The 126,947-nt window shown below is 36.8% G+C and overlaps 11 protein-coding genes and 1 pseudogene across 17 annotated transcripts in view; 4 read left to right on the top strand and 8 right to left on the bottom strand.

Annotated features, from left to right (window-relative positions):
* Window positions 1-5,405: 5,405 nt before the first annotated feature.
* On the bottom strand, window positions 5,406-6,923 carry LOC109098783 (dual specificity protein phosphatase 13). Its single transcript, XM_019112306.2, is given in 5 exon segments — window positions 5,406-5,612; window positions 5,614-5,644; window positions 5,841-6,049; window positions 6,214-6,329; window positions 6,903-6,923. Coding segments are annotated over 5 exon segments (522 nt in total). The 3' UTR covers window positions 5,406-5,467.
* dusp13a (dual specificity phosphatase 13a) lies at window positions 6,750-11,655 on the bottom strand. Its single transcript, XM_042736925.1, is given in 5 exon segments — window positions 6,750-7,421; window positions 9,661-9,688; window positions 9,691-9,829; window positions 9,831-9,866; window positions 9,951-11,655. Coding segments are annotated over 5 exon segments (738 nt in total). The 5' UTR covers window positions 10,079-11,655; the 3' UTR covers window positions 6,750-7,014.
* Window positions 11,656-14,273: 2,618 nt separating this feature from the next.
* On the bottom strand, window positions 14,274-16,444 carry zgc:153981 (dual specificity protein phosphatase family protein). The gene is made up of 3 exons (XM_019112574.2): window positions 15,452-16,444; window positions 14,933-15,150; window positions 14,274-14,493 (listed from the first exon to the last, which is right to left on the bottom strand). The coding sequence occupies exons 1-3, from the start codon at window positions 15,574-15,576 to the stop codon at window positions 14,282-14,284; spliced, it is 555 nt and encodes a 184-aa protein (XP_018968119.1). The 5' UTR covers window positions 15,577-16,444; the 3' UTR covers window positions 14,274-14,281.
* A 222-nt stretch (window positions 16,445-16,666) lies between these two features.
* On the bottom strand, window positions 16,667-17,762 carry si:ch211-223p8.8 (dual specificity protein phosphatase 13A family protein). The gene is made up of 3 exons (XM_042736924.1): window positions 17,588-17,762; window positions 17,279-17,496; window positions 16,667-17,105 (listed from the first exon to the last, which is right to left on the bottom strand). The coding sequence occupies exons 1-3, from the start codon at window positions 17,713-17,715 to the stop codon at window positions 16,903-16,905; spliced, it is 549 nt and encodes a 182-aa protein (XP_042592858.1). The 5' UTR covers window positions 17,716-17,762; the 3' UTR covers window positions 16,667-16,902.
* A 1,930-nt stretch (window positions 17,763-19,692) lies between these two features.
* Window positions 19,693-57,946, top strand: slka (STE20-like kinase a). Of its 3 annotated transcripts, none has more exons than XM_042736922.1 (19): window positions 19,693-20,648; window positions 35,175-35,339; window positions 39,528-39,576; window positions 40,512-40,661; window positions 41,109-41,182; window positions 41,327-41,520; window positions 41,893-41,974; window positions 42,065-42,196; window positions 42,358-43,500; window positions 43,583-43,713; window positions 43,821-43,944; window positions 47,073-47,252; window positions 52,089-52,160; window positions 53,885-54,014; window positions 54,599-54,723; window positions 54,820-55,008; window positions 55,100-55,225; window positions 55,371-55,484; window positions 56,279-57,946. In XM_042736922.1, the coding sequence occupies exons 1-19, from the start codon at window positions 20,499-20,501 to the stop codon at window positions 56,423-56,425; spliced, it is 3,477 nt and encodes a 1,158-aa protein (XP_042592856.1). In that variant the 5' UTR covers window positions 19,693-20,498; the 3' UTR covers window positions 56,426-57,946. The 3 variants fall into 3 exon arrangements, with proteins under 3 accessions (XP_042592856.1, XP_042592855.1, XP_042592857.1); XM_042736921.1 differs by lacking the exon at window positions 52,089-52,160 and adding an exon at window positions 51,267-51,359; XM_042736923.1 differs by lacking the exon at window positions 52,089-52,160 and having other exon boundaries at window positions 19,695-20,648.
* col17a1b (collagen, type XVII, alpha 1b) lies at window positions 57,387-75,445 on the bottom strand. The gene is given in 58 exon segments (XM_042736124.1): window positions 57,387-58,549; window positions 58,720-58,800; window positions 58,916-58,996; window positions 59,103-59,264; window positions 60,348-60,533; window positions 60,751-60,882; window positions 60,976-61,119; window positions 61,204-61,308; window positions 61,395-61,511; window positions 61,601-61,708; window positions 61,793-61,900; window positions 61,982-62,058; window positions 62,060-62,117; window positions 62,358-62,405; window positions 62,492-62,569; window positions 62,723-62,767; window positions 62,898-62,924; window positions 63,081-63,131; window positions 63,219-63,281; window positions 63,362-63,412; window positions 63,632-63,709; window positions 63,793-63,876; window positions 63,983-64,018; window positions 64,206-64,286; window positions 64,366-64,401; window positions 64,571-64,606; window positions 64,739-64,765; window positions 64,963-65,034; window positions 65,151-65,204; window positions 66,021-66,083; window positions 66,179-66,214; window positions 66,311-66,346; window positions 66,450-66,503; window positions 66,598-66,615; window positions 66,780-66,833; window positions 66,993-67,097; window positions 67,460-67,513; window positions 67,594-67,620; window positions 67,739-67,765; window positions 67,906-67,956; window positions 68,092-68,331; window positions 68,740-68,901; window positions 69,017-69,061; window positions 69,205-69,294; window positions 69,445-69,597; window positions 69,701-69,775; window positions 70,653-70,727; window positions 70,833-70,904; window positions 71,098-71,271; window positions 71,918-72,058; window positions 72,380-72,427; window positions 72,848-72,877; window positions 72,987-73,034; window positions 73,166-73,399; window positions 73,502-73,609; window positions 73,798-73,845; window positions 74,041-74,101; window positions 75,273-75,445. Coding segments are annotated over 57 exon segments (4,593 nt in total). The 5' UTR covers window positions 74,096-74,101; window positions 75,273-75,445; the 3' UTR covers window positions 57,387-58,505.
* A 3,084-nt stretch (window positions 75,446-78,529) lies between these two features.
* sfr1 (SWI5-dependent homologous recombination repair protein 1) lies at window positions 78,530-79,885 on the top strand. 3 transcript variants are annotated; one of them, XM_019087518.2, is made up of 4 exons: window positions 78,530-78,682; window positions 78,772-78,882; window positions 79,061-79,381; window positions 79,465-79,885. In XM_019087518.2, exons 2-4 carry the CDS (start codon window positions 78,793-78,795, stop codon window positions 79,654-79,656), a joined length of 603 nt encoding a protein of 200 aa, XP_018943063.1. In that variant the 5' UTR covers window positions 78,530-78,682; window positions 78,772-78,792; the 3' UTR covers window positions 79,657-79,885. The 3 variants fall into 3 exon arrangements, with proteins under 3 accessions (XP_018943063.1, XP_042592852.1, XP_042592853.1); XM_042736919.1 differs by having other exon boundaries at window positions 78,584-78,648; XM_042736918.1 differs by having other exon boundaries at window positions 78,575-78,882.
* Window positions 79,660-93,253, bottom strand: cfap43 (cilia and flagella associated protein 43). Its single transcript, XM_042736917.1, has 38 exons — window positions 93,129-93,253; window positions 92,486-92,739; window positions 92,255-92,351; window positions 91,993-92,160; window positions 91,719-91,869; window positions 91,339-91,501; window positions 91,122-91,201; window positions 90,875-91,006; window positions 90,540-90,656; window positions 90,294-90,374; window positions 90,032-90,180; window positions 89,826-89,929; window positions 89,237-89,386; window positions 88,948-89,111; window positions 88,688-88,855; window positions 88,428-88,558; window positions 88,105-88,276; window positions 87,897-87,983; window positions 87,311-87,388; window positions 87,086-87,211; window positions 86,858-86,962; window positions 86,585-86,701; window positions 86,223-86,411; window positions 85,848-86,054; window positions 85,544-85,633; window positions 85,185-85,265; window positions 84,962-85,087; window positions 84,496-84,615; window positions 83,970-84,077; window positions 83,646-83,732; window positions 83,470-83,558; window positions 83,165-83,369; window positions 82,946-83,058; window positions 82,703-82,862; window positions 82,187-82,351; window positions 81,871-81,951; window positions 81,542-81,695; window positions 79,660-80,095 (listed from the first exon to the last, which is right to left on the bottom strand). Exons 1-38 carry the CDS (start codon window positions 93,155-93,157, stop codon window positions 79,920-79,922), a joined length of 4,974 nt encoding a protein of 1,657 aa, XP_042592851.1. The 5' UTR covers window positions 93,158-93,253; the 3' UTR covers window positions 79,660-79,919.
* Window positions 93,254-93,692: 439 nt separating this feature from the next.
* LOC109071043 (erlin-1-like) lies at window positions 93,693-100,838 on the top strand. 3 transcript variants are annotated; one of them, XM_019087513.2, is made up of 12 exons: window positions 93,693-93,823; window positions 94,735-94,862; window positions 95,250-95,331; window positions 95,572-95,618; window positions 95,748-95,809; window positions 95,979-96,104; window positions 96,273-96,346; window positions 96,431-96,489; window positions 97,027-97,118; window positions 97,205-97,294; window positions 97,379-97,458; window positions 98,515-100,838. In XM_019087513.2, the coding sequence occupies exons 2-12, from the start codon at window positions 94,750-94,752 to the stop codon at window positions 98,737-98,739; spliced, it is 1,050 nt and encodes a 349-aa protein (XP_018943058.1). In that variant the 5' UTR covers window positions 93,693-93,823; window positions 94,735-94,749; the 3' UTR covers window positions 98,740-100,838. The 3 variants fall into 3 exon arrangements, with proteins under 3 accessions (XP_018943058.1, XP_018943059.1, XP_018943060.1); XM_019087514.2 differs by having other exon boundaries at window positions 93,815-93,966; XM_019087515.2 differs by lacking the exon at window positions 93,693-93,823 and adding an exon at window positions 93,852-93,891.
* Window positions 100,839-113,145: 12,307 nt separating this feature from the next.
* Window positions 113,146-114,110, bottom strand: LOC109071035 (annotated as a pseudogene).
* A 125-nt stretch (window positions 114,111-114,235) lies between these two features.
* On the bottom strand, window positions 114,236-123,251 carry adam8a (ADAM metallopeptidase domain 8a). The gene is made up of 26 exons (XM_042736916.1): window positions 123,019-123,251; window positions 122,605-122,814; window positions 122,384-122,487; window positions 122,197-122,270; window positions 122,001-122,079; window positions 121,844-121,920; window positions 121,381-121,564; window positions 120,905-120,970; window positions 120,742-120,810; window positions 120,468-120,637; window positions 120,228-120,309; window positions 119,967-120,100; window positions 119,646-119,823; window positions 118,905-118,994; window positions 118,621-118,816; window positions 118,373-118,439; window positions 118,108-118,276; window positions 117,951-118,028; window positions 117,603-117,690; window positions 117,387-117,504; window positions 117,101-117,284; window positions 116,939-116,987; window positions 116,796-116,839; window positions 115,305-115,376; window positions 115,127-115,201; window positions 114,236-115,008 (listed from the first exon to the last, which is right to left on the bottom strand). The coding sequence occupies exons 2-26, from the start codon at window positions 122,654-122,656 to the stop codon at window positions 114,964-114,966; spliced, it is 2,544 nt and encodes an 847-aa protein (XP_042592850.1). The 5' UTR covers window positions 122,657-122,814; window positions 123,019-123,251; the 3' UTR covers window positions 114,236-114,963.
* A 3,195-nt stretch (window positions 123,252-126,446) lies between these two features.
* The window catches only part of znf511 (zinc finger protein 511), a 2,586-nt gene continuing 2,085 nt past the window's right edge, over window positions 126,447-126,947 (top strand). The window contains exons 1-2 of the mRNA XM_019119663.2: window positions 126,447-126,714; window positions 126,914-126,947. The exon at window positions 126,914-126,947 is cut by the window's right edge and continues 40 nt beyond it. Coding sequence (XP_018975208.1) covers window positions 126,487-126,714; window positions 126,914-126,947 — 262 coding nt within the window. The 5' untranslated portion in view covers window positions 126,447-126,486. The remainder of the gene's footprint in view (window positions 126,715-126,913) is intronic.

The raw sequence follows: 126,947 nt of genomic DNA, 5'->3' as shown, positions 1-126,947 counted from the left end.
CAAATATTAAATATAGTGTGCTAGAGCCTTTAGGTTTTAGACCATATAATCCTGCAGTACAAACATTACAAATCAGTAAATATGATAGTAGCTGGCTGTGTGTCAAAGAAATGTTATATTTCCTTATTATTGATCTGTAAACCTTTAACCATTCCTTAAATGACGAAAATGGTCTAAACTAATGTACAGAGATCAAACCATTTATAAGATAATCCAATTGAATTCCAGTTCACCTTCCATTTTCTATTGGGTTTACACACATAAGAATGTATCTCAGTCATTTCGTAGGTCAGCGCTAATAATCCAACAAGAGAGCACTGTTCTCTCCTGGGAGAGGCTGCATCAGGAACACTTGCCTCCATCAGTTCTGCTTTTTGGGGCTCTCATTTGAATTCTACAGGGCTCTCTTGATTGAGTCCTTGAGTGCCTGTTACTTCCCTCTTATCTAAAGAGATTTAACATGCCCGGTCTCTCTCTTTACTTACTTTCTGCTTTGCTGAGTGCATGGTCAATAAATTGAGCTCCAGGGTAGAGAAACTCCGAGAGGTTTAAAGTAGCTAAGTCTTTTGCCTCCACTCCATAGTAATCGATGTTCAAGCCTAGGTAGCATTAGCAACATTATTCCATTTCCCCTCTGCCGCGTTGAGAACGTTTCGTTCCTTGTTTCTGAAGTTGATGCAATCTAGAGTTGTCGTCCATCCAACCAAATACTTGAACCTCACTTTTATCCCTTTTACATGTTAATCTATTTGACACAGTTGTGTTGCTAGTAGCAGTACTATTTTTTTTTCTTCTTTCACTAATTTAGACATGGACCAGATATATATAGACTGCCGTTCAAAAGTTTGAGATCAGTAAGGTTTTTAATGGAGTTTCTTATGCTCATCAAGGCTGTATTTATTTGATCAAATACAGAATAAAAATGTAATATTGAGATATTTCAATTTTTTAATATTGGTTTTCTGTTTTAATATATATATGGGTTTTCTGTTTTAATATACTTTAAAATATAATTAATTCTGTTATCAAAGCTGAATTTTCAGCATCATTACTCTAGTCTTAAGTGTCACATGATCCTCTAGAAATCATTATAATATGCTGATTTATTATCAGTTCTGGAAACTGTTGTGCTGCTGCTTTTTTTTTTTTTTTTTTTTTTTTTTTTGGAAATTTTTTTTTTCTGAATTTTATGAATAAAAAGTTAAAAAAGAACAGCATTTGTGTAAAATGTAAATCTTTTGTAACATATCTTTACTATGTCTTTACTATCACTTTTTATCCATCTAACACATACTTGCTGAATAAAAGTATTCATTACTTAAAAAATTTTTTAAAAGAAATTACTCACTCCAAACTTTTGATGGATATATATATTAGAAGAATACTGAAAAAAGTATCACAGGTTCCAAAAAGCATGAAGCAGCACAACTGTTTCCAACATTAATAATAAATCAGCGAATTAGAATGATTTCTGAAGGATCATGTGACACTAAAGACTGGAGTACTGATGCTGAAAATTCAGCTTTACATCACAGGAATAAATTATATTTTAAAGTATATTAAAATAGAAACTTATTTTAAATTGCAGTATTTCACAAAATAAAATATTTTTTTTCTGTATTTTTGATCAAATTAATGCAGCCTTAATGAGCACAAGAAACTCTGGTAAAAAGTACTAAAAATCTTACTGATCCCAAACTTTTGAATGGTAGTGTATGTATATATTCTCCTGGTAATTCCTGCAGTTAATATGCTTATGTACAGTCACTTTCTAAATGAATCTCCACTAGTGTACATGTTCTTTGAATGCCATCTTCCTTTTAATTCCCATTGCTGAACATGTGAGTGTTATTATGCCCAATGCCTTAGGGAGGAACTAAAAAGAAACTATGTAACATTTGTTTTATAATTGTATGTTAGCATGTTATGGTTTAACACAGCTAATAAGGGACCTGTAAAAGCTGTCAAAGCTGTTTTCTGATCTGCAGGCTCTATTAGTTCAGCCTGAAAGCAAACACTTGACTAATTATTTTCACAAGGCTTCTGGTGTCAGTGTCTTAAAACTTGTAAGAATGCATGATTACACTATGACAGTTGAAATGTTCTGTCAAAACAGATGTTAATTTTCAGTAGATGGTTGCAAATATATTTTCTAAGCTATTGTGTTGAAACTTTGCTTACTATAGTTAGGGCCTGTGGAAATATGGGGATTAGGCCTGTATTCCCTGCAGTCTGAACAATCGCTCCCTCTCTTCAAACACAAGATTGGCTTTCCAAAATACACCACTTAGCGTATCAGTGATTGTATGTGTAAACATGAAACGAAGATTGCATTTGTCCCCCTAATGGTGTGGTGCTTGCCTCCAATATTAACAGCCTCGGGTGGTCCGTTTCTACCAAGTAGACACGGCATGTTTGCTTGGCCCAGAATAGCCTGCACATTTGAAATGATATTTTTAGTCTATTGATCTATGAGTTGTGACCTTCGCAGCACCAGGAGCTGATGAGGGGAGTGGTACGTTTGCGATCTCCAGCTGTAGACACAAATGCAGCACCATATACCCAGACCAGATAAATTTGGGTGTCCCAAGTTTGAGTCACAGCTAGCAGACCACCCCCCACACACACTTCAATTAAGCAATCTGACTGGTATCCAAGCTGTGGATCACTTTCTGCACTCATTTTGGTAGTCACCGCATGCTTATTTACATAAAATTGAGCATATGTCGCCAACGCGACGCTGTCATGATGTCATGAGAAAATGAGTCTACTTCATCTGTCAGTAAATAGTTATGCTAAGTACACACAATGTTGAAATATGAAATTACATTTTGTTTTTAAAAAAAATATTGCACTAGATGAGCCTAATAAAAAATAAATTAAACAATTATTGTAATAACTTAAATTACATAATTGACACTTTGCAAAGACCTGCCATCAGATTGTCAGACAAGCCTTCCACAAGCTCGTCCTCATGCACCTCCGGGAAGAATGGCACCAGAGGGGGGCACTGAGAAACCATTTATCCAGCTTCGAAGGATCGGGATGTGGTGGAGGAGTCCACATGAGCCCGACATTCACGGCGACCTGGGAAAGCATAGCCGTCATCTCTGGGTCTGGCTTAGACAACGCTACCACACCTGAAGGGGGCAACGCAGCCGGGTCAACTCCTAACACTAAGGTTGTGGGTTCGAGTCTCGGGCCGGCAATAACACCAAACATTTGGGGAAGTCGTGGCCTAATGCTTAGAGAATTTGACTCCTAACACTAAGGTTGTGGGTTCGAGTCTCGGGCCGGCAATACCACGACTGAGGTGCCCTTGAGCAAGGCACCGAGCCCCCACTGCTCCCCGGGCACTGCAGCATAATTGGCTGCCCACTGCTCCGGGTGTGTGTGTGTTCACTGCTGCTCACTTTGGATGGGTTAAACACAAATCACGAATTATGAGCATGATCTCACATCACACTCAAATTTCATAATCCTCCACAGCCCAAGTTGCAAGTAACTGATCACATCTAACTCTGATCACCACTTCCTCAATATAAAAACAAAAAAACAGCATGTTAGCTCCTTAAAAACTGCTCAAAATCTACATGGGAAAAAATGGTCTATAAGACACCCCCAAACATGCCCCATAACCCTGAGGAATGGAATATCATATCATTATGCAAATTTAAAACAAAAAAAATCATGTTCTCATCACTGATCGTGCTTGTGTTGTCATGTTTGTGGTTTGTGATGGAAACAAGGGAGGAAGATGGCAGCTTCAGTTAAAGGCCAGTGAATCTGACTTTTGTCCCAGAGGAGACGGTACAGCCTGGGCCCAATTCCACCAGCCAATTATTCCCTCCGTACACTGCCTGCTGCGAGCCCTCCTACAGGCAGCTGTCCTTCCTGGCACCCAGTGACTAAATTTGACAAAAATAGGAAATCTCTGTAGAGCTGTGCTTGTAATTTAATCCAAAAGGTGTTTCTTTTTTGAACCGAGTTTAACACAGTCTCTGTAATGCGAGCTTGGCCGCTGCAAATGGAATGGTAATTGCTTTTTGCTTCCCAGATATGTGAAAAGGACACATGAATCATCTCCGGAGAGGGATGGTTTTCAAAACCATCAGCACTGGATGTTTTTTCCCCCGTTCTCTCATACTCAGTCACCACCATCACTCACCTTGACAGGGAAGTCATTAAATTGGTGATGTTGGATTCCTTTTACTGTTTTGTCAGGTTCACTTATTTCTTCAACCTTGAAATCTTCTTTCTTTCCCACAAAAGCAGCTCTATACTGTGAGACGAGGTGCTAATTTTCATGAATTTCAAATCATTCCAGCACATATTTTCCAAAAGAAATTAGTGTTTCTAGTCACATTTCCGTTAGACATTTTTTTATATACTCCTTTAAAGTATGTTATAGCATATGTGTGAAATGTAGAAAATGTAAAGAAATATGTGCGCAGTATTTGGGGAGTGACGTTCATCCTTCATGCCTGAGATAGCAGCACAATGATCTTCTTATTTATAGCTTCCCTGTTGAAAGAGTATTACAGCCATACTACATTACAGCAGTTCATCTTCCATTAAAGTTGATTCATAATTTGATATGAAGCTGCTTCCTCAATGTCTCTTGCATATATTAAAATATCAGTCATTGTTTACACTACTTTTCAAAATGTATTTTTATTTATTTTTCTTTTCTCAAAATAACACTTTTATTCAGGAAAGACACATCAAGGTGATCAAAAGTGAGGAAGTACATTTATAATGTTAAAAAGATTTCTGTTTCAAATAAATGCTGTTCTTTTGAACTGTCTTTGTATTAATTTTGGGGAAAAATGTATCACGGATTTTACAGCAAATCTGCATATTGGAAATATTTCTGAAGGACCACATGACTGGAGTAATGATAGCTGAAAAATCAGCTTTGACATCACAGGAATAAATTACATTTTAAAATATATTAACATAGAAAACTGTAATATTCACATATATTACTGTTTTTACTGTATTTTTGTAAAATAAATGCCACCTTGGGAAGCATAATAATACTTCGAAAATCATTTAAAAATCTAACCGACCCCAAACTTTTGAACTTTTTTTTTGATTGTTCAGTGTTTTTGTTCATTTTAAAAGGATGTCATCATATTTGATCAAAATGTCATATCATTTACTCACATTCCTATCATTCCAGACTCTCTTTTTTCACAAAAGTAGAAATATAAAACTATGTGTGTGTGTGTGTGTGTGTGTGTGTGTGTGTGTGTGTGTGTGTGTGTGTGTGTGTTATAAAACTAATTATAACAATGGTACCATAAAATGTACACTTTTTTAATATCTCCAGTATACTTTTTCTAGTATCATAAAAGTTATATATATGACTAAATTTGTCTTGTGAAGCTGTATGACGATAAGCCATATAGGTTTGAAACCATATGAAGGTGAGTAAATGACACAACCTTCATTTTTGAGTGGATTATCTCTTTAATTGGTTACCCAAATCTCTCAGGTGCTCTAGAAAGCCTGAGTTGGGACAGATGTCCCTGTTCAACCTGACAGCGATGATGGCGTCCGTAATAGTGAGGTTCTCGCACATCATGAGGAAGGCCAGTACCAAGGCTGACTCCCATTGCTCCGTGAACCAGCACTTTGCCTGCACCACACAAAGAACCTCCTAACTTATTCGGTATCTCTTACAATGGTTATGATTTACATATTTCACTTATTAAAACGACTGTATTGCCTGCTGACTTTGCACTGCTCCATTTATTCTTTTGCTCTGCTTCTTTTAATTTCAATACAATCACTGACAAAATTAGTCAGAAAAAGGTCAAGGAAGTCAAACTTGCCATTTTGAGTGAGTGCAGCTTTAATGAAGGATGCAGTGGAGCAGAAATACTGGCTCAAATCAAACTGTGGGTGATCTGAAGCCTCCACTCCACAGTAACTTATGCTCATGTCTGAGTAGAACTGGGCACCCGTGTTAATCGATCCGGCACAGTTTACAACATGAGTGATTCCCAGATCAGTGAGGAGTCCTTTATCAAGAGCCATTGACCCGAAATGAGTGGCTGTTTAACACGTCTTTATGTTTTTGATTACATCATTTATGTAGAATAATCTGTAAATACAAATTACACCTATAGTTTGAAATTTTGGATTTTCACCAGTGTCTTGGTTAGATCCGTTTTAGTCCCAAGACTGTGATGGTTCAGTACTTACTCATCTCCGATGTACAGGCCAGGCCAGATAAGACTGACAGGTCCGAAAGGCTGTCTGTTTGTCAGCAGCAGACACTGCAGATCTGCTATAGATGGCGTCTCATATACTGCCTGCAGCTGAGAGGCCAATGGTTTGTCTTTAGGAGCTTTAGGTTAGAAATCTCTGGAATCAAAGATATACTTATATAGCCTGTGTTAATTCAATGCACGTGTTCTGAGTAGAATGATCTATGCACATTTTCAAGGGACAGTTTACACATATTACACATTTGACCTTTCTGCTTCTGTAATCATGTTTGCCTTCACAGTCACCGGTGGGAAATTAGATGAAAATTAACAGATGTCCTCTTTTAAAACAAAACACCACATAAATTCCTGAGGTACTGTATAATTTATTTCACATACCAACAAGAAAAGATATGTTTCAGAGGGAACAATGTGACAGTTTTGGTCTGTTCCACTGGACTGAGAAATAATTTAAATGCTTTATCATCACATTCTTGTTTGGTCATCAATATCCGTAGGTTATGAGTTTTTGACCAGAAACCATAAATATGTTGAAGCATATGATACCCATTAGAAACTCACTACAGGGGACCAACCCTTAAGCCATGTAACCATGCATGGCTCCTCCACCTTCCCATGATAAAGAGCAAGCACAACCGTTTCATTCCGCTCCAGTAAAAAAACCAAACATGCTTGCTGGCTCATTTCGAGACAAGTTCAAAGTATATCTCATCTGGAAGAAATTTAAAAACCTGCCATTTATTTTGCGACCCTGCTGCCCTTTGGAGGTTATTTACTATTTATGGTGAAACCCTTCAATTTTGCCTTCTGATACCCGCTTTGTTATTGCACTACAATGGATATTAGCAAATAAGATCTGGCCCAATAGAACTGGGTTAGGGCCATGGGGAAGAAGGCCCTTAAGGGGTGTGCTCTTAAAATGGGATTCATCGCATTGTTCCAAAGTTTTCAGTCGCAATTTGTAAGCTTCCAGTTTTTTCTTCCTCTCTCGGACGAGGCTCATGTCAAGATGTCGAAGCTGGTTAAGAAAGCCAAGATTAGGACAGATGTCCCTGTGTTGCCGTACAGCTTTAATGGCCTCCATTAGTGTAAGATCCTCACAGATCATGAGGAAGGCCAACACCAGGGTGGCAGAGCAGCTCACTCCCATCAGACAATGGGCAAAAACTCTTTCTGAAGAACAGAACAGAATCAGTGCATGACATTTTTACAGTGCAAATGCTACTTTTAGTAGGCTATAGCCAAAAGAATGCTTCATTGGTTTTGTTAGGTCATACTGTTTTAAGCCTTCAAACCTCAGGTCAAGTCAGTTTATAATCTAGGTTCAGTTTTAATTAATTTAATACATTTAAATAAACATATATACTGAAATGGAAATGTGATAGGTAATTGTTTTCTAAATGACCCAATTAGCCAAAGCATAAAAATAAATAAAAGACCGGAAAATAAAAAAAGACACTTCTTATATAGCCTAATGTACAGTGCCCATAAGGTGACATGGTCGGTTTACTTAGTTTTGTCATGGCCACGACATAACAACTCGTGGGAACGTGATAATATGTCGTGGCCATGAGATATTAATTTGTGGGAACGTCATATCAACTCGTGGGAACGAGATATTATGTCGTGGCCACGAGATCATTTTGTTGAGGTAACGACATCCTTATTTCATGGCCTCGAGATGTTATGTTGAGGGAACGACATCCATTTCTCGTGTCCAAGACTTATGTTGAGGGAACGACATGTTTTTCTTGTGGCCACGAGTTTAATGCGTAAACAAACCTGCGTGACCATAGCAACCCGGGATTATCAGAGATAGATTCACGTTTTATTTTGAATTAAGAAATTATTATATTATTTATTATAGAAATTAATACATTATTAAATTATTATATTAACCATAGGCCTTGGCTACTGGGCTGTATAACATGCGATCATCAGCATTCAAATGAAGTTTAACATAAATAAATGTTACATAAAGTGCATAATATAAAATATAAAAACATTTTTATCCATCGTACAGTTTTGTAAGTCCATAACTTACAAAGTCCATAACTTACAAAGTTGATCTGTAACTGAACATCTTTTCCCCGTAATTTTTGTATATTATTATTATTATTATTATTATCCTATTATTATTGGTTATATTTTTATATTAGTTTATGTTCATTTTCCCTTTCATTTCGTTCTCTTAACATTCTGAATACTTTTGTAAATAATAGCTTACTATTGCTATACTGACTGGAATTTTTGCTGGAATGCAGTTTAAATTGAACATATTTTTTTTTGGCTAATTAATAGACCATAATTATAAATACTAGTTTTTCGTTGAGGAATTAATCATGTAAATGAAAACACAACACACTCATTTATCATTTATCTGACAATTATGCCAATAGAGTTTTGACATTATGATTGTATTTATACCCATGTGTGATGATAAATGAGCGTGTTGTGTTTTCATTTACAAATGAAACTACGTGAATGATGCATTCCAGCAAAAATTCCAGTCAGTATAATCAAAGCTTAATTTGCATGTCGAGCATTTACAGTAGGCTATTATTTACAAAAGTATTCAGAACATTAAATAAAGAGATCAAAATGAAGCAAAAAATTTATATAAACGAATATACAATATAACCAATAATAATAGGCTAATAATAAGAATAATAATATACAAATATTACAGGCAAAAAAAGACGATCAGTTAATGAGAAAAACATGTCGTTCCCTCAACATAAGAAGTCGTGGCCACGACATAATATTATGTTCCCACTAGTTAATATGACATTCCCACAAATTAATATCTCGTGGCCATGACATATTATCACGTTCCCACGAGTTATTATGTCATGGCCACGACAAAACTAAGTGAACCGACCATGTCACCTTATGGGCACCGTACTTATGGTATTTAATACAATCGATTAATTTCTAAACAACTTTGGGCTATGTTCACGTTGCATTTATACAGTTTTGAGTGCAAATTTTTGAGCTTCATTCTGTGAAGCAGTCATGGTTCTATTTTTTCTGAGTTTCGAAAAGCTTATTGTTTGCGTTACATCCCACGAACAACTTTCTACGCGTTGTCTACGCCTGTGAGCCTGGAATATAAGGCAAATCTGGTGATCATGTATTGTGCCGCCAATTTTAAAAACTACTCGAAAAAGAAGCTGTTAAATGGAAATAAAAATAAACTAACGTGGAAACACAATGTTAAGTAGTCGTAGTTGTAGCAGTCATAGTGCACGACTTTGTGTGCGTCAAATACTGTACAGCAGCAGGCAGGAAAATAAAGCATTCCCCAAGTAGGGCAAAGCAATGTACTGTTTTTTATATATATTTTAGATATTTAAAGACTTGCCAGTGATATTTTCTTAAATATTGCATGAAAAATGTACATGAGGATGTTTCCTCCAATTCAACTCAGCTCGTATAAACCTTGCTGTGTGGGATAGAAAAACACACTTAGGATGAAATCTGAGGAATCATCAGCCTCCACTCCATAGTAATCAATATCCATTCTGTAAAAGCGGGGTCCAGTGTTGACATGAGGGGGTCCACTAGCAGCGTTCACAATGTGTGTGATCCATATTATACAACATTGACTTGTCTCGTGCTGCAATCCTGAGAAAACACAAACACAGAGAACATCTGTAATTCTGTACATTTTCATTCAATTTCCATTTGAATAGAAAACATAATACATACTCATTGCCAATGTACACATTAGGCCACACTTGGTTGACATGTCCAGTGGGCCATCTGTCAGCCAACAAGAAGTTCTGCATTTCGGCAACGGATGGTGTTTCATAGGCACACAGCTCCTTGAGGGACATCCTGGCCCAAAAAAATATTTAAAAAAGGACATGTTTTTATTTGAAAATTGCAGTAAGGTATTGGATATTATCATGCTGCCTGACATGCAGTTTAGATACATTCTCCGAAAGCCCAGCTGAGCCCACCTGAGGCCATTGCTCGTGAAATCTTCTTGTTGCTAAGAGGCTGAGAGCACACTGACACTCCACTTCAGCTCTTAACATCATTAAAATGAATACTGAGGGCTTTTTATGGAATATCATTCCACTTAGGATTCCTTGACTGTTGTGGCAAATGTGTTTACAGCTCAGGTGTGGGAAAGAAAACGTGCGATGCCAGAGCCGAGAGCAATTCAGTGAGGTTAGCTTCCATAATAGCTCTCCAAAACACCAAAATGTTACTTTCTAAAAGCCTCTAAAATCTCCCCTCCTTTTGTGAACATACATTTTGCAGCCGGTGGCCCTTTTTTTCCCTCGTTCTCAGATTGCCTGCTCTTCTCTCCTTGGTCAGGGACGTTGTCGACAGCCAGTCCACAGATATGCCTCTAGAGGCTGTTTCTTTTTTTAAATGGTGTATAATTATAAACCTCCCTGGATACAAAGAGCTCTTCCAGGTCTTAGTGGGCAGTCAGGTTTGCTTTTAGAAGACTGTCTTTCCCTAGACAATGATCTTTTGAGCATGTTCTGCACATATTGTGTATATCTTGGCTAGACTCCCAGTATTGTAAATCACTCTTGCAATGCAGACGAAGGTAAAGGTGGGTCATCAGCGGCTTTCATTGAACGCATACGTCTTTATCATGAGTCATTGTGCAGGGAAATACACATAATCTCACGAGGTCTCGCCAGCTGCTAGGTTAAACACTCTTGAAATCCAGATGTTCCTTTCATTTGCCTTGAGGGCGAGTCTTTGATAAATGGTGAGATCTTTGCAAATGCAAGTGAAGTGACATGTTGGGTAATTGGAGCGTGTCAGATTCCCCTCTCAAAGATATGCTGTCTTCTTTGCACTCCAGCTGAAAGTGTTTAGTTAGTGCTCAAATGCTTCAGTAAATTAGGCTATATGTGTAAAGCAGGAAAAGACTTAACTAAGAGTTGTTCTTACCATACCGGTAAAATAAGCTTTGAGCCCCGTAGTAATTATGGTTTTATGAAGCTAATAAAAAGGAATTAATGGCCTGGGTGTGAAAGCCACATACACCTGTTACTCCTCAAGATCTGCTTATTACTCACTATTATCGAAACCTTATACTGTATACGAAAGAATCACAATAACACAAAGTATGTTTTGTGGATTTTAATAGACTTTTCTCTTTCTTTTTTAAAGTTCTTGTCCTGGAGAATCAAATAATACACTAAAGTGCATTACAGTGACTAAGCTTGGCTTTCTTTAATCTTTATTTGGAAAAGCAGTGTATGTAATTTGTATTAAGTGGTCCAAATTTACCAGTTTCAAATTGCAGTGGTAGATCCAATCCATGAATCATTCAGGCTGCTTTTCTTTTGTGGTTTTTCAAAAGTCACAGAGACTTCCTGAATTTAAAGTAAACAGTGGTACAATAACATATCTACTGGTTAAATATTTGGGGTCAGTAAGATTTTTTTTTATACTTTTATTCAGCAAAGAGGAATGCATTAAATTGATCAAAAGTGATTGTAAAAACATATGTTACAATTTCTATTTCAAATAAAATTGTATCAGTTTCCACAATCATGTTAGACAGCACAACTGTTTTCAACAGTGATAATAATAATATAAAAAAATGTTTCTTGAGGACCAAATCAGCATATTAGATTGATTTCTAAAGGACCATGTGACACTGAAGACTGGAGTAATGGCTGCTGAAAATTCAGCTTTGCCATCACAGGAATAAATTACATGTTAAAATATATTTCAACAGAAAACATAACTAATTAAATTGTTTTACTGTATTTTTGATCAAATAAATGCACTTTTATCGAGCATAACAGACTTTTTCCAAAAGCATTTAAAAAGGTACTATTGCTATTTTTTCAAAGGTTTGTTTTAGCCAAAATATATGTTGCTACTTGGCTGATTTGTTTGTTTGTTCTTCTTATCCATGATATCTTAGGCTTGACAGTCTTCCCTGAGAAAACACTGACACAATGTAATCATGTACAGATGCATCTGCTTTCCAGAGCACTTGTGTGACACTAATGTGGTCATCAACATCACCCCCTCTGTGCCTCTGGTTCTTCCACAGTCAAATCAGGAGATGACTTAGCTTGGCTGAGAATATATACACACACTTGGCTTAGCTGATTGCGTCTGTTCTGTTTCTCTTCTCGACTGTTTCCATGATTTATCATCGTAGACTGTATGCCAAGCAGCTAATCAGGAAGCAGAGTAGTGTCTTAATTGAATGTTCTCTGAAAGCGATGTGTGTCCGGGGACTCGTGTTGGTCCTGCTTCCTCTGGCTGCACAGCTGCAGGTCATGCTATCAGGGTGACGACAGGAAGAGCCAGTCCAGGGGAATCAGTTTCTCTCCTCTAGGTTTTTGGGGGTTAATGCTGTTTTGTTACGGTTTTGGTAGGTCGGGTTATGGGGTCCTTCAAGTACATCTGCATGATGAAATGTCATTGACAAGTGATAAAGAACAGGTTTGAATCTGTAACCTATTTATCTAGATTACTTTGAATGTGGTTGAACTCAACAAAAGAAGCCTGTGTTAATGTAGCATATGAAAAGTAAAAGAAAAATATTATGGAAGGACACTCAGCATAATTAATCTGTTTACAATGTTGGAAGAAAACCCTGTTTGCAAACATTTCATGGCACAGCACTGCGCCCTGCTGGAAACAGTCAGAAGCACAAGTCTGACGTGACACAGCCAAGTATGGTGACACATACTCAAAATTCGTGCTCTGCATTTAACCCATCCAAAGTGCACACACACAGCAGTGAACACACACACACACACACACCGTGAGCAGTGGGCAGCCATTTATGCTGCGGCACCTGGGGAGCAGTTGGGGTATCAGTGCCTTGCTCAAGGGCACCTCAACATGTTGTGGTATTGCCGGCCCAAGACTCAAACAAAAAATAGAGGATCTGTCTTAGCATGACAGAAATCAATGGAAATATATTACATACCATAAACTTTTTTTTTTGATATTTTAGAAATTACATATTATAAGTATACAAGTAGAAGAAAAAAGTACTTTCACATTTATTTTATTTGAACAAATACATATAAATATTATGTTTATTTGGCACCTTGTTTGTATGAAACATCTGAATGTGAATCCACTAGTGCAGTTGTTACACTTAAGTGCAGTTGTTACACTTACACAAAAATACTTAACATAGGCAGATATACTGTATCTAACAGTGGAACAAATTAAATATTCATCCCTCTCATGGTCAACAGAGTCTAATGTGCAATTAAATGTAAGCATACATTGCATTAACAAAACTGTGCATTTATACACTAAATATTCTCAAAGATAACAAAGGAATTTCTGTGAATCAATGAGCTGAATGAAACACATTATTCTGCTATTTAAACAAAAAGGTGCGCTAAAATCACATCAGCGAGTGCTGCTCAGTCATTTAAACAAGGCTTTTAGGATTGAGTCAACAGAAGAGTGTTGTGCTTGGCCCGTATATTTCTCCAAATGTGTCTGCCAAAAGCAACGTAAAAGCTAATACTGCTCACAGTGAGGGTTTTCTCTGCAACTGAATAATAAACCACAATTCAATCATTTAATACTGCTTAATTCCACTGTTAAATATTATTCGCAGTGTGAGGAGCATGTGGCACTTGTGTGTTGTGGTTCACAGAGCTGCAACATGAAATATATCATATAGACTTTCTTTAAAAACAACATTCTCATTTCCTTCATTTACACTACATTGTGTATTAAAGCCACCTATGTTAATATGACTATGCAAACATGTCCAGTGTAATTTACGGTCAAAATTTCTTAAGTCAATATTAAAGCTTTCATTCAACATTAAAGTGTTTTATAGATAAATTCTTACATTTTATTTAATAACCTTGTAAATGTATGGAAAAGTACAAAGATGGTCTATACATACACTTAACCTGCAAGGCACAAGTTTTACTATATGAAACGATATACAGTATATACATATCATAAATAATGTAAACATACCAATGGTGGTTACCTCCTTACCTTTTAGTTATATAAAATGAATGCATGTGCATTTGTGTGCTCATGATATTTGTGTTTTTCTGTCAGAGAATAGGACACAGCATTCGCTTTCTCTGTAGCTGAATGTCCAACTCCAGGAGAAGGCTCAAAAAGTTCCTGTTAGGATAGATTGCTCTTTGCAGTACAACTGTTTGGATGGCACTGCGGAGAGTAAGACGCTGACGCAGCATAAGGTACGCTAGAACCAGAGTGGCAGACCGACTCATTCCCATGATGCAATGCACAAGCACCTTTCCTATAGATAAAAGACACCATAACTGTCAGGAGCAGACTAAAATTATAATTGAATCTAACCACTTCATTTCCTTAAAAATAGATATTATAATGAATTTACAGAATGAAGATGAGTTGTTTATTAAGTTCAGAGGAAAATGAGGTAAAGAGGTAATGTAACTTTTTTCTTGGAGTCTTTTTGTCTAAAGTCTTATTTGTTATTTTAGTATAAAACATAAAAATCTAAGTTCAACAGTGTTGAAGGAATTGGTGGTATTGGATTGTATGTCAGATTAGTATTGATGTCATGTGTTATTTAGGATAGTAAAAGGTTGCATAAATAGTATTTATATAAATCAGTGTTTTAGATTTGAAGAAGACTTCAAAATTCTCCTAAGTGCATTTGGATTGGATTGTTTAATTTTTGCATTACATGAATATCATTGACTGCGGTCACTTACCATTCTTCTTCCTCAAGGCTTTGTGAATGAAATCAGAAGCCGGTTTAAAGTATACGCTAAGATCAAATGATGAAGAGTCTTCTGCTGGGATGCCATAATACACAACTGTATCGCCGTAATAACTCTGGTCCCCAATGCTGCCTTGCTTGGAATGGGCAGCATTTAATACATGAGTGATGCCCATTTTCTTTAAAGCATTTCTATTTTGAGCAATGGCCCTACAGAAAAAGTGAAATATGTGTTATGTAATGAAACAGGGCAAACATTATGGCAGTCATTAAAAGTGATTTAGAATCGAGTTCGTTAGAAGGATGCACAGCATATGTATGATTGAATCTCAAACAAATTACTTTGATAGAAAAGCTTGTTCTCAAATCTTATTTTAATATAACAATAATATAAACTAAATATAAACCACACAGACATTGCTCGCGTGCTATAAATCTTTAAATAGGCTAATCGCTATTTTGCATATAATGAGCTGCACCACTACATGATCACTTATAGGCTAGTACTTACACGTTTCCGATGTACAAGTTCGGCCAGACCTCGTCGACTGGATTTTGATCAAGTTTAGATGTGTCCAGAATATTCTCTAACTCTTTAATAGCCAGGAGTACGTGTTTATTTCTCTGAGCTGCCATTCTACTCACTTGACCCACATTAGATTAAATGCCCGTGAAGATGGGTTTCTGCTGTTTTCCCGAGGCTTCAGTATACAGAACGGGTTTGGCACGCCGTGATCCACACAAACAGGTGTTTTTATGACGCTGTTCGGACACCCGATACCACTGAGCATCTCAGAGCTCCGCTGATAATAGACGTCTGCGCGCGCAACACATCCTTCTGTGCCGTGCAACGTGTACCTCCTCCAGGGGGCGCCTGGTGGCTCAGGATGTCAACAACATCAGTTGAGTCGCATTCAAATCTTTTTATCGTACTGGAAATATTTTTACGCGAAAAAATAGCCTATAATATGTTAAATATATGAATCCCAAGGCATGGTATCTGACAGCAAATCCAGATAAATTATGGCATTAGCCTACAGTTATTAAATTAAACACTGTCCGGGCCAGTAATCACAAATGACTCTGATTGGTCCATCCTGACTAGCGTGGAGAAAAATAACAGGCACCACAAACGAGTTTGTACTAGCTACATCGTCATCGGTTTAAACCTAATAATAACATTAAAAACTTTAATAGTCACTGAATTGACTATATACTTTAAAGCATTCACGTTTGTTAATTATTATTTACACACTTCGTACCCAGGCTATTTAGGATAAATACTATATATTTCGTGTAATTTCTATTCTAGTTTATTCCATTTCTGTGGTAGGACATTGTGGTCTGTTCCACAAGTTAAGTTTAGAGATGATTCATCCGATGACGAGAGATCAGGACAATAAGTGACAATTGTGTTGCGTGAACATCAGTGAACATTTGGAGTATTGTACTGCATAGTGGAGCAAAGAGGGAATAACAGTGTTTGCTTATCAGCTTGGTTTGAATACATTTGCATAGGCTTAATTCAGTTCAGTTCAAGATTTAAATCCTTGGAAGATTCATGTCCTTAATCAACAGTTATATAAAAGATATACAGACTTTGAGGTTTCATTTGTGCGCAGTGTTGTGAGGTATTCAGTAATTAAATAGGCTACTTTTTATTAATTATCAAATAATAATAAAATAAACAAATAAATCATTAATTTACTATAATGAAATATGAACATTTACAGAGCCCAAAAATGACCCCTTTATTGACCATATATAGTACAAGTATTGCTTTGGAATTCTTACATATTGAATTATATTTAACAGAAGTATGACACAAAGCTGTTATTATGAATAAGAGGAAATGTTTATAATCATGTTAATCATAGTTGTTGATCAGCAGTAGGCCTACTGTTCAAATGTTATTAGATGCTATTTTTAATTGACAGATTTCGGCATACTTGTTTAAAAAAATTACTTTGACTGCGCCTTGTAGTTTAATTCATTGTTGAGAATTATCAACTGCTTCAGAAATCCTCGGTTTGGAAAGATCCATCTTCTTTCTTTCACTTTCAAGATGGCATCCACCAGAGAGTAATTGCAATATATCATTAGGTAAGCTAAGACCAGAGCAGCTGAACGGCTCACTCCCACAGCACAATGCACAAACACTTTAGCTGTTGAAAAAATATGCTTTTATCTATTCTCTATTATTAACTGATAAATACATTTTGAAAAATCAAAAATAAAAATGAATTTTAAAAAGTAAAAAAAAAAAAAAATCCTAACAAGTGTTGTGCATGTCTAAAAATGTCATACTGATTTTAAAATGGAAATGAATGTTACATACCACCTGTTGTGCTGAGAGCATCATGAATGTAGTGTGCTGAAGGGTAGAAAAATGGTGAAATATCAAATGTAGGCAGGTCATTTGCTGGCACACCATAGTACTTTACGGTTGTCCCATAAAAATCATCACTTCCTTTGCAACACATTTTACCATGTGCAGCATTCAAAACATGAGTTATACCCAGTCTCCATAGGGCATATCTGTCGTGAGACATGTACCTGTATATGAAAGAATGACATAAATAAAGGGTGATTGTTTTCTTTTAATCAACAACTATGAAGAAGAGAAGTCCCACATAAACGCACTTACATGTCCCCTAGAAACAAATTAGGCCACACTTCATCGACATGGTTACAGGATAGCTGACCCCCATGTAACATATCCTCCAGCTCTTCAATAGAGGGTCTTTCGGACAAAATTCGATCCACATTCTCCATTTTCAGGAATAACAGAAGAGCAGTGGCTTTATGAGTAGGCTACATGAGTGACATTTCCAGGTGTGACACTTCTGCATTACACTGTTTACCCCAGTAGATGTCAGTGTATGGCCATTCATTCATTCAACATGCATGTCCTTTCCCAATTATTGTCTAAGTGTGCTTTTATGCAGTAAACTGTCAATAAACCAAAAGTGTGTGACTGCTTTTTTGCTTTCAAATACTGATTATTGAACGAGTTTATGAGTGCGGGCTGTGAAGGAACAATATCAGTGGTCAGTGTTGGGAAGGTTACTGTATAACTGATTACATTTGATCACTTTTGATTAATTTTCTAAATATGTAATGTTTTCAACTGTTAATATTTTTGAAACATGTAAACCAGGCAGGATTAACATTACATTATAAGTCACTCAACACTGATTACTGTCAGAATTTCAAAATCCTTCATCACTTGAATTAAGGTTATAATAATTTAATGTTAAAGCACAGCCACCACAAAATCAGACTTACTTTGAGATTGTTCTGGGATTAAATACAGATATTAAACCATAACAAGGTAGTTTAATAGCTATGATAATGTTTTTGAAATCAAATCTTTGCATAGATACAGTGAACACTGGCATCTAACGATGGCTTGGAAAAAACAGATATAAAAAAATACATTTTCATCAACCCAAATAGGAAATAAAACAGTTATCGAATAAGCATGTGTCCTAAACTCCTGAAACATTGGAGTCTCATATTTTAGAGCAGTCAATACAATTTATAAAAGATATCAATTAAATCTGTATAGGGGTGTGTGTGAAAAAAATATTCAGATGTAATCGTTAACATTTTCATAAGTAGCCTAACTGTACTTTAATTTCACATTTTTTTTCTCAGTAACTGTAACTTAATAACAACTAGTTACTCCCCAACAGTGGTTGGACCATAGACTGTATAAAAACAGGTTGGACCTGTGATACTGAGAAAACGCCCCTTCATTGAACGAGTCTCTTCAGTGTTGAGTCAGAATGAGATTCGGAGCGAAACTTCGCTGAACGAAGAGTTCATAAACAAACTGAATGAACTGACGTGTCATTTCTGAACGAACTAAAGGAAAGATTGACCTAAATTGAGTGATTCTAGAGAATCGATTCAGTGGAATGAATCAAATTCCCCACCACTGTTGGTTGCAGTCTGTCAGAACGCTACACGCTCAGCACCAACTGCGCCTGCGCCAGTCTTTCCTCTATGGCAAGCCAAAGTATTCATTAACGCCTGCTCGGGCGTCTGATTGCACACTGAAGGGGCGGTCACACTAGACTTTGAACGTGCGAAATTTTTTCGGACACCGCTGCGAATATGGGCGGGAGCAGGTTCTCACCTCAGTTATCACAACATGGATTAATGTGCTTGTACTGTGCCTTTTGCGACGTCGTCGAAAGCATTTTATGTTTTACTCTCTCTCTCTCTCTCTCTCTCTCTCTCTATATATATATATATATACATACACACTAAAATAAAAAATTATAAAATTTGTCCTCATTCAAATGTACCATCTGTTCCTGTTTCCATTGACACTGCAAACCATGCAGCTTTTTTTTTTTTTTTTTTTTATAATCTTTTAAAGATGTATTATATAAAATAGGATGCTGCGCTACGGCTAAAATTAGCTCTTGCTTAATTTTTGAATTTCTGTACAGAGAGGTCACGCAGTGAGTATCGATATTTTACTGGTCCCACGTCTTCACGTGATGCGAATTCGCAGGTCAGAGTTCACCAAACTTGAACTTTGGAACGCAGCAAAATGCGAAATTTTTCGCATGAGCTTGCGTTTCCGGTCTGACGCATTCGCATGCGTATGAATGGAAGTCAATGGAACGAAAAGTGCAGTGTGACCGCCCCTTGACACGTCAAACGCGCGATTTACCATAAAAACGCACGCTTTTGATGTGTCAGTGTGCAATCAGACGCCCGAGCAGGCGTTTATGAATACTTTGGCTTGCCATATTCCTCAGCCGAGCACGCGCTTTCTGTGTGCAAACGCTCGCCCTTCAAGTTTTCCCGCAACATCCTAGAGAAGTTAGTCACGAGAGACCGAGCGACCGTTGATTGAGGCGCGACAAACGTCCTTCTTAACACCGCGAGCAGCGTCCACTGGCCTGCTGGTGTGCTGTGGTTTGTTTAATCGGTTTTATCGAAACAGTTTTGGTTGGCTAAGCTGTAAAACACACCCCTCCCGTGAGGAGTAGACTGAGCTCAGACAGGAGTTTGATCATCAGCATCCGCTCCGCATTTTTACGCTGTGCTAGCTACCTATCCGCCTCCACCCTTATGGATTTTACTGTACCGTAATTGTTTTTAAACGACACATTTGAATACTCGATGATTGTTAGACTAGGAAGCTGTATTTTTTATTAGACGGGTGCGGTACATACAGAGGATCACACACATGTAGCCGTTGTGAAGCTAGCTGAGGAAGTGGACAGTTACTTTTCCATCCCTGTATGGTGGAAGGAGTTGTTCTTCTTAATGATTCACTGTTATGGAGACGCGAAATGCCACATAAAGGCTGATCTCTGCCTCTTCCAGAGAGACTAATATCTTCGCCACCATTCACAGGATTACTCGGAGCTGTCTGCAACGGTATAACAGTTAAATGAGTTAGCTGGGGATCGATCATCGACAGCTAGCCCATTAGCCAACTCCCCAAGTGGTTCGTTTAGTACAGTATTAACAGTTTATGTCGTGTCAGTCTTTTTTTTTTCACCGATAGTCATTTAGATTGCGTTTAGAAAATGTCCTTTTTCAATTTTCGGAAGATATTTAAGCTGGGCACGGAGAAGAAGAAGAAACAATATGAGCACGTTCACAGAGACATCAACCCTGAGGAGATTTGGGAGATCGTGGGAGAACTTGGGGATGGAGCCTTTGGGAAAGTCTACAAGGTAAATATCAACCAGAAGGTGATTGTGTCACCTGAGTGTATTTGAATTTCACCCTAGCTCTATTGATTAATCTTAAAGGTACACTCCAAAATGTAAATTTTGTTATTATTTATTTACCTTTATGTTTATTCAATAGTGGTGTCAAACGATTAATCGCATCCAAAATAAGTTTTTGTTTACATAATATGTGTTTGTACTGTTTTTTTTTATTATGTATATGTAAATACAAACACGTGCATGTATATATTTAAGAAAAATATGTAATCTTTATATTTTAAATATATTTATATATAATATAAGATATTAGAATATAAATATAACATGTAAATGCATGTACATATTTTCAAAATATATACTGTGTGTGTGCTTTTATATAAACATAATAAATATACAAAGTACACAAACAGATTATGTAAATAAAAACTTTTATTTTGGATGTGATTTATTGTTTGACAGCACTGTTTTTCAAACCTATATGACTTTGTTTTATCTGTGGAACACATAAGGAGATGAAGGACTGACAGCATCAGTCTCCATTCAATTGAATCTCTTTTCCATAAAAAGAAAGTGAATGGTGACTGGGAGTCATTCTGACTAACATCTAATGTAGTGTTCCATAGATTTCAATTTAATGGTGAACCACCCCATCAACTGATTCCAGGTCTGTTCTTAATGTTCCATTACCATGTGATGTTATACCAAAGTCCCTTTTAGACAAGTCATGTCACTCGGCGGCCATCTTTGAAACGTCTCTCGGGCATCCAAGTGCAACTCCTATCTCTTTGAATGAGGAAACATAAAGTTCTACAAAACTGTGCACTAGACTTGCGATTAAATTTCATATTTGAAATCACCAAGGAAATCTGATAACTGTGTCATAAATTTTGTTTATTTTGCACAAATAGCATTATAAAAAGCTTATTATTGAGGCTAGATCAGCCAGTGCACATGCGCAGTCCTGAGCGCACGCCTCAGAACGCTGACTGTTTCTTTAGCAACCGGGACGCTTCTAACGGCAGCTGCAGTGACGCGCTGTTCTTACCGATTAGCGATTGGCTCCTTCATTTAGATGGCGGGGCTTCCTGTGATTGAGCGGCCATATTGAGCGTTGCATTTTCCCCATTCAAAACTATACGAGTGACATGTCTTGGGTATTCTATAGTCTTTGGTTATTCTGACCAGCATTGACACTTTTTTTTAAAAAAAAACAGGGTAACACATTTCTTTATGTCTATCGGCCTGTTTCTTGCACATTGTGGTGCATATCATCAGACTGACAAAATGAGAGCTGAAAGGTCATTTGAGTTCAGAGGTACAATTATACACATTTAAAGGGATTGTTCACCCAAAAATGAAAATTCACAAAAAAAGGTATTTTGAAGAATGTTGGTAACTAGTGGAAAAAAATACTATGGAAGTCAATGGGGAGCACACATTGGGCCTCATTCATGAACCATGAGCAGAACAAATTTTTGTGTAAATCGTTCATAAAGCCGTACTTACATAAACTTTTGAATTCATAAAAATGTTAGTTGGTACGAAAGAAATTTACACCTGCTCCCTACCACTTGTAAATGGTGCGTAAAACGTTCTGTGTTCATTTTGGCATACTGATGATACTGAATATATTTTATAATTTTCCCCGGTTTTTTATTATTTTTTTTATTTTTCATTTTTTTTGGTAGCTTAGAGTTGATACACTGTTTAGCTTTGGGTAAAACGCAGTGCTTGTCACTGTCACCTTTTAACGTAGTTGTAATTCATAGGCAGGGATTATGCTAATTTTGAATGTGCGTGGACGAAAGCCCTATTTGCTAATGATTGGAATTCATTAACATACACATGTTTAAAGCCCATGTTGCAGGTTAACCACCACTGTCGATTAATGGGTACATAAATCACTCAAGATATGTATATCATTTTTAAAATGTCTCAAAAATGGCCTTAAAGACCAGTTTTTTACGTTTTTGGTATTAACGTTTTTTTTTTTTTACGCAATTCGGTGATGACGTCACATTAGGGAGAAGTGGAGGAAAGGTAGCCTCAGCCTAGTATGATGCGCGTTCCAGACAACCCATAACCCGTGTTTTTCCAACCTTAAACCCGTGAAAGTGCACTGGAACGGCAGTCAAACCCGTGACTTCCCACCCGTGAACTCGTACTAGATCAATGTACTCCGAGTTCCGACGTCACACAGGACGCGAAACAACAATGACAGCCACTACGGATAATACTGCCTACGGACGCAGTGTTTATGCAAGTGGTACACGTTGAAAAAACGATTTTTGGACATTGTAACGTTGCGATAAAAACTGGGATGAGGAAGAGGTGGCAAGAGCCAACATGTATGATGGCCCGAAGCCCTATAACTTTGAACCAGCCAGATGTGAGAGAGCAAATGAGGAATTGCCAAGAACTGATGGCCGTCAAAGCCAATTAAATGCATGGTCCGAGGAGAATGAGTGGAGAGTTGGTGAAGTGTCCTGGTGAGTTGCTATCATTTAGCAATGCAGCAATGAGCACTGGAGCTAGTCTACGAGCAGCAGTGCACAATAACGACACACACACACACACACACACACACACACACACACACACACACACACACACACACACACACACACACACACACACACACACACACACACACACACACACACATATATATATATATATATTTTTTTATATATATGTGTATATAATAATATTTTTTTTTTTTTTTTTTTTTTTTTTTTTTTTTTTTTTTTTTTTTTTTTTTACTGTCATTGGATAGCACAGAGTGAAAAATAAACGTTTTCTTTATATCTAGTGGCAGTGAACATGACGTTAGTTCAGATAAGTACCAGTAACCTAGGGCTGGACAATATATCGAACGATATGACCATGTGCATCTCGTCAGTAAAGCCGGTTCCATGATGAGCGGTAAATCCCCATCACCTGCTTTCAAATGGAGCTGCATTTAATACACAGAGCCATAGTTCACTGAGAAGCTACGCTATATCGAGTTCATTATCAAAGTAGATTCATCTTCAATAATGAACTCGATATAGCGTAGCTTCTCAGTGAACTACGGCTCTGTGTATTAATAGCAGCTCCATTTGAAAGCAGCTGATGGGGATTTACCGCTAATCATGGAACCGGCTTTACTGACGAGATGCACATGGTCATATCGTTCGATATATTGTCCAGCCCTACAGTAACCTTTGTCATAGTGTCGTACTGGTAAACTTTGTCTTTGTCATCTAGAAATAGAAAGCATCATACTAGCTATATGGGCGTTTCTAAGCGTTTATCTCTTTCTCCGGTGAAAATGTTGTTGCAAACGTAGCCGCATGTCTGTCGCTATGTTTGGCTGGTGCTTGTGTGGAAACTGCGTTGGAAAGCTGGTGCTGTAGGGAAGTGAGTGCGTTTGGTCGCTGTTGGTCGATATCTATCCATCGATCTATCTGTCTGTCTATCTATCTATATCTATGTATTTATCTTTAATCTGCGCTATCTGAATACTCTCGTCTACTACTCGTCTCTCTAGTCGCTCTCAAGGCGGGCTTTGGTAAATTCCCTCCCCAATGTGACGTAATGCAATGCATTGAGGGGGAAAGGAGAATCGTTGCAAACCGCTGTAAGATAGTACCTACTTTTTCGTATTTTATTCCATTTTGTGATACCCAACAACATAAAATACAATGGATAACAGTTTAAATGTTCATTACCAACAAGCAAATTGCACAAATTCGTTGAAAAATTAACCATGCAACACGGCCTTTAACTATCAAATATGATGTGTACGAAGCATTTGTAAATTCGGAGGAGAGTTTTCGGGCAAATTACTCAGAATTTACTCCTATATTTATGAATTTTTCATGAATGAGGCCCATTGTTTGGTTACCAGCATTATTCAAAATACCTTCTTTTGTGTTTAACAGAAGCAAGAAACTCGAACAGGTTTGGAACAAGTTGAGAGTGAATAAATGAGGGCAGTAGAGAAGTGAAGGATATGATAACTTCATACAATGCATAAATGTTAAACCTAATGACATTCCTATCTTAATTGAACATGAATTAGTTAGACAGCAGTAGAGTCAGACTTAATATTTAGCTTTGTTTTGTCTTTTTACATTCTCAGATACCTAGTTCATGTATATTTTTCTGGTGTTGTAGGACCAGTTGTAGTTAATAATTAAACCTCACAAAATTCACACCATTCCTGTCATTCCCTGCTTCAGGCTTTAATCTGGTTGAGAATGTTTCCATACTGCTCCCATTTATGGAATGCATTGTGTTTCTGACACTACAAGTTGGGTGTGTCACACTAAATATATTATACAAATGCATCTTGAGGTATCGTTTAGTGACAGGCTCGAAATGCTGTCAGGTTAGTTTTTGTTGTTTAAAGACTAAGCTAATTTGAAGCTTTTTATACAGAACTTTTTGTAAAATATAATCAGTGTCTTTAGTTTATGGTCATCTTCTTCCAAATGAGTGAGGAAATATGAGTCGTATTATAGTCTTATTCTGAAATATGTGCAGGTAAAGACAGTGTCCAAAGAGAAAGTAACACTGTATGTGAATGAATATGTGTTGATCTAGAGAGTGAATCAGCAATGTCTTCCTGCATCAGTTTAGCAGCCATGCAGTGATGCTAGTTATACTTCTGTTACTTGTGTGGTTTATCAGAGGTTCACTACAGTTTCCTTAATTTTTTTTTTTTTTACAGTTTTTTTTCTCTCCCTATAGCGAGATGCTGTGTTTTGTGCCTCAGTTTTGAAAAGTTTTAAAAAGGTTCAAAACAAAAAATTATTGCACATTCATGGTCAGTGAAAGATTCATCAGTGAATGTTATTACAAAAAGGAAAAACAATCGTTTGTCTTAGTAATCATAAATCTGAATGCAATGACACTCCCCTGAAACAACTTTCCTTGCCCAATGACATCACTTAGGCCATGCTGGCTATTGTATATATTAATAAATAGTCAAATAACTATTCAGGCAGTTTTTATAGCAAACTCTCATTCAGCATGGCTCCATTCTGATATCTAACGCCCACCATTCAGCAATTTCCAGATGGATAAAATCAAGCCCCGTCCTACATGTTTTCCATGACAAGTTTAGTACATGGATTTCTGAGATTTGATTTGTTGCTAACTTAAAGTTAGCATGAAATGACAATTTGCCTTATCTATTTTTGTCAAAGCATGTTATAGATCTTACTGCGAACACTTCGTTCAAAAATCTTTCTTTCTTTTTTTTTTTGACCTCATAATGTTTAGTTAAGATGTCATAAATGGATCTTTCAGTGAAAACAACACACTTCTCTCTGCTGACATAGACAGGAATTCTCCACTCATTTAGTCGACCTAAAACCTGCCCCTCCACAGCTCACTGCGAGCTGCAATCTCAAAATCTAATCAACAACCAATGGATGAAACTTACTTTTTGGATAATCTGTTACAATTGCGCACATCACAGTAACTAAGTTAAGTAGGGCTGGTCTGAAAACCATTTTTTGAGCTTCGAAGCTTCGGTAGTAATCAACACTGAATAATCGAAGCTTCAGAGGGAGGTTGCTGAACATATCCTTCTCTATAACACCGTGTCTACACCGGACGCGAGCGGTGGGACGTGACAAAATACAATAGAATCTATTATGCTGTCTACACTGGATGTGGCACGGCGCGGTGTGGCAATTTCCAGACAGTAAACTGCTGCAGCATTCTATTTATGACGTATTCTAGTCCAGCCCTAAAGATAAGATGTGTCGCTACTTTGTTATATTGTGAATTTAGGCTTTGCTTGACCTGAATTAGTTTTTTGGTTTTATTAGGGCCCGAGCACCGATGGTGTGAGGACCCTCTTGTATCTGCTTTGTTTATTATTATTATTATTATTCTTCTTCTTCTTCTTCTTCTCTTCTTCTTCTTCTCAAAATGAATCGCATTTTTGAGGGCCTAAACATGCTCGAAAAGTCCTGAAACTTTGCACACGCGTCAGACCTGGTGAAAAATTTACGTCTGATATAGGTTTCAGAAGAGGGTGTGGCAAAAATGGCTCGACAGCGCCACCTATCGTAAAAAAATCAACAGCCCTCGAGCTGTGTTTCACGTACATGCACGAAAATTGGCACACATATGTAAAGCATCAGTACCTACAAAAAAGACTCTTGGAGCAATATCCGAAACCCAACAGGAAGTCGGTTATTTTTAATTTTATGAGCAAATTTTGCATCATTTTTGTCATTTGCATGCCTTGTATTTTAACGAACTCCTCCTAGAGATTTATTCAGATCAACACCAAATTTGGTATGCCTAATCTAAAGGCCTTTGCGATGTTAAATTGCGAAGATCTTGAGTTTTCGTTGACGGGCGTGTCCGTGGCGGCCTGACGAATTTCGATGATTCGCCATGAAAAATGAAGTTGCTATAACTCAGACATACAATGTCCAATCTGCCACAAACTTCTCAAGTTTGATAAGACTCCTGACCTGAACAGATTGATATGCCTATATTCAGTTAAAGTCATAGCGCCACCTACTGGCAACAGGAAGTGACATATTTTACACTGTAACAAACTACCCCGAGAAATTTTATATGACATAAATTTTTTTTTTTTCAGTCACTCTATTCTAAAGGCCTGTGCGATGTTAAATTGTGAAGATCTTGAGTTTTCGTTAAAGGGCGTGTCCATGGCGCCGTCACAAAGTTCGATGTCTCGCCATGGGAATAAAAGTTATTGTAACTCAGGCATAAAATGTCCGATCTTGCCCAAACTTCACATGTTCGATAAGAGTCCTGGCCTGAACAAATCTGAAGGCCAATATTCCATTGGGTGTGGCAAAATGTCTCGATAGCGCCACCTATACATTTTCAACAGAGTACGCCTCGAGCTACGTTTCGCGTACATGTACAAAAATCGGTACACACATGTAACACACCAATACCTACAAAAAAGTCTCTTGGTACGAAATTCAAATCCCAACAGGAAGTCAGTTATTTTGAATTTTCTCTGCAAAATTTGTGTCGTTTTTGGCCATTTTCAGGGGTTGTACTTTAACGAACTCCTCCTAGAGATTTATTCAGATCAACACCAAACTTTGTCTGTGTAATATAAAGGCCTTTGCGATGTTAAATTGCGAAGATCTTGAGGTTTCGTTTAAGGGCGTGTCTGTGGCGGCCTTACAAATTTCGATGTTTCGCCATGAGAAAAGAAGTTGCTATAACTCAGACATACAATGTCCAATCTGCCCCAAACTTCACATGTTTGAGAAGACTCCTGAACTGAATATATCTACATGCCAATATTCAGATATCGCTATAGCGCCACCTGCTGGCAACAGGAAGTGACATGTTTTACGCCGTAACAAACTACTCCTACATATTTTATGACATTTTATCATTTTTTTTGGTCAGTCTAATGTAAAGGCCTTTGCGATGTTAAATTGTGAACATCTTGAGGTTTCATTAAAGGGTGTGGCCATGGGCGCCGTGACAAAGTTTGATGTCTCGCCATGGGAATAGAATTTGTTGTAACTCAGGCATAAGATGTCCGATCTTCCCCAAACTTCACATGTTCGAAAAGAGTCTTGGCCTGAACACATCTGAAGGTCATTATTCCACTATAATCATAGCGCCACCTGCTGACAACAGAAAATGGCTTATTTTACACTAACTATGCAATGTCCAATCTACACCAAACTTCAAATATTTGGAAAGAGTCATGGCCTGAAGATATCTAAAGGCCAATATTCAGTTATAATCATAGCGCCACCTGTTGTCAATAAGACACCTCATGCCTTATACTAACTCAAACATTCCATGTTCAATCTGCACTAAATTTCATATGCTTGATAAAAGTGCTGGACTGAAGAAATGTACATGCTGAAATCCAGTTATAATCATAGCGCCACCAGCTGGCAGCTGGAAGATTGGCACATATAAATGACTTTGACATATTTCTCTTATATTTACCACATTAAACGCATATATCTCGCCATTCGCTGTTTTACAAAAGCCACCCGCTGGCGGTGAGCCCGGGTGCGAGGGCCCGTTCATCGCTGCTTGCAGCTTTAATTGACCTTTTTATTGTCTTTTATCTTTCTTAAAACAATCAGATAGGTTTGGCATTGAATTATCATATTTTAATTCTATATCAATAATTATTTCAAAAAAAATACCACTTACCTCGGTACAAAGTCGGTACTAAAAAAACGATGTGAAAATGTTACGGGACCAGCTATTCTCAATCACCATAAAAACACAGAAACCAGACAACCCGGTTCTTGGTGCGCTATCCGAAAGGTGCGCAGATGCGCTCTCTTCATAAAAGCACTGAGATGAGGCAACCTCAAAAGGAGGAAACACACCAAACTAAAAAACACTTTAAAGACAGACACCCAGATCAAATTAAAGAGTTCAAGCAGGTAAGTTTCACAGTGTTTCCCATACATTGGGAAATATCAAAAATGACCACAACAAACATGAATAAACATGAGCACTGCACGTGTCAAAGTCTAAACCCAGTTGCGGGTGTTTTTATATCACTATATTTCTGAAGAAAACCGAGTGTCTTCAGAAAATGATGGAAGTCATTTTCATTTAATCTTGCCTGTAATGACTGAGCAGTGTTTGTGAGCGCAGGCTCAACGCTTATTTGATTACAGCCGTTACTGGGGAAACCTCGCTTTCTTGCGCGCTCTACAACCACCTCCTGCAGGCAGAGAATGAATTTGCATATGCAGCATGTGGGAAACACCGCTTCTGTTATGAATACTATGAAATGTTTTAGTTTTAATGTCAGATTGAAATGAACGCTGTTATTACAGTAGTTAATCGTTAGCATAAGCGCGGCTAACGCTAATATAATGAGTATTAGAATTAAGTTTCTTTATTAACTATTTAATGCTCCTAAAACTTTTATTAGGGTAAAAAAAAGTGAATGACATGATGATATTTACTATTTTTACACACCAGAGGCTTTTTAATGAATTGTGAATCTAAAATATAAGTATAGTCAAATTTTTTAATTAGCATGTTTTTGTGTTTTGATTTGGTACTGAAATTGGTACCGAGAACCGTGGATTTTCCCTGGTATTGGTTCTGAATACTGAAATTTTGGTACCGTGACAACACTATCTCATATTACAATACAGTTACGACAGTTATTTACTCTTCTGATGAAATATGACAAGTGTCACCCGCCCAGACTCGCTGGTTCTGTGGAACAATAATGGAAGCCAAAATTAACCCTTCTTTGTGGTTGTTTCAGATGTGCCGATGCTGTGTGAATTTCCTGTTGGTCTGAAGGTAGAAACAGGTGTGAAAACGTGCAGAGAGAAGACTTTGTTACACTATACTCTGACCCACTCGCACACTTCACTGTACACTTGACCCATTCCTTTCTCTGTCTGCTCCTCTGTGTTTTCGGGTAGCTGTAAACACAAAGCGTTTTATCCCAGAATAGAAACAGTGTTTCTTGGCATAGATGGAAAGAGTTTGAATGGAATTACATGTTACACCCGCCATTAGTCACTTCCCCTTTGAATAGAATATTCTGGAACGGTTAGCTAATGCAAACACCTAACACAACTGGAGGAGTTTAATTAGTTTTGTATTGTAGCTCATGGGGATGACCTCAAAGCTTCATGCAGATATGTATTTCCTCAAACAGCCTCTGGCACGCCTCTATATGAGGTAACCCTGTCTTGTTTCCTTTTTTTTTCTTCTGCTTTTCTGAAGAATAGATGGTGTTGCTGATGTGTCTCAGTTACAGGGAAGGGCTAATCTTTTACAAGAAGTTTCCGTTTTTTTTGTTATCATAGATATACATATCTCATGTTCTTTATTCCATGAATTTCATAGCATGGTTACAAATGTGATGTCTGTTGGCTTATTGTTTAAACACGTAGTGTGTAACAAATTAATTTGTTAGAAAGGGCAGTGTTCTTTGATGGTTTTAGGTTTCATTCTGAATGTCTCTCCTGTTAGAGTAAAGCTGTGAATAAGAGCTTTTGTAATGAAGTAGGTCAAAGGCAATAAACTAATCTCAGGGTACATTCAGGAATTTGTTTCTCTCTCTGTCATTTTAGCTCTAAATTATAGGTTGTACACTAAAGTTCCTTCTTTTAATTGACAGTTTTATTTGATATTCCTTTTACCACAAAGTAATACTCAGATTTCCTATCATGCCATTAGTACAAAGCAACATTTATCAGACAGTTTGGAGTAGAGCCTGACCGATATATCATTTTGCAGATATGAGCCTGTCACCAATATATCGGTATCCGCGAATATGCCACCGATATGAGCATTTAACCAGGGGTGCACATAATTGGACTGCAGGTCTACATGCACGACCAACATAAAAAATGCGCTGTATAAATAAGTTCTGACAGCGCATTTGCATACCAGCATGGTTGACAACTGTTAATGCACAATTACCATTTTAGATTGACAAACTGTACTATAATAAATCTAGGCTGCCTGCTACCGTTCCTGCTACCGCTATCCCATGCCGTTTTCAAAGCACAGTGCAAAACTGTGACATTCATTCACTGACGCTTTTTAATCTGCAGCAGCGCTAAATCCGGAAGCGCGAATACTTACTTGCCGGCAACCTGTCAAAATAAAAGCCAGTAAATGTAAAAGTTTGAAAATGATGAAGTTTTAAAAGTACAAACACTGTAAAAGTTTGAAAATGATGAAAATGCTTTTATTTTATTTTTTTTAGATGCTTTAATCCAAAGCGACTTACAATTGGGGAATACATAAAGCGATTCTTCTTAAAGAGGCAAACAAAGGAGGTAGTAGTAAATATTAACATTTTATTTTTAAGTTTACTATAAAATAATTGTATTTGTATTTAATACTAGGCCTGCCTTTTAATTTTAAATATTATCACACATTATTATGTAGTTTATTATTTAAAAAAAAAACGAAAATAAAGTGCAATAATATTATAACTATTATTGATTTTTTTTTATAGTTATATTTAATGGGTCACGCTATATGCAGTGTGAGGACCAAGCCAAATCTCCAGGTTCTCTTATGAGAACCAGGCTGAAAAAACTATGTGCACCCCTGTATATAACATATCAACATATAATGCAGATAAAATGCTTGAAATGGTGTAATTACTTAGTTTATCCATTGTTGCTACTGATGACCTGGACGCTTTAAAGCTTAAGTCTATGGAAAACCAATGAAATTTTGAACGGCCATATCTCTGTAATGGCGCGGTGAATCTGCACCAAATTTGGGGAATCCCTTCAGCTCGAGGAACCCTCTCGAATGCAATCGAGTGTATGTCTTGAGGCCCTCTTTTGAATGAGACCACCCCCACGTCGATACCCCCCGGGGTTCGGGAGTTGTGGGTGGTTAAATTCATGGTCCTGCGCCGACAGATCTTGCGATCCCGGGGGGCTACCGACTAGGACTGAAACGATTAGTCAACAATATCGACAACGTCGATAATAAAAAATTGTCGACAAATATTTTTGTTGTTGAGTAGTCGTTTGATGTCATATGATCTAATGTAAGAGCCTGCAATAACGTGGTTTGACCAGTGTGGCACTGTAGCGCAAGACTGTAATTCAGCTCTCCTGATGAAAATCAAGAGAAGAAGACGCAGAGGCAGCGCTTCAGAGCAAAGGCAGCCAAACCTGAGCCTGCTGAGCGGCGTTTGGATAAATATGTAAATATATACTGCACACTTCCCTCTCAATAACAAAATCTTATCGCATCTTATTGCAGAGCTATGTAGTTCAGTACTCCAGTAAGTCCAGTCACGTCACGTTTAGTTATTTAGTACTTTATGCAATAGCTTCAAATCAAGCAGCTTTACGGTTTTAAACATGAAAAACCAGTGACGCTTCAACCAGTCAGTGAAGTTTTCTGTTAGAATTACAACTTGGTTTTTTGTTATAAAGCAGCTCTCCAGTGTGGAGCTAGCAAATGATAAAATCTTTTTATTAGTGGGGGAAAAGCATTTCATTAAAGTTATAGTTTGGTTTGCAAAGATCAAAGGTTGATCTAGCTCAGGACTGTTTTGGTTATCATAACCCTATTTTAAGAGCGATTATGTTGTGAATATTAGTTTCCAAATAATGAAACGTCTTATCACTTAACCTTTATTTTGTTTCTTATCTACATGACTTACAAAAAGATATTTTAGGTAATTAAATAATTAAATGGTGAATAAGAGAGTTTCTCTGCCATCTCATTTTTTGTGCCAAATATATTTATTTGTATAAATTAATGTATAACTGTAATTACATAATATGACTTTCAAAAGCTGAAGTGATTACCTTAATTTATTTGTTAGAATATGTATAACTCAATATTTTAACTAATTGCAAAAGCTGAATAATCAATAAATGTCTACTGATTAAATCAGTGAAATAATCGGTGATTGGTCGATTAATCGGTCTAATAATCATCAGATTAATCGATTATCAAAATAATCATTTGTTGCAGCCCTACTACCAGCGTGCGGAGGATGGCGTTCAAGAGGGCTACTCGAACTGAAGGGATCCCCCGAATTTGGTGGAGATCCGCCGGTGCGTTCACGAGATCTCTTGTTCAGGCAGCATTCAAGCTTTGTCTTATTCGACCATAAGTGTCCTGCGAATTGGACTTCACATGAAATTCCGCCATGATTCCAGTTCCAAGGGAACATACACATTACATTCAAAGGGCATTAAAGTGTGCGAAACGTGAATTTATATTGTATTTATTTACAAGCCTATATTGTCACACTTCACACTTCTCTAGTAAGTTTCGTCTATGTGTGAAGACATTAGCGCAAATTTGTGAATAAATGTGTTTCCAGTTTAGTGTGTCATATACATCAAATGTTTAGCGAATGCTATGTAGGCAGTCTGAGGCTGAGACCAGAGAAATTGAGCTTCAGTTTATTGATTGTGCCCGATTGGTTGCCAGTGTGCAGAAGTACATTATAGCAGTGGCAAGGCCAGAAATTGTGGACCTTGGTGAAATAGGGACAACCTCAGAGCCTTCTCTCAAACTAAAGTACATCATCTTGAAATACATGAGAGAAAAATAGGGATGTAGATTTCTCTCATGTAAAAAAAATTACAATAATTATAATAATAAGCCCAAACACCATAACACAATGCATAGATGTTGAGGTAACCCTTAGGCCTGTCATGATAACAACTTTGGTGTGCGATATATTGCCCTAGAAATAATTGCGATAAGAGATATTATTGTCATTTTAAAGACTATTTTATGCCACTGAATATATAATCATAATGTAACAGCATAATAATGCAAGAAGCCCTGCACACTTCCAAATGACAAAAAACTTTTAATTTTTAAGAATATTTAGATCATGGGAATTATCAAAATACTAGATACCTTAAAAAACCTGAATAAATAGTAAATAAACTTTCTAACAAAAAGTGCAAAGTAACAATTAGAAAATAAGAAAAATGCACAAAGATTTCCATCTACAGATTTTTCCCTGACCTTCTTTTCTCTGTAAATTAAGGGTGCACACTATTGCTGAAAAACACAATCACTACTTAGCAGTCAGATGTCCGCATGCGCAAAGGCACAAATCCCTAAACAAGGCCATATCTGCAGATGAAACTTTTTTTGTAGAAGCATTTTTTAAATTTGAACTAGCCATGTTATGTACAAGAAGCTGCAAAAGACACAAGTGCAAGTGGAATGTACAAAGCATGGTGACATTCATTTTTAAGTAAATATGATGGCCAATATATTGCATCACCAAAAATTATTGAGGTCGTGTACATATATTGCGCATAAGTTTTGTTGAGTTATTTACATTTATCAGACGCTTTTATCCAAAGCCACTTACAGTGCATTCAGGCTAACATTTTTTACCTAACGTGTTCCCTGGGAATCAAACCCACAACCTTTTGCGCTGCTAACGCAATGGTCTACCACTGAGCCACAGGAACCTGTATAAGCAGTAATGTATTGAATATTGCAAAATGCCTAGTAATCCTTATAAAGGGGCATTAAATTCAGTTGGGTTGCAATGATGATAATGCAGTGTTTTCCAATTTTATTTGAAAACGTTGGGAAATTCAACCACAATAGAAACTGGATCTCAGGTGTTGTGGGTGGGTGTAATGAGTAGGGACAGTAAGTAAAGACCAATTGGTGGCTGCTGCACTTAGTTTGGATTGATCACTGCAATTACCATTCGCCAACTTATAGGTCATCAGTCATCCACCAGAATGTTATTACTTTTACTTATACTTTGCATAAATACATTAGGTGGACTAGCCGTCAATCTGAGTGGGCCAGTGCTATGCTGGTGCTTATGTAGCATCGCCACTGCATCATAAATGTGACTTGCAATGACACTAACCATTATTACAGCTCAGATGAAAATTTGTTAAAGCATGAAGAATAAGCCCATGTCACTTACATTAAAGTGCTGCAAGAGCTGCTGATTGAATAACAGGCCTGTACAGCATCAGATAACACATTGTATGCTTTTGCTACCTGTTGAATGTTTCCCACTGGTTGCTTTTATCACAGGCTCAGAACAAACAGACCGGGATCCTGGCTGCAGCTAAAGTGATCGATACCAAAACAGAAGAGGAGCTGGAGGACTACATGGTGGAAATCGACATCCTCGCCTCCTGTGACCATCAGTACATAGTCAAACTGCTGGATGCTTTCTATTATGAGAGCAAACTATGGGTGGGTAACTCTTCTCAGGAGGGGTTTGATTATTTCAGCTGTACTGCAGCCAGACACACACACACACACACACACTGACCTCTGTAGGAGGAGTAGGAGTGAGAGCATACTTCACTCTCACCTTACTCATCAAAGAGTAGCACTATGCTGTTGGTTAAAAGTGTTTGTACACAAATCATGTCTTACACTTACAGTCTATTAAAGAAACATAATGTTCATTCTGGGCTTTGCAACAAGTTTGTAACTCCATGTAAATGCCATAGTTTTGAATTTTGTATTTTTACTTACATTTTTTATTAAAAAATTTTTTTTGAAATCAGGCTAAGAATTTTTCTCAGTCAAATCTTATGATCCCAAGTCCTTCCCATATTATTTTTTTTCCTCAGTAACGTTCAAAAGCACATCACAGGATTCTTTAACAAGTCATAAACCTGCTGATTTCATGTTTCATCATTTAATACTGAATAACGACGGCAAGGCTTCACAGCTCCATATTAGTCTGCAATAATACCTCTCTATTTATCCCTGTCTAAAGAGTACCAGTGGATCCTGTTTTTCTACCATAGAGCTCCCAGGATAATTATGGCAGAATGGATTCATATGATCCTCCCCTCTGCGGTTGGCATGTATAGAAGGATAATGGCCTATTTCAAATGACCAGAGAAAGTGCTCATGAATTAATTAGATGCAAGACCAGTCTGCTTAGCCTGGCTGCTAATCAAAAGATATGAATGCATAGTTCATAGCAGCACAAGCATGCTTCTTAATGCGCAGAGAGATCATTCCTACACTCAGTGTCAGCTGTATAAAATATTCATAGAAAGCAGCCTAAAATCTGCACAGCAGTCAATTGTTTGTCATAACTCTCCACCCTCCTGTCAGTGTTTATAGTTAATTCAGACACAGTATGAGTTAACATTATATGGAAAAGCTGAAGCTCTCCAGCCTAGTGAATATGTGTGTCTAATAAACTGTAAGTTCCCTGGGTTTGTGATGAGATTGTGAATGTGACTGTGTAATAATTCTCTGTCAAGTATGTCTACTCTTCTCTCAAGGGTGATAGCATAGTATAAGGTAGGGGTGTGCGATATGACAATTTTTGATCATGGACGATAAAAATGTCTCCACGATCTGCTTTTGAAGAAATACATTCTGTCAGCTTCAGTTCTGGCGCATCCATCTCAAGATACTGTAGGCTACAACGCAACATACATTTACATCGGTGTTAGCGGTAAAGTTACTCTAACGGGACACTGCACTTATTTGCAGTCACAAAAGTAAATTATTTGCATGTGCTTCAGAGCTGTTAAACATTTCATTCTCGCGCTGTTCTGATGCACGCTTTTTCTGAGGGGGTACACCCGAAGCATGCACTAAAAAAGCCTGTCAAACAGCTCCTGATTACTGGACTAAGTTAGCTTTTGCGCCAATACTGTCAAAACACACAAGGTGTACATATAGACTAAGTTGGTTATGTCTAAAATGAAAGTAAACAGTTGAGAGAAAGACAGATACGTGCCTGTATATTAGGTGCGTGCAGGTCTTAAAGGGACAATACTAAACATCCTGCCGACCGTCATTAAAGGGATGGTTCACCCTAAAATGTAATTTCTGCTGTTATTTACTCACATGTTGTGCCAAAACTATTTATTTCTTTATTGTGCTGAATACAAAAGAAGATATATTGGAAAACGTGGGTAATCAAACAGTGACCTGCAAGTCATTCAGGTTTAAAACAACTTTTGAGTGAGTAAATGATGGTATAAAAATAATAAATATATTATATTATATGATATAATAATAATAATAATAATAATAATAATAATAATAAATCTATATAATATATAATTTTATATTTGTTCATTCAATTTCTTGAATGCTCCTGCTGAGTATTGTACCTGAAAATAAAGCACTGTTTTATTTGTATATTATGTGTATTTGTTATGTGTGTCTTACAAATATTCTTATTTTTTAATAACAAAGATAAAATAATGAAAGATTTTTTATCTTTGCCCACCTTAGCCAAAAAATCTGCCATTCTTTTTTTATATTTTGTTACCATGAAATACTTTGTTTTTATAATAGGGAAATTAGTTTGGTTGTAATACTCAGACAACTTGCAAAATAGTAAAACCAACATTTACATTTAGTCATTTAGCAGACGCTTTTATCCAAAGCGACTTAGAAGTGAGGACAATGGAAGTAATCAAAATTAACAAAAGAGCAATGATATACAAGTGCTATAAGTCTCAGTTAGCTTAATGCAGTACACATAGCAAGGTTTTTTAAATCCTATAATAAACAAAAAATTAAAAATGGCATTTTTTTGGAATAGAATTAGAAAAGAATGCTAGAGTTAGAGGGTCAAATAAAGATGGAAGAGATTCTTGAAGATGGCTAAGGACTCTTGAGTTGGGCAGGTCATTCCACCAGGAGGGAACATTTAATTTAAAAGATTTTGTTCCTCTTTGGGATGACACAATAAAGTGTGTTAATGACCAGCTGCTGTGGTCAGTGTAATATGATGGTGTTCACTTACATAATGCTTTTATCATTTCACTCAGAGTTTAAAGTTTCAATATCATCATCCAATATACAAAAACATAAGTGAATGCTTGGGTAATCTAATAAAACTAGTAATTGGGTTAGCAATTTCAGAAAATGCTCTCATCTCATCATGGGTTGTTCTAATGACACCTGAGAGGGGCATTAACAAAGGCCTCTGAACAGGTTTGTAAGGGAAGTCATTAGTGCTTTGAATAGAAGCCAGACGAAACCAATAATATGCCCATAATGTACCCTAATATTGTGCAATACCGTTTACCTTGTGCTAGATATATTTGCACACAGGGTGCGATTTGTGAGCAAACCAGAGAGGGGAATGTTTTGAAATTTGAATATTTTTTTTCCTTGAAAGTATGTCACAAATCACAGTGGAGCTATAAATATATAGATTATTTTTGTCAGCTGTTACAGAAACAATTTTACAATAAATGTTCTGATTTGACCTTGAGAATAGATCGCTTCCATATTTGACCACCATTTATGATAATACTTGGTTACAATGACACTAATACTTCTTATTTCTGCCAGGAATGCAAAATCAATCAGGAGTTAGTGATAATTTTAATAGAATAAAGAGACAAAAACCTGTACATATTCAATCGCGTTTGCTTCCATTTATTTTTGATCAGTGCTTCGCTACACAACATACAAACTTTTGCTCAAAAAGTGTGCACATTATGTATTCACATGTTTGCATCATATTTCATTAAATAGAATAGAACCATAATTTCTTAATGACTTGCTGAAAGACAATTCTTTGCCGATCCATCAGATAATATTGCACGATCTTAATTTCCACATTACGATGATGGTAAACTTCTGCGCTCTGTCTCATATTATATTATTCGTGAGTTGATTATTATATACAATATCTCCATTAGGTCACAGTAGAGTGAGTTTTGAGCAAAAACATTTTGTATTAATCTCATACTGTCACTCTGTAATAGATTAATGGTGCACGCTAACGCTAACTTTCTGAAAAGCCCTGCATGGATTGAGGTGCATGAGCAAGGATCATGAAACCAAGACGGCCTCTAATAAGCAGGAGCGCTGACAGTTAAAGTTCATTTCTGATTTTATTGCTGTTTGTATTGTCATGTTGCAATATTTTACTTGTTGATGTTTTAAAAAAATATATATATTTGGTATTTTATATGCTCTGTTGGTGGTTGATGGAGTAGCATCACCCGGGGGATATATTTTATAAAAATATAAAAATAAAAATAATTCAGCAGAGGCAGGGATACATAGACCAGAAGGAGGGAACCCCCCCCCCTTACAAATTGCACCCTGTTTGCGCACATATTAATGTATAGGACGTCTTAAGTTATGTACATGTGGAAGCGACAACAAAACAAGGAGGAATTTAAAAATATACAGCAGTACATCTCCCCCAAAAAACAATGGTGTGCACAGGTTGCACTTTAATTGCTGAAGCTGAAGTGCCCTTTCTGTCTGGTCTTTGTGCCCCAGAACGTGATTTCTACTGAGAGGGAAAACACCCACCCAACCAAACCAATCAGATGCTTGTAATCAAAGTAAACTCTACATTGCACACTGTGGCAATGGTGTCATTCTTAGTTCATTCATCTTCTGGATCTCTTTCTTTCACCCCTTCTTTAGATTCTCATTGAGTTTTGTGCTGGAGGAGCAGTGGACGCTGTGATGTTGGGTAAGTTTTATGGTCTTTGTTTAATTGAAGGAAATAGAAGGCACTGTGGTCGCCTGAGTCTGTTCTACTGTGCGATGATGTTCCATTCCTCCAGACCTCACTGGCACACCAGCACACTGTGCTCATTTTTGCCACTGGACTGGACCATATAATTATCAAAGTCAGATTTCAAGGAGTGGTTAGGCTCTTTTTAAAGCTACTCAGCCCTTTTCTCTGTTGGTTGGAAGCTTTGTTGAAATGTCCCCACACGCATCAGATCTTTTCAGTGACGTGCCATGTCAGCAAATTCATAAGTAGACTTTACAAGTTTTTCATGGCTCTCAACGGTATTAATTCAGCCAAAAACAATGCATAAATGTCTAACAAATAGTCCCATTTCCTCTCTTTTTGTACAGTGTCATCTGTACTATATCTGTACAAAACCTGTTTCCAATCACAAATCTCATCACTGTAGTTGATGGAAAAAACATTTCACAATTGTAAACAATGTCCTGTAAGAATAAAACCTCTCTTTCTTATGACTGTTTAGTCTGCTGTGATGAAAATCTGGCCTCTTCTACATTTAGCCTATAAGAGAGGTGTTGCTGTGGTGAGGTGTTCATATGATGGAAATGCTTTTGACTCATTGTTTGTGCTGTTATGACTCCCTCTGTTGTCTTCTGTCTGTTCTGTGAGGGCCTGTCCCAGCAGTGCTGCTGTAATAAAGATTTGTTTGCATTGCTTCAGTCACAAGGGAGCAGTGTGCTCTACCTAGCCGAAAACAACAACAGAGAATATGGCTATTAATATGAGCCATAGCCCTTTGTCAGTTACATTGTAGTTTATTTGTCTGATTTAACTTAAATACACATCACTGCAAATAAAAAGAGCTGATAAAGTGTGCTTGCTTAGCGGTGACTCTTGTTTACAGCCATTTTGTGTGTGTGTGTCTGCAGAGCTTGAGCGGCCATTGACAGAGCCTCAGATCCGGGTTGTCTGTAAACATACGCTGGAGGCGCTGGCTTACCTCCATGAGAATAAGATTATACACCGGGACCTGAAAGCTGGAAATATTCTCTTTACCTCAGATGGAGACGTCAAATTGGGTAATAACCTCACAAAGGTTGCCTAAAAACTGTTTATTTTAAATTTAATTAATTATTTATTTAATAATGTAATGTGTATATAAATATATATTTTCAAGGAATTCATGTATATATGTGTATCATTTCAATTTAATTAGTTGTATTTATTTATTAATTTTTCCAGTTTTCTTTTTCACCTTCTTTTTCAAATATTCTCTGTAATTTTTTTTGTTTTGTTTTTTTAAATCTTATCCAGTAACCTTAAAAATCTGGAGAGGTCATGGAAATGTCCTTTGTTAAAAAGTATCAGAAATGTGTCTTTAGCAGTTAATATGTATTTATATAAGAAGACTGAAATGTTTATTTTAGCTTTTAAGTTTACTTATTGATTAAAAATCATGTCTCTTTTTTGCATATTATTGTCAGCCATACTCTGTGTCTCTAATTTTGATCAATGTTTCTTCTCAGCTGACTTTGGAGTGTCTGCAAAGAATACAAAGACCCTTCAGAGAAGAGACTCTTTCATTGGAACACCATACTGGTTAGTCACTCAATTTGTCAAGTCTTGCATTGAATCATGAGATCCGTCATTACGTAAGAACAGAGCTGTGAATATTGCACATAATAAGCTTCTTTATTCTCAATTTTTCAAAATCCCCTCCCTTCCTCTCTTTCTTAAATGTAAGATGGCACCGGAGGTGGTGATGTGCGAGACATCGAAGGACAGACCGTACGACTACAAAGCGGACATCTGGTCCCTGGGGGTGACTCTGATCGAGCTGGCACAGATCGAGCCGCCTAACCACGAGATGAACCCAATGAGAGTTCTGCTAAAAATAGCAAAGTCTGAGCCCCCCACACTTGCAGCTCCATCACGATGGTGAGAGTTATAACTCACAGCGCTGTGGTCTTCCACATGTGTCAATAATGAAGCAAAATGTGATTAACAATATAAACTATATTGATTGTTTCTGAGGACAGAATTTTTTCAGTGAGTTCAGTTAAAGGGTCATATTTGGAAAATTTTTGACTGATATGATAAATCACCTCCCAACTGAATAATAAAAAATCCAGGCTGGAGGCTATTGAGCTGATGAATCATGTAAGCAGTCGCTCCCCCAGAGTCCTAACACATGGTCAGCCTGGAACTGCATAGCCTGTTGCTTAATAGTTTTGACTGTAATACCCCAAATGAAGAGCCCTTTCACATGTTGCACAGAGTTCATATTTACTCATCCCCTGATTTAAACAGGTCTCCTGAGTTCAGTGATTTCCTGCGGAAAGCACTGGATAAAAATGTAGACAACAGGTGGAGTGCATTGCAGCTCTTACAGGTTGGGCCATCTTGTATTTCTTGATGCAGTTCAGTTTAAAGGTGGAAATTAAAATGTATAAGATAGTGATCAGCCATGGTCTGCTTTCAGCATCCATTTGTTTCAAATGTGATGGATAACAAACCACTGCGAGAGCTGATTGCTGAGGCTAAAGCCGAAGTGTTTGAGGAGTTTGAAGAGGGCAAAGAGGAAGAGGAGGAAGAAGAGCCAGAGTCCCAGCCAGTATGAACACAACCACTTTAAGAACTTTTTCCCATTCAGAGAATTTTAAATTGTCATGATAATATGGTGCCATTGTTTCAATGCAGAATTCTTTGATTATCTGCAGGCACAGCACACAGTATTTTGTTGCTGCAGTCACTTTGTCTATTTTGTATATGTAGGTGGTGCCTGGACACAAACGTGCATTATCGGACACCAGCGTTGGCAGCTCGGAGGATGAGAGGCAGTATCAGAACACGCCAACTCTTGAGTCGGTCACAGAGAAGGCTGAACATGAAAGAAAACCCAGTTCAGAAGATCAAGTTAGTGATAAGACCTCTGACATGGTGTTGGACGCCAGCAAACCCAACCACGCTAAGGATGAGAAGGTAAATGAGGCAAGTCCATCAGACACCAGCACTGAGGAATCACATTCTGGTGAGGAGGCTATTCAAAAACACAAAGAATCTCCTACACCTGTGACCACAGAAGTAGAGATCTCTGGTCAGCCAAATCCTCCAGTGTCAAATGACACTGTCCTCCAAGAGATTGTAACCGTCAGTGAGGAAACTGGGGAGGAAGAAAAGAAGGAAGTGATGGTGGAAGAGCCACCAGAGAAGAAAAAAGAAGAGTGTAAAGAAACACAGCAAGAAGCCAAAAAACAAACCACCACAGATGAAGAAGAGGAACCTACCCTGCCTTCAGATATAGGACCAGAGAACAAATCTGATGGTGTTACTAAAGAAGCTATCAGTGAACCAATTGAGGTTACAGAAAAAGCTGGAGAAAAAATTGAGACAGAGGAAGATATGAATAAAAAGGAACCAGCAGAAGATGAGGGAACAGTACCCTCACCACATGTCCCAAAAGAAGAGTTAAAGGAGGAGCAAACTGAAATTTCACCAGATGTTTCTACAGAAGAGGTAAAGGAGGATCTTCCTCCAGTGGCAACAGTGGATCAAGAAAAAGCTGGAGATAAGGGTGAGAGTTCAGAACCCAAAGACGATCTTGCAACCAAGGGGGTAGATGTAGTAGAGAACAACTCCATTAATGAATTCCCTGTTGTTGTCATCAATGGTGTAAAAGAAGAGGAGGTCAGCGCAACAGAGGAACCTCAGGAAGCCCATGAAGACAGACCAGAGGTCCAGGAAGCACCTACCATGCCTGAGAGTGACCAGAATGCAGAGGTAGCTAAACCTGATGTTGAAAAGGAGAAAGACTCTGACTCAGGCAGCAGTTCTGCTGCAGATACTAACAGCATTGACATTAATCTGTCAATCTCCAGCTTCCTCTCCACAAACAAAGAAGGATCTGTTTCTATACAGGTACATATAACTCTGCCCAGATGTGCTTGAAATCAAGGTCCTGGAAGAAAATATCTTCATTAAACTTTATTCAATCCCACAGGATACCAAGCGCCAAAAGAAAACACTGAAAAAGACCCGCAAGTTTATGGTTGACGGGGTGGAAGTCAGTGTCACCACATCCAAGATGGTCACCGACAATGACACCAAGAGTGAGGAACTGAGATTTTTGAGGTATATAAACTGACATCAGTTACTTTTTGTAGTTATTTTGGAATAGGCAAATGATAATGTATCTGATAATGCATAAATCATATTTTAGATTGTTGTTTGTTCTGTAGGCGTCAGGAGTTACGAGAACTGAGGCTGCTGCAAAAAGAGGAGCAAAGAGCTCAACAGCAGCTCAGCAATAAACTGCAGCAGCAGAAAGAGCAGCTCTTCAGGCGCTTCGAGCAGGAAATGACGGTCAGCACCCTCATTCCCACATAAGTTTTGTTTACATTCAACATTGTAATCCATTGTCATCCACTGTTTATTGTACACTCTTTTATTTTATCCGTAAACACTGAAAGAACAGTTTTATTCACTGCACTCAAATGCAGCAATATGCATAAGTTACAAGTATCTAAACACATCAAGATTGATTTATATGAAAGGCAGTGTATTACACCACATTCTAACCATTTTGTCCTAACCCGCCACCACTGTAGGAAGTGATGCTTTGTTCATGTTTTTGTAATGTTGTGATCTATGGCTCCACCACAGTCAAATTTGGTCCAAAATCTGTCTTCAAATTGCTTTTGATTAAACATCATGACTTAATTGTAGCCTTTGTTTAGTATTTTGGTTGGGCTGCTTACTGTTAACTTTAGGGATGCACAATATTAGATTTTTGCCGATATCCGATATGCCAATATTTTTTAAAATAATTCTGGCCGAATACCGATATATATTTCTCTTTGTTTTGAAACAACACCAAGTCTCTCCTGTGTGGAAATTTGCAAACAAATTATTTTTAATTTTGGTTAGTTTTGAGCCAAAACTTATTTGTTAGAAGTAATAAACTTTAGTTTAGTTAAAAAGTTATTTTTTAATGAGAGTACATTGAAAGCCTTGAAAGTAACTGTAAAAAAAATCAATCTCTGCTGTGTTTTTTCCTGACAGATGCAGTTAAAACCTTAACATTTTATTTGTGGATTTAACAGTTTTTTTTTTTTTTTTTTTTTTTTATCTGTAAAAACTCAAAAAATCTTTAAGCGCTTCTCATATTTAAGGTTTCAGAATCCGTTTGAAAATATAATACATATTTAGGGACCAATGATTTCTGCCGTGCGGAAAACACAGACAGAATTATGGAATCCAGTCATAAAAACGGAATTCAGAGTTTAACGATGATTGTCACAGAATTTGTCAAATTTTGAATGAATGACTCAGAAGTAGGTCATTACACTTAAATAAAATTGCGATATGGACTAGTATCTGTAAATATTAAGCTGCAGAAGTCGATTTATATATGAATCCTGCATGTTCTGCGTGTCTCTGTAAATGAATGGCACAGACGCGCGGTTTCATTTACCACACACATACTGAAGCGGGCGTGACGCTTGCAGAGATTTCAGTGTCCAGTTTGATTTGAAGACATTGTGCCTATTACTATTTTTCAGTAGAATGTACATAGCCTACTACTGCTAAAATGAAACAAACATTATTTTTTAAGGAATAATCACACAACATTTCTTCCATGTTTTATTTTTAATAGTAAATCCCCTTTGGTTGCCAAAAAATAAAGTTGGCTTAATATTCAGTAATTAAAAAAAAATTTAAGAAATCGTTGTTTTATTCCTTCATTTGATAACCAGAAAAATTTAAATACATGGTACAGAATTTCTGAAGGGAAAAAAATCATAAGGCTACGTTATAAAAAAAAAAAAAAAAAGAATAAATTAAGTTGTTTTATGCATTCAAATAATTAGACATGCTAAAACACAGAATTTGGTAATAAAAAATATGGTGAGGAAAAAAAAAAAACATTTCATAGGGCCCTAAACATGTAATGTTTTTTTAATTTTTAAAAAAATTGATGTGAAAATGTATGTTTCATGATTTGAATTAATTAGACATGTTTTTTGATTAATACAATTTAATTTAACTATTAAAAAGGAGTTGAGAAAAATTTAAACGGAAAAAACAGAATCCAGAAAAGTTATAACAGAAAAAAATGTAATTTGGATGCTGCGATACTGCTTTATTTATTCAGAAACACAAGTATCTTAATTATGTTTAACCCTTTTTTATTACAAGTAGGCCAACAGAGCCCCCTTAAGGCCCAGATATACTTCAAACGAACTTCGTTTTCATTCTATGTTTGGGGGCAAAAAGAAGTTTGAAAAGGCTGAGCGACAGTATACTGTTTCTGAACTTTCCAAAACCCCTGTGCTGCTGGAGGCAGGGTGTAGATTAATGTAAACATGACTCGCGCGTATGCCCTAAACACAATAAAGATGCAATGATGGTGTATCTAGGTGTGAGACGGTTACCGATGGTCAGATTATAGACAAAAGAATAATGATTAGCAGCAGTTCAGAGTCAAGTTTGCAATACAAAAGAACCTTACCATTTCCGCAATCAGTCCTTTAATTGTGAATGGCTCATAGTCTGAAAACTTCAGCATGATGTGGAAAAAAGAGTCAATTCGTTACTTTATTTTATTAGTGTTCATTTATTTTATTAAACTTGATAAATTATTACACCTTTTTATATTTTATGTAATGTCATGATTTGATAAAAAACAAAGGTTTGTTATTGTATATTGCATTTCATTTATTGTATACCTTTTAAATTCGCTTATTGAAAGAACAACAGCAGCAGTATTTGAAACACATGTATTTGGTACTTGCTACCTTTTATCTTTACTCTTTCCTTTCATTCTTTTCATGGCTTTGGAAAACTTGCATCTGACGTTTCTCTAAGTCTCTTTTTGCATAACTCCGGGTCGTCGGTACCAAGCTTTGTTGCAATTTTTTTCTAAGAATTGCTAGAAATGCTTTCTCTGAATCTTTAAAGTCTCTCTCTAAAGCTATCATACAGGTGTGGATATATCTGTGGCAGCTCAACTATTCGACAATGTATTTATGTTGCTAGTGACTTGGAGACGTTGTTCTCTTGCCGCCTGCCTTCCGTTGAATGAGAAACGACCCGGGGGAGAAAATAAATCACATGTCAAAGAAGGTGGAGTTCCAGAACACACCCACTGATTGCGTAATCGCCACGGACCAATGGAAGCTCAAAGGTTTTTAGGAGCCAAAATGAACTCCCCCAGAAAGTTTGCTTTGGTCAGCTGTTTCGAACTGCCATAATGAACTCAAGGCAAGGCGTATTGGCATATTTTTTCAAATCGGACGATGCCAATGTTTACATTTTAAGCCTTTACTGGCCGATTCCAAAAACGTTCCGATAATACTGTACATCCCTAGTTAACTTTTTTAACAGCCTGCTGATGTCTCAGGGGGACACAAGCAGAAAGCCTAAGTTAATTGACATGCATTTATGGTCAGTAACAGTAATTCAGTATTCCTCTTTCTCACTCTCTCCAGGGGAAGAAACGTCAGTATGACCAAGAGGTGGAGAACCTTGAGAAACAGCAGAAACAGACCATAGAGCGTTTGGAGCAGGACCACACCAACCGACTAAGAGATGAGGCCAAGAGGATCAAAGCAGAGCAGGACAAGGAGCTCTCCAAGTTCCAGAACATGTTGAAGAACCGCAAAAAAGAGGTAACGGAGAAAGAGAGATGCGGAGTCGGATGCACTGTATTTGCTTTGCATGTATTTGTTCATCAGGCCATGACCTGTTAATTGTTGGTACTGAGGATGAGCATTTAGGGTAATTTAAAAGCCAGGTACACTAACACTAGTTTACACTAATTTATTTTTAAGTTAAAAATTTAATATTCACTAATGTTAAGCAATTTCACAAATTGGTGTTGAAAAATACAACCTATGCTTTTCTTTTGGAAAAAAAAATAATTAGTAAGCTGCCACAATATATATATATATATATATATATATATATATATATATATATATATATATATATATATATATATATATATATACATATACATATATTGGGGGTGTAACAATACACGTATTCATATTGTACCATTCGGTATGCATTACAATCTGAACCATTCGTTGGACTAATCTTCAGCTACTTCGCTCAACAAGGAAGCTCAAACGACGTAACAGGCAACATGCTGTCTGCCCAGTGATAACCTCCCCTTGCTGGGGTGCATCGAAAAATGATGATCTTGTATCAACGATAGCCAGAGATATTGTCAAAAACAACAATTATTGGCAATAGGCCTGTTAAGAGGATTTGGCATTTCCATTTAATATTAATATTTTTATTAGGCCTGTTATTATTATGAAGTTACTTTTAATAATAAAATAAAATTACAATTAATTTGCCCCGCAATATTAGCCTACCGTATAACTGACGCGCTGGGAGGATAACAAAAGATTAGGCTAATTACTCATCAATTAAAATGTTTAAAAAAAAGTCTTTTAAAACGAGTCTATATACAATGAATTATAGGCCTATAATTAAAATATTAACTCATCAGTTAAAATCAATGAATAAAATCTTTAGCCTATTTCAAGCCCCGACTTTCAAAAACAACCTGTTTAACACGAAATACGTTTCTTGTCTTTTTTGTCACTATGTACGGGCCACAAGAGAAATGTTAAGGAAATAAATAAAAACAGTTAGCTATATACCATTATCAGCATATGTTAAAGTAGATTCTTCTCTCGTCATCTCTGAGAGAATATGCGGCATCAGATGCCGTCCAATCATTACTCCCTCATTCTGGATTTACTTTTACTTTCTGCATAGTGAATTGACTAAGATGTTCACTAGCATAACTCTTGCATAAAGTTTACACGTTGCTTGAACTCCAGTGGCTCACCTTTATGGTTTAAAACAGAAATGTTTCCAACATTGTGACATAAGCAATTACCCCCCCACCCCCCCTTAACAAAAACGTACCGAACCGTGACATCCGTGTCATATCGAACTGAACCGTGAATTTTGTCAACCGTTACACCCCTAATATATATATTAGTGCTGTCAAACGATTAATCGTATCCAAAATAAAAGTTTTGGTTTACATAATATATGTGTATACTTGTGAATATTATGTATATATAAATACAAACACATGCATGCATATATTTAAGGAAAATGTTATGTTTACATATTAAATATATTAATATTTATATATGATATAAAATATAAGAATATGAATATATAAATGTATAAACAAAAATTTTCAAAGTATATACTGTATGTGTGTGTATTTATATATACGTAATATACACATACATGTGTAATGGAAACAAACTTTTATTTTGGATGCGATTAATCGTTTGACAGCACTAATATATATGTACATTGTATATTTTATTTTATTTTTTTTACATTTCATTAGAGTCTATAGCAGGCAAAGGTGACAGTCTATTTGTGAGTTACATTTGCTAGTCAACTAGTTTGGAGACTGAGTTCTTGACTGTTGGATTACTCATGCTCATCCTTAATTAGTATGCTTTTAGCAGCTTTTTTTCTTTCTTGTTTTCTGGGGATGCAAAAGCCAAACAGACACACTATCGTTTCGCTAATGTACATTGGCAGCTTTGCTTCTGAATCACAATGCAGCTGCAAATCCTCTTAGACACACCTCAGCTGTGTCTCCTGCTTTCATATTCGGACTTGTAAATGCAAAGCAGTTCTTTTCTTATCATGTTATGTTTGCTTAACGAAACTCTGGCTCTCACATTCAATTACTTCCATCCTCATAGAGGCTGCAGGGACAGCTTTAAAGGTTAATTGGGTTCTAAGCAATGGCTTAGGAGCAAAATAAAGGCTCTTTTTATCCCATCTCATCTTCCTCCTGCTGGTGTTTTCAAATGGAGAGATTTCAGCGCATGCATGGCTTCATGGTAATGGGGAGTGTAGTGTGGATCTGTGACTAGTCTTATTTGCTTTTAGGTGGTGTATGGTGCATTTGCTGTCATAGTCAGTAACATTATAATAAAGCACATTTTAGCTGTCTCTCGTTGCATTGTCAGTCAGCATGATACATACTCAGCACATTTGGCAAACTGTAAATTAGCACTTATTTTCTCTCTTTTTGGTTTTGGTTTTTCTTTGGCACTTTCTTTGGTAATAGACAGCTTGCTCCTCTCTAATGCTGTCATATGCATGAACAGAGTGCCTTAATGGATTTAGATAAGGCAGTGTCTCGTTTTCTCTCCCTCTCTTTCTCCCTTTCGTGACACAGTTGTTCAAATATTTCTTGATATTTATTATTTCTACCTATCAAGTGTTAACATTTATTATTGTTTTTATTGAGAGCAAGTGCATGTAAAATGTTTTTGATATTTTGTTTTTGTAAATGTCACTAATTATGTTGCCTGTGTGAGTGATGTATTGAGTGGAGATCAGTGCTGTGGTGAAGGGCCTCTTCTCTTGATAGGAACGCACTGTATTTATAGACTCTAATACTAGAGATTTAAGTTTCCTTTCATTTTAAAAATACTGTTAAAATTGACCTTCATTTCAAGATGCACACCTCAATTGCTGAGCAGCAGATAAAGTAATATATACAGTACCATTTAAAAGTTTGGGGGTTAGTATGATTAAAATTATGCTTAAGCAAGGATGCATTAAATCAAAAGTGACAGTGATTCAAATAAATGGTGCTTTTGAAAAGTATCTTTATTTTCACAAAGACTTTAAGCTTCACAGCTGTTTTTAACATTGATGATAATATTAAATGTTTCTTGAGCAACAAATCAGGGTATTAGAATGATTTTTGAAGGACCATGTGACACTAAAAACTGGAGTATTAACTGCTGAATAAATTGTAAGTAAAATATTATTAAAATATAAAATAGTTATTTAAAACTTTAATTATATATATATATATATATATATATATATATATATATATATATATATATATATATATATATATATATATATATATATATATATATATATATATAGATCAAATAAATGCACCCACTTTTAGTCACCCACAAAAGTGAGCATAAGAGACTTTTTTCTAAAACATTAAAAAATCTTACTGACCCCAAACAATTTAATGTTAGTGTATATGAAATTCTAAGATATTTACTTTTAGAATGGAAAAAAATTGCTCAGGTTGTGTAATATATATTCAAAATTCACAAATAAATGTATTGACCCCCCTCCCTCCAGCAAAATATCTCTCTGCTTCCTGACAATTTGACATTTTGACGCTTGACTTCTCATGCTGATCTACTGAAAACAATGGCCTGCTGCTGACAAAACAGTTCCGCTTCCTTCACAAAAGAATAAATGTCAGCAATATAGAAGTGTGCATCTTTTAGATATTACTTTGAAAGGATCTATATTCTGATGGCTGTGGAAAAAAAAAAAAAAAAAAAGGGCTCTATTTTAGCAGCTGTTAGTGGGCTTTCACTGTTCTTCACCTTCTGAACAACTCTTACTGGTAGTGGCTGATCATGGACTATTGGAATCATCTTTATATTAACTGCTAACCCAGTCAGAAATCATCAGTGGTTTGGTGATGATCATCTCTCAAATACTAAACCGTTCATCATGGTAGTAAATTAACCCTTCCTGGCATATTTTGCATGACATTCTTCGACTAATGAATAACATAATCAGACCCTGTGCAAGTAAAGCCTTCATTCCAAACAGTCTGCATGCTCACACTGTAGGTCAAACAAGAGGTCGGAATGTCCCCTAAACACTTGAGAAAAGAGCTCATGAAATGCTTAAAGGAAGACCTAGCAGTCATTCAACATGAAGAGGTAATTTAGTTACCAGCTACTATTTACACACTTTTATTTCTGTTGTTTTCTGTTTTCTGCCCCTCTGGTCTCAAATAGTAAGTGACTAAAATCAAGGTTATTCCATAGATTTGCTATTAAACTGTCATGGCCATTAATGGAGACTTTGTCCTGTACTTTCTGATGGCTTTTCTGATGGCTCATCGACTTCGACCTATCTATGTTATAAGAGGCCCAAACTCAGAGCAGATGCAGACATAAGTTTATATAATGCAGCATCTGCTGCAAATGGTGAAACTGAAAACACCAGATCATGAGTTGCTGGTGTATAACCGACCACAGTGCTTTTCTCTGAAACATGCAGCTTGATTTTTTTGCACCTGTTAAAAATGTGGGTTGCTAAAGTAACCGGTTTAAGAAGGGGGAGGGTATTCCCATACTTTGGCCACATAGGATGTTGCATTGATCTCGAGGAGTAAAACAGACTAACGATGACTGCTGCATCTCATCACGCATGTCAAGGACGACAGCTGCACTAACTGATCGTGGTCCTTCAGACTCACCAGCTGCTAAACCTGCTCTTCGTCCATCATCTGGAAGAACTCATTTCACTGCACATGACCCAGGAAACTAACAGATTACTGCAATGTGAAGACTGGATGATATTGTGAGATGTGTGCGATACGCTTGAGTGCTGGTGTGTGTCCCCTGTTCCTGACGTGGTGGAGTTGGCTGTGTTTTGCTCCACAGGGTGTGGCCCAGGTTATGATACAGTCTTTTCAGTTGTCCTCATGTGCTCTGTTCAACGCTCAGATGCAGGATGTAAGTCTCCACTCTCCTCTTGACTCAACCCTCTCACATGTGCCCGTCCGTCACGCAAGATACAGAGCAGATGCACACACAAATGCACATTCACAGTGTAACGGCTGTAATAGTTTAGCACACTTGTAGTTTAGTAATTAAAATAGTATTAGCTTACAAACTTTAAAACAGGACAAAACAGGCCATAAAATGATATATAATCCAGTATGAAAATGCAAGTTGTCAGCTCATCTCTTTGGAAGTATACGTGAGCCTCTCTGGAATCTGTACACTTTTGTCACAACTGAATTATAGTATATATTTGCTGAGTGACACTAGCAGAACTAATCTGATTACGTTTAACATGATTCCACTGAAGCACGTCTCTTTGTAACAGCGCAGTAGCGTTTGAATGTGATGTGGACGGCACATGCGGGCAGGAAGGTGCTCTGTTGTTTTGGAGTGCTGTCGCCTGTGTTGCTGCAGTGTCTCAGTATCTCTTCTATCCACTCACTCTCTCATACTGTTACTGAAACTCTGGTCAAGTTTCTGTGCGTCACCTGTGCTGCTTTTTTCTATGTGCCACTGAGGGCCAAGTTCAAAGCAGGAGTCGAAGATCAGGATGACTTTTGAAATGCATTATGAAGATGATTATTATTTAATATTATTGTATCAGCTTATAAATTATGTATATGTTAACAGTATTACTCTGGTTGAGTCATATTTCAGTGTTATTATACTGTACATGTCCTTTAGGCAGGCCCACATGGATCTGAAATCTGCACAGGTTTGACAGAATTAAAATTAATGTAATTTATAAAACTATGCAAATAAGTTCACTACCATTCAAAAGTTTGCGGTCAGTAAAATGTTTTTTTTTTTTTTTTTTTAGAAATTAATACTTTTTATTCAGTCAAGGATGTATTAAATTGATCAAGTGACTGAAAGAATTGATTTCCACAAAATATAAGCAACACAACTTTCTTCAACATTGATGATAATAAGAAATGCTTAATGAGCAGCACCCAATCAGTATATTAGAATGATTTCTGAAGGATCACGTGACACTAAAGACTAGAGTAATGACTGCTGAAAATTTAGCTTTGCCATTAGAGGAATAAGTTACATTTTAAAAGATATTAAAATAGAAAAGTTATCTTAAATTGTAATATTTCACAATAGTACTGTTTACACAGTATTTTTGATCAAATAAATGTAGCCTTGGTGAGCGTAAGAGACTTGTTTCAAAAACTTTTTTTCTTAATCTTACTAACCCAAAACTTTGCAAAGGTAGTGTACAAACTTTTTGCGTTCATTAAATTGTTTGTTCACTTCATTAAGCTTTAAGCAATTTGTAGTAACATTTTACCATGTTTTACTCCATCCTGATAATCCCCCCTCCCAAATCAGCACAGAAAATATGAAAAAACTTCAGTCTGGGCCTACCTTTAGGTTATGTTATGCTGTACTGTGACTTTATATGTATTGTTAATCTGTTCTCTAGTTACTTCCTTTCACAAATCTTTATCCATTCATCATGAATTATAAATGTTTTATCTTTGTTAAATAGTTTAAGTGTGTGACTTTCCTCTTAATGCAGTGTTATCAGTGATCTTTGACTGCTTCCCCTTGGAGCATGATCATGTACAGTTACTAATTTATAATCCCTGTTGTTTCTATCCCCGATTCCTCCTCCTCCTTCCTTTCTTCCTCTCTTTTGTTCTTTCTCCACCCATCTCTTTTAGGAGCAAGAGTTTCTCCAGAAGCAGCAGCAGGAGCTGGATGGAGCTCTGAAGAAGATCATCCAGCAGCACAAACTAGAAATCGCCACTATTGAGAGAGACTGTCTCAACCACAAGCAGCAGCTCATGAGAGGTCAGGCACTCTATAAACAGTGGCCATTGTAGATATTCTTACATTGATAATAATGGAAAGCATTTGTGGCTGCAGTAAGTCCTCAAATAGTTGCACTTCACACTTCATTGTTTGATGCTATGAGGAAGTCCTCTAGACCTTTTGTGTTAAATTGCGGTTATGTTCATTATAAATAAATAAGCTGCGCATATGTGGTGATAGATTTTTTTTAGGTCACACTTTCAACTCCAACTACAAGGGACACAATCCAAACATGTTACCTGCTTCTACAGACAGTAAAGCTCTCTCTACCTGGAATAGAGCTAATCTGCGTGTTATTTTCAGACAGGGGTCCAATTATAAAGTTCTCCAGTTCTTATAAAGGCCAGCCGTATGTCTCTTGAGGTGTGGCCCAGATCTCATTTGATGAGACGTGTGTGTGAAAATGATTCCAGACGTGTTGAGATTTGCCGTCTGTGATGTGTAATGAGCTGTATGACTTCATGTCTGCAAAACATGTCTAAACCTGCATGGAGTTGAACGATCTGGTTCTAATGGCTGAGAATCATTCTATTTCCTCTTTTCTTTGGCTCACAAACCCACAGCTCGGGAGGCAGCCATGTGGGAGCTGGAGGAGCGCCACCTGCAGGAGAAACACCAGTTGCTAAAGCAGCAGCTGAAGGATCAATACTTCATGCAGAGACATCAGCTCCTCAAAAGGCATGACAAGGTGAGATTTGACTGTCAATCTATTCAAAGAATGAAAGACTGGTATGTTTTGTAGCCACTCTTTGACTATGTTTATTCCCACACGACGGGTCAACAGGAGATGGAGCAGATGCAGGGTTATAACCAGCGGCTGATAGAGGAGATGAAGAACAGGCAGGCACAGGAAAGAGCTCGGCTTCCCAAGATCCAGCGCAGTGAAGCCAAGACCCGTATGGCGATGTTTAAAAAGAGCCTGCGGATCACTGGAACAGGAACACCAGAGCAGGACCGAGAGAAGATCAAACAGGTCAGACCCTCTGTCAGGAAGCTTTGGTAAAGATCAGAGGAATCAGGCTGGTGTTCAAACCTGAAGGAGTTTTCTGCTTTATTTCGAGCAGTTTGCCACTCAGGAGGACAAGAGACAGAAGAATGAGAGACTTCATCAGCATCAGAAACACGAGAACCAGATGAGAGACCTGCAGCTGCAGTGTGACTCCAACATCAGAGAACTTCAACAGATGCAGGTCACATATATAACACATATATACAATCTTACTGTTGACCTCTTTCCTGGGTGCCTGCATTTTCCATTACATTTACTTTTCAATTAAATGGTGCTGCTCTCTATCTTTGGTTGTAACGTCTGATTTGTTGTCTTTTTGCCATCAGAATGAGAAATGCCACCTCCTGATTGAGCATGAGACTCAGAAGCTGAAGGAGCTGGATGAGGAGCACAGTCAGGAACTGAAAGACTGGAGGGAGAAGCTTCGTCCCAGGAAGAAGGTATTCGGTTTTCATTTCATTTACATTTCATTCATTCATCATTTCAAGTATGTATAAAATATAAATCAAACCTAAATCATATATATATATATATTCCATTTTAGTATATTTTAAAATATATTTTATTACTGTCATGGCAAAACTGAATTTCAGCAGTTGTTACTCTAGTTTTCAGTTGTGCTGCTTAAAGGAATAGTTCACCCGAAAATGAAAATTCTCTCATTAATTACTCTCCCTCATGTCATTCCAAACCTGTAAGACCTTTTTTCATCTTCAGAAGACAAATTAAAATATTTTTGATGAAATCCGAGAGCTTTCTGTCCCTGCATACACAGCAACACAACTACCACGTTCAAGGCCCAGAAAGGTAGTAAGAACACATTGAATGTGGTAGTTGCATTGCTGTCTATGCAGGGTCAGGAAGCTCTCGGATTTCATCAAAAATATCTTAATTTGTGTTCCATAGAGGAATGAAGGTCTTACGGGTTTGGAACGACATGAAGGTGAATAATTAATGACAGAATTTAAATTTTTGGGTGAACTATCCCTTTAATATTTTGTGGAAACTGATATGTTTTGTTTGTTTTTTTTGTCGTTTTTTTTCTTCAGAATAGATGTTCAAAAGAACAGCATTAACAACATTAAAAATTTTTAAAGAGAATTGTTAAAGATTTTAAGAAAATATTAGAATTAGATCACAGTACTCTGGAATAATAATGTGCCATCTCACATTTTGAGTAGGACTAATCTTTGTAAATACACATGCTTTATAATTCTCTCCTGCTCTCTCTTAGGCTCTGGAGGAAGAGTTCACACGTAAACTGCAGGAACAGGAAGTCTTCTTTAAGATGAGTGGAGAGTCTGAATGCCTCAATCCCACCACCCAGAGCAGAGTCTCTAAATTCTACCCCATTCCCAGTGTGCACTCCTCCGGCTCTTAATCTTCACTGAGCTTTATCTAAAGTGAGGAAGAGCTGTTCCAGTCAAGAGCCCATTAGCCTTTTAAAGGTATGAGATCAGAATAGATGCATGGGGTTGATATGAAATTCCAAAATACCTGAAAGTTGGAATCTAACAGTGATGAAGGACAGACCTCATGCATTACCTACACATGCTTTTTTGCCACATTGAATCCAATGGATTAACACTTTAGTTTTCTTTACGTTGTCTTCTGGTAATTTGTGCTTGAGACATTAGCACAAATAAGCAATTAGTACACTCAGGCAATATCATCTTGTCTTTGTGGAATACATGCATGAGAAAGCCTTAAATGAGGGTCACATGATGCCCATAACAAACAAAACATCAAAAACAGAAAATACCACTTAAATGGTGAGAGGTCACATTTAACAGAACACGTGGACACACTAGTCACTGTTACACTCAATTCTCTAAATGTTCAAATGAAGCTTCAGTACTGTTTGGTCTTGTAGCAGCTGTTATATGTTGTATTTTTTGAATACTCCTGTGAATCTGGCCTATTCTGTTTTTAATGTCCACATAAAAATACTTTTAAAACAAACTACTCATTTTAACTTTTTCTTTTACTATTTGACTTATGGTGAAAGATATTTGCAGTCAAGGAATGTAACCCGTAAGATGACATTGCACACTTTAAAACAAAGACATATGCAGTAGTGATCTCTTTAGTGCATTATGAAGGAAATAGTGCCCAAATATTTGTATACAATGATGTCATTTCTCATTTGGCAAGTCACTTTGTGGTCCAGAGTACCCAAGTTTATTTTTTTATGAGCAAGTTAATTTCACATATTTGAAGAAGAATAGGGCCTTCTTGAATGTTTCATATATGGTGTTAGAAAGTTATTTATGGATTTAACTGAAGTTTAACGTTTTTATTGTTAGTTCTTTTTCCTGTTTCATCAATATATAAGGGCAATATGAACTTGCACATGCTAGATGGTTTATTTGAAGTTTAGGGTTTTTTATTAAAGGATACACACTTTGATAGATGTAGAGCAGTGTTTAGTCCATTGCAGTCTGCAAAAGTGCTTCAGTGGGAAGACATGAACATTTCTCGCTGTAGCTGAGGACTTTTCATCTGATTCAAGCTCTATTTTTGATAACACGTTTTGTGCAAGAAATTACACACTTGTATCTTATCCATAATATGACATGCTGTGCTCGTATACTTTTTGCATGCTGAAAGAAATCCAAAATGCTGTAATTTACCAGAGGCATGAACTTTTTGAATAGACGATGCATTTTACAAAGGCTGGTTCTAAAAGTTAGTATTTGCACAAACAGTGCATTAAACATCAGGATACTTGTTCAGAGACAGAAAGAAAGAGCCGATATCCCAATGTCATATTGCTGAACAGTGACCTTAAGATACTTTGATGGAATATCTGATGCATTTTTTGAGGTCAATTTAAGTATCTAATCGCTTGTGTCCATTGGTATACTGTAATAATGCTGTAAATAAAACTCATTGTATTTTCTTTGATTTGTTTGGTGTTTTTTGTATCGAAACCGTTTTGGGTAGGAGTAAAATCATACTCCATTCATTGTTCACATTCAGTGGCTTTTTACTTGTAATAATAACTCGCATTACAGAACATGGTCTAAAAAATCTCAAGTGTTTAAGACCCCTTTTTAGTGTACCATCCATGTTACTTAAAAAACAAAAATTGCAAACATCACCATAGGCAAGATTCATACAATATAAAAAAACACACAAGGCAATTACAAAGTCCACTACTGGGTAAAAAGTACATTTCAAGTGCTATATTAAATGTTAGATAATGAAAACCAAGACTGATGTCTTAAACCCATGCTAGTAAAGCTGAAAATTGTTTGAAATGTATGGATTATAATATTGCATGCATTTGGTTGATTATAAAACTGGATACTGTGATAAAATAGGACCCAAACAAGCCTCTGAGCTGTGATACTTCATAAAAAAGGCTAGTTTATGAATTTATCTTCTTAAAGATATGTATTGTTTCTTTACACCCTCAGTGCATCCACGAAAGTGTGCTGCTGTAAATGTGTGTGCCCTTACACACCATTGGTCCGAATCCATCTACCAGTCTGGAAATCACCTAAAGTTATAAATAGAGATACATGTCAGAATGCCTGCTGGATCCAGAGCTGCCTTAAAATACATCATTTGATGATTTTTGCATAAATGTGACCTTGAATATTATTTCATGCTAGGATACAGTATATGATGAGAAACCAAGTATACTATGACTGATAGTAGTTTTCTGGCCTTTTTCACCCTTTTCTCCCCTTGGTCCCTCTGGTCCGTTTTGTCCCGGAAGGCCGGGTATCCCTGAGCTCCCAATTTCCCCTGTAGATCGCATATAAACAGTTTTATATTCACAGTTCTTCACTTTCATTTTCAAGCAGGCAGCATTTCAGTTTGATTTCTTGTCCAGTATGGCTATATGAATCATGACTGGTACCTTTTTCTCCTTTAGGACCAGGGTATCCTCTGTCTCCTTTGGGTCCTGGCCTGCCAGGAGGCCCTGGGATGGTCCCATATGCTGAAAAGATAAATAATGTTTAGGAATAATGATGCAAGACAAATACAGTGATTCAATATTTAATCAGTATATGTGATACAGTATGTGAGTAAAAGCGGATACTAACTTCTAAAGAAGTCCATTAAGTCAGCCGTCACATTTCCATAGGCAGCAATCACACGGCTGTACCCAGGTGGCCCGGGAGGACCAGGAGGCCCAGCGGGTCCTTGGATCCTTCCTGCTTGTGTTCTCCAGTATCCCTCTGTCAGGTCCTGCAGTATACCTTGATCTAATGGAAACAAGCAAGATGGATTTGCTCACTAGCCCTGTGATGGCCTGACCATCTCTCCACAGAGTTTCCCTGACTATGGCACCAAGACACTCGGATGAGCTCCGGTATCTCTGCAACTGCATAGGATTTAGAAAAAGGATGGATTTGCTTATTATTACAGTGCTTTGTGCTATTAGACATCACTGCCAGCTACTCGCACTACAGCAAACCAGAATCATACAGTGGTGGAATCAATTAGTGGTGTTTTGTTCCTAAATGAGTCCGTGTTTTTGCACAAATCGATTAAATGAATGTCTCAGTGACTCATGCAAACAGATAGCAGCTGCATCCAGATATGCATATTTCCCTACTATATAGCTGACTAAAGAACAGTATGTGAATGATGAATATTTCCAAATTCACAGTACTCATAAAACAATAAAGAAAAAGTCACAGAAGACGAGCATGAGTTCAAGTGCAGCGCTTCTGTTCTAAAAGTGAAAGAGTGTGAGGTAAGATGTAAGTACATTTAAAATATATCTATTTCACAATAAAAAATGTTAAAAGATCATAAGTAATATCCAGTTATGTAAACTCAACAACTTTGCCAAATTTCTCCGCACCGAACCCCCATCTGCTCCCCGGGCGCAGCAGCATAAATGGCTGCCCACTGCTCCGGTTGTGTGTTCACGGTGTGTGTGTGTTCACTGCTGTGTGTGTGCACTTTGGATGGGTTAAATGCAGAAAAAGAATTCTGAGTATGGGTCACCATACTGGCTGTATGTCACGTCACTTTCACTTTTTTTTTCATTTTTTTTTTCATACTACATAGAACATACTTTTTTTAACATGACATAATTACATAAAAGAAACATCTACTTAGAGTGGAGAACATATTGGTTAAATGAATGATTCAGTGGCTCATTCTTAAAGACAGTAACTTGTTAAGGACTAGGAAGCACTAGGAAACCAAAGCATACCTAAGACTGCATTGTAAGTGTGGATATTTCTTTCAGGAATCATAAGATTAAGTTAATTTGTCTGCTTTATTATGAATATAACTCTGGCACATACGTAAGAGTTGAAAGATACTGTACTCACTCTTAATGTAATCAGTGACTTTGAGTGCAACATTGGAGTAGTCAACTGGTTCACTGATCTCAGAGCCAAAGCCGTAATTTCTTCTGCCACTGTGATAACTGTGTCCTGCTTCACCACGTTCACCCTTCTGACCAGGCGGTCCGGGAGGCCCAGGTTGACCATGAACGTAGTGCCTCACGGTGTCACCTGAAAAAAATATTGGACTATTTATTGATGTGGCAAGCAACCACAAAGTGTTTCCATGAACTGGTCAAACAAATCTAGGACACAGAGAATTTCAAATCATGCATTTGAATGTAGAATGGAGTGAGATCACTTGTTAAAATCAGTCAAACGTCCACCAATGTAAAGTTACACTGAGGTGTCAGTTCCCAAATTAGAGTGTGTGGTGAGTGACACGCACTGTTTAGGTAGTCATGCAGCTCAGCACGGATCTGTTCTCGCGCAGAAGATCCTGAATATGAAACAAGGCCCCTAGTGTCTCCTGGAGGACCTTGGGGTCCTGGTGGGCCTGGAGGTCCCCTAAAACCAGACGCTAAATAACAGAGAACCATATGAGTTTTTTTTTGCAAAACTGCAAATGTGTATCAGACAGTACAATAAGAGGACAGTACATGAGAGGACTCACTCTGTAGATAATGCTGGATGTCCTCTAGTTTGTAACCAGAGACTGCAGAGGAGCCTCCTGGGATGCCAGGCGGACCAGGGGGTCCCTGTATACCTTGAGGACCAGGGGGCCCAGGACGTCCAACGCTTCCACTAAGCCCTGACCCCAAACACATTCAAAGTGGAATATGAGGAAAGGAAACCCTTTACATGTTATAAAATAAAATATTGCAAAAACACAAGTACATACTCTGAAGAAAAGCGGTTATTTCACTGTAGGAAGCACCCGGCTGGCCAGGCTGCCCAGGTGTGCCGGGAGGACCTGGTGGTCCAGTTCTGCCTGTCATCCCCTGCTCTAATAACACAAATTCACAAATGCCATTAATAAGACATAATTCAATCTATTTCCTCTTTAAAATTAGATTCAGGTTAAAGACATACCATTCATCATTCTGATGGCATAGTTTGCCACTTCCTGTGCACTAAAGGTACTAGCACTAATGCCAGGTGAACCCGGTGGTCCTGGAGGGCCAGTCACGTAACGCCTCACATCTTCTCCTGAGCATAAGAAAGTCACTGGGTCAATTCTTAGATTCAAGATTCAAAAGACCATTTATACTCAAGCGGGTCTGACATGGTTTACTCACTCTGTAAAAGGGAAATGATGTATTCAGCACTTATACTTCCAGGTGGGCCAGGAGGTCCTGGAGGACCTTGAGGACCTTGGCTAAAACTGTTACCGCTAATCCCAGAGCCTGAATCAAAATGATATTTTTTACCACGAATGCAGCAGGACACACAGACATACATTAAACATTACACAGCAGATCTTAATTTACGCTGAATGTAAGCGATAACCCGAGACGCCACGTCCTCTACAGACACTGAAGGCCCAGGTGGACCAGGTGGCCCCTGAATACCAGACAAATGCTGCCTCATGCTGTCGCCTGTAGAAAAGATGTCACACATTCATGAGAAAATGACCTTCAGGAGCAGGAGTGAGATCATCCAAATCAACAGGTACTCACTCTGCATATACTCCATGATGTAATGACGATAATCTGCAGCAGAATGGGATCCACCAGAAAGACCTGGAGAACCAGGGACCAGGAGGTCCTGGGGGACCAGGCCGCCCTTGGGGCCCGACTGCAACTGCTCCTGAGACTGAAGGCAAGTGATACAAGGGTTGCAATACTGTTTTGCTTTAGGAACCTCATTTGATAATCTAATAATGGTGCTATATTAAAGATTTAGTTCACCCAAAAATTAATAGGATTAGAGAACTTGGAAAAAAAAACTTTATTTGCGTTGAACGAAAGATGAACGATAGTCTTATGGATTTTGAACAAGATGAGGGTTGTAATTTTTGGGTGAATGTATACAGTGCAACACATTAACATTTACCTCTTGATTCTCCTTGGAATGTTGATGTACCTGGTACTCCAGGATCCCCTGGGAAATCATTTTAAAGATTATTGTACTGTAGATATTAAACAACAGGAATACAATATCTCTTCATCATTATTCAAGGTTTTCACCTTTCCGGCCATCTCGTCCAGGTAGTCCAGGAGGTCCTGGGGGACCAGGTGGACCTTGAGCCACACCATGCTCAGAGACTATATAGACAAAAATAAATCATTAATTCTGTATTATTTATTGTTTTTATGAACACTTAAAAACTTAAAATCTCTTGACAATATTTTAATGAAAAGTATAATAGGGTCTAAATTAAATACAGGGTCATAAACTAAACAAAATTGTTAACTTACTAACTCTACCGGGACTCCCTGGAAGGCCAGGTTGACCTTGTTCCCCTAAAAAATTTCACATATGACAAGAAAAGCACTATTATAAGACGTGGTGATCTAAGTACTTTATGTGTTTTATTGTTTATAGCAGTTCTTGTGACCAATATGAAGTGTTGGCTGGAGAATGGAGCCTCACCTTGGTATCCTCTTGGACCTTGGGCACCTGAAATTTACATAAATATATCATTAAGTATCTGATAATAGTTAAGTACCCTACTTTCTGACATCACATTTTCATAGTGTCTGCACTGGTGATAGGCTTGGAATAAAGGTATCAACAAGTAGAATCATTTAAACACAAGTTCCAGGTAAGACTTACCTGTTGCTCCCTTAGGCCCTGGAGGTCCTGGTGGTCCCGCAAAAAATGTTCCTGTGTAGGCAACATTTGTAAAATTGTCAGACTTAAGAAACCACGACACTCTCAATCCACAGACCCAGACATATACTGGAATCAAACCTGAATTAGGCACAAAGTTTCCTGGATCTCCCCTGTCTCCTTTAGGACCAGGTCTGCCATATCCTATAAAACAGTAACAAAAAAGTTGAGAAGAGTATGCCACTACAGGAAAGTATGAAAATAAGCATGAGTGTTCATCTTACCTGGTGCGCCTGGTTCGCCAGGTGGTCCCGGTGGACCTGGTCTAGAATCACCTATAGAGTAAACAGTGAAAATGGATTAAATGCATTCAAATATAATCTGTTCTAAAGGTATAAAATTCATTTTAAAACTATTTTATCATAGATGTATATATATAATATAGTTAAATAATTTCGTAAAAATATAAAATCACACACAAAAAACAATACAATTTGCAAAACAAAAAAATCAGATGCTGATCCTTAAAACTTTCATGGATAATGTTATGGTACCTGGATGTCCAGGAGGCCCTGGGGGACCAGGAGGACCAGGTGGTCCAGAAACACCAACATGTGCAGCACCATACGCTCCTCAAAAAGACACACAAGTATTTAATTAATGTATTTCTCTAAGTTACTAATGTTCAAATTAGAGCTTTTAAATAAAGACTCACTTTCTGCTCGCGTTGCAACCAAAGTCTCACTAGCGCCAACAGCAATACCCGGTTCTCCTTGATCTCCCTTATCACCTTTAGGACCTGCACAAATATCAAGGTGGATGGATGGAAGGTCATTTGGAAATCATTTTTATTTTAATAATATGCAATATTACACAGGAATATCAGATGAAAAATGCAAATTTACCAGGCTGACCAGGAATTCCAGCAGGGCCAACGGGTCCTAGAGTCATAAGACATATGATAAAATCAAATGATAAATATACTGATGTACCCAAACAGTGCAATTAGTTCAAGGATATGTCATTCATTGGATTGTTAAAATATACAAAGCACACAGTGATTTCACTGATTAACAGGAGATTTTGTAATCTGTGTTTTTTAAAAAAGAATAAAGATTATGAACATACCTGAGAGTCCTGGCGATCCATGTGGGCCAGGAGGACCAGGTCTTCCAGGTGGTCCTGGGATTGCAACTGAGCTAGAACCTGCTGTAAAATTAAAGCTCTCAATGTAAGTTGACTGCGCAGTGAACTGATAAATGTGTTTTCATACTTCATGTAGTCTTACCTGCATTGATCACTCTTCCAGCCTCACCAGTCTCACCTGTGAACATTTTCAGATTAATTATTTAGACATTCGTAGACTTAGTTGCACACACGATTGTAATGTCCAATAATAAGAAAAATATATAGTACTAAAAATGCAAGACTTCAAAAGGCTGCTAAACATTGGTCCTATGGTCTATTATACTAAAACAGCCACCATACAGCACCTTTAGCTCCAGGCTGACCAGGATTGCCAGGTAGGCCTATGCAAATAGAAACATGTTGACCATTATATATTCATACATAGTTGAGATAAACTGTAAAAATCGAAACTGCATTAAATTGTAACACATACATTATGCACATAAAAGAATGCAGTTCAAGTGAAAGGTTACCTGGAGGTCCCTGAATCCCTTGAGTTCCTGATTTGAAGAGAACAGTAGAAAAAAATAAATAAAAAACTAACACAATTCACCTATTTTTTCAAACATTATTAAACTTTAGTAATTTCAATGATAGAAACTGTGTTATAACATGCAGATTAAGGTCATTTTCTCAAAATGAGGATCATGTTTTTATATTTTTTATTTATATTAAATGAGGATTCATGTTTTTATACCTGGTTGCCCAGGATCACCGGGTGGTCCAGGTGGTCCTCTGATTCCTGGTAAGCCAATTGAGCCTGGCTCACCTAATATGAGCAAAAAATGATACAGAATACAGACAGATTAAATAAAGATGCAGATATAGGTACACAAGAAAAAAAATATTTGGCTTAGAATCATCAAATCTGAAAATGCCTCTCACCTCTTTGTCCTTTTTCACCATCATGTCCTTGAGGCCCTAAAATGAAATGAAAAAATTACTATCTGGGGACTTCTTTTATACCAATCTAAGATTCACATTAAAGAGGTCCAGATAATAATAGAGCTTTAATAGATTCCGTGCACCCACAGCCAACTAAGCAGATCAAGTCTTGGAATATACAATATAGTAATACTATTTATTGATTTAGTTTTAGGAAAACAAATAGTTTTAGTTAACAAAAAAGTGCCACAAACAAATTCTGACCATTTTCCATTCATTTAGATATACTTGAGACTTTAACATTCTAATTTGTGGGGGTTGGTAAGATTTTGTAATGATTTTGAAAGAAGTCAAAAATACAAAAATATTGTGAAATATTATTACAATTTTAAAAAGCTTTATTCTATTACATTACATTTTAACAGGCAATTTATTCCTGTAATGGAAAAGATAAATTTCCAGCAGCCATAACTCCAGTCTTCAGTGTCCTTTAGTCATTCTACTATGCTAATTTGGTTTGATTTGATTAAAGAAACATTTCTTATTATTAATGTTGAAAACAGTCATGCTGCTTAATATTTTTGTGCAAACCATGATGAACAGAATAAACAGCATTTATTTTAAACTACATTTTTTTGGTGTTGATGGCCAACACATCACGGTTAAAAATATAGCTTTGTCTGATGTTGAACTATATGCATATAGTGCTGATATACAGTATACAGGCAACCGGAATTGGACTCAATTTGTAATTTGCTGATTTCCTGCCACACTTTTCTGCCTATCACGTCTGTTCTCTTCCTGTTCTAATAATAAAATGGCAAAAAGCCAAAAATCTGAGGTTTGTGTCTGTTCCTACAAACACATCACCCTCAGATCCACAACACAATATCTCACCAAACCCACCTTGTCGTCCTGCAGCACCAGGAGAACCTGATAGAGGGTACAGTGATTTAACAATCAATCAAATATTTGTAAACATGGCACAATTGAATAAAGTTCTTATGGCTCAGTACAAATATACACACCTGGCAATCCATTTTCTCCTCTATCACCATGATCACCTGACACAGCACATACACAATTTTACATGAATTGACATCAACTATAATTAAGAACTGGATACTGTATGTAAGGCTGACATATAATAAGCTACAAACCTTTAATTCCAGGTAGACCAGGAAGTCCTCTATCACCTGGAAATACATTTTTTTATTTATTAATAAACATTATGATTTTATTCATATATGTACTGTATTGCTTTGTGAAAACATACCAAGTGTTCATTGTGATACACACCTTTAGCACCGGCAGAGCCAGGTTCACCTCTGAAGCCTTGAGGGCCTTGTTCACCTACACAGAAAACAGATTTAATGCCATTATTTTAGAACACAAAAAAATTACAAAATGACACTAAAATATTTTTTGTAAAGAAAGAGTTGATTACCATGTAAACCACTAGCACCTGTTGAACACACAAACAAAAAATAACAAAGATCAAACACATGCAAAATATATATATTTATGCAACTGCATTTCATTTGCCAATCTCAAATGATTATGTACAGCTAATTTCACTGAATATAATAAGTATTAGCCTTTATAGAAATTGCTTTTTCGTGTACTGACCTTTAGGCCCAGGTGGACCAACAAGACCCGGAGAGCCAGGAGGACCAGGAATACCTGAAGAAAGAGCAGATACACAGACACATTGCAAATTAGATCAAAACAGCAGTTTTATTCTTAAATTTACGTTGTGTATGAGAACCCTAAATTGTAATGAATAAAATACTAAAAATTAAATGCTGAAGAGCCATATTCTCAAATTATGAAATCTCTTACCCCTTTCACCCCTCTCTCCGGCCCCTGGGGGTCCTGGCTCTCCACGGGGTCCAGGCTGACCATCTCTTCCTCTGAAACCTGGTGGTCCTTCTGGACCACGTTCACCTGTCAAACACATTTTAAAGTTTTGATGAGGCAACATCTGAAAAAAAGGTTCATTCTTTTTTTCAAAAGAACTAAGAGCATTAACAGGACTGAGTCAAGTGTTCACAGAAGAGATACATCTTGGATGTAGGTAGGGACTAGTCTGTCAACTGGATTGTAAGAATCGACTATTTAAAGTTTGTTTTTGTGCTACAGTATTAGCACCTGTCAGATGCAGCATTTATGGAGTGTATTTCTAAACCTTAACCTCTAGGCCTTATCTTTTGGGGTAATTGTTAATTTACTTTGTGATTTAAACACAGAATTAATGATGGTGAATGATTTTCCCACAAAATAAAAGTGCTGCGTAATGTTTCAGGTACCTGCACTTCCTTTTTGTCCCTCTCTTCCTGGATGTCCTGGCATTCCTGATGGACCTAGAGATGCACATCTGTTAAGACTTCATTCTGCACAACTGTTGAGATTAGCTCCACAGAGGATCAAATATTATTCTTACCTGGAAAGCCTGGAGAACCATTATCTCCTGAAAAACAGTTTAAATTGTTTATGTTTTCATGTTTAAGACTGTGAGCAGATCAATATAAACATATAGGTCAACTAATTCACAGACTTTTCACAGCCAGTTTTAAAATTGTACAAACCCTTTGTTCCTGGAGATCCAGTGTCACCTAAAAGTGGTGAAAAGATAAAATGTGTAATTGATGTAGTAGTGATGGAAAAGCAAGTTACTGACTATAAAATCTCCATAGAATGTATAAATATAATTTTCTGTACTGGTAGTTCAGTAAAAACTATATATCTGTTGTACCTTTAGGCCCTGGAAGTCCTCTTTCAGCTTTAACCGAAGAAGCAAGGAAGGCTAGATACACAAAAAGTATGTATTAAATGTAATATTATTTGTATTAAACATATATGTGTGACATTTTATATACAATGAACATGTTTAGGTGCATGTGTTGTTTGTGTGTCTAAGCAGAACTGTGTTCACACGTACCTTTCATGGCTTCAGACTGCAGCTCTGCTCTCAGTATTTCCTGTACATTTCTTTGCAGTTCAGAATTGTCTGAATAAACTGCCGAATCCAGTGAATTAACATAAGCTGCTTTACTTCTAGCTTCTTTACTTATGCCAGTGTCATCATTATGAGCGGTCAGACGACTCGCACTAGCTGACATGGAGGAGGATATTCCCTCAAGAGCACTGACACGAGACTTCAGTTTCTTTACCTCCTCAGCTTCAAGGAAAAGAGATTTGCTTCAGATTAGAAGACAATATGCAATAGCACAGATACCTGAGTTAGGCAGAAAACCTATTCTTGAGTTGAGCTACACAAACAGTAATCCTCTATTGATATATAAGATACAATTTACCTCTCCCAAGTTAGACCAAATCCACAGAAGTGAGAATACATTTTTTGCTTATTATTTTTTAAATAACTTTTTAATACAATTTTGAATACAATTTTACATTTTATTGAAATTATTTGGTGAATTATAATATCCCTAATATTTTGAAAACCTTCTTCTGAACAGTTTTAAAATGAAGCTATAAACTGTTTCAAATGTTTTATTAGCTATAATTTTACCCCAAGAGAAATAGTGTATAAATGAATCATGTTTTTCATTAAAATGACTAGACTTACATAAAGCAATGAGTCCGAACAGAAGGCCGAGGAGCAACAGAAGGCTGAGCAAAAACCCCAGCAGCCACTTCCACCAGGAACAGCAGTTTGGCCCACATCCACAAAGACCCCCTCCATAATTACAGCCGTCTTCATCATCAACAACCTTAGCCTTACGAATCTCTGACAGGACACACACAGGAAGAGACTGGTGATTCTCTGTTTTATACATTATGACTGTACATTCTACTGTGTACACTGTCTTTTGTTTTTGTTTTTCCAAATAAAAAGGTTTTACCTGCATAAGTAGCTTTATCTTTTGTTGACACTGATGTAGACCCATCTTTAGAGAGGTAAAAAAAACAAAAACAAAAGAAAAACCTTTTTGTGATATTTCTTTGAGACAAGCATTGCCTCAAGATGAAAACATGTAAATGAATCTTAATATGCATCAAGATCAAGATACATGAAAATTAAGAACCTTACAATGTGTGCCACAGCTAGACTTTACAGGGGCACTTTCAGAATAGCTGGTCATCATAGTTTCCTTCTTCACTGAAACATCTGAATACGACCCTAAAAGCAAAGTGTGTATACAATTAATCAGAATGCAGTGTTAGTGTAAGTCATAACGTTAATCATGTTATATTTCGATTTGCTTTCATTCAAACACCACAAATAATTGCCCTTGCAACATCAAATTAAAGCCTAGTGTCCTGTGTTTACCTGCTGTCCCATTAGGGGTGCTGTTTGTAAACTGCTTGCCACTGTCTTTGGTCAGGATAAGTTCTTCGGTTTCTCTCTTCACTGGAATGTTCTCTTTCTCCAGCGTCAGGTATCTCTTTGACACATTCTCATTAAGAGTCCTTGTACCAGTTCCTAAATATGACACAAAATCTTCCTGTTTATCAAGCCACACTGAATGCATCTTAGAGAACTACAGTAGTCATAAATCTTTTTCCTGTATGAGTATAACAAACACCTAAAGTGGAGACTCCTGTGCTGACAGCAAGAATACTGCTGGGACTTGAGGAATAATTCTTCTGCACTCCATATCCTAAAAATACACACATAACAAATAAACAAAGATGTCTGAATGTCAAGTATTGCTTTGCCACTTAAAAGAACACTGTTCATCAAGCAACAATGACTACCTCTTTAGAGAACTAAAGATAGTTCTGATTTTTACAACATTTTCACTGACCCAGACAGAAGAAGCTAGGATGTATTAAACTGGACAAAAGTGTCAGTAAAGACTTTTACCTGGTTACAATCTATCATAGTTTCCACAAAAATATTTAGCAGTGTTTTCAACACTGATAATCAGAAGATATATTTCTTGAGCAGCAAATCAGCCAATTAGAATGATTTCTGAAGGATTATGTGACACTGAGTTTTGCTATAATATGATGATAATACATTTCAAAATATAATAAAAATAGAAATCAGTTATTTATATTAAATTATAAAGTAATGTTATTAATTAATTAATTAATTATTATTAATTACTGTTTTACTTATAAAACTAATAAATGCAGCCTTGGTGAGCATAAGAGATGCATCTCAAAAACCTTCCCAACCACTAGCTTTTGAACAGCAGTGTATTTACAGTACATAATGTTATATTTACAATTTTCATCAAATGTTAGTTTTTTTTAAACACAGTGAAAACTCTGATTTGTTGATTATTTTCATTCCATCCTAACTGCTGCCTCTAAGCCTCTATTCATGCAATTTCACCAAAACCGCATTTATGTTAAGCATCTATAACATTATAACATATTTAAACAGCAGAACGCTGTTTCCTACTTTGACAGTTCGGCACTGGGCGACAGAGCAAGTGACAGTTCTATCAACTGTCCCAAAACTCTCTCACATCTCACATTGGGTTTGTTGTTGAGCTATGATGTACAGAAAAAAAAAATAACAAACACCTGCGGTGGAGACGCCTGTGCCAGCACCAAGAGTGCTGCTGGGACTTGAGGAATAATTCTTCTGCACTCCATATCCTAAAACATAAACAAATGAACATGCTTACAAGGAATGTTATTAACTTGTCATTTGTCACAGCAATGTCATTACAATTATGTAATATTAAATGCGTCAGAGGATACCTGAGTGTGTGTTAACTCCACTGGAAGTTAGAACTCCACTGGCAGGAGCTAAATTGTTGTGGAAGCCATACACTGTAATTCAAGAAATAACATGTATTTAACTAATATATTTGTTGGAGGACCGTGCCTTCAACTGAACGTTTTCATGTATTAGTAGGCTAGTTTTATTTATAATACACCAGAAATAGAGTGATATTGGTGAAGACTTGATAAATTCTCTTTATTATCAGGTCAGCTTAGAAAATCAGTGTTCAACTGTGCAGACCTGATAAGGAGGATGGTGATGTGCTGGTGACAAGAGTAGCTCCCGTTGACATGTTGTTGGTGTTGCTGTGGAAGCCGTAAGCAGTACCAGTGGAGACTGTAGAGGGCAGTGTGGAGCTGTTCCATGTGTATGAGGCCAGGTCAGCGTCAAGAATAGTGGTGTCATATTGTTCGACTGAGAAAATTGAAAGGAAGTCTTAAAGGGTTACTCCACCCCAAAATGATAATTTTGTCATTAATCACTTACCCCCATGTCGTTCCAAACACGAAGAAAAAAATAACGACTTTATTCAACAATTCCTCTCCTCTGTGTCTTTCCAAATCAGCGTCGTTATTTTTGTTTTCTTAGTGTACAAAAAGTATTCTCATCGTTTCATAACGTTAAGGTTGAATCAATGATGGTAGACGGACTTTTCTGACGATGTCTTTCATAATTTCCTGGACCTTGACAGTGTTACTTATTTGGCAGTCTATGGGACAGTCACAAGCCTCCTTGTTTTCATCCAAAATATCTTAAATTGTGTTCCGAATATGAACGAAGTTTTTACGGGTTTGGAACGACATGGGGGTAAGTGATTAATGTCAAAATTTTCATTTTGGGATAAAGTATACCTTTAACGCCTTGGAATTGAACACAAGATCTCTATTCATGGATGAACTAGGGAATTTGGATTTTTTTGTGCATGAAAATAAATGGGCTCTGCACACCATAGGTGTGGTAGGAGTGTTAACTACTTATAAAATCTTTACTAATATGTAAGCTTTACAAATAACACATGATATGTCAACGGCCTGAGCTCTTCTAATCCAGCTTTCCATACCTTGCTTGGTGGAGATCTTGGTGTTTAAGGTGCTGGCCTTGCGAGGTATAGGGAGAGGGGAGGAGGAGGGAGATCGTGTGGGGCTGACGCTGGCCGATCGTGATCCCATTAGCAGCTTCTTCACATCGTCCAGCTCTGTCCCTGTAGCAGCAGCACTGTATTAGTCGTATCTAAACGTGCCTTCAGGTTCACTATCTCATACTACTGTCCGCTGTGGCGTTCAACAACATAATAGCCTCTATAGCTTTTCCTTGAGCCTCTGAGAAGAAGAAAAAACTGTATAGGCTACATTTGTTTACTTGTTTCCTCAAGTTTTAACAGGGCTCTTTAAACATTTCTCAAGTTTAGTTAGTTTACTTAGTTTCATTCAGTTTTTTTTTAATCGAATTATATTATAATTTTAGCCTATTTATGTGATTTCCTAAAACAACTGAATTATAAAGAAATAGAGGGATAACATACATCTAGTGGAGGGAGATGCACTCTGAAGCCTGGTTCTGATTTCCGTCTCTAAAACAGAAACACAGTTAGAAATATTTTTAACTAATAATTATCTTCACATTATTTCAACACCAAAACATATATTTAGCACATGTATTTAAATATGTAACTGATCAATAATGTTCACAAACCAGTGTTGAGAAACATTGAATGCAACTTGCCGATCTTTACTTATTGACGACTTACTGCACACTATCCAGTTTATTCCCCTACTACTTTTCAAATCCCATAGATAATAAATACTGAATTGAGTGGAAATTATTTTATTAATTAATAGGGAAAAAACGGGAAATTATACTACAGAACAGGAACACTGTAGGAAAGCAGTAGTAAAAAAGTTATAAGGATAATATAATCATACAGTAAAGATGATTATCCCATGCAAAGTAATTTCTATACTATTTGCATTAGTTCAAATAATAATCTCACCCCTGCTTTGACTCCTTCCTCTAGTTGAAGCTGGAAACAGAGCATTTAAAACAAAACTGTTTGTTTGTCTCCAAAACAGATTACTTGTCACCATCATATAAAACTATGTTAATAATTTTTATTTGTCTGAGTGTCTTACCATAGTCCTTTCTTTTTATTTCTGGGGATGAGCTGTCACTTGAACTTCCTGTTGAAGTTTAAAAAAAAATATTGCATGCTAGAATAGCTAATTATGAAGGACTGACTAAAAATGCTAAAAAAAAAAAAAAGTATTTATTCATTTATTTATTTATTTAAGGTGTCTCAGCTGTGACTAACCATCATAACGACGTGAATGAGTAGTTTTGCTTTTCCTCTCCACAAACAAAGGGGAGACTTGCGTTCTTCTCATCCCATCATTGGAGCTGGATCTCACCCTCGACCCTGTTCCCGATCCAGAGACACTCTCGAAAACTCCAGAGGCACCACCTGTCTTCCTGCTCACAGTTGTCTCCTCTATCAGATATTCCCCTGATCCAGAGCCGAACCCACCTGCACTCACACCCACAGATGCTGAGACACAGACGCAGGGACAATTTTAGCCATTTACAGATATATGAAATATATTAAACATATAGAGTATAGCTCTTCAAAAATAATGTTTGATTGGCTTACAGGATGAGAAAAAAGGACTGCTGTTGTTTTGTGTCAAAATGTTCTTCTCCAGGCCAAGAGACCCAGAAGTACTTGACATGCCCTTGTTGGCGGATGCACTGAAGCCTCCTGGGGGTTAAAACACAGTAAATTACAGCAATGTCCACTTTGACCTCATACTGAAAAAGATGCTCAAGTTACAGCCACAGTAAGAATTTTCTCATGATGCACAAATTCAGCAGAGAAACAAGGCACTGAATATGAATAAATCAGATGGTGAGAACAAATACAACTGTACATGAACAGGGGTAACTTACGTGGAGGTAAAGTTGTAATTCTAGTAGTAGACGTTGTTTCCATGATGCCTGTTTTCATAATACATGTCTTATAAATGTGAACAGTTCTTGCTTTGAAATTCAAAAACGTATAGCTGAATAAAACATTCTCACTTCATCGATATAAAAATCAAGCTTCTCAGTAACATCACAGAACCACTAGGTGGCACAGTCTTTACAATGAAAAGATTTTGGTTCAGGTTCAAGCTAATCAAACTCCCTTACCTCTATCTCCTGAACTTCCTCCTGCATAGATTCCTTGCTCTCTTAAATCATCCATTCCATGCTAAATAAATGCAGCGAAACAATTACAGATCATTAAAATGAGTGTGATACGGAGCAGAATCAGTCTACATCTATACTGAAATATATACTATATTGATTGAGCATTAAGATTTTTCTATTACAGCTGTATTGTGGGATAGTACTGGATGAGAAGAGCTGCAATACATATTATGCATATTATGTATTAACATTATACATAAACTTATTTAATCAATTATGCTTAATTTGTGATATATTGCTGAATGGAATTACACAATAAATTGTTTTTACAAGATGATGTGTTTTACTGTCTTCGTCTTTCACAACAAGTTTTAACAAGAAATGTTAACTGCATGCACACTGAAAAAAGCATTTCTTGCTTTCCTGGCAGATTCTACTCAGATTTCAAGGTATGGATGTTATTGAATTGCAGCCTATTCCACATCAAAAAAAAGTTATAATAAATGACACATATCCAGATTCAACAGTAATGAAAAATAATGCCTAAGGGGTAATTATTTGCTCCAACAAAAGACTAGCAAGTAACAACTACAGTCTCATATTTACAGTGGAGAGAGTAAAGCAATTTATCACCACCCCACCCTCCTCACACCTTCAATTTCAAATGCAAGACCAGCTACTGTTTCCCTGCGAACCACGATACATGAAAAAGCTAAACACAGTGATTGGTCCCCCAAAGACAAATAATGCCTTTTTTTACTAATGGTGATTATCTGTGCAGGGCTTTTCAGCCGGGACTTCAGATTTTAACCCAACTTTTTTTCCCACTTCATCTACTGTGAAGTTTAGAATAAAACAATTAAACATTAAAACATCTCATAACCAATAAAATGCACCCATAATTTTTCATTAATATCATGAAAATGTTTTGGTTTCTACTGTTTCAGTCTGGGTTCTAGTCTTTGGTGCAGTGCCGCACAGAAACAAGATATAAAGAAATCTGATTGTTCCATTTACAAATTAATAATTATTTCAGGAGAGCAACAGGCTGATAGAAATATAGCATATAAAAAGCAGTAATTATGAATAAATAAGAAGGAATATATATATAGTCTAATATAGTCAAACTGAAGCACAAATGTATGCTACTGCAAATAATTTATAGTTCCTCTTTTTTGTGTAAGAAAAAAGGATAAAAGTTTGAAAGCAAAATCACTAATAAAATGTTTTACCTTTGATCCTTGAAAATCTGAAGAGAAAGGGATTTTAGATAAAGTCCACCTAAGAGTTGCCTGTGAACTTCACCTGTGCAGTATAAATGTTGTTACCTGACTCCTGCTGTTTTCTTTCTGATTTTCTCTCTTTTTCGACCCGCAAGTCTCCACAGGACTTCTGGGTAGGATTTTATACCGAGCCACTCCCCTGTCTTTTGGCAGGTACACAGACTTTTAAAGAAGACAATACCCTCAGGAATCACAGTTTTATCTTTTATGTTCCAGCAAACTAAAGCTTTAGGACATGTTCAGGTGAACACAGGTGTGGCTGGATGCATTATCTGTGCGTCAGTAATTTCGCATAAACTGACACACATGCAGAAAAAAAGTTTAATCTACTGCTGTTGGCATAGCAGCATAAACATGGCAGAAAATGCCATTTTGTTCAGCTTGAAGCAATTAATATAAAATGTTTTAGAATACATTTTTTAAGCCATTGTTAAATAAAGTTCCATGTTAGGTCATAAAGATTTAATGTTTAGTCTCGAAGAGCTCATGCTTCATCTCTTATTAAAATACACTACAGAAGTGCTTTATGAGCAACATACATTGCATTCAAGACATTCTCAGGAAAAAGGGTACGAAGCTGTCACTTGTAGAAAAGCGGTACATATTACTTTAAAAGTACATATTTGTACCTAAAGTGTAGGCTACATATTAGTACGCTTTGAAAGTGAGGGTACCACCCCATTTGATAAACTCACACATTTTCTCGGAATTAAATCATGTTTAAACACCTTTCAAATCATCAAAAAAAAAAAAAAAAAAAAAAAAAAAGCATGCATCTTTAAATAAACTGTAAGAACATGACTATAATAATTTCACTTTAGCTGAATGTGTCAGCTGATTACTGACAGAACATTTGTATAAAATGGGGTCAAACGAGGATATGTCCAGCTTTCATTACCAGCAAGAGTTTAACTAGTACTCATCCTTACAGTTTTATGCATTAGTGTTAATGCATACCATTTTAGCCAATCATATGTGATAAATATTAAGTAATTTTTATTACTCATTATAATCAAAGACAGTTGGATCAAAGAACAATGCAAATGTTCTAAAAGGAATTCATGCACATACAAGTTTTCCACGGGAAAAGGGTGTTGTTTCCCTTGGGATTTACATGCCATTTTCTATGGATTCATTTTTTTCCCCCCAGTGGGCACACCCTGTTGAAACAAAATGCACATTAGTCACACACACACACAAAAAAAACCTCCTGCTCATTTGCATCCTTCACTGCATTAGACCCCATACAAATCTTAGAAACGTGAGAAGGCATGGTTGCATGACTATACAGCTATTAAACAATTTTAATTTCATAGACAGGTTATAACAAGACAGAAAAATTTTCAGTAGAAGCAGAAGAGTAATGGAGTTGTTTGAAGAAGAAAAAAAGAACATGAATGAACTGAACCACCAATGTAATCATCTTAATTTGAAAAGAGAAGGTTTTTTCCTTCTGTTTTGCAGTGGTTTTTGCACAAAAATGCTTGAGTAGGCCTATGTTTGTTATATAAGCTAATTAATGGATTCATCACTATAATGATTCAGTGTTTGGCTCATTTCAACATCCTTTTTTTTATTTTTAAATATGGGTTCATTCAAACCGTGTCACCAATTTCACCTCTGATTCAGGTTTGGAATCCTATTAGTCTTTTTTAACTGCATGAGACAAGAAGACCGAAGAAATATGTTTAGATCTATCATATGTTATTCTTTATGTATATGGACATCCATACTTTTTAAAGGGGTCATATGATGTTGCTAAAACGAACATTATTTTGTAAATTTGGTGTGATGACATGTGTTCATGTGGTTTAAGGTTCAAAAAACACATTATTTTTCACATACTGTACATTATTGTTTTTCCTCTATGCCCCGCCTTTGCTATCCAGTGCGTTGTGATTGGCTGAATACCTCAAGCATGTGACGGAAATGTTACGCCCCTTACCATACTGTGATGCCGTCTCCCAGCGTGAAGAGACAAAACCATTAAAACCCATTATAAACGAGGCATTTGTTGCATCCAGTGAAGACATAATTACGGATTATAATGACTTATACTGTTTTTTTACTGTTTAGTTACTGTAGTTTTGCTTTTGCAACAAAACACACAGCGTCTTCACGACATGGCGGCAGCATAAGGTTACGCCTTCTTTCTTAGCGTGAACATTTGGGCGGTGTTATGCAAATCTTCCCACATTGTGATGTAGACATCTGGGGTGTTTAAACGAGGCGTTTTAGGAGGGGACGTGGACCAGTCTTAACTTTTATAAAGAATATCTCTTTGGGTTTGAGACTTGAGACTTTGGGTTTGCAACTTTAGGGATCTTATCCACGAACAGCTTGTAACACTCCAAAGAGAAAGGAAAACTTGAAATCGCATCATATGACCCCTTTAATTGATATAATTACATAGATATATAACAGATATAGGTATATATATTCAATATCTGTTAACCTTTTTTCTGTGTTATTTTGTGACTTAAAAATAATAAATTACACTGAAAAAAATCATACTATTTTTTAAGGTAAGTGGTTGCAGTCAATTTATTTTAGCTACATTTAAATAAATAAATTTAGTTGACTAAGTTTCAGCAAAAATTGTTTATTTAAATGTAGCTAAAATACATTGGCTGGAACCACTTACCTTAAAAAAATGTAGTAAATTCAATTAATCTAATTATTATTATTTTTTATTTTTTTCAGTTTATGGGGTGCTGCATTCTAAGTTTTAACCAATTATGTATTTTTTATAATACAGTTTCTCTTCAAAATTTCTCCTTCAACCATGTTGTCTACCTACACAGTTAGTTTATTAATTTTGTCATTTTTGTCTAAGTCCTAACTGTGAATGGTGCAAAATATTATCTGGTAAAAATGGGCTACAAAAATATACAAATACAATTATATTATTTTAATAACTTACAAAGCATATTATTAAACTTACAACTATTCTGTTCTATTCTATTGTATTCTATTCTATTCTATTAATAAATTACGTCCAATAAATTAGAAAACAGTTCTTTATAGACTACGTTTCCCATGATTCATGATGACAATGACGTATAGACGTCCCGGATTCTGGTATAGTTTAAAATTTATGAAGTATAATTATAATAATTAAAATTATATATATATATAAATTTTTTTTTTTTCATAAGTCATTTTGAAGATAATAGCTAACATGACTGCACAACAGCAATGTCCTGTCGTTGGCGCTTTACATTTAGACTGTTATGCGCCAAAAAACTAAAGAAGAAGACGTCCCGGAAATGACGACGAAATAAGTGGCTCTTGAATCAATTTCAAAACATCAGAGTGCCTTCTGGTAACTTTACAGCTGTAAAGATCAGATTTACTCAGTTGAGTTGCATTTTATATTTTTACGCCAGAGGAACAGTACCCCTGTCTGTCACTTTAGAGTTATGTAGCCGTTTTCTCCTCTTCATAGCGACCTTATGTGGTGTGAATCATGGAGACAACCCCGACAAAACTGGCACCAGCTAATGAAAACACACCAAATACAGCTCAGACTTCTTCAAGCAGGTCAAGCGCTAACAAGGTACATCGTATTGCCTTTTAATATCTAATATTTTCAGAGGATGCTTAACATTAGCAAAGAGTAACGTTAGATACACCGCGTTCAAACATGTGAAGGGCTTGTTTTTCACAAAATCATAAATCACTGTGTCTAGAATCACACGAGCATCGTTAATATTTTGTTGACATTTTTCCTTTAGCCCATGAGTTCCTCACTGAAGGAGAAGTTAAAAAGATCACGCCACTCATTCAGATCCCCCCTCAGTGTGGTTAAACGCCTCAAAATTGAAGATGACAGTCCACCACAGACCTCACAGCCGGGAGATCGTGTGACCGACGACAGAGAGACCGAGACTGATGTCCGTCGGAATGACATGAGGGAGCAAAGACACTGTTCACATCACACAGCTGAGCCTGCACAAAAAGACTTGCTTCAGCAATGTGAAGAGCTAAGAAGAGCAGTGAAGGAGAAATCAGAAACCTTGCGAAGATTAAAGATGGCCAAGATGTATAGAAAAAAGGTAAACATCTACTTCTAAGTAAAGTATTGCCAAAGGATGATGTTCTAGAAGTTTTTCTTTCTTTGCTTTGTTTTTTCTCATAGAATGACCTGACCCAGCTACAGAGACTCGTAGACAAATGGAGATCCTGTGCTCAGTCTGTGCTGTGTGAATTACAGAGTGAATTACCCTCGGAGGGAAAACAAGTCAGTCTGTCTCAGTTTATCGACAGTTTGGGGTTAGATGACAAAATACTGCACTTTGACAGGACAGAGGAAGACTTCACAGACAACTGAAACTCATCGTATTGTATTCTTTTATTGATAATATTTAAATGGGTTGTGAGAAGCCTTTTCAGAAAAGGTCATTCATCAGTACATTCATGTGATTATTCAGATTAAATGTGGAACCATAAAAGACATTGTGAATTTTGGTAGGTTCATTAAACTTTCTTGTTATTTATTACACATTTTTCTTGTGTTCTAATGTCACATGTATTGAAATAATTAAAATTTTCAACCAAAAGCTGTTATGATAAATCTCATTCATGTATCCTGGATCAGTTGTAGTCTAGTTGAGAAAGAGATGGGAAGTTCTTCATACGCAGTTTCTCAAGCTCCGCTCGCAGTATGAGTATCTCTTCAGATTGTGCTCCAGCTATGTTCAACAGCTTCTTTCTCAAGATGATGTCTTGGTAGTTCTTCTCTGCCTCTGTCTCCTGGTTATCTCCCATTGCTGGATAACAACATTTTGTGAATAAGTAAATATAAATTTAAGTTATTGGGCCTTATTCATGAACCCTTAGCAGAATGAACATTATAAAAGCATACTTTTTTTTTTATTTTTTATTTAAAAATCATGTAATTCAATGGTAGAGTTTACCCTGCTGTTCAAAAGGCCTCTCATGCTCACCAAGACTGCATTTATTTGTTCAATAACACTGTGAAATATTATTAGAATTTAAATATTATTACTTTTTGTATTTGAATATATTATGAATGTTCAAAGCAAATGCGCTGCTTACTATTATTGTGGAAACTATGATAGTGTTTTTTCCCTAGGAATTATTGATGAATAGAAAGTTAAAGAAATAACCAATTATTTCTTGAGACAGTGATTCACGCTTTTGTGTCATCTTGGCTTGATTACTGCAACTCGTTCCTGGTTGTTGTATATTTTTATTTTTTTATTTAAGGAAATATGTAGTTGTTTAATTGTATACACTTAATTATTGTCCTAACCTTAAACATACCCGTTGGTAACCCTCTTGAAATATTTGAAAATATATTTTATATATATTTTATATATATACTCGGAATGTATTACATTAAAAATAAGATGGAAAGATAAAAAAATTATAACTTCCATTGATCTAGTGATTGCATCTGTTTGTTTGATGTTTGAATCAGGTCTCCTCTGTTGAAAAAGAATTGGCAAGATAGAGCGATCAAAAAAATTAGGGTCCTAGAAATGCGGTCCTAGAACTGCAGCCTCCGGTTGTGCAGGAACATACTATTGCTGCTTACTGGTATAATTACAAGGAAAAACACCTCTCTTGTTCTGGCTTCTCTACACTGGTTACCAGTTAAATATCATGTTAAATTGAAGGTTTTGCTGTATAAGGAGTTAAATGCTCCGGAATGTATTACAGATCTCCTAAACCACTGGAAACGTTCTAAGAAATTAAGGTCCTCAGATAGGTTGATGCTGACCATGCCAATGTCCCTTTTGAAGTTAAAAGGTGATTATGCTTTTTCAGTGGCTGCACCACGCCTATGCAACAAAAATGCCTATTTTTTGTCTTCTTGATAGTCTTATGTTGTTTTATTTTGCTAGTATTTATGTACAGCACTTTGTTTAGCTTTGGCTGTTTTTAAATGTGCTTTAGAAATAAATGTGCTGTGCCTTGGCTTGCATTATCTTATGTAACATTTTAAATGTCTTTACTCAGACTTTTGTTCAACTTAATGTGTCCTTGCTTAGTAAAAGTATTAATTTCTTTAAAAATATATTTTTTAAACAGTAGTGTAGGCCTATGTAAGAATGCATTAATGAATGATTAACACAGAAATATCTTCTCATGTTTCATGAATAAGGCCCCTTGTTCTCTAAACTACAAAGTAATCTATTTTTGCTAAAACAAATTGTTCCTTTAATGGGAGAAGATATAAAGTCAGTTACCAACAGCCTCGTAAATATTTCTTCTCTCTGCAACAGTTATCTCCATGTCAGCCACTTTCAAGTCGAGGGCTGCGTTCTTTTCTTGCATTTGCACACCTTGTCTGTCCAGGTGCTTTATCTGCTTCTTGCAAGCCTCAACTTTTTTTTGATGAGTCTGGGCAAAGAGTGAATCAAAACAACTTTTATATCTGTCAATGAATTTGATTCATGTAATTATCCAGACTGAGTTTACAACAGAGGAACACCTGCGCTGAGAAATATGCATCTGGAAAAGTTACTCTGTGCCTAATATCTTTGCTATGCACTTGAACAGTTATGAGCAAGTTTACCGTTTTCTGTAAATCAAGGGTCGTCTCCAGAGTTGTGAGCTGCTTTGACACCCTGTTGTCATTACTTATTTCATTTAGGTACTGATGTGAGAAAAACACAAAGAAAGAAATATTTGTAATTGTAAAAATATGTCATTCAATTTCACTTTAAAGCAAAGATAAAGGTAGTTCTGATCCATAGTGTCTTCTTATCTTAGATCGGTTTAATCATCTCTTTTCAATTTTCACTAGCTTACTCTGTCAATCATATAAAAGACACTAAATGAATGAAGATTATTTCAAGCAATATGAGTTCACAGATTAAATCCATCCATACATCTTGAATCTCCTGAGTGATGCGCAGGGTCTGTATGTCTCTGGCTTTATTGCTGAGATCCTCCAGATGCATTCTCATTCTCCTGTGATCCCACTCCTGCTGTATGATTCCTTTGCGGAAGTCTTTGCACTCCACCATGCTGGCGATCTTCTGATCTCCCAAAGCCTGACAGATAAAAATGTAATAGATAAGTTATTTGATCATTTAAGTAAAATTTACCTCAAATTATCAATAATGCCATTGTGTTTGAACAATAGTTTTTATTTGTTGAAATAATCTAAATTTCATTTCATCAACTTTTGGTCTTTATGTGTCAATTAACGCACTTCATTTATTTCTAGTACAAACAGCCATTAATGATGATTGTCCAGATTTCGTTTTGTGCTTAGTTTCTGGTTGATGCACAGAAACAATCAGCAATATTAAAATGGATGCGCAGTGATTATGAGTAAGACCGTAATGATTTATAGTGTGAGCAAAATTGAAATGAAGAGAAAGATGGATAATTCTATGTACCCTGATGGTGCTGTTGAGGTCCTCAATTACTTTGCGATGTATTAGCAGAGCGTTAGTATAATCAGCAATGAAGTCTCCAGCCTCCACTTCCACCTGACCTTGCTGTAGAACGATCTGCACCATACTGTCTAGTCGAAACCTCATCTTTTCTTCACAGATGCTAGGAGATAATAATGGTCATGGACACTCAATAACATCCTATTCCCAGTGCGCTTTCATTTTTATAACCAACTGTTTCCTCACCTATTGAGTTCATCAATAAGATTTTTTATTTCAAGCTGAGCTTTCTCGTCCTCATCTGTTCTCCTCTGAAGAAAAGCCTGCATCTCCGCCAGGGTCAATGCTTTTAGTTTGACCTACAGGAGTCAATGTTAAAAAGCAATTTTGGATTTTGAGGAACGTGGCTTAAGATGTGGTTTGGGTGACTTCTAGCACATTTGTGCTCTCTCTACCCATTCTCACCTTTTGTTCACTTTCTACTTTGGCCCGTCTAGCCAGGCAAAACCTCTCCCACACAAACGGATCTAATCCTTCCGGCATGTTCTCTGGTGCGTCCAATTCTTCCATGGCCTTTATCATCAGAGACAGTCCATCAGATGGTGCTGTTCCTAATAGTGCTCCCTCTTTAAACTGGTTATTTTCAGTCTGTGTTTTTATCCTCTGAACCCTGTTAAACAACACCGTTACTGTATTCAAAGGTAACTAGTCAGACAATCACATGTCTTATGCACATGTCTCATGATGTTGTAACTTCTCTGAAATAATACCTTGGTCTGCGTTTGTAAAGCTTATAGAGCTGGTCAATTATGTGTCCAGGAACGTCAAAAAACTCTTTGCGAAATCCTTTATCAAGAAGTTAAAAAAAGGCAAATGATTTATTAAATTATACCTTCTTGGTGAGAACATTATAGATACGTATATGCAAACATGTTCATAATCTTACTTTGTCCTCAGTGACTGTGTTATCATACTCCTCTCTAAACGCATCAACAGTCTCCTTGTGTTTTTTCAATTCTTCCCCAATTTCATTCTGACAGGAAAGAGAAGTGACTCATACAGTTCAACATGAGCAAAACAATCAGTCTCACAGGAACGGATTAGCGTGCCACACAAGTTTGTTCTTGCATGAAATTTTTGTCTCATCATCAGGAACATTTTAATTGTCTTGTGTTATAACTGCCAATTTCTGACGTTATATAGAGTTACTGTGAACAAACACCAGCAACGCTGAAAAAAAAGATAAAAGATAGAATATCTTATAGTTCACCTTTACAATTCGTGCCTTTTCAAGTTTAAGACTCAGCTGTTTCTCTCTGCTTAGGATCTCTTCTTCAGTTTGAATGGAGTGAACCAGATTTGCAATTTTGAGCTCCTCCTGAAAGATAAAAACTCATAATCTATAAATGAGCCTTACTGCCAGGTATGTTTACACATACAAGCAATTTGTTTTCATGACAAGCTTCCACAGTGCAACAGAATGACAGTGACAAGACAAAACACAGATAATAAAAGAATATAAATAGAATAAGTAAATAAGGAATAACAATATACAAATTGATAATATTGAACGTACAGGTATATTACAATAGACAATTTTGTATGTACAGATATGTTATGTGCAATATTATACCTGTACATACAAAATTGTCTATTGTAATATACCTGTAATTATATTACAATATATGTAAGTATTAGATGTGCAGCTACTGTTACATAACTACAGTTATGTTACTGCACACAAAAGGCCCCTGAAAAGGTGACATGAGGTGCAGTGATGTACTGTATCATCTTACTTGGTATATGACCATCTCTGATTTCACTTTCCTTTCAAACAGCTTTGTGAGTTTTTCATCAAACATCTGGGTAGCCTCTTTAATAGAAGTCAGCAGTTTCTTCATTTCTGTCTCTAGCGTCTAAAGAAACAAGAAAAGGAGTCCACCATGTTAAAATGATTTGAAATGGAAGGGAGTGATTGATAATAAGTGCAGTTCACCCAAATATGCAGATTTGACAGCAATGATGCCAAGCACAGTTGGTTTTCACATGTACTGTGACATATTTTAGAGCAGTAAATTTTGCTAACAGGACTTTGTGATGTCTGTTTCTCACAAAAAAAGTTATTGGATTGTATCAGATGATTTGTAATACAGTATATGTGTTGAAAGACCACTTTGGTGTTTTTCTATTCATTTTTGAAGCCTGACAGTTAAAACCTGCAGAATTTTGGATGAAGTATCCGTGTTATCAAAGTCATCATACTTTTCTGTATTTCTCTTTCTCCTCACTGAGCTCCTTTGCTTTTTTCTCAAACTCTTTGAAGCTCTTTCTCTCTTCTTCTGTCCACTGTACCTCAGGTTTAGACATGAACTCAGGCTGAGGTACTTCCTGTAATATAAGCATATTTTGAATGTTACTTTGCCCTGCCTTTATCTTATTTTTGGTAATTAAGTTTATGAATTCCAGTAAGATTCATTCTGCTCACCATCCTCAGCACATCCTCTTTTTTAAGCTCCAGAACTCCACCCATCATAACACTTAGTGCTTGATCTCTCGTGTTGTCAGACTGCATTGAAAATGCAGAACAGTTGTTATCATCTACAGCATGAGACAAACTGATATATCTACTGTATGTTACAGTTTCTGCCTATATAAGACAGCTTTCATATTTCAGTTTAATGCATTATATTATATATATATATATATATATATATATATATATATATATATATATAAATAAATAAATATATATATATATATATATATATATTAGATTAAAAATTCAGTGATTAATGTTAAAAAGTGCTGTAAGATGTGCTGTTAAAAGGTACGGTAATGTTATACCTTGGCTGCAAGCCCTTGCCGTTCATCTTCCTGTTTTAGCTGTTCTTCTTTTTCTTTTTGCTCAGGGGTGAGGTATTTCTCAACCTTGATCTAGAAACACAAATTTGTCTGTCAGGCCCATTGTTCAAAACAATAAATCAGTGTTTGCCATAATTACATGAATTAAATGTTATAAAAACTATGTCAGTTTGAAAGATTAAAAATAGGTCTATGTTCAGACTTGTTAGACCAATAAAGTTGAGATAAATCCTAGATTAACCTTTGATTTTTAAAAAAAATCTTATATAGAGACTGGCTGTGTTACCTCTGAATCGGTCACAGTAAGAACTCTCTCAGGACACTCATTATCCGTGAGACTAGGCTCCCACAGGCTCTCACTGAGGTCCAGCTCGGTCATAATCTCAGAAATACGCTTGTTCTTCTCTCTAAGACGGTTGATTTCCTGTTCCTTCTGCTTGTAAACTGCCTCAAATTCTTTGTTGAATGTGCTCTTCACTTTGTAGATAACATCTCATTAAACAACCATGAAATATATCAAATTAACAGTGGTAGACCATACCGTATAACCCCATTTTCACTGTTTAACCTTTTTCTGTACTCAAAAGGGGATACCAAAACCCAAATGAAACATAAAAAATCAAGTTCATGTATCAAAAGTATAAACAAGAGAATTCATCACCTTTAGCAAGGTGATTTGGTTGATTTTCTGCTCTCTGATGTGTAAGTTAAACTGGCTGTACAGATGAGGATTGACACCTCCGTACAGAGCACTCAGACTGCCCGTCAGAGCAGGACTCTCGGTCTTACTGTCCTCTGCCTCTTCTTCCTCTTTGTCTCCAGAGATTGTGTTTAAAATCACCTCTTGAAGCTATGAAGAATATTCATATTATTTGTGTCAAATCTTGTGAAATGACAGAAACAAGCACTGTATCAAGGTGCACTACTATATGCTCAGTATCTTTTCTAAGACTTTGGTTGCTATGGAGGAATCTGTTTCAATAGCTGACTCATTATTGTTTTAGTAACACACTGTACACATACTTGTGAACTTTCCTGTTCAATCTGCCTCATGGTCTCAGTCCTTTGAAGCTCTTCGAGTTCTTTTTCAGTGCGTTCCTTCATGGGGTAGTTCTTCACCTCATTTTCTGAATGAAAGGCCTGAAGGCAACAAAACGTACACAAAGACACTGACGCTTGGTAGCTGTATATTATTTCTAGTTCCAGGTAAGCCAGGTGAAATCGATGGATGTGGATATTATTACATTTTTTTCCCCCTACAAAAAAAAAAAAAGAATTTCTTTTTAGACTAGAGACCTTAATGGCTTTGCCTTTGACTTGCATGGAATCCCAGCATTCTTTCTTCAGGATCTCTCTCTGATAGCACTTAGCCAGATTCTCCATCTCAATCTCTTTCCTCACTTAAACAACATAAATAAACATCTGAATAATGTAAGAAAAAACCCTATATAAACTGAAGAGCTTGTTTTTACAGAAGATGTGTAATTAATCTGCTCTTCATCATCTGTAAATAACCATGTTTACCCTGTTAACTTCCTGTTTTCCCTCGAGCTGCATCCTCTGTTGCTCTTCCACATCCAGGTTAAATTCCTGGTGCCCAAGTTTCTCCATGTCTGGCAGGCTCTCATTCTCTTGTATCATTGCTTTGATCTGGAATGATCCAGAGACAATTAAGAGTAACCTTTTAACTTCAAATGTGTGTATGTATGTAAACAATAATATTAAAGAGTGGAAGATCCTTTCTCTTACTGTGTCACGAAGAACTTTGATGTTTTTTCTTAGGTTCTTTTTGGTCTCTGCATACTGCTGGGTCTCTTCTTGAAGAACCTGTTTGGAAACCACTGGAGTCATGACCTTATTATTAATGTATTATCTTTCAATTATTCTATTTCTCACTCAAATAAGATGCTTGATGTTTGTGGAAACCTCAAGACAGGAATCAAACTCGGGTCGCTGTGAGCACAGCTGCGCAAGATGTCAACACACTAACCACGAGGCTATCAACGCCAACACTGTTGTCTATTTTAATATGTTTTAAAACAAATATAACATATTTCTGTAAAGGCAAACTTTTACAAAATTTTACAGATTATGAGTTTTGCTTACACTGTCAACTGATTCTGATAATACAAATATAATATAAATCTTACTTTTTTAATCTCCTGGAGGCCTGTGATTAACCTTTTTTAACTCATAAAATAAGAAAACAAAATGTGTTGTAACCTGAAAAGAATTAGCTGAAAGCAACAAATAATGCTATATCATTGAGAAAAATAACAAGGCAATATTTTATTGTTAATTAAACAGTAACACATAAAAAAATTCAGACACTAACCGCATCTAGTTTTCCATCAAGCCATGTAGAACTAGCTGGGGACACAAAATAGTTTTCCTCTTGTTCACCTTCATGACTCATCTTTCCCTGCAGGAAGAATTTTCTGGCAGTTTATATTCTGTGTCCCAAGGAACAGAACATTTCCCAGTAAAACTGCTTATCCAGGTACAATATTGTGCATAAACATTAGAAAACACTGCTTCTGTACTTCTCCTGTTAGAAATGACGAACAACTGGCCATGGATTGTGTCTGTGGATCCCAGTCAGTCATTTTGGAGAGGATGGTGTTCTCTGAGGATACTACTGACTCAAAAGAATCAGCAACTGACTGAGCATACTGGGTAGCTGCATTTGCTTTGCCGGCCCCAGAAAGCTTTAACCTGTTAAATTTGAATGCATTGTAAAAACAAAAATGCTTCAGGTCCAGCTTCAAGGGTATTTTGAAACTACCAGAGAGAGAAAATTTCGCTATAGATCAAAGCTTTATAGTAATATTTGTCTGTTTAATATTTTTGAGAGCCCTGAGCTCACCTGAGACTGCTGCAGACAAGTGAGCCATCCCTCAGGCCCGAGGTGATGAGGGTCTGACTGTCTGGGGTGAAACAAACAGATCCGACTCCACCCTGCCAACATGAGTGGCACTGCAGCTGCACATACCTGTCCTGCATGTCAAAAGTACACACATTTACATACTCATCAGATATTTGGGCAGTTTCCTAGAAAGATGTTTCTCCTAGCCCAGTACTCATAAACATGGATGAACTTGTAGAGATTGGTTTTAACAACAATACCATTGTTGAGATCTCACTAATGCGCAGCAGTCCATCCCTGCCAACTGTTGCCAGCCAGGTTTGATGTGGGGAGAGCTGTAGAAAAGCAGGACTCAGTAAATGGCCCCCTGCCTCCTTCTCTAGGATCAGGTGAACTGCTTCCTGTGCATTTGATGGCTTTACTCTACTCTGTATATCACATGAGGAGCAGTTAGGAGCAGTGCCAAAAACACAAAATAAAACAGTCATCAGACTACAGGTGTTGTCTGTTCTTATACCACCTCAGGGATACGGAAACTTTGCAAGACTTTTCTCTGTTGACAGTAACCAAATATCTTGTTTATGGCCAAGACACAAGAGCAGAGAGCGTGAGGGATCTCATATAGGCAGCTGTGCAGGACATCTTTACACAGACAGCCATAGACATCCACACAACCTGACGAGTCTGGAAGTGGAACAACATTATGAGTGCTGGAATATTTGAATGTCTATCATTTGTCCTCCTATTTTTTAGAGAAGCTTTCTGCATGCCAGCCTCAATTATGGTGTGTTTTTGTGTTTTCCTGATACCTGTAAGCTGTTGCACAAACAAAGTCAGTAGCAGAAGCACATTTCCCTCATTGATTTCTCTCTCTGTCTTGCTGCATAGCACCAGCACTTTAACCTGTTTACTTTCCGTGTGGTACTGAGTGGAAAGGTTTACAATTGCACCCGGAGCCTCTGGAAGAATGTAAAAGGACTTTTTAGTAAAGAAATTACTTTAAACTTTAGGCATAAAATGTAAATATAACACAGTTCAAAAGTTTGGGGTGGTAAGGTTTTTGAATGTTTTTTAAAGAACCCTCTTAATCACCAATAATTGTATAACATGATCAGAAATATAGTAAAACAGTAATATAGTGAAATATTATTAAAATCAAGAACCTTTTCATTATTATCAGTGCTGCTTTTTTATGGAATTCATTTTTCAGGATTCTTTGAAAATCAATTCAATTGAACATAATTTATTTGAAAGATAAATCTTTTTCATTTTCTTTAATGTCACCTTTGATCAATTTAAAGTATCCTCATTGAATAAAAGTAAACATTTATTTAAAAAAGAAAATCTCACAGACCCCAAATAGAGAGAATTGAATAGTAATGTCGTTCTGAGAATTACCAATCCATCCAATAATTTCAAATCCTTTTGATGGCCTTGCGTTCAGCACAAACATGCGTGAGTCTGATGCTCCTGTGATTAAGAAGTTGCCACCTTGATCAAACCTGTTAAACAAATATAACACACAGTATTCCCAACATTCAGTTCACAATGCCTTAATTCACAAGAAATATGATAGCAAATAATCACAGTGCTGTGAAACTCACACCAAATGGTCTACAGGGACACGGTAGAGATGAACTCTGTGAACTAGTCTGGGTTTTTGTTTTGTGGTCATTTCCACAAACAGAACGTCTCCAGTGGCTGTTCCTACAACAACATACTGTGCTATCGGGCAGCATGCCATACTGGTTACCTGAAGTAAAGTCATACCAAATAACACAGATTTAAGTAGAGCAAACTTATTCACCTGATTTGGGAAAAATGATTACTGTGAGGACGTATATAATCCCTAATTATAGCACAAACATGTATTTGCAGAGAGATGGAGCCCATGCAGAGTCCATCATCCAGGGCCCACAGCTGTACGTCTCCTGCTTCTCTGACTGACTGCAACAATGAAGATACAGATGCCTTATTATTTTCAATAATATTTTTCAATAATATATCTATATATTGTATTTTAATATTTATATTGTAATACTATACTGTTATAATATGTATCAGTATATTTATTGTGATTAATTAACTAATTGACACCACATGTTCTTTTACCAAACAAATGCTTCTGTCAGTGTATAATGGAGCAACAGCCACAAAATCTCCACAGAGTACATCCAGAACTTTGACAATGTTATCATTCAGCAGTGGTTTCAATCTGTAAACACAGCCCTACGAAGCAAAACCGAAATTTGTTAATTATGTTTCTCAGCATTGTCTTTATTGTATTGTATTGCATTCTAAGAATATTGTGAGTTTTTATGACACTTTTAAATAAAATGTTAATTAGATATTATATTCATATGATGTAACAGAACTGTTTTTACATTAATATTATTTTAATATGGATCATAAAAAATACACTAACATCATAAAATATAAACACTTACTGTATTAGAAACTATCAGCAGTGTCTCACCATCAGGGGAAAAGCATATAGACGAGGCTGCCTCATCCAAAGCCCAAGTCTGCACTACCTCCAATTTGTTTCCTTTAATTTGTATGTTTCGTAAAATGCCTTCCTGTAATAGGTTTGGAAATGATCTTGAATTGGGCTAAAATTATGTCTCACTTGAAAACAGATTAATGTGTAGTTTCAGGGCTCATATTAGTGTGATAATAAATACAATTTCTTACCATTCCTGCAGCAAAAATATTACAGTCTTGTAGTACTAAGCTCTGGAAGCTGCCTTCCTGCAGGGCCGTTTTACTTTCATCTGTGATGTAAAATTACAACAAATGCAATTAAATGAAGCTCTAAGGAAGACAGGGAACTACATTAAGTCTAAAATTCATACAATTGACATGAAATCCTGAAATGTTCTGATTTGATGTGTATCAAGTATGAGTTTACCTGTGGGATTTAATTCAGTTTGAGGTTTATACAGGACAGAGACAAGCAAAGTGTCAGGATTCACACAAAGCAGAAAACCTTCCTTGGAACCAACATATAGGTCAGAAGAAGTAGACCAGCAGAGGGCACTTGGACACAGTTTTGGTTTTATTTGTTTCAAAGGCTGTTGGGACAGACAAATTCTATTATGCTGTGACTCTGACAAAAAATAAAGTGTTATGTAAACCCTTTTGATTATGACGTTGAATACAACATCTGTACTTTTATTTTGATAAAATATTGTCAAAAAAAAAAAATCACTGATAAAAACTTAAAAAGAAAAATCTTCAGGAGAACTACTGGTATATAAGAAAACACTCTACTGTCGAAACAACCCATACCACAAAATCGTCAGCTCTGTCTCCACTCAGCCCAGCGATTGCTGAAATGGGCATCTGAGGACCTAAGTGTGTCAACTTTCTACTGAGCGTACAAGACAGGTTTGCTTCACACTCAATAACTGAACCATCGGCGGAGGGGAGATCAATAGCACTGCCAAGAACACATAAAGAAAGGATAATGGGTCAAATAAACACTGTACGTGCATTAATCCTAATGTTGGCTTATGAAATCCATGTGTAAATAACAGTGACATCTGCTGGAGAGACACTCTACCTAGGCTTCATCAAATGATAGTTGTCACACTTTTCAACATTCCAGATAGTAAGGGAGCTCAGATTTACAGCAGCAATTTGACACCAGTTCATGGGGTTAAAAACCAATGCTGTGACGTCCTCTCCCAAGAGTGGATGGCTACAAAGGAGAATGCCGCTCTCCCAGTTCCTAAATAGTGGATATTAAAATAATGTATTAAAAAAGGCAACATATAAATAATTGCTGTAGCAAACGTCAGACTATTATAAAACATGCATTTTACCATAATGAGATGGTGTGATCAGGCATGGAGGAAGCACAGACTAAATAAGGGCCAGTGTCACACAGTGCCAAAGCTGTATAGCCCAGTTTAGTTGTACCTAAAACATGAAAAAGCACTAAAAGTGTAACTTTTCTACATTTATAAAAGTTTGTGTGCACTTAAACAGTTTAAGAGCAACTACAATCAGCTATAGTGGCTTGTTGTTCAAGGAAATGTAAAAAATTGACTCACCTTTCAGTTTACATATCTGCTCAAGCTCTGGATAGTTGTAGACAAAGATGGAAGGATTGAGTTTGAGGTCAGAGAAGGCAAGACACCGGCGATGCCCACTGGCTGTAAAGGCCCCGATACCAGAACCAGGACTCTGCAGAGTCTTCCTCGACTTAGTTTCCATATCGAGGAAAACAATAAAGTTGCCACAGGTGTAGCATGTCGTTTTCTTGTCAACAAATCTAAATGTGCCATTGTTGAATCCTTGCACCCACCTTTCACATAGTAATAAAAATAAAAGTAGCATTATTTACTATTTACATAACTCTCATCTTTGCATTGAATACATTATTTGTTCATAATTTATTTGTTTTTATATAGTTTTTGTTTTTTGAAGTTGATTTTCTCTTCCAGGTTTTCAGATTAGTGCGTTTAAAATGCATTTTCTTTATAACACCCGCGGTATTTCCAGTGTGCGCTGTGTAACGTCACACGAGTGTGTTTTCTGCTAGATGCTATGCTATGATACTGCTTTGACACTGATGCAGAACTTGTTTTTGTTTTTCAAGACAGGATAACTTTACAGGCAACCAATTAATGATCTGCTATGGAAACAATGGTAAAGACTGTTCAAGTTTTCTTAAAGAAATGATTCGTAACTCACCGAACTTCCAAGTTTCCCAGCACATCCATTTCACTCCGTCAGCTCGCCCTCTGAGCGTGCGTCGGTTTCCATAGCAACCCATAGCACGCGGACTTGAGTAACAAACATTTCATGTTGAATATTTTATATCAGTTAAATTAACTTTATTTGTTTTAAGATTATGCTACACATAAGAAACACGATATAATATTATAAGCATATATAATAAACATAATATAATATAACAATATAACATATCGTACACAACATAGATATGTATGGAACATATAACACATCGTACATATATATTACCAAAGAAATTATATTGCTCCTAAACTCTTTGATATTACACACACATTATTTTTTATATATAATTTTATGTTTTATTAATGTTATTAGCCAAGTATGTAGTTTCAACGATTAGATGAGAACGTTTTTATAAATATCTTTACAAACGCAACGAATAAATTATTATTATTATTATTATTATTATTATTATTATTATTATTATTATTATTATTATTAATTGGCTAGTAGTTAGTTTGTTTAATTTAACGAAGTGTTTATGTCATTTTATCCTAACAGCAAAGCTGTAGCCTGCTGGTGACTTTTATTTTGAAAGTGTGTTTGAGGTGGATTTTGAAAGGGAAATCAGTATCGGATTCACAAAGCGTTTCAGTGGGAGCCTTCAAACCGACAATGTTGGGCACGGCGTCGTGAGTAATAAAGTATTGTCTTGCAAAAGCGAAAGGACAGCATTGTCCATTAACTAATTGAATGATCGGTAAATGCCTCCCGCGGCTACTGTTAGCCCCTCGTATATGTCGTTTAACTTGACAGAAGGTCGTTTTGCCACAAGGTTTGCTTTCATTTCAGATTATTAGCTTAGTTAGCCAGCCGCGGGCGTTGGTTAGCTTGAGTTTAGTCTTGTGAGTGCTGTGATAGTTTCTGCAGTGTCTAGATCACGCGAATGACTGTAACGGCTGTTTTAGCGTGTGTGACGTTACCGACAGATTACGCTCGTTCATATCAGTTCGGTGAGGTACAGTAGTACGTGCGATTCGGGACTTGTTAGCTAGCCTAACGTTACATAGCGAGGACAGGGACTGGAGAGGCTGTGTTATGAAAAGCCACTGAGTTCCCTATCTAGACAGCACCAGCTGCGCATTCGAACAAAAAGCTGTGCTCGTGCTGCTGCTTTCTTTCTAGACAGCGCCCTAGGGTTTTGAAACAGAGCCAGACTGCAATTTCTGGTCACTGACTGCCTTATGCTTAACACTCGTTTCCCTAAAATAGCTCCTTGCTAGAGGGTTATGCAGCTCTCACATGTAACGTTACGACGTTGTCATACGAATGTATTTGTATATATTTGTATTATTAATTTGCATTTGGCAACATGACTTCCGTGTGTGGGTCTAATGGACTTTGAAAACCTGTTATCTCAGTTTGCTGTGCAGCTCTCCAGAGATTATTTATGTGTGTGTGGGAGCAGTTGCAGCACAGGCTGATCTGCTTACATGTTTGCAGTTAGGGCCCTTGCTTGTGTTCTTCTAAGCTGATCTTTTGTCACCCAAACTGAGTGTTTTTCCAGCTCAGCTTTCCCTTTTGCAAACTTGTCTCTCCGCAGGTGAGTGCAGGCTAAATGATAATGGCACATGTTGGGGCAGTAGTCGCAGCAATGGCTGGTGTGATGGCCATTCTGCTTCATTCTTCCATACACAAGATTGAGGAAGGACATTTAGCTGTGTATTACAGGTGAGTGTAAGGAAGTCGCATTGAACATATGAACAGGCTTTATGCTGCTCATGTTAATAATTAATAAAATGCCTCTAATATAGTTGAAATTTGGTGGAAAGGCTAGATCAGTTAACATTGTATGTTTACACCTTTCATTAAAGGCATAGTTGACCCAAAAAAGAAAACCATACAGATTTGAATAACAAGAGGTTGAGTAAATGATAAAAGAATTTGTGTCTCTTTAAGTAACTTCACAGCTTCTTTATAGCAATAGAAGTTGTAATATTTCTACACAAAGTATTACTATATTATATACAAATGAAATTGATGTCATATTTATCATTCATATAATTAATTTGCTTCCTAATTCTGGTTTATGTTTTTTTCCCCATTTTTTTTTTTCAGAGGAGGAGCTTTGTTGACAAATCCTAATGGCCCGGGTTACCATATAATGCTGCCTTTCATCACTTCATATAGATCAGTGCAGGTACAAATGTCATGTATTTACAGTTGGCTGGATGAAAAATGAATTCTTGTCTTATTACAGCTGTACACATTGCATATAATTTATAATGATCTTTTTCTACAACTTTTGGAACATGTGTGGATTTTTACATTTATGCATTTAGCAGAAGTTTTTATTAGAAAGTTAGAAAGGAAACCAAGCTAGAATATTGTTAAAGAGTCTGATTTTTTTTTTCTTCTCATGTTTGCATTATGTTTATAGACAACCCTGCAAACAGATGAAATAAAAAATGTGCCTTGTGGAACCAGGTAATCCTTCGTGTTGTTGTTATTCCATCGAAATGTCCTGAAAACTGCTTAAAACAGGTCATGATTAAATTGTGCTGGATATTTTCTGGGGCTCCTGAATGAAAATAATAATTTCTTTGTCTTCCACAGTGGAGGTGTCATGATCTATTTTGACAGAATTGAGGTGGTCAACATGCTGGTTCCATCAGCAGGTAAGAGCCTTAAAGGGATAGTTCACCCAAAAACAAAGGTTCTGTCATCATTTACTCACCCTCAAGCCTTCTTCAAACCTGTATGACTGACTGTCTTCAGTGGAAGGAAAAATGAGATGTTAGGCTTTATGACAAAACAAGGTCACGCTCCTGTTCTCTTCCTCCACAGTGGTGGACATAGTGAAGAACTACACCGCAGATTATGACAAGACGCTAATCTTCAACAAAATTCACCATGAGTTAAACCAGTTCTGCAGTGTGCACACGCTACAGGAAGTCTACATAGAACTGTTCGGTAAGTCACTGATATGTCAAACAGTTTATTCAGCCAAGTATACTGTGAACTTTCAGGTGTTTATATGAGTGCTGCAGTTTCTGCTGTGTCATTTGTTTTGTCTTTGGGGCCTTCTCACCGCAAGAACATTTCTCATGGACTTGCATTTGTGTCGTTTTTGTTTGACAGACATAATTGATGAGAACTTAAAGACTGCACTGCAGAAGGACTTGAATGCTATGGCTCCTGGCCTCACAATTCAGGTATGGTTTTTATCTCTATGGTTTTGACTCTGTGGTTTTAGTTTTGACTTGAGCAGAATTAGATGATTCCATAATATTTTTCAGGCTGTGCGAGTCACCAAACCTAAAATTCCTGAGGCGATCAGAAGAAACTATGAGCTAATGTGAGTGAATATATTTTCTGTGCAATTTGATTGTCATAGTTTATCTCCTTTTTTTTTTTTTGATAAATTAAAATGTTTATTTTTTTAAAGACTTGAGCAGTTTTAAGCAATTTTTTTACTCTTGTTGATCTTTAAATATTATATAATGACATTTAATATACACTACTGTTCAAAAGTTTGGGGTTGGTAAGATTTTGAAATGTTTTTGTCTTCTAAAGTCTTTTACCAAAACCACATTTATTTCAAACACACTTTCTATTTAAATACACTTTAAAATGTAATTTATTCCTGTGAAGCAAAAGCTGAATTTTCAGCAGCCATTATGACTGTCTTCAGTGTCACATGATCCTTCAGAAATCATACTAATATGCTGATTTGGTACTCAAACCTTTTTTTTTTAGATTTTGCTGAAAAATAGAAAGTTCAGAAGAACAGAATTTATTTGAAATAACAATCATCTCTAGCATTATAAATTGTCCTGGGATGCATCTGTATATGGTTTTTAGTCGTAATTTCAATCGCTTTCATCATCTGCAGGGAAGCGGAGAAGACCAGGCTGCTCATCACCGCTCAGACACAGAAAGTGGTGGAGAAGGAGGCTGAAACTGAGAGAAAGAAGGCCATCATAGGTGAGTCTAAACTTCCAAATATAATGCTGATCATGTATAGAGTTATGGTTGGTCCTTATTCATTTTATGTGTTGCTCTCATTGCAGAGGCTCAGAAAATGGCTCAGGTGGCAGAGATTCACTTCCAACAAAAAGTAATGGAGAAGGAAACAGAGAAAAAGATCTCTGAAATTGAAGGTCTGGTTTATCTACTGAGAATTTTCATAGCACGTGCCACGCAGAGTGTGTTGCTCATCAGACACATTCATTTGATTCTAACAGATGCTGCTTTCCTGGCAAGAGAGAGGGCAAGAGCAGATGCAGAATATTACACTGCTGCAAAATTTGCAGAATCCAACAGGGTAAAAAAAACTAAACTTTTTTTTTTTTTAATTACATTTTTGTGTTGCTAATGTATTTTTTTTAACCATTTGATTTTAAGAAAATATGAAATATTGGTTTAAGACTCAATACTCAACATTTATTGATGTAACTTTTTAGAGAAATCCTTGGAAGAGCCAGTTTTTAGTTTTTAAGAAATTTAAAAATTTTATTTGATGCATTTAATTTTTTTTTATACCTACAGGTTTAAAGGAATAGTTCACCCAAGAATGAAATTTGGCTGAAAATGTACTTAGCCTCAGGCCATCTAAGATTTAGATGAGTTTGTTTCTTCATCAGAACAGATATGGAGAAATTTTGCATTACATCACCAGCTCATCATTGCATCATCTGCAGTGAATGGGTGCCGTCAGAATGAGAGTCCTAATAGCTGATATAAACATCACAATAATCCACAAGTAACCCACACCACTCCAGTCCATCGGTTAATGTCTTGTGAAGTGAAAAGCTGTGTGTTAGTAATAAACAAATTCATAATTAAGATGTTTTTAACTTCAAACTGTTGTTTTTAGCTAAAATAATGCTAAATTTCCCCAAATCTGTTTCAGTGAAAACCTACATCTTGGATGGTCTAAGGGAAATTACATTTTAGGAAAATTGAAATTTTGCATTTTTGACTGAACTATTCCTAAATCACAGACTGGTTTAAAGAGATAGTTCACATTCAGTTGCTGGTCCCCATTGACTTGCATAGACTTTTTTTTCCCATACTATGGAAGTCAGTTGGGACCAGCAACTGAAGGTAAACTATCCCTTTAAAAGTACGTTTGTTAACTTTTAGTACATATCTGTACAATCTATTATGTACAAAACACATGAAAAAGTAGATTTTGTGTGAAATATTAAATATCCTTTAACCCCAAGTATATTAAGTAAGTGCCTGTAGGAGGCTCTAGCTGTTATAGTGGTACTAGTGTCCACTCTGGACACATGGAGGCACACTGACTTCAGCAGAGATGATTCCTCACAGGATGTGCTCATGTCATTTATCATACCACTGTCTCCCTCCTCCACAGCTCAAGCTGACACCAGAGTATCTGGAACTGATGAAATATCAGGCCATAGCCGCGAACAGCAAGATCTACTTCGGTCAAGACATCCCAAACATGTTTTTAGACAACAGTGCCTCCCATCCGACTGTGGGCCACGGTGCGGCAGACTCTGCAGAGCAGCTGGAGGTCTTGAGTATGAAAGAGAGTCTTAAGAAAGCGTCCAAGCCCAAAACCACAGAAGGCCACTGAGGGGCCTGAGAGCAGCCCACCCCTCTCTTTCTCTCCTGTTCCTCTCTCCCTCTTTCTCTCTCTTTCTCTGGGTGCTTGTGAGGCATGCTGACATGGATACTTTTCACTCTGCTTCTGCAGTGGGGTTGGGTGCTTGGCTAACTGTGCTGCGACTGACACACAGAGCCTGTGGTTTTTCAGCAGTCACTTGTGGACTAAAAAGGAATGTCCAGGAACTGTGCTACTGAATATTGCCAGGTCGAATTGATGTGATCCAAATCCCCTCCCTGACTCGCATCGTCATGCTTTTCCCCCTTTTTTTGCTCTCAACTTTTGCTTCTGTTTCACAAATCCATGCTAATTATTTGTCAGATACAGATGCATCTTTGTGAAGTATGTGAACATTTCAAGGTTTACCTTTGTGTTGTCTTTTACATAACTGGAATTATAAGGCATCACACTAATTGAGATCAAAGGCAATGGCCGATGCAGCTATAATCCGATAAAACTCATTTTGTAGCCAAAATTTGTCATCTACTTTTCCTTCATATGTTGTTGAAGGGGTACTTCACCCTAAAGTTTAAATTCTGTCATTATTTACTTCACCCTCATGTCATTCCAAACCTCTATGGCTATCTTTCTTCTGTGGAATATATATAAAAAAGATATTTAAAAAAAAAAATTGTCCATACAATGAATAGTGTTATACCTCCTCTGGCCTCTATAAACTTTCAATATATGGACAAAAACGTTATTGTTCTACTGAAGAAAGTGAGTCATGCAGGTTTGGAACAACGTGAGGGTAATTATCTGATGACAGAATTTACATTTTTAGATTAACCATCCCTGTAGAAAATCCTATTTTCATAATCACTAACTTTATCATCACTAATATCTTAGTTTGGTCAGGCCACAACTGCAGAGATCAGTGGCTTTTGCATGTATATGTAAGAATCAGTTTGTTTTAAAATCATCCGTGCTTGTTTCTTGTTGATCTTTAATTGAGACACCTGAATCCTTTGGTGTGAATTTAATTTAATATAATGTCAGAAATAGTGGGTTTGGTATCGTGTTGTGTAATGTGTTGGTGCCCTGTGCCTGTTTTTGAATTGTTGGTTCTTAGAAGGTGTCACTCAGAACATGGGTATGTTGCTTTCATAAAGTTTCAGAAGATGTTAAAGTTTTGATCCGGGGCTCCAGCCTTTGAAAAGCTATGAGATGGACAGCTAATGGATTCTATATAGTTGAGTCTGTTCCTTTATGACTGAAAATGCCTTTATGACTTTAGATTAACTTGCTGGTTTTGTCATTACTGGAAGGAGTTTTTTCAAAGGGAATTCAGTAACAATAAGGGCTGCTGTATTATTAGGCACTATTGTTTTTTTTTTAGTGTTGATAGGTGAATGCATTAATGATCAGATGTTCTAACAACATTTTATTGCATGCTGGGAGCCAGATGATATTTTTCTGAAGCCTCAAAAACTTCATCAGAATGTCACCACTAGGGGAAGCCGGTGCTCTTCAAGAATCAAATTAGGCAACAAAGACCTATGTGACTCAAAATAATCTAAATCAATAATAATAACAATGCATTAAATCAAACCATCCAAACAAGGCTTGGAATAGTGTCTACTACTACTATCTCTCAGGAAAAGAGACTTGAATGACCTGGATTTTTTTTTGTACCCTACATCAAACATATATAAGTTGTAAGGTCAGATGCAAGGTCATGTTGTCCGTGTAAATCTGTTACACAGCTCATAGTCTTACATCCTCTACAAACTTTTCCATTAAAGAGACAAGCATTCATTTAATGCAGTTAGTTTGGCTTCTCCCATTCTCCCTTAAAATTGACATTCATTGTTTTCCTTCAGGGTGTAAGTTTAATTGTCTCAAAAGCTTTGAAGCAATTCTGTTCATATGATCCATGTGATTCTTATGGCTGATTAAATGAGAGAGGACAGAACTTGACTGCCCTGGAATAAACCCACTCTGTGAATGTCACTTTTATATGTCAGCATAATTTAAGATCTTAATTTTAAAACATTTATATGCAAAATTTATAACATTTTGACAATGTTCAGTTCTGTGAAATAAAACCTATTTTGATACCATGAAAATGACTTTTCTTGGTGTTGCAGCTGTGTGATCATACTGTTCTTGCCTTGCACATTAAGGAAGTGTACTTCATGTCCTGTTAAGGAAGTTTCACAAATGTTAGTCTCATATATTGTGTCATGAATTAAGTGTGCTTAGTTTAATATGAGTTGGATATATTTTACAGAAATAAGGAACAGAAACTTTAAATTATATTTTAAAATCTAAAGCATAAGTGCATGCAAAGCTTGCCACCATGATCAGTATTCAAGGTGCCTCTCTTATTTTAATATTCAGATCTTCAGATGTGACTCCTGAAATGTATGTTTATGGGATTTTCACCTGTTTTTAAAGCAGAATGATATATGATTACATGCTAAAATTGAATAGGAGATCTATTTGATGTCTAGAGTATGGAATGTGTTTAAATCTCTGACAAAGAGAAAAAAGGTCCATGCTGACATTAAAAACAAGAGTGTTTGTTACTCTTGGATTCAATCTTACATTGACTGGTTTGGGAATAATCTGATAGCCAGTTATTCTCCAAAAATAACTCAGCTGTTTGATGAACAATACCAACAAGCAGTTATGACCCATATAGTCCTGTTTGCTTTGCAAATAAACTCAGAGTGCCTCAGTCAGTGGTATTTGTCTAAGTCCAGGAAATGTCAAAAACTCTCATCGCCAAGTAACAAATTGGCCTGCTGCAACTTTTTGATGCAGGACTCAGGCTTACTAACAGTACATGAGTGGAGGAAGGACAAAGGAAGGAAACAGTCACTACAGGAAGTGGGCAAAAAGGTCTATGTCTCCAGCTGACCTTAAAGAGAGGACAGAAGCTTGAGCTCCCCCAGGAACTCGAGTAAATATCAACCATTGAGATCTGGTCACCAGACTGAGTCAGAACCCAGACACAGAGTACATTTCCTGTTCCTGACAGCGAATATAGCATTAAGACCTATAGATTTGATAAAAGGCATGCTGTTTCTTCAGTTAAAGTGTCTAATTGAGAAAACGAGTCTGTATATTTTTAGATTAAAATGTGCTTGTGTGTCCAGAATGTACCACATATTTCCTTCCTACACTACTCATCAATGACATATAGGAACTGTAACCACAAAAACTAAATGTGGGAGGTGAAAGAGACCAACAATATTTTGGATTGTGGTAGATTTGGTAGGCAAACGTGATTGCAGATTCCATTAAAAGGGGAAATCTGATGTGACATGCACTTTTACAAGTTGTTTGAACTGAAATGTGTGTTGTCAGTGTGTGTACACAACCACCCTATAATGATAAAAATACACCAAGTGGTTTTTTTAATTTCGTTAAACCATTTCCTCTTTCTCAAATGAGCCGATCTCAGATGCCTGTCTGTGTGATGTCACAAAAACAGGCCCCTCCCATGATAGTTTGATTGACAGTGGCGTTTCAGCACAGACTGGACTGGCGTCTAACCTCAGACCCGCCCTGAGTGAGCTGTCATCAGTCCGGAGCAGATGTAGACAAGAATATCTCCTAAGCGATTGAGGTGTTCTGTTGTTGGATGTAATAATGAACATAGCATTCGTCATTTACTCCCGACATCTGAGCCGTTGAAGACGCAGTGGATTACATTTTTTTTTTGAAGTGAATGCGCCTGATCTACATAAATGCCTCTATGTGCACGTGAATCATTCGTCATCCAGCTTCACCCATGGAAGAAGTGAGTATAAGGTTTTTTAATGAATCTTTGCAAATCGCCTTTTCTAATAATGTACTAATTAGCAAGTTTTACTATGAATGCGGCTAAAGTAAACACTCTCTCTGAGAGCCTGGAAGAGAGGGGCGGGGTCAGCAGAGCTCATTTGCATTTAAAAGAAAATGCTACCAAATGGCTTGCTCTGAAAAGAGCTGTTTTTGACAGTGTAAAAAGGTGTTGTTTTACCCTACCATTGAGAAATTTTAACTAAACTATGTTACAGACTTTTCATTAAGACCCTAAAGAATCATATTTACTTGACCCCTTTAAGTCTTATTTGATTTAAACATTGTTTACCCGTGAAATGAACATTTTTATTAACTGAACAGAACGTTAAACAAAGTTCACCAGACAATGACTTCCCAAATTCCCAAATGTCTTCTACAGGATACATTACTTACACAGACTTACTCAGCATAGGGACACTGGCCAACATTTCTTTCCATAGTTCACTGAAATGGAATGAAAATAAGCCACGTGCACAGTTAGATGAAATATCCCCTTAACCCTTTTATTTATTTGTACTAGAAAACTAGGCCATCAACTTTGCAGGACACATACCAGTAAAAAATTAGTTTTCTTCTGTTTTTGTAGAGCTGATGGCAAATGTGTGACCTGTCTACAACCATTGCAGGAAGGGCAGTGCCCAGGTTTTGTAGCTGGTTGGAAGGTCTCTGGCATAAGAGACTGCCATGTTCCCATGACAACTATGATGAGATTTATGAATTACTAGCAGCAGCCTGAACAATTGTGTTCTGTGTTCAGTCTGGCTCATTGCCCTGCTCCGTCCCCTGAAGCGCCATGCTGCCGGAATTTAACAGGGAGTCATGGGGCAGCTTCTGTAAGGACATGATAGATGATAAGCCTGGCTTCTCTCAACCAGCTCTGATTAACACAATAATGCAGGCCAGTCTAAGGGGATTTCTACAAGCTCAGATCTGATTTTGTGACACATTACGTTGTGGTTTTAACAGAATAGATATAGCAAACTGCAGATAGCATGTGAATTGAAATAAATCTGACTGGTTATGAACATTTATTTATTATTTTGGATTCAGTACTTTTTTTTAAGGAATTAATACTTTTCTTTAGCAAGGATGCATTAAATTGAATTAAGATCACAGTAAATACATTAATAATGTATATACAATTTCTTTATCTTTTGAACTTTCTATTCATCAAAACAGTCTTAAAAATATTAAGCAGCACAACTGTTTCTAACACTGATAATAATAGTAAATGTTTCTTTGGTGACATATCAGCATGATTTAATTTTTTTTAAAAACCTTTATATATGAAAACTTCCACCTCAGCAAAATCAATTATTTGGCCATGAGAAAAGCAATACAAGCCCACTGCAGTTTTGTTACAGAGGTTGTATTAGTCAGTGATTCAGAAAATATAGCTAATATTAGAAAGATTTCTGAAGGATCATATGAGACTGAAGACTGGAATAATGACTGCTGCAAATTCAGCTTTGTTATTTATAGTTTTTACTTGTATCTGGCATTTGGCATGTGTTAATGTGCATATGTGTGTGCTTCTCTTATCTTGCCAAGGGAAGGAAGAGTTATCTTACTGCTTGCACAACCCTTTACTCATACTGACTCAGTGCAGGTCTGTTTTTAAGGGGTGAGATCTGAAAGCAATGCTTTGAGGTTTGTTTTTCCCCTGGGTGTGTCACAGGGTTAACATCTCTCCCTGATAACACCTGTCTGAATTCTGAGTTTATCACTCACTTTGTTTTTCACTCCAAGATTGTTCCCATGCTTGTCATTCAATTTCCTCCTGGACCAGTTCATTTCAACACCGGCACATTAATGAAACTTAAATTAGGCCATCTTCAATCCTGCAACTGTCATGTCTAGAATAGTAATCAGTTAAGTATTTGTCTTCATTGTATCAGCCTGGATGCATCTCATTTAGACTAATAGATATTGACTGATGGATCATGTTTCTGATGACAGCAGACAGCTTGTTTGCAGATTACACAGGCGAAAAGTTCAACAGAGAACACAGATTGTGTTACGTGAACATCTGCAGTTATGTACAGCAAGGATGCAAAGGAAACATCCATGCAAGTCAATCCCAAAGTAATCAGTGATTCAGTGATCTCATGAAAAAAAGAAGTGACTGTAATATGTTGGAAAACACAATAAACATGCCAGTTACCTGTTATAAAAAGACATTTTTATTTACAGAACGTTTTCTTAAATGTTTTTCATTCAGTTTGATTACCATGTGGTTTTCATTGCATTACAAACTCCTCCCTCATTAATCTTCCAAGAGTCATTTAAACAACATAAAAGAAAGAAAGGCTTCAGACAGCCATGTCTTGGGCTGAACAGAAACAGATGTACTGGGATAGTAATCAAGGCTATCCCATACAGCTGAACTCTTTCAAACAAATATATATTTTTTCTTCACTGGAACTGTACCATCAAATTTTTATGAATTTACCATGCAGTGTCATGCCTTGAGTTTTGTTTGTTTTTACTGTGTGCAAAACAAAACAACACTACTGTCATGACATTTTACACTTCTTTACTTGACCTGATGATCTCAACCTCCCAAATGTTGATAAATTGCCATAATGAACCCTTAGGTTGAATGTCTCTGAAGTGCAAACCCAAACAGCACAGTGGTGAAGACTTTCAGTTTGAGGTTTACAGGCCTACTATTATCCATTGCTCTTAAAGGAATATTCTGGGTCCAGTGCAAGTTAAGCTGAATCGGCAGCATTTATGGACAACCACTAAATTTTTTTGAAACTTTGTTTTCCCATTAACTGACTAACAGCTCTTCTGTATATGTTGAGAGAAATCGCAAGTAAGTGCAGAGGTGTTGTGTAAACATGATGGTTACTGTAAATCTAGACTATGGCCATGTCCACATGCACATGGGTATTTTTATAAACAGAATTTTCCCTCCTTCCGTTTTTAATAAAATCTCCATCCACAAGAAAACGCAAAAGCATGCTATGAAGCACTGTCAAGACTGAAGCCTGAAAAAGTTTCCAGTAGGCAGAGATAACGGCGCATGCTGAGACATCACAAGCTCCGGTTTCGCTGTCTACACGATAACACTGCAACTGGAGTTTTTGAAAATCTTTACCCTTGCAGGGGTTTTCAAAAATGGTTTCAGTGACCTGGTGCTGCTTTTGGACAAATGGCCAAACCGCATAGAAAAAGCTGCGGTTTTGAAAATACCTGCGTTCGTGTGGACAGGGCCTAAATATGAACATGCATTTACTCATCTCACCTGCACAAATTTTGTTTCAGTATTCCTCAAAATGAAAAAAAAAGTGAAACGCATATTCAATAATACAATAATACATACAACTTGAAAACAACCTAAACATGATTCTGAAAGGAGTTGTGCATAAAACATGATGACAAATAAAACATTTGAAGACCAGATTTCTTTGAAGTGTAAGCACAAAACATGCACACTTGAGACAGACCCTAAAATGGTATTGAAGGAGTAAATGCTTTCATCTGAAGACATTTGAACAACCATGGAAACCCCACCCCCACCCCCCCCCCACCCCGCCTCCCCCGACGAGGTCTATCTGCAGTACTTTAGTTTACTTTTTCTCTATTGGATCGGACTCTTATGGTCTTAAAAATGAGACATTGTTATAGACCAGAGGGAGTACCACACTCATTCTCACTTTGTGAGAACAACTCCCATTCCAGACGTTCTCACGGTGTGCTTCATATGTTGTCTGCATGCTGAGGGGCTCAGGCATGCTTTTGACTGCAATTCAATGTGACTCAAGAGAGCTTTAATGCTGCTTTCCACCCAAAGATCCAACCCCCAAATTCTGCTGGGTTCTTCTTTCCGAGAGCTCAGCTTGAGTCATCAGGGAGCTCTGAGAACTTTATGCACACATGTGAAATACTCTGCGGATCAGCTTCTTATAATTATTGCCCATATGAAACATATCTCTTTCAGGATATATATTCAACCGATTATAAGAAATCATTTGTAATTCATAATAATCTCTTACATAAAGACAGGGAAAGCTTTTTACTGTTCTCAGCTCTGCTTCAGAAATATTTACATTTGGTCTGAGGTTTCCACATTTGTTTGATGTTAGCATAAACACATGCCTCACGGGACAGACACAAAGTGATTGCAAATACTGTTGCAAAATGGCTTTGTGATCTCTTCTGGCCAAAAGAGCAAAGAGAGGATGAGCAGCTGCAACTCTAATGGAGCCAAATCTACATTGTTGAAGGAAAGCCCCAAATTAAAGTTCTCCCCTTTGGTGACTTTATGATAAAGAACAACTTGTGGTGAAAACAGGGAGCTGTTTATATCCCCCTGGGAAATACAGAGAATGTGATGTGTTAGTACCCCTGCACACATTGGATAGGCACAAGGTGGAAGTGAATGGGATGGGGATGGGCAACTGCATGCTGACAAGCCTTCTTCAATGGATCTTTCAAAGCCATCTTTTGCTTATGAGGTACCCTTTGTGCAAAAATGTTCTAAAAAAGATATGTCAACAATCTGACATGCACCATCAATGCATGTTTCCTATGTGTCAAAGGAGGTAGGATACATATTTATTCTTAAAGAAAGGAGAAGTGAAACTTGATCATAAAAGCACTTCTATTTCCTGTTAAACTGTCCGCATAAGGATATTTTAGTATTTATGCAAATAAGCATGCATAACTTTTGTCATAAACAATGTTGGCCAAAGGAGTCAGTTTCCATTCTGATGTCAGAATGAAATCGATTTTAATGCAAACCCTTTAATTTGGGTCTAACATCAACACCAAACATGGCAGCCCATGATAGTCTTATGACATGAGACTTAATAATATTGTGAAGTCAGGTGATTTATGAACAATGTAGATTGCTCAGCAAAAGTCCAAAATACAGTGAAGCCTAAATTAGAAAATAAATATTTTTAAATTTTATTATTTAAAGTGGACGTGAACTAAAAAAATAAAGATTCCCTTGATCTTTTCACATATAAGAGGTCATTGTACTATAAAAACATTCTGTAAATTTCAGAGCTCAAAACTTTCAAAAAATTTTCCTTTCTCTTAGGAATGTTACAAGCTCTTGGTGCATAAAGAAGATCTGTAAAGTTGCAAAGACTAAAGTCTCAAATACAAAGAGATAATCTTTATAAAATTTAAGACTTGTCCACGCCCTCCTAAAAGCCTTGTTTAAACACGCCCCACATGTCTACATCACTATGTACATCACGCCAAGTTGTGGAGATGCTGTGTTTCATTGTGAAAGCAAAACTACTCTCTTTGGCCTTCCAAAAGAGGACGATATTTGCTTCGTCATGTCTAGAGCTGATCCGTGCTGGTCACTGAGGAAATACATCAACTTCGCGCTGTGGATCGCCGGATCAGCTTTCACCGTGGATGAAGCAGAGTCCAGCCAGGGGTCGTAACACGTGTCCTTCGTTGAATCCACCGTCCACGCCATTCTCTAACCCGCCGGCCGTTCCTCACTAAAACCCGCAATGTGTGATGCATTTTATGGAGGACTGTTTCCTGAACATGCAGAGTAGTCTACAATGAGTCTGTGCTCAAAGGCTGTTCTACAAAGTGAGGCAGTTCCAACTTTGCAAGGACAGTCTGGTGCTTCTGACTCACAGCCTGTAAGTACATTTTATATTTAAAGAATTTGCCACTGATGATTCAAACGCAAGTTTTAAGCAGTGTAGAGTAGCGCTTGTTGTTTGTCGTTTCTCCGTTCACAAATGCAGACATGGTTTTATGTTTACGCAGCACGAAATTATATGCAACGCAACACGTAAAAACACAGTATAAATCATTATAATTATAATAGTAATTATGTCCCCACTGGATGCAAAAAATGCCTCGTTTTTAATGGGTTTTACTGGTTTTGTTTTTTCGTGCCAGGAGATGGCATCACAGTATGTTAAGGCGTGTAACATTTTCGTCACACGCTTGAGGTATTCACTGGACAGCTGGCCAATCAGTGTACACCTCGCTTTTCAGAACGATGAGCTTTGTAACAATCGACGCATTTCAGAAAGGCGGGGGCATATAGGAGCAACAATAATGTACATTATGTGGAAAATAATGTGTTTTTTTAACCTTAAACCACATAAACACATTGCATTACACCAAATACACAACATAATGTTCTTTTTAGCCACGTCATCTGACCCCTTTAAAAATCACAATACTGTCACATCAAAGTGACTATAAATAATGTTCAATAATTCTACATGAAATGGAAACACTATCATAGTAATTGCAGTTACTGTTCAGAATAAACTAAATCATCCACAGAATTGTTGAAATCTCCCCAGGGATAAAGACTTTACTGCCAAAGTTTGGTGGGCTCCAGTGTACATAAACTCCTGTAGATGTTCTCAGCTTATACAATATGCTAGTTATTGACATCAGTGTTTCTATGCTCTAACAATGAGGAAAATTATATGATTTCATATCTCTGTAACAGTTTATTATGCATCTTAAGTATGCATATAGTATGCTTTTCCTGGAATAAAATTCCTGATGGTGGATCTGTTAATAATGAGATCATGAGTTGCGTGCCTTATATCGCTCTAAGTGTTTTGTCAAGTCCTCGATGCGTAGATCCTTAAGATGCACAAGTTGCTCCAATCGGTCTACCTGAATCTGTAAAATCTGGAGCAAAGTAAAACATTTACTGTACATGATATTCAACAATGGTTGTAGGTTTATGATTAAGAGAATTTGATAAATATGATAGTGTAACAATATAAACTCCATAATCACGGGAAGAAGGAGGCGGGAACCGGCGGACACTCAAATAAAACATTAATAACCAAATAAACATAAAAAGGTGCGACAGCCCCTCACGGTCGACTGCCGCGCACAAACCAAAAACCAAACCACAAAATAAAACCCAGGCCTGGTCATCTCTCGTCCTTCACTGTCGTCGTTCCTCTTTTGTATCCTCCCAATCTCCTCCGTGGGACTCGAGACCGGTGAGTAGAGCAGGTGTCGCTCATTTCCCAATCACTCCACCGGCCTCGCTCCGTTCCCACGGCTCTCGGCCCCGCCCCACTCATCACAGATAGATATTATGATAAATAGATTTGGCCTGCAAACCAAAGGTTTTACAGCTGCACAAAAAAAACAAACGGAAGTTTGCTGTCACAATCATTATGTAGCATAGTCATTTCCTTCCAGAGAAACTTTTTGATACATAAGTTGATAAATTTTTTCATAAAATAGACCATTTTTTTTAAATGCAAAAAGTTGAAATTATTAATATTCAAGCATTTAAATGTGTTGCTGCAACCTTAAAACTGTCTTACTAACTGTCAAGTGACAAATATCACAGCTGCTGAACTCATAATGACTCACTTAACAATCTTGCAATTTCTTTTTTACGACATTTGCACCAGTGACAGGAAGCATGTCAAAGAACTTGTGATCTGCAGCCCTTGAACACTTGCCAGGAGAACAGCACAGGAAGGACAAATTTCCTTTTGCATTCTATGCAAAAAGTGATGAAACATTAGTTTTTGCAATTTGCAAGTCATAAGATTTTACATTTTTAAAGAAGATCTGCCTTTTTTTAAAGATCTTATGCAAGAAATAAAGATTTCAAAATGAATTTATACTAATTCTTATGTACATTACAGTTACAATGAAACAGATATTTTCTTCTGTATTGTGATGTACATGCAAGTCTAACACACTGTAAGAAAGAAAATGTAGGATGGGGACATGATACTATTCATAAGTTTTAGATGTAGATGAATGCAAGCTTGCAGGGGATTTAAGTAGACTAAATGATTGGAGAAACCTAGCATACATCAGGAGAGAGAGGTCTATTATTTCACAAAAACACTGAATGATAATATTTTTTTTTGACTACAAAATAATTGTATTATTGTATTATTACAAAATAATACGAAATAACATGCATTGATGTATTTTTCACAATAACATCAATAACATGCATTTAGAAAACAGATTTAATTTCATGCCAACTTTAAAAGTGCAGTGTTTCGAAATTCTAAAAAAAAAAACCACATATTTGGTCTCAAGGCTGCAGCAGCACTACACAAGATTTCCAACAAGTCCATTATTAATGTGTATTTTTAGGCCTACATGAAAGACTTCATGAACCTCAGAAAGTCATTTTCACGTCACAGTTTATCACTCAGTACCTTACTTTGTCTTTCTTCTTCACAGTGGCTGGACTGGTATGAGGGGCTTCAGAGAAAACAGAAAGGGATTTAGAAATACTTTTTTAAATACTTTTTTAAATAAATCTTTCTTTTAAACATTTTATATTTAACAAAGGGAAATGTGTTGTACAAAAGTGTCTTCGGCGACAGCCTAAAACTCAAGTGCTGGGTCTTGGCATAGACAGCGGATTCAGGATCCCTCCAGGCTTAATTACTCTCACGATACCTTGAATCAATTTCCTCTAGCTGAGTGGTACTCCCCCATACTTTAAGACTGAGAACTGCTTAACCAGGAAGGCTAAACTAATTTGACTCCATCTGAACCCATTAAACACACTAAGGTCAAAAATACACATTGACAGGGCACCAGACTATAACTATGGAGCGGGAGAGTTTTATTTGGCTTTAAGCTCTGAATCGTCAACACCAGCTGTGCTTCACCTTATAAACATCCCATTAAAGATAAAATAAGTTAAAATTGAACAGCACCTACAGGAAAAAGAAAAGTAAAAAGCACAGGACTCCTGTTTCTTTAATAGAAATGGTCTGCCCTTCGATAATATGATATATCAGAAACAATCTCTCTGGTCTCATAACAGACTCAATAATTATACTGTTTGTTTGAGTTTTCTGTGGACGAAAAGGGCTTTTAGCCGAATGCGTTGAGCCTGTTGGAAGTGATAAGGGCTATCTAGTGAATGGAGCTGATGGATGCAGGACCTTTTCTATCATGAAAAGAGGGAGCTGGAACTGAAACCAGACGATGTCACAACTAAGACGCCATAATGATGAGGTGTGGGAAATTGAGAGTTGACCTATCTGGCCCCTTCTACTGACAATGCAGTGCATTTGCCCTATTTCCAAACACAGCTGAACATTTTGTTAGTCCATTTTAATATACTTTCCAAAAGCTTTTTATTTTTCTGCAGATTATTAAACCTTTACGCTGCCTCAGAAGGTACCTTTATGTGCAAGCATTGCCTGCAAAGTCATTCCCTTATAGGGCAGCAAGGTAAAAGTCAGCTGCCTAAGCTTTTGGATGAAGCCATAGTGTTTTTAGTGTGCATTTTTTTGTCCATACAAATGAAATTTAGTGCAGTCCAGTGGGGCAGTTTTATTTACTGTATGGGCAAAAGAAGTTTCTTTTGTGTCCCACAGAAGATATAAACTCATACAGAATGAAAGTGAGTAAATGATGACAGAAATTTTGTTTTTGGGTGAACTAACCAGCAGGTCTGACTGCTGTATTGTGACTATTTATGACCACAAAACTCATGAATGCTAAGCTTCCTAAAAAATCTAATGAAACATTTCCAAGTATTTAGATACAACCGATGAGCTTGTTAAGCAGTTGAATTACATTACTACTCTCACTAGCATCAACAAGAATCATCACAATTCATATGAGAAGACCAACACAAATCTACAGCTCACATCTTCTCTTCATCTTCAGAAAACAGTTGATATGGTGTGGGACTTCTGCTACATGGCCACTGACTTGTGATTAATTTATGTGGGAAGTTATTGAGGTTAGAATTGTGAATCATTTTGTGCATGGAAAAAAAAAGCACAAATGAAGTCATTTGTTTATTTCCTTCCTGTGTAAAGATGATGTGCAAAGATGAATACTGTACCAGTAATGATGTAGATCTTTGTGTTTGTTCTGCATGTCCAAGTTTGTCATAATAAGCTCCAGCATCCTCAGGACTCTACAGGAGACAAACGGTTAAAAAAGGAATGGTCCAAAAAGGTATGGACATGGGTTTGGCCTTCTTCTTGAGCTTAAATGTTTCCCCCCAAAAAACTGTCATCATTTACTTAACCTCATGTTGCTCCAAACACATATGACTGGTTAATCTTCGAAACACAAATTAAGATATTTTTAATGAAACCTGAGGTTTCTCACCCTCCATTTAAAAGAAAGAAGTCGTGGCCTAGTGGTTAGAGAGTTTGACTCCTAACCCTAAGGTTGTGGGTTCAAGTGAGGTGCCCTTGAGCAAGGCACCGAACCCCCAACTGCTTCCCGGGCACCGCAGCATAAATGGCTGCCCACTGCTCCGGGTGTGTGTACTTTGGATGGGTTATTCGGCAGGCCCTCCCCCACCCGCTACTGGGCCATGGTCTCTTTGTCATATCTCCTCAAGATGACCTTCACTGCCCTGCTGTAGATTATAACCAATGCAAAACTAATCCACATTTCTATGTTTTACAGTATTTACCTGGTCTTGACTGTCCAGCTGTAGTGCTGTAATATTACAAGTCCTGTAAAAAAGAATAAGGCAGGGTTAAATTACTGATCATTCAACCATTATAAAGAAAGAGGAAATGATATCGAAAGAAAGATGCTGTAGCAATGCAAATGTAAATACACACACAGACCCACCAGTGTGCCGTCTAATTATTTTTCTGCCTGTTTCTCCTCTATCTTCTCTCTCAGAGAGCAAAGGACTGGTTCAATGTAGCTGCTGTGCTGACTACAATATTCTTCACCGTCTCTTCAGGTATATGGAAGTTCAGCTTGAAGAAAGCATTTCTGAAATAAGAAAATTATGCACTTGTGTGTTGTTCAATTCTAGACAAACATAAAAGATGTTTATTTGGTAGGAAACTGCTGTCTATTTCCCCCACTGCTCTACATATGCTGTCTAGTTAGGCAGCTCACTAGAATTATAGACCCAGCCAGTGTTAACAGTTCAGCTGGAGATCCCAGTGTTGTTGCTGAGGTGTAATGTCACATTCCTGCAATCCCCCGGGGAATGTATCAAGCGACACCAGGGGGTCAGATAAGCAGTGCAGTGTTTGGATTACTGTCTGCGTGGAGAACAAATAAATATGCATGCCTGTTCAGGGTGCTCCAGTTACTCAGCTTCTGATGCGTGGAATGCGCGGCCGTGTAGTTGTGCAGCTCCACCAGCTTAGGGAAGAAATACTTCACTACCTCTGCAGTCATAACTGCTTATGGAAATCGTTAAAATACTCAGTGACAACAATACTGAACTTAGTAAAATGTTATATAGCTAATTATATTATTGTTTTGAATGGCACAGTATTCTAAGCATAATATTATGTATCACAATTGTAAAGTATTTATAGCACACACACACACACACACACACACACAGTATTTAGGCTATTTACTTTCATATAACTCAAATGCAGGGCAACACTGCTAAAAATGTCAACAAATATCATGAATAGTTAATTAGCTATTGGTTTTAATTGTTTATTGTAGGTATTAAATACCTCCATCGCTAAAATCTCTTGTTAAATTCCATTAGGGTCTGGAGAGCGGTATCTTGTCTATCCACGCGTAGAGGTCTTGCAAAGTTTCTTCATCTAAGTTAATTGTTTAGGCCCGTCCATCATTTGAAATAAGCTTCTGCGTGCTTAAAACCCGCACCTATCTCAACGGTACAAGCATTAGTATGAGTGTTTGAATCGATACTAAGCAACGATTCAAATATATGGAAATAAACCAAATAAACTGATTTAAAAGAGAAATGTGAAAAACTTTATTATAGTTTAAAAAAAACAAATTCTCATATTTAAAGAGTAAAATCAGACCAGCTGAGATCATTGCATGTCTTGAATTTAAATATTTGGTGGGCAAAAAAATGTTTGCCTTTGTCTGAGTGCAAAAACCACAAGGATCACAGCCAAATAACAAAGAAGATGTAAGAAACTTACAAACAAGGCAAATTACTAAAGTAAGGACGGATTATGCTTCAGAAAGGCCATATGGAACAAGCCTTTTTACATGTCCCCTCTTGAAATGTCAAAAAGTAAATAGGAAATTCTACACAAAATAATGAAAAATTAAATCTCAATTACAAAATATAAAATTGCAAATACATAAAAGCTGCATAAACAAGAATGAATGCACCATAATGCACTGCAAAAAAAAAAAAAAAAATTAAATGCCCCCATTTAGCCAGCGATGTGATGTGAACTTTAAAGGAGGACTTCCATAGACACACAATCTGAACGGACTGAAAACAAGTATAAAATAAATAAACAGAAAAAGAAATCCAAAATACAATAAAATAAAAGAAAAAGTACCAAAAGTATAAAGCGTTTCATACAGTGCAAATCTTACATTCTGTTTTGTTATTCAGAGCTATATCACAAAAAACAACAAGCTTTGTTCAGCTCGAAAACTTCTGCCCGGGTTCTTCTGAAGCTCCCAATGATTTAGAGTAACTCATGTTGTTCCAGATCATCTGGGCTTAACAGGAGGTTTCAGTGCAACTTTCTGGATTACCTACAGTAAATGCAAAAAGCTTTTAAAACACAGACATTTATTCACACAACTAGAATGTCAAGCAGTTTGATGTTTATATGTGAACTGCTGAATGCAAAGCAATAAAACCTTACAATACCTGAGGTGGACTGAATGCTGGCTGCATCCCAGTGGGCTTCACAGGAGGCATTGGAGGTGGTTTTGATTTTGTCACCTATCAGTGCATACAAAGAATGGTATATAGTACTGAATGGTATTTATGTCAGATGGTGTGCTGTCTGCTGACTAATTTATTCAGATAAACAATTGCCTCTTACAGGTTTAGATGCCAGTGGTGGCAATGGTTTTGATGGAGGGAGTGGTTTAGTTGGTGGAAGTAGGGGCTTTGCCTGAAACAAAATTTAGACATGACATAAGAAATGACACAATTCTCTTTAGTCTCACTGCATTTTCAAGTCACCTCTGTTTTATGTCACCTCTGTAATAAGCTTAGAGTCATTAAAAGTAACCAATATTAAAATGAAAATTATACTTAAAAGTGGGGTATGCATTTTTCAAAAATGCTTTCGAGTCAGGCTGAGTACCAAAACAAACTTGTAGCCAATCAGCAGTAAGGGGCGTGTCTACTCATGATGTGGAGGAGAGAGCGCTCAGTGCACAGGACGGACATTAGTCGAGCCAAATGACGACAGAAAGATAGAGATGGCAGATAAAAAATAAAAGAGGCAAATGTCTGCGGAACAAAAGAAGGCTTAAGATAAGGCAAGAAGTAGGACCCGTGTAAATATCGGATCAGCTTTCCAGCACTGGAGAGAACTCAAGGAGTGGGAAGGCCTGCGATCAGATGCCGAGGTTGCTTTGTTTCTTCTCGATAGGTGAGTAACACTGATTCTGCTTTGTTTCACAGAACTAATATATGCTGGCTTTTGCTTGAATATGCTCGTGTGTCATGTTCGCTTGTTTATTCATCTGCAGTCGTATTGTCGTTCTCTTCAGCTATGATAAAGACACATTCATTTCCACACCCTATAAGCCTGGAACATCTAAACCTCCTCCACTGTCTGTTTCAAGTGTCAGTTCCCAAAGTGTGTCCGAAAAGTAAGATAATATGTTTAATACAGCAGATAATAATACAGCAGATTCCGCCATAATCATTGCCTGGGTTGCGTACGTATGTGTGGGGCGGAGCTATTAAAATAGGGGCGTGTTTGTTTTGGTGATTTTGAAATATCAATATTGGCTACCAGAAATCACTTACTCCACCTTTAATTATACAGTATATTCTCATTCAAAAGTTTGGGGTGGGTACATTTTGTAGAAATCTGTTGTACTCAACATAGGCTGCATTTATTTGATAAAATGCAGTAAAAACAGTTATATTGTAAAATAATACTACAAATTAAAACAACGGTTTCCTATTTGAATATATTTGAAAATGTAATTTATTCCCGTGATTACAAAACTAAATTTTCCACTGCCAGTCTTAAGTGATCCTTCTGAAATAAATCTGCTATCAATCTACAGAATTTAAGCACTACAGCTGATTTAGTGCTCAAGAAACATTTCTTATTATTATCTGTTTTGAAAACTTTTGTGCTGCTTAATATTTTGGTGGTGTTTTATTCAGGATTCTTTAATGAATATAAAATTCTTTCATGATATTATAAATGTTTTATTTATAATATAATTTTTATTTATCTCTTTTGAACAATTCAATGCATCCTTGCTGATAAAAGTATTTATTTATTTTAAAAAATAACAATGATTTTGAATGGTAGTAGTGCGTTTTAAGATACTCTGTGCCTCACCTGAACAGGATGAATGTTTCTGGAAATATCAGGAGGTGGGCCGGAAGGTCACAATCTAATAAAATATGAACAAACATTTTTATTTTTGTTAAAACAGTTTTAGTTTTAAATAATAGATTTAAATAATTACATGCATTTTTAGAGAGGATAAACTACCTGTTCTGTCCTAGTTTGTGGTGCATTCTTCGGAGGCTGTGCATAGAGAGAAATAAGTGGTAGAAAGATTAAGTCTTTGATCCTAAAATTGACTTTTAATGTAAGCACAAATTGAACAGACCATTTCAAGGCTAAATGAATGACTTTACCATTGGTGCTGGTCTAGAGGGTGTAGCTGGAGAATAGAGAGGTTTGCAGGCCAGAGTAGTGGATGACTCAAGGAAAGCTGGTTGACTTATGCGTGATTGTGTGAATCTGGGGCTGTTCTTTGCACTTCCTGGTTGGAATGCCAGATTACACTGGCCTGAGGAAGTGTGGATGTCCTTCAAAGACTTTTCGAATAGAATGTAATTCATTTATAGTACAGTAACATGACAGTTGACATGACAACAGAAATTGATAGTTCATGATTGTCAGCTGCATAACAGATCCTACCTTTTCTTTCTAAATTCTGTTATTTTGTTCCTGTGAAACACAAGTGCTCCAATAATAATGATCAATCCAAGAATGACTACAGATGCAGTCACACCAATTATAACAGATTCTTTTCTCACTGTAAAGGTACACATTTGACATGGCACAGAATTAGTTTTGTATGGTCAATGACTAAATTATGTGAAGTTATAAAGATATAGTAAGGATGTGGTTTACATTCTGATTGATTATTGTTGAATTGAACATCACAATTGGGTGGTGCCCAGCCTGGATCACAGTGACACTTCCTCTCATGGTTACACACCTTTAAAATATAAGTCAGTAGTATGTTTACACGTGTTTATGCTTTAAATGACCTGTCTCCAATGCAAATTCAAAATGGATATTTTTTAAATACTAAGATGTATAGTTTTAGCACATACAAGCCATATGAATTTCACAATATCACAGAATGACAAATATTGCATGCAATATTGTTTTTCTTAAAAAAAGAGAGAACAAACATAAAATTTGTTATAAAAGTAATGGAAAAATGGAAATGAAAAAAAAAAAAAATTCACACACCCCACGACTGTTGCATTTATCAGAGCAGTTCTCAGTGCCGTATATATTAATGTCTTGGCAAAGGTTGTGGTAACACACCTGTTGGATATACAAAAAATCTAAATAAAGGTTTTATACACTTTTTTTGTAAGGCAATATACATTCATTATTTACTTGCCTTATTACTGCCACATTTGGTGCCTACTGGAACCATTCCTAAGTCATCTGTGGGCGAGGAATCCACAGCTATGTAGCAGGTTTTTGAATGAATTGTTACTACAAATTTTTCATTGGTTATGGGGAAATTATTCCCACCATAACAGTATATTTTCCCACACATCATGTGCCTGCAGGATTCAGAATACCATTGTGTCATCAGAAAACAATGTACAAAAATCTATTTTTAGTCTTCAGCCATCAAAGAAAAGTTAAGTTACACTTACTCAGCACTCTTGGAGGTTCTGTCATATACATTATAACTAAAGCAGGTGTCAGCATCCACTTCAGCGTCTAAACATGTACAAGATATTGATGTTAACATATTTTTTAATTTCCTAAATTTCTATGAAACTTTATTTGACAAAAAACACATTAATTTAACAAAAAAGCTGTAAAGATTTTGTTAAAATGTAAAGGGATAAAAGAGGACCCATAAAGCAGTGTCTGAGCAATGGCTCAATAAGAATATTACTTGATCCCCAAAGCATCTTGCAGTGCTCCTTATGTGTAGGACATTGTCCATTGTAACAGTAGCCCTGGTTATAATTGCAAGGGAGTCCATTCATCTTATATTCATCTTCAGGACAGAAGGCTGACACTCCTGTACAGTACTCGTCCAAATCGCAGTCGTGAGCACTCTTTCTGCACAGGCTATCGGAATGTTTCAGCTACAAGGGAGGATTAACAAAACAGATTACTTTTACATGTATTTCCAGTCCAATAACGACTTTAGTCGACTTTTAGCCTTGCTGATACCTGGCAATTATGGCAGCACTCTCCATGTGCACAGTGGGCACCTTCGGTCAGTCGACACGTGGTGGCATTGCAGCAGGGATTGTTACATTCCTAAAATGTAACAATTTTTAAAAAATGGTCAAAAAAAGAAGAAGAATGTTTATCCAGAATACACTATCATTCAAAAGTCTGGGGTCAGTATTCTGGCTTGCGACCAATATTTTGTTTTAAAAAACTATAATTGGAATTAATACGATTTTTTAAAGAAATGTATACTTCTATTCAGCAAGGAAACATTAAATTAATCAAAAGTGAAGACTCAATAAAGACATAACGCTGTTCTTTTGAACTTTCTATTCATCGAAGAATATTGAAAAAAAAAAAAAAAACATTAAGCAGCAAAACTATTTTCAAGATTGATAATAATAAGAAATGTTTCCCAAGCAGCAAATCAGCATATGAGAAGGATTTCTGAAGGGTCATGTGACACTGAAGACTGGAATAATGAATGCTGAAAATTCAGCTTTGCCATCACAGGAATAAATGACAATTTTAAATATAATAAAATAGAGAACAGTTATTTTAAATTGTAATAATGGTTATTTTAAATGTAAATATTTCGCAATAAGTTATAATAACGTTACTGTTTTTGTCAAAATATAGTTAAATACACAACTCTATTTTAGTCATACTTTAACTAAGAAGCCAAAGTTGCATCAACTTACGTTATAAACTACAATTTTATAAACTAACATGTCACACCTCAACAGTTCCGCAGTCACATTCCTCGCCTTTTTCAACAAAAGCATTTCCACAAACTGGGCCTCCATATACTTCACCCTCATCTGGCACATCTAGTAGACAGCTGGTGTCATAGTTCTGCAAAAACTCCCTTAAGGATGATTGACTGCAAGTACTAAAGGAATCAGGGTAAACATACCTGTTGGAAAAGTATGTAAGAAATGTTAAGGTCTGTGAAAAAAAACAGCAGAAAACAAATACAATAGTTGCCATTGCATACAAATATCTCTTGTGCCATTGCATAAATGTATTCTAATCAAAAGTATTTTCAATTAGCCTCACCCAATAGTGTCTGACATAACGCAGCCCTTGTCAGAGGAGCATGCACAGTTTGAATAATCATGTGACATGCCCAGATTATGTCCCATTTCATGGGCAATGGTAGAAGCCACTGCGATGGGATTTATATTATGGTCCTTTGTAAAGAAAAAAACATCTAATGTCATTATATTATTCACCACGACCAAAGCTTTTACAAACATTAGAAAAGTTAAATTTTTAATCTATTCATTTACATATATAAACATATTCTCATAAAAATACCTCATTTACAGCCCCAGAGGATGGTGAGCACATAGCATTCATTGTGGCCAACCCAACTGTTGTTCCTTCAAAATCTACAGCACTGATGAAAAAAGAGAACTTGAGGTATTAAAGGATATTTAAAAGAAAAATGTTTTAAAGCTTGTGGTAAGACGCAATTTAAAGGGAAGTGTTTAGTGTGAGTACAAATGTGGCATTCACAGCACAGAAACTGATTAAGATGAGCAATCAGTGACTCACGTAACAAAATGGGCATTGTCATGCTTCTTCCTCTTGAGCAGTCTATCCTGACGCCATTGTAAAAATCGTTCCAGAGTAATGTTTGGAATATTGCTGACATCAATCAAGTTTCTATTAGACCAAATCTCAAGTCCAACCAACCTGACACGTATGTTTAAAGGCCGGTAAAGCTGAATGTGAACAACAAAAAATTCTATAAATAATATTTTAAAAATCATTTAGTAATCACCATGCATAACCTGTTAATTAATAAAAGACCAAAGTTGTCTGATACCTTGTCCACGTGATTTGCGACCAACGTCATTCTTTCTTCAATCTTCTTTAAACTTTTAAACTTGTTGTACTGAAGGAAAATTTATACAGTAGATATATTTTAACACTATAAACAAAACACATTAGTACTCGAGATATTTTTTCCCATTAAACCAAATTCATACCTCTGTATAATCAATGACCAAAAACATCTCAACAATCCGCTGTCCTCCACTGGGGGCTTTGTTTTTCTGAAGAGCAGTTGAAATAAATTTATTGTCATAAAACTGTTCATGGTAAACACATTATAAATAAGATGTTGAGGGACAAAATAAACATGCTGCTTAATTATGAAATAAGGAGCAAGTTCAGCATTTATTTTCTATGTTGGAAACCAACACTAAATAATATATGGTTAAATACATGATGCTAAATACAGCATTTTTCTCATATAATAAGCTTACATTCCAAGATAGATGATTACTTGCTTGAATACATGCCATTAATTAATTGCATAGTTCTGCCATATGGACATTACTTTGATAACAAATCACTCTTCATTATAATGTAGAAACATTCAACTCATGTAAAGCTGTTTTGGAACAATATGTATCGCAAAAAGCACTATATGAACTGAACTGAATCATTAGAATATCATTACCATATTTTTGCCTTTATACAGCCCACTAGACTTTGGACCAAGGTTATAGACTGTGTCATTAATATATCCAAAGGCCCCTTGCTTGGTCCTTAAATGCTCTTGCTTATAAATTGCATGGTCACCATCCAAAGACTCTTCTAGTGGCTCAATCAAGTAAACTTGATTTTTGACCCTCAGAAACCCTCTAGAGGATGAACAACATAAAATATTTTAGAGATGGAGAAATGTAGGAAATGTTTGTTGATATTAACCGTACTCATTTAGAAATCTTTTAGTTCACATTATTTAAAGCAACTTATTACAGGCACAGTCCAAGAAATGCAACTCTGAAATATCTTTTTTTACTGTACACAAAGTGGACTGAGGGTACATTTAACACATCTTGATACACGTTTTAATGCATTTTAATATTCAATCACATCTATAGTTTACAAAATTTGCTTAAAACTGGAGTTTTTCTTACTCCATGCCAGAGCAAAGTCCAACACTGACTGAAGATTCCTCAAAATTATGGACGTGTCCGTGATAGTAGCAGTGATCCTAAAGTCAAAAACATAAACAGTTAAGCAGCAACATTCATTTACTGTGTCAGACAGAAATAAGCTACTGTTTAAACATACAATATTGTCTGAAGACTTTGTCTCTGAAATCCCATCTTTGGTATAATGTGAGAGGGTGTAATGTTTTCCTAAAAGCTCCCTGTTAAAAAAGAAAAAAAAGAAGAAGAAAGAAAGAGAGTTTAATTAGGCTGGGTATGATTACAAGTTCAGAGCATAAGTTGTTATAGCCTATATTTCGAAATAGTCACATTCTCACCTATTTTTGTGCAAAGAAATTGTGTAGTTCCTCCCGTCTACCGCAAAATCATATTCAAGTTGTTCAGGATATATCTGAACGGATGAAAGCAAGCAAGCATGCATGAATAAAAGTCAAATCATGCATCCCAAGAGATGTCAATAGTAGCCTATTTCAGTTCACAAAACTAGTCTGAAAAAGAGCGGACCTTGAGAGAAGAGGCGCTCCTCCTCGCTCGCTCTTTCAGTGCCTGAGGTCGGAGTCGGATCACATCATAGCGCATCACATGAGGTAAAGCTGCCTCCAGATTCTCTAAAGCAACAGTGAATAAACAAATCATCAGTCTGTGTTACCAGTAAATTAAAAACACATCACGCACTGTGACATGATTCGCGCTGTAAAATAATCCTCATAATGCTGCGCGCTCACCCCATGTATAAACAAAAGAAAGCAGTGATATAAATAATCCAGTGTATCGCATGGTTCACTGTCCTGTGGACTCGCTCCGGGACGCGTGGGCTGCTGTGGGAACTCGGCTACTTAAAAGTTCAAGCTCCGCCTCGGTTATCCGCTAAATTAGCATGAAGAGACTCCCTCCTCATCCGGTAACAGCAAACCGGTCACTAATGAGTCACGGTCCTGTAAATGTGTTAGTATTTTTTCAATGTGTAAATGTGGCACAACAATACTTTTTATTTTTATTTTGTTGCGAGCGATTTCTAGGCTACATTAGGCCTATGTAGGCTACTAGACAAATGGAATTTACTTTAGAGCGATAAGATTCTGTAGCTATCTTTTCAACTCTGTAACTAAAGTGAATATTATTTCTGTTCAAATTAATACCTCAGAAGAACCTCATAGAATCCACTGATAGTAGGTTAAGATGGGGGAAGATGCACCTCAAAGGAGAATATGTAGTTACTTTTAAATGACCAAATTTAGCAAGTTTAGGTTAATACATCAACCACTGTGGTATTAAAGGAAATTATAAGGGTGTCACAGAACAAAATGAAAAATTATTCATAAAGGCCCACTACCAAGGTAAGATGGCACCCTGTATGGGGCAAGAAGCCTTTGGGCCAGGGGTGTCAAACTCAATTCCTGGAGGGTAGGAGCCCTTAAAAAACTTATTTTAATATTTTGACTAGAAAAAAAGAAATATGAAAAAACACTTGGAATATTAGTTATTAATATATTGCCAATGACATGAAACAGTAGTAATAAGACAATTTTAAAAATGATAATTTGTTAATAATTGGAATCTTTGGGAGCGTCCTAGGCTTTTTCGAGCTGATGGTCTGCACCCCAGCAGAGTCGAGCAGAACTCCTGTCAGACAACATCTCCAGGACGCTACGCTCCATATGACTAAGCCAATTCTCAAATAACTGCTATGATGACTTTTGTTCTACCCGCTTAAATGATAGAAGTACTTGCGCTGTCCAATCTATTAAGACTGTGTCTGTTCCCTGAATAGTGAGGTCTAAATAAAAATTTAATGTAGGATCTAAAAAAAATCTGATCGTGATTAAACCAGAAAAAATGTAAAATAAATGAACAAAAACAATTTTTAAAGTTTGGGCTCATAAACATTAGATCACTCACACCCAAAGCAGTTATTGTAAATGAAATGATCAGATAATAGTTTTGATGTACTCTGCTTGACTGAAACCTGGCTAAAACCTAAATGAGTCTACTCCACCAAACTACTGTTATAAGCATGAGCCCCGTCAGACTGGTTGTAGGGGAAGTGTTGCAACAATATATAGTGATATTCTCAATGTTACCCAGAAAACAGGATACAGGTTTAAATCATTCGAAATACTTCTGCTTAATGTTAAACTGTCAGATATGCAAAAGAGATCTCTCCTATCTCTTGCTATGGCTACGGTGTATAGACCACCGGGGCCATATACAGATTTTCTAAAACAATTTGCAGATTTCCTCTCAGACCTAATGGTTACATTTGATAAAGCACTAATTGTCTGAAATTTTAACATTCATATTGATAATAGAAATGATGCATTAGGACTTGCGTTTACTGACTTAATAAACTGTTTTGGAGTCGAGCAAAATGTCACCAGGCCTACTCATCGTTTTAATCGTACACTAGATTTAATTATATTGCATGGAATTGCTCTTACTGATATAGATATTGTACCTGAAAGTGATGATGTTACTGACCATTTCCTTGTATCGGGCATTCTGTGTATTACTGATATTAACTATATGGCTCCGCGTTATCGTCCGGGCAGAAATATTGTTCCAGCCACCGAAGACAGATTCACAAATAACCTGCCTGATTTATCTCAACTGATCTGTGTACCCATAAATACACATGAACTAGACAAAATGACTAGCAACATGGGCACTATCTTCTCTAATACATTAGAAGCTGTTGTAATACCCATTCTCTCAAGAAAGAAACTCGTAGCCTTGAGCGCAAATGGAGAAAAACTAACTTGGAAGTTTTTAGAATTGTGTGGAAAAACAGTATGTCCAGCTATAGACAGGCTCTAAAAACTGCCAGGGCTGAGCATATCCACAAACTCATAGAAAATAACCAAAACAATCCAAGGTTTTTATTTAGCACAGTGGCTAGATTAGCAAATATCCAGTCACCACCAGATCTAAATAATCCCTCACAGTTTAATAGTAATGACTTTATTAATTTATTCACTGATAAAATAGATAACATCAGAAATACAATAACAAATGTAGATTCTACAGCATCTAATACTTCAACTTCATTCATCGCACCCAAAGCTTTACAAATATAGGACAGGAAGAGCTAAATAAACTTATCACTGCATCTAAACCAACTACATGTTTATTAGATCCTGTACCCACTAAATTACTGAGAGTTGTTACCATTAGCAACAGAACCACATGTCAATATTATTAACTCGTCGTTATCTTTAGATCACCTCCCAAAACCATTCAAACTGGCGGTTATTAAGCCTCTTATTAAGAAACCACAACTAGATCCTAGTGAACTGGCAAATTACAGACCCATTTCAAATCTTACATTCATGTCTAAAATTTTTTGAAAAAGTTGTGTCTGCTCAATTGTGCTCCTTCCTGCAAAAAAATGATCTCTATGAAGAATTTCAGTCGGGTTTCCCCACCATAGCACAGAATCTGTGCTTGTTAAAATTGCAAATGACTTGCCTCTTGCATCAGACCAAGGCTGTATCTCATTGCTAGTTTTACTTGATCTTAGTGCTGCGCTCGACACTATAGATCATGACATACTCATAGATCGATTACAAAACTATACAGGTATTCAAGGGCAGGCTTTAAGATGGTTTAGATCCTAGTCCGATTGTTACAACTTTGTTTATTTAAATGGGGATTCATCTCATTTATCACCAGTAAAATATGGAGTGCCACAAGGATCTGTCCTAGGTCCTCTGCTATTTTCAATATACATGTTGCCCCTTGGTAATATTTTTTGAAAATATGGGATTAGTTTCCACTGTTATGCTGATGATACTCAAGGTACTCAAGATACTCAATGATACTGTAAGAGGGTGGGGCAGCTGTGCTGGTGGGGCAGCTGTGGCCTAATGGTTAGAGAATTAGACTTGTAACCAAAAGGTCGCAGGTTCAAGTCTCAGTGGGAGGGAGTGAATGAACAGCGCTCTCTTCCACCCTCAATACCCATGGCTGAAGTGCCCTTGAGCAAGGCACTGAACCCCCAGTTGCTCCCCGGGGCACTGGATATAGCTGCCCACTGCTCCGGGTGTGTGTTCACGGTGTGTTCACTTCTCACTGCTGTGTGTGTGCACTTGGATGGGTTAAATGCAGAGCACCAATTCCGAGTATGGGTTACCATACTTGACAAATGTCATGACTTTCACTTTCACTTTCACCTTCACTTTCACAACTAATACAATTTCAAATTGTTAGATTTTTGTCAGTCTAGCCAATATATTAAGATATTAATTATCAATATTATTATGTGATACTATAGGACAAGCGGTTTGGAAAATGGATGGATGGATGGATGGATGGATCAAAAGCAAAACTTGAATGACTGTGCTGACATCCTGTGGTTATATTCTGCAGGTGCAGTTTTGAGAGTTTTGCTTTAGTTCCTTTTGGTAGTGCAGGCACTGCTTATCAGACTTATATGGAAAACTATAAAACAAAAACCTTGTTTTAATTATTATATTACACCTTGTTTTGTATCATAATAAAATGACAAGACAGTTTCTCAATCAATCGTACACCCTGCGTGCCGTCAATGGGCCTTTAGTTTGAGGACTTTTATTTTGACACGGAAGCGCAAGGCGGGTTGTACATGTAGTATGTTGACATATAGCTACAACCTAAATATAATGCTGCAACCTGAATTAATTGAACTGTTGGGGTCTGCAACACCAAAAATTCTTGCAGAAAAGATACCGGTGACTGAAAATAGGGATTCTGAGTGGCAAGGTTTACAACAAAAAGTAAGAGGGAATGAAAATGCTGTTTCACCTTTTGGCTTCAGACCTCAACGACTTCGATTTGCTGTAGAAGATGAATATTTTGAGGTATGTAGATAGTTCGTTATTTTTATTGCACTTTAGAAAAGTTCCTTCCCTCTGCCAATATAGCCACAATTGCCTGTTTATCTCTCAATGTGCGTGTTACTTAAGAGTGACGAAGTAAGTAGAGCTTACATGACTGTAATGACATGATGGGGTATTTAGCAAAATCCTGATTTCTTAATGTGTAACGTGATTTTAACAGGATGGCGACATACACAGGCACATGTACCTACAGG

The sequence above is a fragment of the Cyprinus carpio genome, chromosome B13 (genome assembly GCF_018340385.1).
Source record: "Cyprinus carpio isolate SPL01 chromosome B13, ASM1834038v1, whole genome shotgun sequence".
In the NCBI taxonomy this organism is placed as follows: domain Eukaryota; kingdom Metazoa; phylum Chordata; class Actinopteri; order Cypriniformes; family Cyprinidae; genus Cyprinus; species Cyprinus carpio.
Note: the sequence above shows the minus strand (reverse complement) of the source record. Positions and strands in the feature narration are given on the sequence as shown.

Bases quoted from the DNA above. Each gene is read 5' to 3' on its own strand.
- slka (XM_042736921.1), top strand. From the start codon at position 20,499: ATGTCCTTTTTCAATTTTCGGAAGATATTTAAGCTGGGCACGGAGAAG. The intron at 20,649-35,174 runs GTAAATATCAAC...CTTTTATCACAG, and splicing joins CCTTTGGGAAAGTCTACAAG to GCTCAGAACAAACAGACCGG. The intron at 54,015-54,598 runs GTCAGGCACTCT...ACAAACCCACAG, and splicing joins CAAGCAGCAGCTCATGAGAG to CTCGGGAGGCAGCCATGTGG.
- sfr1 (XM_019087518.2), top strand. From the start codon at position 78,793: ATGGAGACAACCCCGACAAAACTGGCACCAGCTAATGAAAACACACCA. The intron at 78,883-79,060 runs GTACATCGTATT...TTTTTCCTTTAG, and splicing joins GCAGGTCAAGCGCTAACAAG to CCCATGAGTTCCTCACTGAA. The intron at 79,382-79,464 runs GTAAACATCTAC...TTTTTCTCATAG, and splicing joins CCAAGATGTATAGAAAAAAG to AATGACCTGACCCAGCTACA.
- adam8a (XM_042736916.1), bottom strand. From the start codon at position 122,656: ATGCGATACACTGGATTATTTATATCACTGCTTTCTTTTGTTTATACA. The intron at 117,691-117,950 runs GTGTGTGAATTT...TATATTTTAAAG, and splicing joins ATAAATGCAACAGTCGTGGG to GTGTGTAACCATGAGAGGAA. The intron at 115,202-115,304 runs GTAAGAGGCAAT...ATGCACTGATAG, and splicing joins CACCACTGGCATCTAAACCT to GTGACAAAATCAAAACCACC.
- cfap43 (XM_042736917.1), bottom strand. From the start codon at position 93,157: ATGGATGTGCTGGGAAACTTGGAAGTTCG. The intron at 92,161-92,254 runs GTAAAATGCATG...TCCACTATTTAG, and splicing joins GATCACACCATCTCATTATG to GAACTGGGAGAGCGGCATTC. The intron at 90,375-90,539 runs GTAAAAGAACAT...TCATTGTTGCAG, and splicing joins CTGACAGAAGCATTTGTTTG to TCAGTCAGAGAAGCAGGAGA.
- LOC109071043 (XM_019087513.2), top strand. From the start codon at position 94,750: ATGATAATGGCACATGTTGGGGCAGTAGTCGCAGCAATGGCTGGTGTG. The intron at 95,810-95,978 runs GTAAGAGCCTTA...CTTCCTCCACAG, and splicing joins CATGCTGGTTCCATCAGCAG to TGGTGGACATAGTGAAGAAC. The intron at 96,490-97,026 runs GTGAGTGAATAT...CATCATCTGCAG, and splicing joins AGAAGAAACTATGAGCTAAT to GGAAGCGGAGAAGACCAGGC.
- si:ch211-223p8.8 (XM_042736924.1), bottom strand. From the start codon at position 17,715: ATGGAGAATGTGGATCGAATTTTGTCCGAAAGACCCTCTATTGAAGAG. The intron at 17,497-17,587 runs GTAAGTGCGTTT...TTTCATATACAG, and splicing joins AATTTGTTTCTAGGGGACAT to GTACATGTCTCACGACAGAT. The intron at 17,106-17,278 runs GTATGTAACATT...TTTTTTCAACAG, and splicing joins TGCTCTCAGCACAACAGGTG to CTAAAGTGTTTGTGCATTGT.
- zgc:153981 (XM_019112574.2), bottom strand. From the start codon at position 15,576: ATGGCAGCTCAGAGAAATAAACACGTACTCCTGGCTATTAAAGAGTTA. The intron at 15,151-15,451 runs GTAAGTACTAGC...CTTTTTCTGTAG, and splicing joins AACTTGTACATCGGAAACGT to GGCCATTGCTCAAAATAGAA. The intron at 14,494-14,932 runs GTAAGTGACCGC...TTTTATCTATAG, and splicing joins AGCCTTGAGGAAGAAGAATG to GAAAGGTGCTTGTGCATTGC.